Source organism: Bolinopsis microptera, chromosome 3 (assembly GCF_026151205.1).
Source record: "Bolinopsis microptera isolate Bmic1 chromosome 3, MBARI_Bmic_1.0, whole genome shotgun sequence".
Taxonomy (NCBI): domain Eukaryota; kingdom Metazoa; phylum Ctenophora; class Tentaculata; order Lobata; family Bolinopsidae; genus Bolinopsis; species Bolinopsis microptera.
This window is the reverse complement of record NC_087074.1, coordinates 6,107,931-6,228,541: the sequence shown is the minus strand read 5'-3', so window position 1 is coordinate 6,228,541 and position 120,611 is coordinate 6,107,931. Positions and strand designations below refer to the sequence as shown.

At 38.3% G+C, this 120,611-nt stretch overlaps 12 protein-coding genes and 1 long non-coding RNA gene across 13 annotated transcripts; 3 read left to right on the top strand and 10 right to left on the bottom strand.

The window, feature by feature from the left end:
• Positions 1-13,839: 13,839 nt before the first annotated feature.
• On the bottom strand, positions 13,840-20,423 carry LOC134813361 (protein DD3-3-like). Its single transcript, XM_063821063.1, has 13 exons — positions 19,937-20,423; positions 19,496-19,631; positions 17,533-17,766; positions 17,020-17,167; positions 16,612-16,765; positions 16,044-16,416; positions 15,830-15,914; positions 15,489-15,654; positions 15,214-15,331; positions 14,851-15,070; positions 14,542-14,703; positions 14,271-14,439; positions 13,840-14,074 (listed from the first exon to the last, which is right to left on the bottom strand). Exons 1-13 carry the CDS (start codon positions 20,026-20,028, stop codon positions 14,041-14,043), a joined length of 2,091 nt encoding a protein of 696 aa, XP_063677133.1. The 5' UTR covers positions 20,029-20,423; the 3' UTR covers positions 13,840-14,040.
• A 9,833-nt stretch (positions 20,424-30,256) lies between these two features.
• On the bottom strand, positions 30,257-52,484 carry LOC134812309 (uncharacterized). The gene is made up of 23 exons (XM_063819690.1): positions 52,381-52,484; positions 52,114-52,189; positions 49,604-49,743; positions 49,026-49,178; positions 48,702-48,860; positions 48,502-48,577; positions 47,133-47,272; positions 45,469-45,552; positions 45,059-45,151; positions 42,329-42,428; positions 41,863-42,041; positions 41,617-41,698; positions 41,313-41,446; positions 40,979-41,149; positions 40,551-40,667; positions 40,181-40,349; positions 39,793-39,897; positions 39,380-39,500; positions 39,118-39,223; positions 38,739-38,911; positions 31,000-31,132; positions 30,698-30,892; positions 30,257-30,478 (listed from the first exon to the last, which is right to left on the bottom strand). The coding sequence occupies exons 1-23, from the start codon at positions 52,459-52,461 to the stop codon at positions 30,362-30,364; spliced, it is 2,904 nt and encodes a 967-aa protein (XP_063675760.1). The 5' UTR covers positions 52,462-52,484; the 3' UTR covers positions 30,257-30,361.
• Positions 42,782-43,756, bottom strand: LOC134812349 (uncharacterized). The gene has a single exon (XM_063819740.1). It carries the CDS (start codon positions 43,754-43,756, stop codon positions 42,782-42,784), a length of 975 nt encoding a protein of 324 aa, XP_063675810.1.
• A 1,003-nt stretch (positions 52,485-53,487) lies between the features above and the next one.
• On the top strand, positions 53,488-55,042 carry LOC134812389 (probable chitinase 10). Its single transcript, XM_063819786.1, has one exon. The coding sequence runs from the start codon at positions 53,548-53,550 to the stop codon at positions 54,988-54,990; it is 1,443 nt and encodes a 480-aa protein (XP_063675856.1). The 5' UTR covers positions 53,488-53,547; the 3' UTR covers positions 54,991-55,042.
• Positions 55,043-55,194: 152 nt separating this feature from the next.
• LOC134813132 (uncharacterized) lies at positions 55,195-58,562 on the bottom strand. Its single transcript, XM_063820818.1, has 10 exons — positions 58,559-58,562; positions 58,110-58,235; positions 57,832-57,977; positions 57,400-57,507; positions 57,141-57,278; positions 56,852-56,977; positions 56,526-56,669; positions 55,969-56,076; positions 55,545-55,709; positions 55,195-55,338 (listed from the first exon to the last, which is right to left on the bottom strand). Exons 1-10 carry the CDS (start codon positions 58,560-58,562, stop codon positions 55,195-55,197), a joined length of 1,209 nt encoding a protein of 402 aa, XP_063676888.1.
• On the bottom strand, positions 57,400-67,484 carry LOC134812308 (uncharacterized). The gene is made up of 11 exons (XM_063819689.1): positions 67,249-67,484; positions 66,895-67,048; positions 63,310-63,660; positions 60,964-63,198; positions 60,711-60,827; positions 60,408-60,533; positions 59,854-59,957; positions 59,372-59,558; positions 58,110-58,223; positions 57,832-57,977; positions 57,400-57,507 (listed from the first exon to the last, which is right to left on the bottom strand). The coding sequence occupies exons 1-8, from the start codon at positions 67,446-67,448 to the stop codon at positions 59,402-59,404; spliced, it is 3,444 nt and encodes a 1,147-aa protein (XP_063675759.1). The 5' UTR covers positions 67,449-67,484; the 3' UTR covers positions 57,400-57,507; positions 57,832-57,977; positions 58,110-58,223; positions 59,372-59,401.
• An 8,149-nt stretch (positions 67,485-75,633) lies between these two features.
• Positions 75,634-76,608, bottom strand: LOC134813131 (bone morphogenetic protein 4-like). The gene has a single exon (XM_063820817.1). It carries the CDS (start codon positions 76,606-76,608, stop codon positions 75,634-75,636), a length of 975 nt encoding a protein of 324 aa, XP_063676887.1.
• A 1,960-nt stretch (positions 76,609-78,568) lies between these two features.
• LOC134813130 (bone morphogenetic protein 4-like) lies at positions 78,569-79,543 on the top strand. Its single transcript, XM_063820816.1, has one exon. The coding sequence runs from the start codon at positions 78,569-78,571 to the stop codon at positions 79,541-79,543; it is 975 nt and encodes a 324-aa protein (XP_063676886.1).
• Positions 79,544-83,672: 4,129 nt separating this feature from the next.
• LOC134812929 (chromatin assembly factor 1 subunit A-like) lies at positions 83,673-90,357 on the bottom strand. Its single transcript, XM_063820538.1, has 7 exons — positions 90,280-90,357; positions 89,627-89,925; positions 86,056-86,208; positions 85,369-85,445; positions 84,783-84,918; positions 84,340-84,450; positions 83,673-84,158 (listed from the first exon to the last, which is right to left on the bottom strand). Exons 1-7 carry the CDS (start codon positions 90,355-90,357, stop codon positions 84,053-84,055), a joined length of 960 nt encoding a protein of 319 aa, XP_063676608.1. The 3' UTR covers positions 83,673-84,052.
• Positions 90,358-90,900: 543 nt separating this feature from the next.
• On the bottom strand, positions 90,901-92,680 carry LOC134812928 (glycosyltransferase 8 domain-containing protein 1-like). Its single transcript, XM_063820537.1, has one exon. The coding sequence runs from the start codon at positions 92,654-92,656 to the stop codon at positions 91,367-91,369; it is 1,290 nt and encodes a 429-aa protein (XP_063676607.1). The 5' UTR covers positions 92,657-92,680; the 3' UTR covers positions 90,901-91,366.
• Positions 92,681-92,775: 95 nt separating this feature from the next.
• LOC134812771 (DNA repair endonuclease XPF-like) lies at positions 92,776-96,265 on the bottom strand. The gene has a single exon (XM_063820334.1). It carries the CDS (start codon positions 96,138-96,140, stop codon positions 93,732-93,734), a length of 2,409 nt encoding a protein of 802 aa, XP_063676404.1. The 5' UTR covers positions 96,141-96,265; the 3' UTR covers positions 92,776-93,731.
• A 57-nt stretch (positions 96,266-96,322) lies between these two features.
• On the bottom strand, positions 96,323-119,628 carry LOC134813489 (mRNA export factor GLE1-like). Its single transcript, XM_063821297.1, has 15 exons — positions 119,211-119,628; positions 118,790-119,074; positions 118,535-118,683; positions 118,325-118,408; positions 118,082-118,167; positions 117,788-117,960; positions 117,230-117,518; positions 117,023-117,096; positions 116,771-116,908; positions 100,089-100,211; positions 99,810-99,882; positions 98,069-98,192; positions 97,676-97,799; positions 97,163-97,350; positions 96,323-97,001 (listed from the first exon to the last, which is right to left on the bottom strand). The coding sequence occupies exons 1-15, from the start codon at positions 119,412-119,414 to the stop codon at positions 96,872-96,874; spliced, it is 2,244 nt and encodes a 747-aa protein (XP_063677367.1). The 5' UTR covers positions 119,415-119,628; the 3' UTR covers positions 96,323-96,871.
• Positions 101,828-103,344, top strand: LOC134813490 (uncharacterized). Its single transcript, XR_010160024.1, has 4 exons — positions 101,828-101,913; positions 102,324-102,385; positions 103,010-103,058; positions 103,186-103,344. It is a non-coding gene; the product is annotated as an uncharacterized LOC134813490 (long non-coding RNA).
• Positions 119,629-120,611: the final 983 nt, after the last annotated feature.

Below are 120,611 nucleotides of genomic sequence, written 5' to 3'. Positions count from 1 at the left end.
ATACTGTGTAACTCTAACTTTTTAAAAATAAAGAATTTGGGTCATTAACGACCCACTCGGCTCACTTGCTTATTACTACATATGTCCATGTAACTTCTTGAATTCAGCCTAAAGCATGACATCATAAGTTTAAAATCGCCTCTCAGCAAGTGATAATCATCATAAACTGCGAAAAATCGGTTAAATGGGTCATTAGCGATCCACTAGGACCACAAAATTGATTAATTAAATGTAATGTTGTCAAACTTTTACAAATATTAGTATAAAAACATGTTATATCTTGGTCATTACTCCTGTACGTTGATTTAACTTTTAAAATCGATCAACTGGGTCAATAACGACCCACTCGGAAGTTGAACCACCTCATCAATTATTATCAGTATCATGCTGTTCCACCATCAAGAAAGACACTCGTAGGTTTTAATTCCACGCAAACCACGGGTGGCTGACTACTAGAGTACTAGCCCTTCTGAGATCCAGGGCCAACTGAAGGGCCGTCATCACTCATCAAAGAGCTGCGAGAATAACACTACTGCATATGCCTGGAGTTGCGTCCTGACTATAATACTATGGTGCGTGGAAATCTGTACCGAAAGGACCGTGGCCGTGCCGCAAAAGAAAAGGAATCGGCCCTCGTTCCTAACTTGCTAGGTAATAGCCATGCTGTTGTTGTTGCTTATTAGATTCTGTTACCTTTTTCGTCAATTTCGAATCTTGGTAAACGACCTGCTACAACCCACCGCTTGAGACCCAGGGTCCCACGGTGATCAGATCATGTCACTCAAGAAAAATCCCCGGAACGAAGTATACGAGATATCATGTAACCTTGGGTAAATACTAAAAGACGAGTGGTCAAATTGCATATTCTAATCCAACATGCCAATATGTTTTTTTCATTCCTAGAAAGTACGAGAATAACTAAACAACTGCTGCATTCAGATGGCTACATCTACAGCTCTGTGAAGAAGGACAAGGAAAAAGCCCCCCCCCCTCCCCCCCCCCCCCCCCCCCCCCCCCCATTTGGCTGGCGGTGCTGCAACCTGCAATCTCTCAGACAACTACCTCGTTTTGGGTAACAAACCCCGCAACAACGAGGCAGCTTTCAAAACGAAAACAAGTATTACGTAATCGGCCGAGAGGGAGGGGAGTTTCCAAATGATTAAGCTTGTGTAATTTTGACATAATAGCTATGTGGTGGGGGGGGGGGGGGGGGGGGGAGCGTAAAAATTGTCCAATAAGTGATTACGTAATATATGAACGGCCCCTAAGAAGTAAAGAAAGGGAGCTGCGATGAGAGTAGATGCAGCCATCTGAAATCTGAATCCAGCAGTTGTATAGTTCTTCTTGGACGTTCTAGGAATCGGGAAAAGATAGGCATGTTGTTTGCTGTCTCACGACATTACGGTCGTGTACTAACAGGTGATAAACTCACCTACCTATCAATCCAATTCTGCCCATTATTCGTCAGTCATTGGGTGACGTGATCTGCAGATTACAGTGAGACTCCAGATCTCAGAAGGGCTAGTAGTCAGCCACCCGTGGTTTGCATGGAATTAAGACCTACGAGTGTCTTTCTTGATGGTAGAACAACATGATACTGATAATTGATGTCGTGGTTCAACTTCCGAGTGGGTCGTTATTGACCCAGTTGATCGATTTTTAAATTTAAATCAACGTACAGGAGTAATGACCAAGATATAACATGTTTTTATACTAATATTTGTAAAATTTTGACTACATTATATTTAATTAATCAATTTTGTGGTCTTAGTGGGTCGCTAATGACCCATTTAACCGATTTTTCGCAGTTTATGATGATTATCACTTGCTGAGAGGCGATTTTGAACTTATGATGTCATGCTTTAGGCTGAATTCAAGAAGTTACATGGACATATGTAGTAATAAGCAAGTGAGCCGAGTGGGTCGTTAATGACCCAAATTCTTTATTTAAAAAAAGTTAGAGTCACACAGTATTGACCATATGTTTTTAACTTATGCTTTTTATTTTATTTTATCCTAACGTCTTTGTTTCAGAAGTTAAAGCCGAAAAACCGTGATGGGTCGTTTGCGACCCGGACGAGTGGGTCGTATGCGACCATAGCTGTATCTTTTAAAGTAAACGAGATACAGATTAGCTTTTTTGGATATCTCATTTTTGCTGTAAAGTGACCTAGTGTGTTAAACGGCATCAAAATCGGCAAACTTTAAAACTCGTCGTCCCTAATGGGTTAAATACATTGGTACGGTTGTAAACATCTGTAGCATAATTTGCAAAGAAGTAATCGGCTTTATTTAGCACTCGTTGTATTTGCAAAAAAATGGTTTTTAGACACAATAATGTTACATGCCCCTTGTAGATCAAATGTCGGGATGAAACACACCGAAAGGAAACCTCTCCAAAAAAAGGAGGATTTTATCGGATACTGGCAACTATTTGTCAGCTCTGAAGAACTGAAACGGCACCGCGGTAGCCATGGTACTTTCAAAGAGTCCGGCCTTGAGATAAGTAACACCACATCCACACACAAATACCCAATAGTCACACATAAGGGAATAGTTCTACGTGATGTACCATCTGTATCAATCAAACAGTACATTACGATGGACCAACTAGAAGGTTCTGAAAATAAAGGATCTGATTCTACGGACTGGCGAAGTAAAAGTGTCAATGTCCGTCCACAGAAACAAAAGATTGTCATTGACATTGGAAAGACGCTTCTGAAACGAGTTGGTAGCTGTTTTTCATGTGTGTGTCCTGTAGTGGGATTCCAAAGATTTTCTTCTCCTATTGGTCAACTCAACTCATCAAAGCAGCCAATGTAGGTTTTTAAAAAAACTGATATAAACATAATGTTTAGTACCAATTACTGGGACGTGCTCAGCCTGAGATTTCACCGGCACCATATCTTTTGCAGCTTCATTAGTAATTTAATAGTATAGTATTATAATACACATTTTGTCCATTCATGTTATAATTATAAATATAATGGACTGACGTGACGCACAGTACATCGCGTCGCAGCATTTCGAAAAGAAAGCGGCGCAAGGCCAGAATATTTTGAAGAAATTTAGAGGAATATCATATATTACCGATGAAAACAAAGCTTTGGTCCCCTGGTGAATAATTAACTGCAGCCTGATAATGATATAGATATTTGTAAAATATTTGTTCCAAGATCGTCGGCGAGTCCAACTCGTCGCACTGCACGTTTTGGCATGGTGGGTTATAAATCTACAAATAAATAATGCCAACTTGCCGAGCCATTAACATAATGATAATTAATCCGTGTTTTTCAAAATTAAAATTAAATCAGAATGTCTTATAGATCGACTAAAACAAGCGTGATCATTTTCCATGTCCAAAATCATTTAATCGTTTGCTGAGCTGAGCTGAATCGATATATGATATTTGACCAAAACCCATAATCATGGGTAGAGTGGACCGCTGCCAGTGTCTCTCTTTCCCAAACAAAAGGAAATGATATTAATTTGATTGACCGTTCTCAAATGCAAAATGATACCGAGAATGAAATCGGTCGCTCGCTTTTCCCATTCATTCACGGCTTACAATCAATCACATGTTGTAAAAATTCCTTTGGGTTGCGTTCGGGTCGATATACCTAGTATTTCGGGATAAGGGTGGTACTGGTAGTTAGTGAATTAGCTGAAGTTTATTGATTCTTTATTGCTGAGTACAGCTGCCTTCGGGTAGTTCTTCTTAATCTATTACAATTGTAAATTAATGGGAAAAGCGAGCGACCGATTTCATTCTCGGTATCATTTTGCATTTGAGAACGGTCAATCAAATTAATATCATTTCCTTTTGTTTGGGAAAGAGAGACACTGGCAGCGGTCCACTCTACCCATGATTATGGGTTTTGGTCAAATATCATCTCTTTTTGATTATAATGTCAGGGTATTTTATAAAGTCGAAATATAAACTGATGTCTTCATTAATAAGGAGGAAGTTTCAACGATTTCGAAATTTTTCCTTTAAAAACATTTCCTTGTGTTTAGGTAAGCATATCGGTCTATCACTGACTGAACATAAAACATTATAATCATTCAAGTTGCCATTAAATTCATATATAATGACATTGAACTGTCGTGGTAAAGCAGAATTTGTTCGAAATCACGAATGAGCAAAATTCTCACCGTTCGCACGTGCAAACTTTGAGCGGTTGTTGCGTGCGCATCCAATACTGAATCGCCGTAAATTTTTGCATAGCGGTATTTTATATATAGTTTGATAAGAGTGCAAAGTTTCAAAAGATTTCAAATAGAACTTGGATCACAGCGGGACTCCAAAGTTGATAAAAATCGTGAAAACACCAATTTTCAGTGATTTTAGCAATTTTTAATCAATTTGGGCGTGTCCCCACGTGTGCAACTTTTCGATTTTCAACTTTAAAACTAGCCTAATGCACAATTTATACCTATAGAAAGCATAACTGAGCTCCACAACCCAAGGGATAGCCCAACACTAGAGAATACTAAATCGCAAAATTGACGTTTTTATAAAATAATTTTTCAAAAAAGCACTAACTTCAAAGGCAAATATCTTTATGAAGGAGTAAGATAAGAAAACTTTCCGGTAGATTTTCAGAATGCCTATACAATTATCTAAGGTAAAAATTTCCTCAGATGTTGAAAAAAATTACTTTTAAATGGTGTAAAATCAATTTTAAAAGTTATTACTTTGTCGAAAATCAAGTTTTAAAAACGGTTAACTTGATGACGTCATCAAGGGGTGTTTATGACGTCAAATAATTTTTGTATACAATATAAACTAAAGTGTAAACAATTATTTTCAAGATCTGTGGTCGGAAATGGCTGTATCTTTTATACTTTTGAATCTATGGACACTTAAATTTAGGATACAATTGACTACATTTGACTGTCAAAGCGTCTATCCCTGAATATGTATATATCACGACAATCTGTCGTAAAACAGGGGTTCTAGAAAACCCATTTCCCGATGCTCCTGAAACCTTAAACTTTTTTTGCAGTCGATTTGGGCAACGTCTAGACGCCCTGAAAAATTTCAGATCTTTAACTCAATTTTAACATGGTTTTTAAGGCACCTGAATATGGCGATTTTGGGTTTTTTACCGAATTTCGTATAACAGTGCTGGCGAGTATTTTATGCAAATTTCTTAAAAATCTCAACATAACTATTTTTTATTCCTGTCATCTTTGACATCAAATTAGAATGTTTTCAACTAAAAATAAATCTGCTGAACGACTTCCGATGAGTCTTAATGCCTGAAAAACTTCTGCCGGAGGCGGCGGCCTTCGGCCGCCGCCTCCGGCCGGAGTGCACGCTTCGCGTGCACGAAAGAGGCGTGTAACTGTAACGTGTACCAAAGGGGGTATAATAGTAAAGGGGGTATGATAGTAAAGGGGGTACATAGTATACCCACAATAAATGCAACGGTCGTGCTTGCCAGCACTGTGATAAACGCAGCTTATAGTTATATCTTTTGCGAAAGAACTAAAAACTAAACCAAGAACATTCCCCAAATTGCGCGCATTGTAGTAACTTCTTTCAAACTTCATGAATCGGATGATGATCAATCACTCTACACTCGATTGTCTCGTGACTTTATCAACCCGTTCTCTTGCTGGTCCTGAACAACTATTCAAAACCCTAACCCTTTAATCTGATCCCAACCCTATACTAATCCTAACCTTGTCATACGTTGTATGACCCGCCGCGCACGCGCGGCTCCCCCTGTATCGTCAGAACGATAAAGGGGGACATAGTGAAACGACCGTGGGGGTCGCAACGTGATGCAATCCTAACCCAATCCGGTTAACAAATGCATATGCTGAAACCCTAACCATAAAGAGAAATTAGACTAACTTCATGGCCGGCCTTATACGGTTATATCACGTGATCAAGACAGTTTTTCGCCAACATCTCGTCAGGGGAGCATTTTAACCCTATGTCATGTTGTCATACGTTGTATGACCCGCCGCGCACGAGTGCGCGGCTCCCCCTGTATCGTAAAAACGATAAGAACCATAGTGAAACGACCGTGGGGGTCACGACGCACAGGAGGACTATAGTGCTAAGAAACTGCTGCTCACTGCTGCTCACTGCTGCTCACTGCTGCTCACTGCTGCTCACTGCTGCTCACTGCTGCTCACTGCTAGTGCTGCTCACTGCTGCTCACTGCTGCTCACTGCTGCTCACTACTGCTCACTGCTGCTCACTGCTGCTCACTGCTGCTCACTGCTGCTCACTGCACTATAGTCCTCCTGTGGATGTGATACAAATGTCATGGGGCCGGTGATTCGGAATCAGCGCCCGAAAATACATCGATTGCAGTTGGTTTCAAATTCAACTGTCGAGGGCCCCTTTTAGAACAATTTCGAAGATTGACTGTAAAGTGATTTAGCACGCTTGTCATAAATATCGAAATAGTATCTTTTGCAATATCACAGTGCTGGCAAGCACGACCGTTGCATTTATTGTGGGTATACTATGTTCCCCATTTACTATTATACCCCCTTTACTATTATACCCCCTTTGGTAGTGTTTTTAGTTCAAAACATTCTAATTTGATGTCAAAGATGACAGGAATAAAAAATAGTTATGTTGAGATTTTTAAGAAATTTGCATAAAATACTCGCCAGCACTGTTATACGAAATTCGGTAAAAAACCCAAAATCGCCATATTCAGGTGCCTTAAAAACCATGTTAAAATTGAGTTAGAGATCTGAAATTTTTCAGGGCGTCTAGACGTTGACCAAATCGACTGCAAAAAAAATGTCAGGTTTCAGGAGCATCGGGAAATGGGTTTTCTAGAACCCCTGTTTTACGACAGATTGTCGGGACATATACATACATACATATATATTCAGGGATAGACGCTTTGCCAGTCAATTGTAGCCTGTATTTAAGTGTCCATAGATTCAAAAGTATAAAAGATACAGCCATTTCCGACCACAGGTCTTGCAAATAATCGTTTACACTTTAGTTTACATTGTATAAAAAATTATTTGACGTCATAAACACCCCTTGATGACGTCATCAAGTTGACCGTTTTTAAAACTTGATTTTTGACAAAGTAATAACTTTTAAAATTAATTTTAAACCATTAAGGAGTAATTTTATTCAAAATCTGAGGAAATTTTTACCTTAGATAATTGTTCAAGCATTCTGAAAATCTACCGGAAAGTTTTTCTAGCTTGCTCCTTCATAAAGATATTTGTCATTGAAGTTTGTGCTTTTTTGAAGAATTATTTTATAAAAACGTCAATTTTGCGATTTAGTATTCTCTGGTGTTGGACCATGCCTTGGGTTGTGGAGCTCAGTTCTGCTTCCTATAGGTATAAATTGTGCATTAGGCTAGTTTTAAAGTTGAAAATCGAAAAGTTGCACACGTGGGGACACGCCCAAATTGATAGATACTTTTGAAAAAGAATAACAAGCTGAAAAACCAAAAACGCTATTGTCTTAGTTCTCCGGGAAAATAATTTTAGGTTTATAAGTACGCACCGAAACGCGCTCCGAGTTGGACTCATCGACATGTCGACAAGTAGTGAACCCCCAAGTGCTGTCAAAAAACGCGAATTAAATAGTTATTTGAGTCTTTTGAGTCGCTCCTACTAAATCGCTCGCCCAAATTTTATGGGTATGAAATTTATCTAAATCGGTGTATTTTGGACGCTGATTCCGAATCACCCCCCATGACGTAGGGTAAAAATGCTTCCCTGGAGAGTTATGGGCAAAAAACCGTTTTGGTCACGTGACAGGCTAGTAAAACATAAATTCGATTGTTTTCATTGAAGTTTGTGCTTTTTTGAAGAATTATTTTATAAAAACGTCAATTTTGCGATTTAGTATTCTCTAGTGTTGGACCATGCCTTGGGTTGTGGAGCTCAGTTCTGCTTCCTATAGGTATAAATTGTGCATTAGGCTAGTTTTAAAGTTGAAAATCGAAAATTTGCACACGTGGGGACACGCCCAAATTGATAGAAAATTGCTAAAATCACTGAAAATTGCTGTTTTCGTCATTTTCTGTCAACTTTAGAGTGCCGTTGTGATTACAGTTCTTCTTGAAATACTTTGAAACTTTGCATGCTTATCAAACTATATATAAAACAATTACATGCAAAAATTTACGGCGATTCAATATTGGATGCGCACGCAACGTCCGCTCAAAGTTTGCACGTGCGAAAGGTGAGAATTTTGCTCATTCGTGATTTCCAACAAATTCTGCTTTGCCACGACAGTTTAATGTCATTATATATGAATTTAATGCCAACTTGAATGAGTATTAAGTGGCATATTCAGTCAGTGATCGACCGATATGCTTCCCTAAACACAAGGAAATGTTTTTAAAGGAAAAATTTCGAAATCGTTGAAACTTCCTCCTTATTAATGAAGACATCAGTTTATATTTCGACTTTATAAAGTACCATGACATTATAATCAAAAAGAGATGATATTTTACCAAAACCCATAATCATGGGTAGAGTGGACCGCTGCCAGTGTCTCTCTTTCCCAACGAAAAGGAAGTGATATTAATTTGATTGACCGTTCTCAAATGCAAAATGATACCGAGAATGAAATCGGTCGCTCGCTTTTCCCATTCATTTACAATTGTAATATATTAAGAAGAACTTCCCAAAGCAGCTGTACTCGGCAATGAAGAATCAATAAACTTAAGCTTGTTCAATAAGTAATAACTACCACCCTTGTCCCTTACCCCGAATACTAGGTATCTACCCGAACGCAATCCAAAGATATTTTTACAGCATCTGATTGATGTAATCAATCGAAACTTATTTATACAATTCGTAAGCCGTGAATGAATGGGAAAAGCGAGCGACCGATTTCATTCTCGGTATCATTTTGCATTTGAGAACGGTCAATCAAATTAATATCACTTCCTTTTCGTTGGGAAAGAGAGACACTGGCAGCGGTCCACTCTACCCATGATTATGGGTTTTGGTAAAATTGTCATATATTACATATTAAAAATCAATATATACATTTATATAAATCACTCGGGATACTTTTGAAAAAGAATAACAAGCTGAAAAACCAAAAACGCTATTGTCTTAGTTCTCCGGGAAAATAATTTTAGGTTTATAAGTACGCACCGAAACGCGCTCCGAGTTGGACTCATCGACATGTCGACAAGTAGTGAACCCCCAAGTGCTGTCAAAAAACGCGAATTAAATAGTTATTTGAGTCTTTTGAGTCGCTCCTACTAAATCGCTCGCCCAAATTTTATGGGTATGAAATTTATCTAAATCGGTGTATTTTGGACGCTGATTCCGAATCACCCCCCATGACGTAGGGTAAAAATGCTTCCCTGGAGAGTTATGGGCAAAAAACCGTTTTTGTCACGTGACAGGCTAGTAAAACATAAATTCGATTGTTTAGGGCTCAGTTTAGGGTTAGGGTTGTGGTAAGGGTTATGGATAGTTTCGGGGTTATGGTTAGGGTTAGGGTTGGGATTAGGGTTTATTTAAATAAATAATATATAAATAAAATAAAAACCGTTTTGTACGGCTGTAAAACCATAAAAACCAAAGTCACGTAAAATTTTTGGGCGAGCGAATTAGTAAAAGCCCTTTTGAGTCTTGACACTATTTTAAGGTTAAACGGGTTTTTTCCATTGTTCATGGACTAGCCCGGCACGGCGGCATGCGCCATTTCGTAGCACTTGCCTCGAGAAGAAAGCGGCGCACGCTACTTTGAAGAAATTTAGACGAGTAACACCCGTCAATTAGATATTAGATAATATTTTAAGTCAATTATTTATGCCAAGTTAGTTGAATTGTTTGTCAATAAAATTTGAAATGGTATAGGCATCAGCATATATTATTTAACAGGCTGAGTGCCGCCTAGTGATTGCTCTATCCAGATCACAGAGCCCTTGCGCTTACAAACAAGCGCGCCCGCAGTGGCACGAAAGCACATGGTTAGGTGAAGCCCAGTGGTATACATGTATATATGTAGGTCAAATTTGTTAGCGGTAAATAGCTCTGAACAAAAATCAAATATGACGACGTGGGACAAGGTCAAATAACAACACATGACATAACATACATAATACAGTGTACAGCCATTGCTCACCTTAAAATGTAAAAGTTGTTAGATCAGAGTATTAAAATTCTATTTGAGTTTATTCCAGGTTATATGGTTCTAACTCAAATAATTTCATATCTTAAAACCTCAAATATTAACATGATGTTTGTCTAAATATATTTATGCGAAGGTTGATAAACCACGAGGGTGAAAATTCAGCAAAGGAATTGTCAAGTACAATCATGTGCACCATTATCTGGAGTAGCCCACTATTTGCTCTTAATCGGAATGATTTACAGCCCTCTTCATCTCATGAATTTTCTGTGGTAAGATTGTATGCAGCTCTAAAATTTATCATTTTCGGAATTTTAAGTTGATATTCAGCCGAGATGATCTTCCATGCACTTGAATTAACTGCCTTGGTCATTGATCAATACAACTGAAAGTTATATCCTTCAAATTCACTGTTGACACTTTTGGTAAGCAGGATTAAATTTTATCGAGAGCAAATAAAAGCGGATGTATAACGACTCATGTATAACTGGAATATTTTCAGTTAACAGAACTATCTGAATGGAAATCTATACAGTTTTACCTTACCTTTAGAATTTCCGTCCTCTGCCACAAAAAGAACATTGACCGTAATTGGAAACTCATCAAAAGCTATTACTTGGAGGAAAAACTAATAAATATCATCCTTATTCAATGTTCTACTGTTGCAGCTCCAAGCTTTCAGATTGAGTTGTTTGGCAATAAGTCAAGCAATCAGACCATTGCTTTCATCAAAGAGGCATGTCCAATGGAAATTAAGACATTTGAGATTGATGAAAAGCTTCCGGAAATTTTGACTAAAGATATGTTTATTCTTCCTATTGATGTCAACAAATTTCAAAAGGCTTCTGTAAGTTTATTTATGAAAACCTTGTGTGCGTTGTTAAGTATGACTTTAGTTTACATTAATAGTTTACATTAACAATTTTGGTTGTATGAGTGATCAATGTTTTCATTACATATTTTCTGTGCAGGACTCTTGGTTTTTCAACCCATCTGACTTCATCATTAGAGGAATTGTAGAGTTTTCTACTCTGAGATCAGCTATCCAAAGCGAAAATAAAGTCGTCTCTCTCACACAGAAAAAATATCCATCTAGTGTGTAGCTTTTGAAAAAACATAATTTCATTTTTATTGACTTAATTTCGAGTGAAAAGTCAACATATTGAACTTTATATATCATATAATACTGTACATCATTTTATATCAAGCTTTGCTACCCATCTTTTTATACATGTAAAATAGATTTATTTTAGCTAATAGATATTGGTCATAATCAATATTGGGTATAAAACATCATAATATACTTAGTCAGCATTGTAAATGTTAAAGACAGCAACAATGGTATCCAGAAAACCACAAGACTTTTTCTGACCAACTGTTTTGCAATTGACAAAGTTTTGAATTTAGTTCATGATTTGGAGGAAATGTCAGCTTTTCACCATGCTCGTTATCACGAGAGTTCCAATGGCTGTGAAGAAGATACCATCATTTTTCGATCAGAACAAGGCTAGTGGGGAAATGATAATTGCAATCATCAGTGGTTTTACTTTGAATGGTACTTTCAATTGAGTCACTTGGTCATGTCAGGAATCAGGATGCCCTCTAGTATTTAGTTGCCACTTAGATATTTATTTTTAGCATCTAATCAATCTTTTTCTGAAGTAGTCGGTTTCCAACATACAAATGTTACATCTTTTAAAAGCAATCACAGTTATACTTACATGTAGTTTCCTCAGTCATAAGAGACCCTATGGAAGTTTTAACCATCCCTTACCAGAGAATTGTCTACAATATCAGAACTCCAGGCCTTCCTACAAATGATGTCCACATAAATGCTTGCTTTGATGGATTAAGCACGGTTTGGAACTACTTTGTGAAAAGTAAAGTATGCAAATTTGTACGGTTGAAGTGCTTAGACATAAAATGCCAAGCAAAGCTTGTAGACCTTGTCTTCAAGTCAAATCTTGGATGTGTTATAATTAAGGTAAAGACTAATTATTGGTCTTAATAAGATGTTATTATTGCTCTCTATTTAAAAATATCGTCTCAGGTTTTCATTTTACAGGTGCCTGTGCTATATTCAGATCAGCTTAAAAAGCTTGAGTAAAACACCTTTTGAATTTATCTTATCAATATATTGCAGATATATGAGAATGATGCTGATGATCTTTTTCCTGAAATTCTTGCAATGTGCCATACCCTTCCTCCAGTCATTGAGGTGGTTAAGATGAATTCTAAAAAAGCTAAGTTTTCATATGAAGTCAAATTCAAGGACTGGTATGCAGTAAGAAGTCAGATCTCCGCATTGAAACTGATCCAAGTTTATGCAAGAGGTGCAGGCAATATAGCAGTTTCGTGTGGATATGAGATAAGAGTTTTATATGATGTTTGCAAGGACAGAGATTGTCAGAAGATTGTTTATTTGTATCTCAATTGCAAAAAAGCATTACCTGATGTGCAAACTCTGCGTAGAATTCTAAGGTTTATTGGATTCACAGGTTGGTTTTTCATTTTCTACAGTTGCAAATTTACAAGAAACTGAATGAAGGCACTTGCAAAGTACAGTAGAATCCGTGCCTTTCTGTTAAATACTGGGAACGTTGATATATTGGACCTCTCAAACTTTTAGCTAATTAGCTCGTGTTGTGTAAGAAATTTTGTTTGAATACTGGTTTTTATACTGAGCAGTGTGCACTTTTTGGCCTGGTATTATATAGAGGTTTAACTGCATTGCCAGTGAGCTGTAACTTAAGCCACGGTGCAACCATTTCTGTTAGTTCTTAGTAATTCTTAATCCACCCCAACTGTGCCCTAACCATGCATTGACAGATTTGAGATTACCAAACTACAGAGTGCTGTGTATGTGATTATAATTCTAATTAGTAACCACACTTCCATCATTATCATAATATGACCAATGGCTATGGATAACACTGTCCACATTTTATTTTTCCATAGGTTTTCAAACACCAGAAGAGATCACTTGTGACAGCATCATTGTTGCTTATAGTGGAAATGTCATTCGAAAAACCAATAATATTCTCCACCCTCAAGTTCTTGAGATTGGTTATTGTAGTCAAAAGCATTTATATAGTAAGTTTAAATTACAATTTTATGAAAGCAAAACAGTTTTATGGATGACGAAGATTTATTTACATAAGGAATAGTGATAGTGATTGAAAAGGTCAGATTTTCTATTCTATTTAGCAAATTATCATACTATTTTCTTTAGGCGAGATAAGCCCAAAAGTGGTTATCCAAATTGGTAAGAGTCAAGTTTTTGCAGTGTGGATGAATCTAGCTCAAGCTTATGCTCTCTATGATCTTCCACAAGTAATGAAGATACGTCTAGGAAAAGTTAGATCTGCTCTGATGAATGATGAATCATGTATTGAGTAAGTATGCAGCCACAATAATATATTTTATTTCCACCAGCTGGCCCTGAATAACGTTCACACGGTCATCAGTACTTTTCCGAATTTCTGTATCTAAACTCTTAAAATTACAATGAAATAGAACTTTAAATCTTGCAGAATTGATGTTGGAGCAGATATAGGTTATGATCAGGCATGTAAACAGATAAAGACTGCAGCTTGTGGTGCGATACCCAGTGATAAATTATCAGATATTATGATTATATTCTAATTAAACAATGATAATATGTAAACAGATGTGATCCTTAATTTTTCGATTACCCACTTTTCTTGGTTGGTGATGCATTAAATCAAAACATTGAGTAAATCATGTAAAAAGATAAATTGTATGTAATAAATAATGCATTGAACTGAAACATATAAGGTTGTGCACATTAAAATACGATTTCTTGGTCGATATTTCATCCGTAATGTATATATGTCTATGAAGCTCAGGAGTAAGCTATCTTTGACTTTGTACTTGTGGAACGTGTGTCGTGGATCCTCAAGTTCTTATATCCATTAGTCCTCAACCCAAAGGGCTCCCTTCTGTGACCTGGAATTGTTTTAGTTAAGCTCACTGGAAATTACCTGCCCTTGTATCTTGTATCTAACTACAGTGGTATAATATAGTATACCTACTAGCTAAATGAGTCTAGAAACGCCTTTCTAATGATTTCAGGGCGAAAATGAATCCACAGCAATTTAACAGCTGCTTAACATCTTAAACCAAACCTTCAGAACTAACTAACCTGTTTGAGAAGTTATTGTTTCTGGAACACATATAGAACAAGGTGTCAGCCTTTGTAAACTTGAGAACGTGACCAAAGTAGCTTGCTGGTGCATTGTCCAGTTTGTCATCTAGTTTGCGTTTCTTAGCCAAAGACAATGAAGCAGGACATTGGTCTGTCTCCCTTTTTGCTGGTTAAATAGTTTGTTTAGAGCACCTATAAATAAACTTTAAAGAAACGTTTTTAAATTATCATTATATTAATCAAACAGACATTAGCACTGCAAGCATACCGCAGTAGAAGCCAGAAGTAGCAAGTCCAACAGCAATATCCTCGCCAGTTGCCCCAGTGTCTGTTAAGGACTGTACACCGCTCCAGAAGTCCGCATCCGTGATCTTTAAAGGGTAACTTTCATCTAGAGAGGTCATCTCCAACAGGTTGTGGCGATCTGTACCTGTTGTAAATATGTACCTTGTTATTGGTTTTCTACACAGTATATTAATTACAGAAAATCGAGGAACGGTTACTGTAACTATAATTAATTTCATTGTAAGAAAGCCGATTTCGAATTCAATTCGTCATCAACCAATTAAAATCTTACCATCTTTTCCTTCTCCTGCGTCTCCATCATTGTTGTTGTCATGGGTGTTTGAACCTGTCCACTGCACGTGCACCAAATCAGTATCTTTTTTAACGACCAGTCTGTCTGGTATAAAGTCGTATTCCGTAGCCGGGAACGTTTGTACAATATTACCCCGCTTACCACGCACATTCAGGTTGTGAATGGTCTTGCCATCCATCGAGTCCATCCTCGGCAACACCTGCGTAATGTGTATGTCATGTGCGTGCGAAAAGCTAGGTGTGTATAGCTGTTGAATTATTGTGGTACAGAGTCAAGATGGTTATCTTATAGATCTTAGCTCTTCATATTGTATTTCACTGAGTTGAAATCTTGTCTACTTACCTCGAAAACATGTGATCTGTCCTGGAAGGTACGACCAGTTTGAGCTGTGTTCAGTGCCAGTTCCATCTCCTCGCCGTTACCCAACACATCTATCTCAGGGTCGTTCTCAATAACATCACTGTGGAGTTCTCACTGTTAGAGGCTAGAGCTTTGTGTTTAGAAGTGGAACAAAGCCTCCATGTTATGTATCTAGGGCGTGGACTAGCTATACATGGTTAAAACGATTAAAGATAAAAGGAAGATGTAAAGAAAGAATGTTCTGGAGTGAAACTTACTCATCATTGTTGGAACTGGCATCAGTATTCCAACCGTCGTAGTCGGATGTTGAAATGTTGTAGCGCAGTCGCAGCACACAGCGTTTAGCATCTCCACTGGGGAAGTGAGGCATATCCACTTCAACTCTGGAGGCGTTGGGTGACGGACCGGGACCTCCAGCATTACCTGGAATTATGTTATGTAAGTAACGTAGAACTTACTAATTATCAGGTGTACAATAATCCAGTTATTAGTTACAGTTAGTGAGTTAGTATTTCCACTTAGGTAAAGGTAGTCAGCATGTACTGAAGAATATTTATTTTTATTTTGTTCTATGTGCATTGTGCTCTTATCTGCTGACCGAGATGGTTGACTCTACTCCAGGGAGCGGCTCCACACATCACTTCTGGAGCTTGGACTACACAAACCTCAGCTGCATCGTCACTCTGGTAATAAGGTTAGGTTTTGTTACTGTGAACTTGTAAAAGGAACTTGTAAAAGGAACTTGTAAAAGGAACTTGTCTCTTGTTCAGATCCCTCCTCCTCACTTCATTGAACATGTTTAATATTCTCACCCTGAGTTTACTCCAGGAGATCTGGTTTCTCTTATCTTTACTCCGGGCAGCTGCACAAGCGCTCTCGCTCGTTACGTCCTTCAGGACCTCCAGATAAGAGAGGAACTCAACCCAACTCCCTCCCTCGGCGGTACAGCTTTCCTCAGAGATAGGTCTACCATACTTTCTTTTCACTTCATCTTCGTCATCGTCGTCACTGGACTTTTTCTTGTGACTGCGACTTCTCCTCTTTTCGAGAGCGGCGGCGCCACCGAATACACATCTCCATTTCGAGTTACGATTGAATGAGTTTTTCTTGATATAATCGCACTTTTCAGTGTCTCCCAGCCAGGCAAGATCTATCCACGGCGTAGTTTGGAAGCGATTTAATCTTCTGAAAAACAAAAAGAAGTTTATTTGGCATTTTGGTTAGTAAGGTGAATTTATAAGAAGCATAGTTTCAGCTGAATAGAAAAACAAGTATATCGAAATCTTTGCAATACTTGTTTTTAAGACCTTGGTGCTGATATAATTTACCAACCAATGTGTGGTATATTGGACCCAATAATCTGATAACTTAGAAACTAACTCGGATTGCAGTGTAGGCTGCCAGTAAGGGAAGTAGTCCCTCTCCTCGGGGCATTCGTATCCACTTCTGTCCCCATCGTTGTTCTGTCTTGTTCTGGTAGAGGTTACATACCCTATATCGTCATCTTCAAGATCCTGATCCGCTGTGAACAGCCCTGTAGAACAATAAATGTTCACCAATGCCTCAGGTACTTTTCTATATATTACATGATAACAAAAATGTCAAAGCAATGAAGCAATCTCCAAAAGTAAAGCAGAAATATGACGAACTCCAAAAATAAAGCAGAAATGTGACGAACTCCAAAAATAAAGCAGAAATGTGACAATCTCCAAAGGGGGGCGGGGGAGGGCCGGAGTCCGGAAGGGGGTCTTAAGAACTTAAAACTGTTAAACTGAAAGTAAAAGCTACCTCCGTTAGCTTCTCTGTATTTGCATTGGTCGTACCAATAAACTGTTTCATGTAGGCCGTCTGTCTTATCAGAATTTGTTACGTAGTTTTTCAACATTCGGGCATCGTATTTATCATCCGACTCCTTCTTCCTTGGATCGTCGAATTTCTGCGGTTTTGATATTATGAAATAGTAAAACTGAGTAATACCAACAACGTCGAAATCCTTTGGTATGAAGACGAACCAAACCTCCAATAATCACGGACCCTGTCTCAACCTAAATACGATCCCGGGTAATCCTGATCGAGGTTGCAAATAGGACCAATATGGGCCTGTTGCCGTCCTGTTATCGTGCTGGTTTTAAAATAGGACCAATGTGGGCCTGTTACCGTCCTGTTATCGTGCTGGTTTTAAAATAGGGCCAATATGGGCCTGTTACCGTCCTGTTATCGTGCTGGTTTTAAAATAGGACTAATATGGGCCTGTTACCGTCCTGTTATCGTGCTGGTTTTAATAGTCAATACTGGACTAACCTGTGTATCAGTGCTGGTTCCGTCCCGCAGGTAGAAAATACGTTTTATAACTTTCTCCTCGTCACTACCATTACTAACAGGGTAATCTTCATCAGTACCATTACTCTGGCACATGTACTGTATCACAACGTTGCAGTTCATTTTGGAGTGGTCCTCCCCACAACCATGCTGATTTGTCCATTCTACCATAAGTTTGGTACCTTCCTTAGTGGTGGGTCCACTTGCGTAGTATTTCTGGGATATTGTGATATATGACCAGTATAATTGCTGGGATATTGTGATATATGACCAGTATTGCTGGGATATTGTGATATATGACCAGTATTGCTGGGATATTGCAGATATATGACCATATTGCAGAGAGTACGGGGTTAAAATATAAGTGTAACTCAGTCAAGGAAGTGAGCTAATGACTCCGTCTCTACACTATTAGAGTATTACACATCTATTTTAAATCTCCTTGGTTGACTCAGCCTAATGGTCGGGATATCATTTAGTTTTCAAATATTTCCATAAATCCGACCAAAGGAAATGCTTAACTCACCATGGTCTAGCTTACTCACCATGTTATAAATCCTCTGTAGTCTAGCTTACTCACCGTGTTATAAATCCTCTGTAGTCTAGCTTACTCACCATGTTATAAATCCTCTGTAGTCTAGCTTACTCACCATGTTATAAATCCTCTATAGTCTAGCTTACTCACCGTGTTATAAATCCTCTATAGTCTAGCTTACTCACCATGTTATAAATCCTCTATAGTCTAGCTTACTCACCATGTTATAAATCCTCTGTAGTCTAGCTTACTCACCATGTTATAAATCCTCTGTAGTCTAGCTTACTCACCGTGTTATAAATCCTCTGTAGTCTAGCTTACTCACCATGTTATAAATCCTCTGAAGTCTAGCTTACTCACCATGTTATAAATCCTCTATAGTCTAGCTTACTCACCATGTTATAAATCCTCTGTAGTCTAGCTTACTCACCATGTTATAAATCCTCTGTAGTCTAGCTTACTCACCATGTTATAAATCCTCTGTAGTCTAGCTTACTCACCATGTTATAAATCCTCTGTAGTCTAGCTTACTCACCATGTTATAAATCCTCTGTAGTCTAGCTTACTCACCATGTTATAAATCCTCTGTAGTCTAGCTTACTCACCATGTTATAAATCCTCTGTAGTCTAGCTTACTCACCATGTTATAAATCCTCTGTAGTCTAGCTTACTCACCATGTTATAAATCCTCTGTAGTCTAGCTTACTCACCATGTTATAAATCCTCTGTAGTCTAGCTTACTCACCATGTTATAAATCCTCTGTAGTCTAGCTTACTCACCATGTTATAAATCCTCTGTAGTCTAGCTTACTCACCATGTTATAAATCCTCTGTAGTCTAGCTTACTCACCATGTTATAAATCCTCTGTAGTCTAGCTTACTCACCATGTTATAAATCCTCTGTAGTCTAGCTTACTCACCATGTGATAAATCCTCTGTAGTCTAGCTTACTCACCATGTGATAAATCCTCTGTAGTCTAGCTTACTCACCATGTTATAAATCCTCTGTAGTCTAGCTTACTCACCATGTTATAAATCCTCTGTAGTCTAGCTTACTCACCATGTTATAAATCCTCTGTAGTCTAGCTTACTCACCATGTGATAAATCCTCTGTAGTCTAGCTTACTCACCATGTGATAAATCCTCTGTAGTCTAGCTTACTCACCATGTTATAAATCCTCTGTAGTCTAGCTTACTCACCATGTTATAAATCCTCTGTAGTCTAGCTTACTCACCATGTGATAAACCCTCTGTAGTCTAGCTTACTCACCGTGTTATAAATCCTCTGTAGTCTAGCTTACTCACCATGTTATAAATCCTCTGTAGTCTAGCTTACTCACCATGTGATAAATCCTCTGTAGTCTAGCTTACTCACCGTGTTATAAATCCTCTGTAGTCTAGCTTACTCACCATGTTATAAATCCTCTGTGGATTATCTCCAGCCTTACTGGCCAGTCTATCTCCAGTGTTGTAACCGCCCTTGTTGTTGTTCTGTGAGTCGAACAGCCTGTTGGCATTCTCCCTGTTTGATGTCTTCTCGTTCAACCTGGTGGGGACATGTTTTTAAATTTTAAAACTAGACGATACAAAAGTCTAAGGACACTGCAGTTTCCATTTTGATATACTATTATGATATTCCATCGGGAAAAGTGAAACTATCTTCAGTTTAGAAGTTCATTAAATGAGGATATATATCTATACTTTGTATCATCAGCCAAATGATTATTTGTGGTGTCACTGGCTGATAACTGTTGCGGATAACACATGCTGATGAATTAAAGAATTAACTATTATTAACTATAAACTATGAATTAAAGACATACTATGTTTCTGTAAAACAGTGTTACTCACCGGTTATTGGATCCTCGAGGGTTCTGCATGTAAACATCAGTAACGACGAGACTACTCAACGCGAGAATTATTGTCACGACAAATATCCGCATCTTAAATCTTAACTAAGGGGGTTCCCAACGCGAATATCCGTGACTATGACGAATTTAGAGGTAAGGATTACTTAAAAAAATATGGAATGGGGAATTGAAAATTACGTCCGGCCAATAAATCCCGAGATAAGACGGACTTTTCAAAATATTGTGGCTAGCTGGATAATGAGTTGAATTCTGTAGTTTGGTGACAGTACAAGATGGTAATATCTCAAATGTGAATTTATGATAATCTAAAGGGTAACTTGAGGATAAACATTGATGTTGTAATATAAGTTGTAAACTCCTAAACAGAACCCAAAAAATCTTATCACCGCGCGATGGAGCCGATATTTTACTGCATCAAAGGAACTGAAGTCCAAGTACAATAAAACCCATGTCTACAGAATGAATATGGCTCTTCGGGGCAAGCTTTAAACTTATAACAAGGGTCTCAACAATGTGTCTTTACAAATGATATCTTTACAAAAAACACAACAATGGAGGTGTGACACTTTGTTCTTATTTAAAGGAACTATTTTCAGGAGTGGTGTCTTGACGAAGATGCTTATTCCGACATTCCTCATTGTTAGTTTGTTCCATTGTGTAACAATATTATGCAGGCCCTTCGTTATTCGCCCATCATTGTCCCTCATTTTTAACTTGTGAGGCCGTTCTTGTTATCAAATAGTTGCCCTATTTAACAAGTATACCGTTTGTCGGTCTGTTCACAGAGACAATAATGGAGTCAGTATAAAGTTAGATCCGCCTCGCCTTCGTAGCTATGAAGTAGGTCAATGAGACCAATGACACATACACGTTATATTAGACACGTACGTTGTACACGTTATATTAGACACGTTCGTCGTACACGTTATATTAGACAATATATCAGCTCACACCCAGTGGTCGACCGGGGGCAGGATTCTGACCGGGGCCGGGGAGCCCCAATGTAGCCGGGGGCTGGCCACTGAGAATTGGCCGTGGCCGGGGCCGGGAAATATTCCATTTTGCCGGGGCCGGGGCCAGGGGTAGTTTACCAAACTGTAGTCAGAAATTGAAACATGAATTTTATAATAATTTAGGCTGGTGTGATGCAATCGGGAAGGATTAAACTCGGAAGCGGCTTATCCTAACCGACTTGAGGATTAAACGGTTACTTCGTGCTGTGTACCAGCTCAGGATAATCCTCAGGTCATACTTAATTTCTAATCCTCAACTCGGAACTGAGGATAACCCTCAGGATAACCCTCAGCTGATACTTTATCTAGACCTCGGGATTTAAAAGTAATCCCCACATCCAAATATGGCCCGATTCACAAAAATTTACCATAAAGTTCAAGACTTTCTTTCATGTTTGCACACTGCAACATTTACAATTTAGCTGCAGTGCAGTATTTTCACTTTTTAATTTCTACGTATGTTTTATCGCAAATTTCTCGGAGACGATTATACAAAAAATTATAATTGAAAAGTCTGATACTGAGGAAGAACCACGGTTTTTATGTTACTAACCGTAGTAACTTTTTTTTCAAAGTTGTTTCAGCTTTGAAATCTCGTAATTACCATTCATGAAATCCCCGGCTGTGCCCCCGGTAAATGCATGGTTTTTGGCCGGGGCCGGGGGTAAATTTATTGGCCGGGGTTTACCCCCGGCGAATTGCCAAATTTTGGCTGGGGCCGGGAAGGTCCGGTGGTTGTGATTTTGGCCGGGGCAGGGGCCGGGGCCCCGGTCGACCACTGCTCACACCCATCCCCAAAATGTGAAATGAGTTGACAGAAGAAGGTAAATTTGATAATTACCTGATTTGGTCATCAGCCAGTAGAAGGGAATGTATGAAGGCCAGCCATCAAGTAGCCCCCAGCCACTCACAGCACGCCCTCAGGTCACGTGACAGCACGTCACGTGACAGATCACATGTCATGTAACCACGTGACAAGCTCGTCAATCAAATGTCAAGGTCACGTGACAAGATAATTGACCAATGAGGAGCCAGAACTTCATGATGAATCAATCAATAATCCCGACTAAAGAATCTAAAGTCTGATTAAACGGTTGCCAAGCAGATTCCTGTTATTTGATCACTGGTTACGTGTTCAACTTTAGCATCACTTGACATGAATGTTATTTGAACCTCGAGATCACGTGACAAGAGTCACTTGATTACCCGTCAGAACGTCATGATGAATAAATCAATAATCCTGTCTAAAGGATCTAAAGTCTGATTAAACGGCTACCAAGCAGGCTCCTGTTACTTGATTACTGGTCAAATGATTCTTTACGATTTACCCCGGTCCAGTCACCACTCCAAATAAGCAGAGGGTGACATAACGAAATGTGGTGTAGGGTTACCATCACTCGACCTCCTGGAAATTACAAGTCTTATCATCAATTTTCTGACATTTAAGCAATAGCTACAGTATCTGAACCACATTTTCACCCTTTAAGATATAACAACTGTTAGGTAGCCTAGTGGTTAGAACATCCGTCTTCTGCACAAAAGGTTCAGGGTTCAAAGTCGAGTCTAGGGAGTAGCTAAGGCTCCATACCATTCACTATTATTAACTATTAAATTTTCTTGTTATAAATTTGATAAATTTCGAGAGACAAATAAAACTACCGTTTAATTGATAATTTGTTGTTGTCAACATTATAATCATAAATTGAAATCATCAAGAGTAAGATTGGGTACATAAATCATTGTATAACAGTTGCACGTTAATGGGGTTCTAGTACTGGTAGTTAGTTCCACCAACTATTTATTCAGATAAAGTTTGAGAATCTTATCGACAATATTTGTGTTTTCGTTCATTAGTTTGTTTACATCAGATAGACTTGTAGTGGTGATAACTGCATCCAATAGAGATCGTTCTTCCAAACTTAAAATATCTGTTAGGTCTTTTCCGCTGTCAATTAAACGCTGCTTCAAGACAACAAACAATTCGGTTTTCATCATGTATGAGAATAAAATGTCAAAACATTTATTTTGCTCTTTACACAATTTACTTTGTAACAGGACGTCTAGAGATTTAAGTAAACTCGATATCTTTTTACTGTTTGGTTGTTTGATTGGTACTCCTTTCCGCTTGCCTACGTGTTGCCAGTCAGTATCAGATTCTAACTCTTTAGCACTATATTCTTTGTTGGACTCATCATCGCTACTTGTTACACCACTAAATTCATCATCACCACTACCTGGTACATCAGAGTTAGAACCACATTGCTGAGATTCTTCAGAAACTATTGTATCAGCATCTGAATATACAGAATCCGGACCCTCCATTTTGACATCAGTCACATCTGAGTTAGCTTTTGACAGCGGCTGTAGAATTGCAGAACTTTCATCTGACTCTCGGTTCTCTCGATGATACCTACTAATGTGTGAGGACAGACTATATTTATTGGCAAAAGACTTGTCACAGAATGAGCAGGTTACAGAATTCATAACTGCAGTACAAACGTTTTATAATGCTATGCAACAACCATTATATAGCAATAATCGCATAAAATCGCAAATAATCGCAAAATAATCGCATATAATCGCATATATTAGCATGTAATTGCAAATAATAGCATAAAATTGCAAATAATCGCATATAATTGCAAAATAATTGCATAAAATAGCATATAATAGCATATAATCGCATATAATCGCATATAATAGCATATAATAATAGCATATAATCGCATCTAATCATATATAATCACGTATATTATCTCTTAAAATCACATTTTATTATTTATACTCGCAAATAATTGCATATAATTGCAAATAATCGCATATAGTAGCAGGGAGAATATAATCCAACTTATACATTCAACATATTAAAGATCTTTTCAAAGATTTATTTTCATGCTGATTGCCAAGCATCATCCTGGAGATGAAACTGTAACTCTTGAGTCTACCAAAGACTGCACCCAACATGTAGGAATACTTCCTAGTGGGGACATTAAAGAACCACACCAGACAGGACAAGGAGATCATGGTGAATTCTACGTCAACTAGCCAGACGGAGATCATCTTCGAGATCTATCACTTTCTGGATTATCATTCATAACCAGTAGTCAGCGCACCATTGATTTCTGCTTTCAAATGATAACTGCTAATACTCTTGTCGATTTTAATGCACAGAAACCAGCATTTGACCGGGACCGGGACCGGGAATAGCTCAAAATTGTCAATCCCGGTACCGGGATTCCCAGTACCGGGAATCCCGGTCGATTACTGGTGCATGCAACTGGCCAGGTTTAGGTATCAGGTGATTTTTCCTGCAATTTGGTAGTTGTGAAACATCACCTTGGATTTCTGTTGTCACAAAACGTACCTTTTTAGACCTTTTCTCAAAGCATATAATAGCATATAATAGCATATAATCGCATATAATAGCATATAATAGCATATTATAGCATATAATAGCATATAATAGCATATAATCGCATATAATCGCATGTAATATCATTCGATCACATATATAATCCATTGGGTAGGTGAAAATTGTCCCCCCCCCGACAATTGACCCCCCGATAATTGACCCCCCGACAATGTAACTCAATACAACATCACCTCATATCATACTCCTCACGGTTCTCTTGATCTAGGAAGAATGCACCTTTGTTGTGGTGTGCCACACTCCACATGAATAGATTCTTGGAAAATTCAGATGCTCTCCCCATAGCTAGTGGCACAGACGGGAATCGAACCCGGGACCCTGTGAATGCGAGACATTTCACAAGCAGGCAGACTAACGAACTGTGCCACATAGCCATTTATAACTATAATGTATTATTTTAAACTGACAAGCTCGTAAATGAAATGTCAAGGTTACGTGACAAGTTAATTGACCAATAAGAAGCAAGTACGTTATAATAGCATCCGTCACGTGATATTCGTAACGATCTTGTTAAACATGTTCATATTTTTATTTTAACAGCGGTCCATCTGGAGCCTCAGGTTAGTGAGTTAACGGCAACTTTCCTATGCAGGACAATGCGGGTTCAAATCCCGCCTAGCCTACTTCTCCAGATGGATCGCTCTTTTAAAACATTTAATTTTATCTATTTAAACGTAACGACCATTGGTATTCATTTAAATGCGATTATAAAATATTATATGCTATTATATGCGATTATATGAATATATGTTGGAGATGGAACTATAACTCTTGAGTCTACCGAATGCGATTATATATGCTATTATATGCTATTATAAGCTATCATATGCGATTATATGATATTATATAATGCTATTATATGCGATTATATGATATTATATGCTATTATATGCAATTATATGCTGGCGATTGAACTGTAATTCTTGAATCTTGAGTCTACCGAATGCGATTGTATGTTATTATTATATGCTATTATATCCCTTATATGCAATTATATGCTATTATATGCTATTATATGCTATTATATGCTATTATATGATATTATATGATATTATATGCTATTATTTGCGATTATTTTCAGTATTCATTCAGTATTCATTCAGTATTCATTCAGTATTCATTCAGTATTCATTCAGTATTCATTCAGTATTCATTCAGTATTCATTCAGTATTCATTCAGTATCCATTCAGTATTCATTTAGTATTATATGATATTATATGATATTATATGCTATTATTGAATGATATTACATGCGATTATATGCGATTATATGCTATTATATGCTATTATATGCTATTATATGCTATTATATGCTATTATATGCTATTATATGCTATTATATGCTATTATATGCTATTATATGCTATTATATGCTTTGAGAAAAGGTCTAAAAAGGTACGTTTTGTGACAACAGAAATCCAAGGTGATGTTTCACAACTACCAAATTGCAGGAAAAATCACCTGATACCTAAACCTGGCCAGTTGCATGCACCAGTAATCGACCGGGATTCCCGGTACTGGGAATCCCGGTACCGGGATTGACAATTTTGAGCTATTCCCGGTCCCGGTCCCGGTCAAATGCTGGTTTCTGTGCATTAAAATCGACAAGAGTATTAGCAGTTATCATTTGAAAGCAGAAATCAATGGTGCGCTGACTACTGGTTATGAATGATAATCCAGAAAGTGATAGATCTCGAAGATGATCTCCGTCTGGCTAGTTGACGTAGAATTCACCATGATCTCCTTGTCCTGTCTGGTGTGGTTCTTTAATGTCCCCACTAGGAAGTATTCCTACATGTTGGGTGCAGTCTTTGGTAGACTCAAGAGTTACAGTTTCATCTCCAGGATGATGCTTGGCAATCAGCATGAAAATAAATCTTTGAAAAGATCTTTAATATGTTGAATGTATAAGTTGGATTATATTCTCCCTGCTACTATATGCGATTATTTGCAATTATATGCAATTATTTGCGAGTATAAATAATAAAATGTGATTTTAAGAGATAATATACGTGATTATATATGATTAGATGCGATTATATGCTATTATTATATGCTATTATATGCGATTATATGCGATTATATGCTATTATATGCTATTTTATGCAATTATTTTGCAATTATATGCGATTATTTGCAATTTTATGCTATTATTTGCAATTACATGCTAATATATGCGATTATATGCGATTATTTTGCGATTATTTGCGATTTTATGCGATTATTGCTATATAATGGTTGTTGCATAGCATTATAAAACGTTTGTACTGCAGTTATGAATTCTGTAACCTGCTCATTCTGTGACAAGTCTTTTGCCAATAAATATAGTCTGTCCTCACACATTAGTAGGTATCATCGAGAGAACCGAGAGTCAGATGAAAGTTCTGCAATTCTACAGCCGCTGTCAAAAGCTAACTCAGATGTGACTGATGTCAAAATGGAGGGTCCGGATTCTGTATATTCAGATGCTGATACAATAGTTTCTGAAGAATCTCAGCAAGGTGGTTCTAACTCTGATGTACCAGGTAGTGGTGATGATGAATTTAGTGGTGTAACAAGTAGCGATGATGAGTCCAACAAAGAATATAGTGCTAAAGAGTTAGAATCTGATACTGACTGGCAACACGTAGGCAAGCGGAAAGGAGTACCAATCAAACAACCAAACAGTAAAAAGATATCGAGTTTACTTAAATCTCTAGACGTCCTGTTACAAAGTAAATTGTGTAAAGAGCAAAATAAATGTTTTGACATTTTATTCTCATACATGATGAAAACCGAATTGTTTGTTGTCTTGAAGCAGCGTTTAATTGACAGCGGAAAAGACCTAACAGATATTTTAAGCTTGGAAGAACGATCTCTATTGGATGCAGTTATCACCACTACAAGTCTATCTGATGTAAACAAACTAATGAACGAAAACACAAATATTGTCGATAAGATTCTCAAACTTTATCTGAATAAATAGTTGGTGGAACTAACTACCAGTACTAGAACCCCATTTACGTGCAACTGTTATACAATGATTTATGTACCCAATCTTACTCTTGATGATTTCAATTTATGATTATAATGTTGACAACAACAAATTATCAATTAAACGGTAGTTTTATTTGTCTCTCGAAATTTATCAAATTTATAACAAGAAAATTTAATAGTTAATAATAGTGAATGGTATGGAGCCTTAGCTACTCCCTAGACTCGACTTTGAACCCTGAACCTTTTGTGCAGAAGACGGATGTTCTAACCACTAGGCTACCTAACAGTTGTTATATCTTAAAGGGTGAAAATGTGGTTCAGATACTGTAGCTATTGCTTAAATGTCAGAAAATTGATGATAAGACTTGTAATTTCCAGGAGGTCGAGTGATGGTAACCCTACACCACATTTCGTTATGTCACCCTCTGCTTATTTGGAGTGGTGACTGGACCGGGGTAAATCGTAAAGAATCATTTGACCAGTAATCAAGTAACAGGAGCCTGCTTGGTAGCCGTTTAATCAGACTTTAGATCCTTTAGACAGGATTATTGATTTATTCATCATGACGTTCTGACGGGTAATCAAGTGACTCTTGTCACGTGATCTCGAGGTTCAAATAACATTCATGTCAAGTGATGCTAAAGTTGAACACGTAACCAGTGATCAAATAACAGGAATCTGCTTGGCAACCGTTTAATCAGACTTTAGATTCTTTAGTCGGGATTATTGATTGATTCATCATGAAGTTCTGGCTCCTCATTGGTCAATTATCTTGTCACGTGACCTTGACATTTGATTGACGAGCTTGTCACGTGGTTACATGACATGTGATCTGTCACGTGACGTGCTGTCACGTGACCTGAGGGCGTGCTGTGAGTGGCTGGGGGCTACTTGATGGCTGGCCTTCATACATTCCCTTCTACTTCAGCCTTCTTTTGATATAACAAAAATACAAATCGTGAATATAAATACAATAAAAGCATACAATCCCTTTCCATTTGCACTTCAAAAACCTATGATTTCATACGTGGCACATCTAAGAGGGGTTCTGCCTGATATATATTTGTGAAACTCACAGTTGGTTCGTGCGCACTAAACACACTTTTAAAACCGAACACACTTTACGTACGAATTTTTTTAACGCACTTTTAAATCTGTTTCTAACAAATCAGTGCGTGGGCAATATCAGTGCATCTGAAAAGGGTACCGCGACAGTTGATCCCCCGACAATTGAACCCCCGACAATTGACCCCCCGACAATTGACCCCCTATGTATTTACACTGGGGTCAATTGTCGCGATATCTAGGGCTTAGTACGACATAAATTGACCCCCCGACAATCGACCCCCCGACAATTAACCCCCGACAATTGACCACCCCACAATTGATGTAATTACACTAGGGTCAATTGATCGGGTTAGGGTTAGCGTTAGGGTTAGGGCTAGGTGTGAGGGTTAGGGTTAGCGTCAGGATCAGGGTCAGGGTTAATTGTACTAAATTGTATTGTCGAGGGGTCAATTTGGGGGGTCGATTGTGCGGTAACGCACTTTACCGTACTTAAACGCACGAAAAAATCTTCACGAACTAAACGCATTTTTCCTGAAAAAGTAACGCACGAACCAACTATGGTGAAACTTGATCAGGCATGTTTGGTTTTTTTGCTTTAATAGCCACAGACGAGCAAAATATGGGCATATCTACTCTGCGAGTACCGGTGGTCGCTTGGATTTTGCGACCCCTCAAAAGTTTGGTCACATACCCTAGTTGATTGTTAAACTACAATCCAAACTACTTCATTTCTGAATCAAGTTTCAATATGATATCCGGCTTAATCCCCTGATCAAACGATTGGTCGATAAAATGTAAGCTCTAGGCTGCAAGCAGATAGTTTCAAATTTATATGAATCTGTAATTGTCATAAATTGTCCAACGGACACGTAAATCCAAACCAAAATAAATGTGCAGTAATGTTGTTTAAATTTCACCTAACAAAGATTTGGTACTTAGTCAAACAAATTACAATTATAGAAAATTATCAAACACTGAACAATAATAATAATGAATAATATCGTTTTAACATTCAAGTAATGTACTCGGACTCCAAACACCGCAAAGGAAAACAAAAACTGTATCAAATGATACAAGGTGTCATCCTAGGGTATTCAATTTAACCTAAATTAGTTAAAACAACCCTGCCAAATTATATTTGCGAAATAATGCAAATATTACTCTACAGTCCATATTCCAGGCCACTCGTACGGTATAGAACAAGAATTGCGCCCGTTGTTTCGTCTTGGCGGACGCTAGATTTCCATTTCACTATAACTATTAATATAAGCTCTAATCAGCTATAATAATAATATTGAAACATCAATACACTACGCGTGCCACGTTCAAGTTGGGCTTATTACAAAATATTATACATTACTAGTATACATTAAAATACGCTCGTGCGCCGCGCATTCATTGACCACAGACTAGCTATACACCACATCTCCGCAAGCAATCCTCGCGCGCGTGCGCGCGGCAAGTTGACATGGTAACGAACGGAAGCAACACGACATATATTTGACCCACCTACTGCAATCCCCAAAATCCACGTTTTTCTGCAAAAACGTCCATTCGTAACCTTTCACTATTGCCTTTTTTCAAAAGGGTGAAAAGGAAAAAATCAAGTGTATAGAGGTAAACCCCAGTATCTGTAACATTCAGTCGTATTGTGATGCAATACAACTTGATTTGTTCTAAAATCACTAATTAAGTGCGATATAAGTGAGCTATGATAAGTCAAAATTCTTTCTTTGAACGAATTTTAACTCTAGTAAATATCTCTAATATTAATATTTTGTTGAACAATTGAAATATTTGATTTTTTTATTTCGTAAATAGATAAAAAGTTCTGAATATACAACTAATTACAATTTACATAATAAGCATCGTCAAAATCTGGATGTGTCTGGGGTTTCGATATGATCGACATGTAATTTAAAAGATCCTCTCTTTTTCCCGCATATCTTCACGTTCTTTAATGACACGCTTCCAGGATAAGGATGTTTTACGAGGGAGAAACGATATTTCGCCTCTCTCAAATTTTTCTAGCACCTGTAGTGCAGTTAGGTAAAGGAACCAATATTGTGTTTACAGTTATCTTGATGAACATTTCTATCAGAACAAATGTTCATTTATAAATTCAATCTGAAACTAGTGTTTAATGAAGGTGGTTTAAGCTGGTATTGTGGGAGTGGGGGGGGGGGGGTGGCAAACCTACGTTAAAAAGTGATATTTTGAACTTATTTATGTTCTAACATCCACGTGGCTCACCTCGTCTTCAATAGCTGACAGTTTTGAGGACCTCTTATTATTTTTAAGGTAATAAAACAGGTTGACGTAAGACCACAAGTTATGTTCCTGTTTGTGAGTGTCCCAGTCAATTCCTTTTCCAGAAACCTCGTCTTTTGTGAGCCCACAGATGGAACAAACACCGCTCATGTCCTCCAATGAGGTTTTTCTCAACTTCTGAAGTAATAATGATGTGAGAATTAAAATTCGGTAATATTTCCAATAAGACTCATTAGAAATCCTTAAACTGAAAATGATGAGTCGATGTTTAATTTATATGTTACCTTTTGTGATGTAAAGCCGTCTATGACCAGGGCAGTGACCACTTTTATACCAATGATGGAGTAGATGAGCCAGAATGAAACATCAATTGCTATTCTGATCCACATGTCAGTAAACGCTTTTTTATCAGTCCAACTGAAACGTTATATTATATTTTTTGGATGTACTGAATTTAAAAAACTGAAAATATTGAAAAATAATGGATTCACATATTACCTAATCAATTTTTAGGCAATTTTTACCCCCCCCCCCCCCTCCTCCGTAATCGGTTGTGTCAAAATTACACTAGCATAATCATTTGGAAACCCCCCTCGGCTGATTACGTAATATGTGAATGACCCCTATAATGAATTCACAATTTTGAAACATTTCAGCTAGACAAAGGCTGGGCTCATCTGCGAAACCGAAATATTTGAAATGCATTAATTAAATATAATGTAACACAACTATTACAATTCAAGAGTAATATGTATTCTCTAGTACCTAATAGGTGAAATAATTATACGACGCGATATACGGGGATTTTCGAAAATTTTGTACCACCATTTTTTTGTGCCCGGAATTATGAAAAATTTCTGCAAATGTATAAACTGTCCCCATTTTTAGCAGTTTTTTGTAAAGGATTTCAAAGGATTTCAAAGGATTTCAAAGGATTTCAAAATAAAATGATCATTACAATAAACATTGTGTCGGATCTAAATTTTAAAAAATAAAGATAAAATGAAAGTCAAAAACGAAAAAACCGAAACCTGTCCTGAAAAATGCACGGTTGACGGTTATAGTCTAAAGAGTTTAAAAACCGAGCTATTCTAAAAAGGAATGTTCATGACGCGAACAACCAGTCCTTTGTGTCCATGCCTAAGATCCACACATAAATTCCACACTAAGTCAAAAGTGTGAAACGCACACGAAAAAAAACACACTGTCTGATCCACGTTTCGCATGTTGAGTCCGTGAGTCATGTTGTAGGTCCTTCCTTTTCTTTTCTGTCACTCGGGGGGAACCTCCGCTTGTTCACTTTACTCAAGAATCTGGCAGTTTCTCTGATCAATAGGATATCCTTGAAGAGGTCGGCAAAGGTCTCCGCTCCAGAGGTGATCATGGTTCTCGCCTGCTGACCTATGTTTCGCCTCAGGTCGTCGTAAAGCGAACAATCCGTGAGAACGTGTTTCTCATCTTCAATGATCGGCTCAAACATTGGTAGTTCGGCCAGTATACCGACAGCTTCAAGGTCTGATGAAGAACAGTGCTTACAAATGCGACTGAGCGGATTTTCACGGTTGATGGCGTATCTACCGGTCTCGATGTTGAACTTATGAGCACTCATTCTGAACTGCACCAGCCGCTTCACCTCTTCTCCACTGAGCTGCAGGTTCAGGTACGCTTCAGCTGTAAATTCACTTTTGATAGTGTTGTAGAAACTGAGCTTCCGGTTGTTTTGCCGCTCATCGTTCCAACAGTTAATAAAAGTACTACGTAGTGCTGTTTTGAATTGGTTGGGGTAGGTCAACCTGCGAGATGATACTGACTGAAGGCTTTGTCGGAGATCTTCTATACCTTTGTACCATGGCAGATTGAGTGTGCGTTGTTCTATGAACGCCTGTCTGGCTAGACTTGTGCAACCAGCTCTGTCCATTTGCTCAAGTCGGTTGAAATACCCAAATACTTGCTTTGATGCCTTTATCACTAGGGGGCAGCGGCATGTATCACCCCATACACTCGCATTTGAGGTTTTTCTGCCCACTCCTAAGGTCCACTTGAGGAATGAGAGATGAAGCTTTTCGAGAGGATCTCTTGCAGTCTCCTTCAGGAGAGATTTGGTGTTGATATTATCTTGATAGTTTCTGACAAAGAGAGTCTCTGGGAGCCACACCTGACATCCGTATGTCACAATCGGTACCACAAGCGCGTCGAATAGCTTGAATTAGGCTATCCATTATCGGTATGAAATTTTTTATCTAGATAAACAGATAAAGATTTAGGTTTTATCTAGATAAAACCGATAAAACCGATAATTTTCTGCTAAAGGCCAAAGCCAAAATGTTTTCCAAATTTCACAAAAACTAATTGTCGAGCTTTATGACTGTTTTACCAGTAATCTTGGTAAAGTACCACTTCCTTTCTTTTGAAAATACTAGAGCATCAGTTTTCTTCTCCGGGGAACAGTTGTGCACCAATTCTCTTTAAAATACTAGAGCATCAGTTTTCTTATCCTAAGAACAGGGGTGAACATTCTCCAGAAAACAGTATAGCGCTAGTTTCCTTCTCCTAAGAACAGTAGTGCACCAGTTCTCTTCAAAACAGTAGACCAACGGTTTTCTTCTCATAAGAACAGTAGTGTACCAGTTCTCTTCAAAACAGTAGACCGCCGGTTTCCTTCTCCTGAGAACAGTAACGCACTATTTCTCTTCAAAACAGTAGACCAACGGTTTCCTTATCCTGAGAACAGTAGTGTACTACCAGTTCTCTTCAAAACAGTAAAGCATTTAAAGTGATTCAGTGAACCGTTTCCTTATCCTGTGGATAACTTGGAGCAACAGATTCCTTCTCTTGAAGACAATGTTTCACCCCCAGAACACGTCCGGAATTCAATTGAGTGCCCTACCGGTATTTTTGACTTCTGTTAACAGTACCATGCTTGTGCCCGTCTCCAGAATGGTTGTAAGGTAAAACGCCAGCACCCTCTAGAGAACAATGTCAATAACCTTCTCTGGATTTCTGCAGTTCATACAGTTCTACAGGTATACAAATGTAAATAAACATCTTAAGCTCACATCCAAGTAAACTACCCCTTCTATCATACTAGAAGACATTTGGGACTGTTTCTTGGATAACTTGGGAACAGAGAGAGGCAAAACTACTAATATTTCTTTAAAATTTCACTGTATTGTGGCAGTATTTTCGGTAATTTCTAGTGAATTTTTATACCGATAAAAATATATTTTATCTAGATAAACAGATAACTTTTTTTAACGAATTATCGGAGATAATTATCGGTTACGATTATCGGAGTGGATAGCCTAGCTTGAATACGATTGTTCGCCTGAAGTGTCTTAAGTCAATACTGCTTTTTAGCGCGAAGTAGCTTCTGAGACCTTTTTGCTTCAGTTTGTTCTGTGCTACTGCTGAAGAACCGTTGAGGGTAAAGGTTATCCCGAGGTAGCAATATTCTCGAACTGATGTGATGTTGGTTTCGCCGAGTTGGAATGTCAGACTCTCTTTAAGGAGCCTCCCGGAACGGTTGAACACCATCACTGCCGTTTTTCCGATGTTAACGGTTAGTCCCCATTCGATACAGTAACTGTGTAAAACGTTTAGAAGTTTCTGTAGTCCAGTATGGTCAAGGGCAAGAAGTATAAGATCATCAGCCCAGAGGAGATGAGTGATATTAACATTATTCAGTTCAGGGACGTTGACTTCCTCAGCGTTATCCAGATCTAGGGAGAGTTGGTGGATGAAACACTTGAACAGGTCAGGAGACATCGGGTGACCTTGCTCAGTCCCACAGTGAATGTCGATTGTCTCTGACAATCTGTTCAACAGTTTGATTTTTGCTGAGGAATGTGAATACATCTGCTCGATACATTGAAAGTATCGACCTCTTACTCCTAGCTCCCAGAATTTATAGAGCATGGCATCTCGGCACACAGAGTCGAACGCCTTCGCGTAGTCGACGAAGCATCCATATAGCCTCTTTTTCCGTTGCGTTACATACTTTTGGATGCAAGTTGAGAGTGTTAGTATGTGGTCACTCGTCTGTGCTTTTTTACAGAACCCTAGCTGGTTTATGGTGTCTGGACAGTTCAGTGACCGGAATGTGAGTAGGCGCTGTAATAAGATAGTTGAAAACAGCTTCCCAACATTGCTCGCCACGGCTATCGCCCGGTAGTTGTTCGGATCGTATACACTCCCCTTTTTGTGCAAGGGGGTAACTAGAGAGGTCGTCCATGGATACTCCCCGAGTTTCAAACAGTGGTTGAACAGGTGAGAACAGCTGACAGCATTGGTTCATCTGACGAAATGAGGAACTCATTCAGGATTTTATCTTCGGCGATGGCTTTCCCTTTCTTAAGGCCTTTGATGGCGGTCCGAAGTTCCTCTATTTCGATATCTTTGTCCAGAACTTCCACGAGTTCATGAACACGAAGTTCAGTCTTTCTGCGTTCCGTGAAGTCAGCAGTTTCTTCATTCGGGATGGAAGGTTTTGAGTACAGCTCTTTGAAGAATTTACAGAAGTTCATCATATCGAAAACGTCCAGCTTTGAGCCATTTGAGGAGAAGCTTTTAAGTTTCTTAAAGCGACTCCAGTTTATGTCGCGCCCCTCGTCAACATCACGACAAAGAGATTCCACGAACTTGGCCTTCTTCTGTCTCACGAGCTTTCGGTATTCGCGGCGTTTGTTGTAGTAGCTGTCTCTCAGTTCTTTATCAAGAGGACTTTTACCGTATGTTTTAGCTAATCGATTTAGTTCACGTTTTTCGATGATGCAGGCAATATCAAACCATGGAGACTTCGGTTTTGCCCTTTTGTATCCCCGAGTTTTCCTATTGAGGGGTTTTTGTTTATGTTTTCTAGGTCTTGGTAGGGCCTGATCAGCCATATCACGATAAATGCCGACGATGTTTTCATTGAGCTTAATGACATCCTCCTTTTTTACGCAAACAGCTTCAACCAGTTCCGCGATTCTGCTTGCAAACTGGGGTTCTTTTTGGACATCTAGGAACTGCTGTTTATTCTCTGAAGCATTCTCGTCCCATTTGTGTTTTATTGGGGCTGGCTGGAGTGAGGATAGAATTTCGTCCGGATCAATTATATAATTATGACTCAGTTTCAGTGTGCATAAGCATGGGCGGTGGTCTGAGAATTTCGTAAGATCTAAGACCTTAAGACTTTGCACCGATTCCTTTAGCATGGGGGATGCTGTTACGTAGTCTACAACGCTGTGTCCATTGTAATTAATTGAGGTGGGTTCCCCAAAGATGTCTCCTAGTGTATCACCATTAAGAATGCTAAGGTTCAGACTGGATATGAAGTCCAGAAAGAGTTTTCCCCTTGGGTTTATCACAGAGTCTTTGCTTGATCTTTGTGACTTTTCTGGAAAGCTTGCGATTGTTGAGAAAGCCTCGATGTCAGCTGGAGGTTCATCATCAAAGTTAAAGTTGAGGTCCCCTGTTCTTGCATTGAAGTCTCCTAGAACCAGTTTCTCGCCGAGATCTGTGTTTTTAGCAACAAAGTCAATAATGGATTCGAGTGTTGACTGGGATGGTCCACCATTGCTGTTTTTCAGTCCCTTTTTGTAGGATGACTGCTCTGGGGAGTCGTATACGTTGATTATTGTGAACTTAAGAGTATCATCAGTGGCGGGGCAAAAAGTCACCGCTTGAATATCTGGATGGGAGCTTTTTACGGGCTTGAAGTCTCCTGACAGGGATCGATGGACCCCCACACATAGCCCACCGGAGCGCGAGCCGGTTCTAAGGCTATTGTAGCATTTGAAGTTTGGAAGGTGGAACTCAGCCTTCGTTTCCTGCAGGCAGAATATGTTACACCCAATGAGAAGTTTGACGAAGTCCTCATCATCGGCCTTGGGGCCCTCTTTGAAGGACATTGCGTCATGAATGTTCCACGACAAGATCCTCATAAGGTCTTGTTGGTGGCTCGTAGTCCTATCAGGTATAGAATTAATCATTGCGCTTCCTTTTCGGTTTGTATCCAGTTTCGTCCTCGTAATTCCCGTGACTGGTCTCCATGTCTACAGTTCTATAAAGAGAATCACGAAACTTCAGCCAGGTTTTCCGTTGGCCTCTTTCTGAGAGGAACAGTTCTACGCCATTTTTTCCTGTCCCTTTGTTTATGAATCCACCGAGATTACGATTACACGATGTAAAGACACGGTTTCGGTATTTTTGTCCTGATCTGAGGTTGCTCACAAAAGTTGACAGCAAGCCATTAAAGGATTCAATCTCCTCGGTCAGACGAGGGTAGCCAGGGATTGGGATGATCGCTGATAGGCAGAGTTTAGCCGTTGTCGATTCGAGGATGTTGTAGACCATCTGTTTATATTTACCGTAATGTTGCACTAACTGTAGTTATCAATCCATCATCTTCTAACCAGAGATCTACTTAACTTAATATTTTGACCCTCCCTGTGTGAGTTGGAGGTGACCCCAGGATGAAAATTTGGATTGAGATGACGATATCGGATATACTGCTCATGGTTATAATATTTCTCTTACTTTTTAGCTTTGCGGTTATTCTGGTTATAGTTCAATTGCGGGTTTTGTATTTCCCCTCTTCAAGTCAGATGGAAGACAAGTCTTCTTTGACCCTTTTTGTGTCTCAGACGGAAAAAGAGGATTTCGAGAAGCTCTACCGAAGGGTCTTTATGTTTATAGTCCCGTTCAACATTCCGCTTTGTATCTTAGTTTTAGCTGTTTGTACCACAGTGCTACTATACTACTGGAGGAATCGCGGGACCCTCACAAACAAAATATTTCTCCTAATAACAGTTGCTGATTTGATCACGCGTGTGTGGCCGTGGGTCACCTGATCCTGATGATATTTGTTGTCCTCACTCCTCCTATCATATAACGTGATACCTCGTATCTCTGCTACCGTGTGTGTGGTGATGCACACCGTACTGTCACTGCTCGGCTACGCCTTATCTGTCCTCTTCAACGTGGTACTCGCTGTTTTGAGGACTGGTAAAATATCCTTCCCTTTCCATCAGGTTAATGTGGGAGCTCTGAAGATAGCGATAGCTTTTGTAATCTGGTTTCTAGTATTGCTGTCTACAGTGGATGTTTGGTATGTCATCTACGTTGAACTGAATCTTGGAGAGTTCCCTTGGATTACACTTTAGCTGAATGTCGCGGTTTCTTTTGTCGGTCATAACTTGTCGAAGTTTCATTCATGTTCACATACCCAGGAACGTGTTCTTGATGATCCCAAACTTACTAGCAAGGTTGTTCTGTTTAGTTCCGATAACCGTTGTCCAAGTTTGCCTGGTATCCCAGTTTTTAGTCACATGGCTCAGAGCTCGCGCACGTGACCCTGACCACCTTGTGGTCACTGATTGGTCACATGTGAACACCACAGTCTCAATCCTGTCAGCAGCTTTCTTGGTCTGTAACTCTGGAATAGCTGCTCTGCAGTTCCAACTCGCATCATTTCGGATGATCCCTTTGCCTTGTTGGTCTGTGAATTGATGGTAAGCACGACGCTGCCGCTTCTGAACGCACTTCTGACATCACTCATCATATTTACCAGAAGTAGGGAAATGAGGAGGAGGATCGTATTGATGGTGATCCGAAGGGTTTTGTCTCCAGCTCGATACTAAAACTTGATACATCTAATTGAACAGCTCGCCATTAACATGGGACGGATAACATTATAACTCTGATCGATATAAGTATAATATGGTAAATATATGTTTGAATTTCTCGCGCACAACTCCTGGTTGATTATATTTTTTTGATCCTGCTTTCGAGAATTAAGACTAACATTCAATATTATGGAATGATTTCTACATTTTTCTTAAAAGATTTTTGTTCGAAATACCGTTTTTGTTCGAATTTAGAGCTTCACTTTTTGTTTTTGTTAGAAATACCACCTTTAAAATTAAATTTAGGAAACAAAACTTGGATATTTTTGGAATAATTTCACCTAAATTTACGCCGCCATTTCCGCTTCGCAGATAAACATACCTCCTATAATTATTAACATGATATTAGGAAGTACCTGTAGTTATGGCCACCATTGCTGTTTCTCATTGAGTATCTGATGGCTGTACTAAAACATTGAGCCAACGTGTTGCAGTACTCCATCTTGTCGTTATCAAACATGGAGCGAGCGAATGTAAAGTAAATCATGGAGTAGATGTAGATAATAAACACTGCAAACGGTATTATCACCTGACGGAGGAATAATTAATTAATTAATTAATTGGGTTTAAATCATAATTAAAATGTAAACGTCCGTGTTCCTCTCCTCTTTAGATCAACCATTTGCATTTGTAATAGAAACGCAAATACTGCTGTGTACACATCACATTTCACAATCAGTAAATTGAAGATCACCCTGAATTTAGCTTATATCCTCCTCTTGATTAAATACCCACCAAAAGTTGGTCTCTGTTGGCAGTGGCTCCTCGTATTACTCTGGTGAGGAGATCAAACATAGCCACTATATGCATCAAGTGTACACAGTACAGCTGACCGTGAAAACTGAAAAACAGTGTGAACCGTGTTACTTTTAGTGTATTTAATTTGATCATCTCATGCAATACGCCCCACGATAGGTTGTGATGAAATACAACGACAAAAACTGCTTAAAATAGATCCTTTCGTGCGGTTGGAACTATTCGTATTAGTATTACTCACAGTATTCCAAGAGCACTGCAACTAATCATTATAAGAAGCCAGACATTGTAGAAGGAAGTGATGTCAATCTTCATCCTGTGTTTTGTGTTCTTGTGGGCGTTGGCTTGCTCTGAGCTCTGTCCTAAAGCGTGAAGTTGTGATTTTGGACTAACAGCAAATCTATTGTGTACTATTGCAATGAATTTTCTGATTGATTGAAACCCCCTCGTAAGGGATTGTCTCTGAGGACTAATTTATTGTTTACATTTTATTGAATTTCTATGTGTGGCAGTATTGCAATCATTGAACCATTCATGGTTAGCCTGATCTGAGTATCGAGACTCTGAGTTTTCTTAGACAAACAGGACCACTTCTTAATCATCATGGTATTTCGTCGAACCCAGTTTGGGAGGTTTGTCATGTGAATGACTCACCCCAGATAAAAGCTCTCCAATTGAATGTTGGATGGTCGAAGCGGTGCCAGTTAGTTGTCGCGTAGGTTGCAGCAAGAAGAATAGTGGATGCGAGGTGTACAGCCCCTGAGGTGATTAGGTTCATTAAAAGCTGCTTTATTGGTCACTGCACTGATTGCACCTTGAGTACTGGGTATTTCTGCACATCAGTCGAAGTTTACCACCCGAAATAATGTCGGTTGAATTGAGCGTTCAGCTTTTTATCACGTTGAACGCTCGAAATCTGACTGACATTTCTACCGGTTGATTTCTACCAATGTGTACAAGTAAGTTTACGTCACAATATTTTTCCATCCGATAATATGATATGTAGAGTTTGAACTTATAAAAATGGCTAGATTTATCTTACCTAAAATGTCATGAGCCTTAGAAAAGACCTTGCTCACACAAACATTAGTTGAGTTATTATCTGCAGGAAAGTTCTTTATCTCAATCATATTCGTCAGACTCCCTTCTCCGCACGTTTTGTCGCCGCTAGTTCTCATTCCGAAATCTTCCAAATCTACCAACAACCACAGCTGAAAATAAAGCTTATAGATACCCCCTTCGTGATGAAATCATCAAATATCGTTTCCCGTTAAGAATTTCACAAATTTTGTTGCTTGATTTCCATCATTACACTGATTACATTCCTTTTGTCCCAAATTAAATGACTAAACTTTAAAATGACTAAACATTAAAATGACTAAACATTAAAATGAAGTTGTAAGACATTAAACCTGTATGACGATAGCAAGTAGAAGAACAAGCCAATCCCAGAGAAACTCCAGTCCGACCAACTCTTTCACTATCGGTATTTGTTTGAGGTTGTACATGTTCTTCATGTCTTTTATTATCTGACCAACAGAAAGTTCTAGATCAATGGGTTTTGGTCAAAAACAAAGGCGAAAGCTACATTTATTTACGAACTGGACCGATCCGTTCGTCCCATTGCGTGAAATAGTAATATTACATATAAAAAGCATTTAGTTATTCAGAATTTGAGATACAGGCCACCCTAGGTTCCCGTTCAGAGGCAGCATCTACTGTTCACTTTTACCATTTTTAAACCCATGCTCACCTCTTAATTCTGAAGTACATGAGTCATGAAAGGGTGTTAAATGTTAATTAAAGGGTGTTAAATGTTAAATGATAAATCCAGACTGACCTCTTCCGACCAGCCAAGGAAGTCCACGTTCTTATCAGTGAGAGTTTTCCTGGACAATCCCCACAACATCTGATCCTTTACTTTTCTCCGTATCAGGTCTTCGTGACCATTCTGGATTGGGAAGTACAGTTTCTCCAGAGAATTTCTCCACATCACCTCCACTGATTTTATCTGGGGAGAGGGGCATTAAAAAATGTGGTGTGATCTTAAGTAAGCTTTTACAGCAGGTAGTTTCTGAGCTTAATTTCTTTGAACATTGAAAGTTGAGAATAAATAAATGGTAGATTGAAAATCTCGATGTCCCGTTTTTGTACGTTAAATTATAGACAAATACCGTGACGTCTTCCGCAATGGTTTTGTCTATATCGGGAACAGATTTGTCCTTTGCTGAGAATCCTTCCATACCTTCTATCTTCTTCAGGACATTGTAACCCTTAAAAGCCGCCATTGAAGACAGCTCTCTTAACTCTGGGAGAAGGAACTTCAGAACTTGATCGGAAAATGGGAAGAGGATAGGGGTGAATCACGAAGCGACATATTATATTTATCTTACTTCAAAAGTAATGTTATGTGAATCAATGATAATTCCAGTTTTAGGCAATGTTTATTGATCATAGTTATAAATATAAAAAGTGTACCTGGTGAGCTTTTTTGGTTTAAGATTTTCAATTGATTGACGACTGACAACTTTAAATCGTTGACACTCATTACATCTGATATCTGGAATGAAGAGACTTTACTATGGTGGGGTCATCAAAATATAAAAGCCAGAGGTTCGATAAATGGAAAGAAATTCTACCGATGGATTATTCAAGTGCCATTCTATTTATAAATAATAAAGGCTAAACTATTACAGGAAACTAATAATAAATAAGGTTGTTAACCTTTTCTCCAACATCTAACAGCTTCTGATCGTACTCCAGCAAGGTGACCAAAACATCGTAGCAGTTAATTCTAATCCTGAGAACATCTTCCACGGACACAGTGGACAGTCCGGGCTTGATGTTATTCTCCTCACCTGGGTTCTCATCACCTGGGTTCTCGTCACCTGGGTTCTCATCACCTGGGTTCTCGTCACCTGGAATATTGGTTAACTGATCTTTTCTTTTAGAATATGGTCACGTTATTAATTGTGGCAGAAGAGTGTGTCTTTTAATGAATGCAAAATATAATTATAGTGACACTAGAAATTTTAAACATATCTATGAATAATAAGAATATGACAGTCTTCTTAACATATTCGTCGACATGAATTTTCAGGAACGAGCAGTTTTCAGCAGCGATCACCAATCTAACTAGTTGCGGGATCAAAAACCTTGTAAGAACTATTTAAACTATTGTTTTGGTCACCTGAACTGTCTAGAGAACTGATATCCACCAGGAGCCTATCTGTGCTCTCAATAATCCCCATTTCTATTGCATACTCTTTCGCTGTAGTGTTTGTCGACAGCTGAAGGTTGTGTTGTCAAAATTGATGGATTTAGTTTACACACGGAGTCATATATAACACAGGCCCAGGCTGCTTCCGCGATCGCGATAAATTGTCAATCACCTTGATTCCTATTCAAATTATAATCCGAAAGGTTCCGTCCGCATCCTAGTTCGTGATGTTAAAATGTAGAATGCAGCGCGTGTTATGTGTGTATGCCTTGAAGAAATGACAAACAACTTCATTCGTAAGTACTCAAGTGTAAAAATGTGAAATACAATATTTGTACTAAATCTGAAAAAACTCCATAAAAAGCATCAACTTAAAACAGTTGGAAAATATAAAAACTATCCTATGTCTACAGTTACGACAACCTATCTGCAACTGCAGGACTCGACCACCATGTCTTCGTATACAGTAAGATGGAAGTCCCGCCCAACAGCTATGAGTACAGTAAGAGGTTTAGTTTGGTCTGATACACAGGAAGCTCCCTGTACCTCTCCTCCGACTCCGCTATAGTAGAGAATGTTCTGGATGAAGGCGTGGTTTGTCATTGGGGTCTCCTCGTGGTCAAGGTGGCACTCTCCTGAGCAGATGTGAGCATTGAACTCCATTGGAGCTACCACTGAGTTGAGGCCGATCTTATTGAAGTTAACCATCAGGTCCTGAACTTTACAGTGGGGAGATGCAGATCTTCGTTCCAAGTGGTGGGTCTTACCAAACATCTGTAGGAAGTGTCTTCTAGCGATCTTAGCTGAGGGTTGAAGGATCTCCTGGTTCTTGTAAAGGAGGGTGAGATGAGGTTTTTCTTTTAGGTTTATTACTTTGTTAATTGGTAGAGATGAAGTAACTTCTATACCATGGGAACTCAGGAGAGTCTGCTCAGCTCTGATCACAATATCGAGAGTTTGTAACGAGGAAACAAGCTTGTGTTTAATCTTCAGAGGCAGAGCTGTTGGTTTTAGTGATCGTGAGGAGACATTGAACTTCTGCTCTGTTCCCAAAACCGTAATTACAAGAGTAGACATTTCTGTTGTGGGTTTGAGGTACACTATCAGTTCTACGTCTTTAAGAGTCCCATGCTGGTGACTGTCTTCGGGAAGGGTGTAGGACAGACTAATCTTGTGTTTGAAAATCTTCGTGGAAGTAGCTTTGGTGCTGACTATTCGGTTGGATCCTGAGTTAGGGTTATTGAGTAGCTCTTGAAGGTGTTTAGGAACTTTGGGATTGGTTGGAGTTGCTTTGAGAGAATGGTGGTCGAACCCGAACCCTCTCTCAAATGTTTCGCTGATCTCATTGGAGATTGTCGAGGACAAGAGAATAGCGAATGTGAAAACTGATAATAACATCGTGGTTGATAGAAAGTGATTGCAAACTGAAGAGGTTTAAGAGAAACTGATATATTCTGAACTGAGATTCACACTTTTATATAAAATATGAATTCGTCGCTGAACTACAAAGCTGGTTAGCTTGTCTGGCGCTGCGAGCAATTATTTGTTACTCTCTGTCTAGCATTCATCTCAGATCTACTGACTAGAAAACGAGCGTCTCACCAAGTGATCACGTTACCGTGACCAGATTCAATTACCTCCCGTCACCTGATCTGGAGGTCACTGTCAGCTGAACAAGGGAGATGAACAGCTGGCGACACGGGATGGCAAGCAATCACGTGACTGGATCAGCTGACAGGATGGACAGGTACTTTCAGCATGTTGGGATGGTAGGAACTAATCATGTGATGTACAGACTATACGTACAGATTATAACAGATGGTTGATAGTCTGTAGCCATAAGCCACATAACCGTGACATTTAAACCGCAGGTAACCGCTATTAAGGAACACTGTTATGTAGCACTGTTATGTAGCACTGTTATATAGCACTGTTATGTAGCACTTTTATGTAGCACTGTTATGTAGCACTGTTATATAGCACTGTTATGTAGCACTGTTATGTAGCACTGTTATGTAGCACTGTTATGAACATTGAACACTGTTATGCAGCACTGTTATGTATCACTGTTATGTAGCACTGTTATATAGCACTGTTATGTAGCACTGTTATATAGCACTGTTATATAGCACTGTTATGTAGCACTGTTATGTAGCACTGTTATGTATCACTGTTATGAACATTGAACACTGTTATGTAGCACTGTTATGTAGCACTGTCATATAGCACTGTTATGTAGCACTGTTATGTAGCACTGTTATGTATCACTGTTATGTAGCACTGTTATGTAGCACTGTTATGAAGCACTGTTATGTATCACTGTTATGAACATTGAACACTGTTATGTAGCACTGTTATGTAGCACTGTTATGTAGCACTGTTATATAGCACTGTTATGTATCACTGTTATGTAGCACTGTTATGTATCACTGTTATGAACATTGAACACTGTTATGTAGCACTGTTATGTAGCACTGTTATGTATCACTGTTATATAGCACTGTTATGTAGCACTGTTATGCAGCACTGTTATGTAGCACTGTTATGTAGCACTGTTATGTATCACTGTTATGAACTTTGAACACTGTTATGTAGCAGCTAGGCTGACTATCTGTCGTATATTATTATAAATAGTAGTATTATTATCTGTCTATCATTATGAAACGTTATTAACACCAGATTGAACTTTTGGAAACTTACCATATCACCTAGAGCCACTAATGTGTCTACAATCATTTTGTTGTGTTGTTTCATTCGTATCTGACAGTTGCTACTCGCCTCGATAAGATCATGCTGAAAAAATTAAGTCGATAAAATACACCGGACTTCGTGAATTTAAGTATCTAATAACACTATAAGTATATCCACAAGTTGCTACTTCTGAAACACAAACTTTAGTTGCGTTTACTATCTAAAGTCGACCCCAAAATGTCGGCAGTCAGCTTGCACCGATGTCACGTGATAATCCAGTCTGATAATAATCACATATTGTCATGTGATCCTATCAAAGTATCAACCCGACGGTCGACAACCATTGTTTTAGCTGCAACTTATAGTCAGTTTATAACAACAGGGCAGTACAACAAGCCGTGTAAAGCCCGTTAACTTACTTTAGGAATTGTTCTGAGTAGGGTTAGGAGCACTGACAGAAAGTTGTGTGATACGATCTTGTTGTGCTGGTTTCTCAGATAGTCCTGAAATAATGAGAGTTTACTTTAAAACTGGACAAGATCGCCACTGATCCCCTATTTATTCAGCTGTGGTGATTTGGTGAGTTTCTGCTAAAGCACACTACGGTGGAGAGGAAACTAGGGCGGAGGACGGTGCAGCGGAGGACAGTTCGGTGGAGGACAATACGATGGGAAAGAGAGACACTTGCAGCAGTCCACTCTACCCAATTGTGGGTTCTGGTAAATTTTATATCAACAATATGATACACGACCGCCACCTTGGGCCATTTCTCAGTTCCTGGAAAAGTAGTTCTACTTTTCTCAGAAAATTTTATTTAATCTCCCACGCTTTCAGCAGAGCAAATGTGATTTAAGTTTTCAGCCCAACAATTAGACACGAGTTGGCAAGTTCAGGAGTAGCACCGTACAGCTCTGTTGTGCATTACGAGATAAGCACACAAATATTACCGGAGTATGTTATCGATCTACCTGTCGAAATATGTGCGATAATTGTCGGTAGAGTTGTGAGAGAAACATCTTTAGAACGTGTCAGGACCATGGTATTACTTATAATTGATAGATGTGGTGATTCTCATGTACTGTAAGTGTACATAGTATCAATTAAAAGATTACAATGATACTTGAGACAACTGGAAATTTTTTTCCCTACTCTTGCCGAAGGCAAAAAGATCGTAGGGAAAGAGTAATCCGCAGAACATGAAATAGTCAATACCTGATGTGTTTATGAAAACTCAAAACGTAGTAATCATTCATTCCAGAAGCTGATTGCTTGCTTGATTATGAGACGGTTTTTAGATCTTATATTTAATCGAAAGGTTTTATTTAAAATATTATACTTCTTCAATTCTAAGCCCTATGAGTGATTTTTCCGAAATATTATGTGTACTTTGAAAACCCTTATGCATACTCTTTATTTAAAATCTTATCTTACTTTTAATTAGAAATCTTATGCAGAATTACATTTAGTGGTCATTATTTTAGTAATTTTGAAAACCTTTCCAAAAAAACGGGTAAAAACTCATTATCACTGATCATGGTATCCATTTAGACAAGCAACTGAAAATAGTAGCTTCAAAAAAGCCACAACTAACCGAAAGTTTATAGTTAAGGAATTATAGTTTGGATAAGATTAGTCGATTAGGATAAATGAGAAAAAAGATGGCACCTGAAACTATTTACTTGAATGGAAACCCAAGCATGGGAAGAGATCAAGAGGCAGGCCTAGGAAGAGCTTAAATGATGTATTTATTGAGGATGCTGAGCAGAGATTGGATCGGAATGGACTCACGATTGATTGTATGAGAAGATTAGCTGCAGACCGAAAGGGATGGAGAAATGTTACCCGCCGAAGTTGTATAATACAAAGTAATGACGCAGTCGACGCAGACTAATCCTTTTGGATGGAGATCTCGCCATGTAACATGTATGTATGAATCTATAAGTATATAAACAAAACTTTTTAGGAAAATTAAGTTTGACCCATATCTACATTCTCAGAAATTGTTGTGCAATTCTGGCACGAATTACGTGAGTTATTAAAGGGTTGCGTGTGGGCATTGACTTTTGGGCCACCCTGTATATACCTGAATCTTAGAGGTCTTGTTGCTGAGCCTGCCGATGAACTGCACAGCCAGTCTCATGTGGGGAGTGGCCGTGTCTATGTCGATGATGGGTCTGGCAGCACTCAGCATCACGTTACGCGCCATGTTGAACTGAATATATCCTGCAATGTGGGGAATCATCACAACAAATGTATGGACCATTCCAGGTAACGTAATTATCAAAAGTGTCTACTTTTTCGACTTCAATGGAAAATAGCAGTCAGTATTGTATATCGTCTCTTTAGTACTTATTTTGGTAAATCTTTCATTAGATAGTTAGATGCAATTGGTTTCAATGTAACATCAATAATATATTTTGAGATATCACCATCGGAAATTGGTAACGTTATATACAGGGCTACGCTACATTTCGAGTTTACAATTAATTAAAATGTAAAGTTCAGTCCAAAGAGGGACCACGAACGTGTAACACATCATGCAGGAATGCCTGTAAATGAAGTACAAAAACATTTGTGTTTTAGTTCTGTATTTGGTGTGCCTGATTGTGTTGCAACGTAATTCACAAAACCCGGTAACGTAATTCACATGGACACTTTTTAATGCAAAACATTGTCCTTCTATCTTTTTCTTGAGTACTATGTGTTGTCTTATATTAGAGTTATCTGTATGTTGAACACTCGTATTTAATACTATAAGCCCTGGGGCCTTGAGTTTGTGTTATAAAGTGCAGTTGTTTTCATGGTTTATTATTGATCTTTTTTGAAGAAAAAAAAACGCCATCAAAAAAGGTGTAACGTAATTACTAACGTAAAGGCTTTCGAATGTCTTTTTGCTAAACATCAAAACTAGAAAAAAATGGATGATTCTCAACCAATTCTGTTAAAGAAATTTGTTGATTCAAAACTTATCATACATATCACGATAGGTTTAAGGTGTTTTTCAGAATGTAGAACGACTTATAACGATCTTTATGTCACGGTTTAAGGTATTTTTATGATAAAAGTAAAAAAATTTTAAACGCGTGTATCTTCTAAAATAATACATAGACATCCTCATGCGGTTATATATTAACGCTTTCCAGTTCCTAAAAGAGAAAATTCTCTTCTTTTAATTTACATGCTGTACTATAACCTGATTACCTAGTTTCAAATATGATACTTGGTGACCCTCTTCTATAGCTTCATATCCTGTGTATTTATATGTTGAATTTCAGTGAATTTATTTCAGTGATAATTTATAAAATAAATTAATTTATATTATGTTGTTCGGGGAATTTATAACGTAATCAAACAAACGTTATTATATTCTGTCATCCAGCGATTAATAGATATTAGTTCGTTATTTTGTAAGTTTGGATAGCCAAAAAAACAAAAAACAACAGAAGTCTGACCTGACACAGCTGTGTTAATTTGATCCCAAACCCATTCAAAAATGGGTTCCTCGTTCGACATGCACACTTGCAACATCTGAGTGATAATATAGGTAATGATAAAGTTTAGTACCCTGACTGGGGAGACAAACATGCTTGGAGTTGGGTAAGATACAGAGACAAATAATTAATTTTTAATCAAAATTGCAAATTAATCAAACCTGCTTTTGAGCTCCAGAAAACTGGAGAAGATAACAAAGGCAACTGATAGCAGGCTGAGCAGATATGTTCCTGCTGATGAGCGAACAGAGCATCTCCACAAACCCAATATTTAGCAGCTGGGATACTATAACATCCCCAATATCCTCCTCGTCCGCATCCTGGGCACAGTATAATATTAAAGCGCTATGTTTTGTAACCGTTGTGAAATATAAAACACTATTTAAGTTTTATTAAAAGTAAAACTGATCAACTATTAAAAACATAAAAACTAGTGAAAATCAATGAATAGTTTTAATGAGGTGTTCAGAGAATGAAGTTTTTACGTTTGTACTAGCGGACCCATTCTGTAGGGTCTTCAACTGTAGCGTTATGGAGTTGAGGAGTTGTTTGACGATGAACTCGTTCTTTTGCCTCTCTTTCCTCAACCAGGAGAAGACTCTTTTCAGCAGGGACCACAGCTCACCGTCTTTATACATCTGTTAAATCGTTATTATGTAATGGAGTTCTATAACATTAACAGCAGTTGTCTTTATACATCTGTTAAATCGTTATTATGTATTGAAGTTCAATAACATTAACAGCAGTTGTCTTTATACATCTGTTAAATCGTTATTATGTATTATAGTTCTATAACATCAACAGCAGAATTGTATAAAAGCAGTTAAAACCAACTTATGATTTTTGAAGACAAGCATTCAATCAAATCTATAATTTAATGTATAAGCTTGACAATTCTTGTGATCTAAAATAAACAGATTGTATAGTTAAAGGTTAGTGCGATTATTATTTATTAGACAGTACTTCCAGGTACTAGGATGGATTTGACTTTAATGAGACTTTAATGAATTTCAGAGCTAGTTACTTACTGTGCAGTTACTAGTTACAGTTACTAGTTACTTACCAGTAGAGCCGGCACGTTCCTCGTATGTAATTGATCCAGCACAATATCCTTTGCTCCGGATATGACGTTGGTTGGGCCCTTGAACACTATTTCCGACAACGTCTGCTGTCCTGTTTTGGATTCTTCCAAACCTAGTGTACCTAGGAGAGAATCCATATTAGGAACCTTGCACTCGTACTTTTGTTGGCTTAGCTTTTAAGTGTAGCCCACACCCCACCATATCTTAATTTAACGTTTTGAAATGGATGTTGGCCGCAATAACACAATTTCCGGGTATCAAATAATTATATCAAATGCTGGTTCCTAATTGGTACTATCAATTAGGAACCAGCATTTGATATAATTATTTGGTTCCACCTGAGTTGTGAATATTTTAAAAAATCTAATACCATCTTTAATTACATAAAAATCAAGATACATGTCACAAATTTCCTATTCATTTCCTTATTCCTCTCTTAACAGGGTTCAAATTCACGTGGCGTAAAAAAATCCCCAACCAACCCCACTGACCCCGAAGTTCGGGGTACCATCAAAGGGGGCGCCAAATCGTCGTTTGAATGTGAAACAATTTAAGCAGGAGGTTCTGTTCTATAAAATAGCGGTGGAAGTAATTTCATAGGTCCAAAATGACTTTTCCAGATCCAGTTTAAACCTTAAATTGCACGTAACTAAATTACAAGAACTTTTTATCAGCGAATCCTCTCAGATTACGTAATTCGTAGAAACGCTACTGCATTTCCACGCTCAATAAGAAGCCGTAAATTCTCAGGTCGGTAACTTGGTTTTGTGAAAGGTAGTAAAAACAAAAAGCACTCCTGATCTTATATTGGGTGATTAGTGCGCTGCTCGACATCGTTATATGCTCTAAATACTCCTAATAAACCCTTACAAAGCGAATTTGGACCCCTAATTGTACCCGCTAATGGAATTGGAGTAATCAGTGTCCCAGTCTCCCACGTACAGTAAATTTGCTCTTATACCATAGTTTTCTTTAAAGCTTTAGGATGTAGCTTTCCTAACCGATTTCATTATATTTCGTTTAGTTTAGTCGAGTGGTTTTGGTCGTTAAATGAAATGTTGTCTCTTTCGTACCCGGTGTTACTGCTCGTAGTCTGTGGTAAGTTAAACAACTTAATAACAATCTGTTTAATTAACGTAATAATTTTATTAAAATGCTCGATCAGACCAAAATTAATAAAGCGATCTTAACTTAAAATATCTTGTACCAAAACTATGAAACATCTCAGACGCTGTATTGATTAACCTTGAGCGGGAGATCACCCTCACATCAGACATGGTGTCGCAAAGTACGACCTACTCACGCCCTAACCGTAAGTACGGCCCAGAAATGGCGATCGACAAGGACAAAGCCACTAAATCTCACACTGTTTGCGAAGACGGTAATAACGTTTGGTACAAGGTTGAGTTTAACAGGGAACATGCTGTGGAGAAGGTGGTTCTGATTAACAGCTTTGATGATGAATACAAAGCTAGAATGGACGGAACTGTGGTTATGGTACTGCTAGGGAGCGTTGAACACACCTGTGGAACTATCAGCGTGACGTCACAAAGTACAGAACCAGAGTACTCAATAAAGTGCAATAGTTGGTGGGGAAATGGGGTTACCTTGGAGGGAGAGGCGGGGAAACAGGATGCCTGCATTCATATGAGAGAGATACAAGTTTTTGAAACAGTCAGCATTGGTAAGCTTTTAACTTACCGTGTTATATTTTGAATTTACAGTGAGTGCTATAGGCTTTGACGTAAGCATGGTTCAGATTGAATAATACAGGGATTCCATTATAGGTTTTTTTAATACTTGATAGACTTTAATCAAAGAACCCAGTTCAATAGAGGGATATCTTTATAGCAGAGCTACATGAAAACGTGAGGGCAAGGTAATATAGCATAGTTATTCAATAACTCAGATATCTAACGTTTCGTGTTTTTCGGCATATAAAAACTCACAGTACACTACTGAGTGTGTAGGCTGAAAAGTGACATAACGGCACGCCATCTGAAACTATTAATTTCGCCAGGCTGTCAAATTGGCGAATATGCTTGAAAATACGGAGTCTGTATAATCTTCCCAATCAATCAATCAATCAATGCCCGTTGACTTAATGTCTGATTGTCTGTATTGTGGTGCTGGACGAACATGAAGATTGAAGAAAACATAATTTTGGCATGCATTCTTACCCGGCTCTAGTTTGGCATTCAAGGAATCCGCAACATTGAGCGGTATTAAGGCTGAAGTTGGACACAAGAAATAAATAGGTTGTAAATCGGAAAAATGTACCGTAATCCTTGATATTATAAAGGAGTAAAGGGGACTAGTACAACATAGGAAAGTTTTGCAGAATTAAATCTTAACCTTTGATCATTATGTCGTCCAGTGTGTGAGTGTGTGTTATTGAACAATATTTCTCAGTAAACTATAGAATCTAAGCTGATGACCAATAATCAATGATCAGTTTTTAACAGTAAATTAATCTTTTATTGTCACCTACCAAGAACTGTTTTGCCCAGTATGTCTAGCTCTTCGCTCTTCGAAAAAAACTGGTCCGGTACGTCACTTTTTACAGTCTGCAAATTTTAATATTAGCAAACAAATAAGCATTAAGCTGGAATTCACAAAAATTTATTAATATATAACGTAACAAACATTTACTAAACAAATCTGATTACCTAAATATTTTATCTTCACTTGTAAAATTGGTTGATAAAACAAATTTGTTTACAAATCTCGAAATCAAATAATCACAATAACTTTTTACCGTTCGAATTATCTTGATAACTTTTTGAAACATCCTGTTAACTCGATTTTGCTCCTCCATGGTCACTTTTCCGGCCTGCATGGATCTTTTTCGTTTCAACTCCATAATCTCTGAAAATTAGTCGTTATAATTATATCAAGAGCATTTATATAAACTGCCCCATAAGAACTATTCCTCTCTGAGAGAGGCTCTCTCTAAGGAAGTTGGAAATAACATGACGCCTTCAAAAAGTTAATATCCATGCTGAGAAATAGTCAAAATCACACTTCAAAGTAGGTCACGTAGAAAAACAACGCGATGTAGCACAAGTGCAGGTCAAATGAATTGTTCATTCTCATTAAAACTGTCAAAGGTTGGAGTCGAACACGAAAAAACACAGTCAATGAAAACAGAAATGCAATTTAGTTTAAAGAAACATACATGAGCAGATTTGATCAGCAATTTCAAGCACACTTACTCAATTGCCAATCTAATTTCAAGGTACAGCTTATTGTTCGATTGATTTGCTTCGATTGGAGCGGTTCTAAGACTGAAGATGGAGACGAAAATTGAAGAGGCTTATGATAAATAAGCTGCCATTATGAGTGATACTTTATAATTATGAAGCGAACTATAATAGAAGGCCAGGATAAAGCTCTATAAGTAAATCTGATCGGGCTTTATTCTTTTATTGAGCAGCATCATGCATTTTTGCAAAAGAGTTTAAGGAGATTTCAGAGTTTAAGCTGATCACAGATCAGCTCCCTGATTCCCCAAAGCCTTGATAATGAGCACTAACTAGCAGTGAGTGACCCTTCATAATTAATCCTCATTCCTATTTTATAAGCCAGGTCAGGTACCAACTTCTCTTTCTTGATATCTCAAATTAGGCGTTGAAAATTGAAATGGCGCGAGTAATTAAATAATAGCAGGTGTTCGCAATAAAGTTTAAATTTTACTTCTTAACACATGTTTCGCTCTCAAGTTTATGAGCTTTAACCTTTGTGATTAAATCATCTTTACCTCAATCAGTTTGACAATTAAATTTTTCTAAATCTTCAACAAAAGAGTACAAAATCTAACTAAATTATGAGTCGCTTAACCCAATCAGCCCACTTAGCCACGTAACTCAGTGCACCACTACTAAAACGAGGCCTGCGTCTCCAAACTCCAGATCAATTCATCGAGATGAAGCTATTCGTAATTCTCGCAATCCTCAGCAGTGTTACTGCTTATAAATGCAAGAAAGACGGGCTCCAGGCCGACCCTCTGGACTGTGCCAAGTATTACTGGTGTCAAGGTGATGCTGCCACACAATTCTCCTGTCCTGCTGGACTCCACTTCAACCCTGAACATCTCTACTGTGACTGGCCCGCAAATGTTGACTGCAAAACTGGTCCCACTGATGCCCCCGAACCTACTAAAGAGCCTAAGCCAACAACAAAGCCAGCTCCAACCACCCTACCAGCCCCAACAACAGAACCTGCCCCAACTGAGCCCCTGCCTGACCATGAGAAAGAGGTAGTTTGCTACTTTATCAACTGGGCATGGTATCGTCCTGGAGATGGGAAATACCTCCCCGAGGATATCGACCCTAAACTCTGCACCATTGTCAACTACGCTTTTGCTGTTCTCGGCTGGAACAAGATCATCGCCATGCACGACAGTTGGGCTGACAAGGACAACAAGTTTTACGACAGAGTTGTGGCCCTGAAGAAGGCTCCAGGATCTAAGGTTAAGAAAGTTTACTTGGCCATTGGAGGTTGGAACGACAGTGCTGGATCCAAGTACTCAGAAATGGTTACTGACCCTGCCAAGAGAAAGAAGTTTGTCGACCACGCAGTACCCTTCCTCCAACAGTACGGATTTGATGGTCTGGATCTTGACTGGGAGTATCCCAAGTGCTGGCAAGGAAACTGCAAGAAAGGGAAGGACTCTGAAAAGAAGGACTTCGCTGATTGGTGCGATGAGCTCAAGGCTGCTTTCAAGCCCCACGGACTTGGTCTAAGTGCTGCCGTATCTGCCAGTAAAACCATCATTGATGCAGGATACGATGTCCCCCGTCTCGCCAAGTCGCTGGATGAGTTGAACTTGATGACCTACGATTTCCATGGATCATGGGACAAAAAGACCGGACACAACGCACCCATGTTCCCTTGTGAAGGTGATGATATCGACTTCTTCAACGTCGACTCAGCTGTAAAGTACTGGATCGCAGCGGGATTTCCTCCTCGTAAGATCATGCTTGGGCTCCCCATCTACGGAAGATCCTTCAAACTGGACGATCCTTCAAACACGGGATTCCACTCACCAGCCAGGGACGGTGGTAGCGCCGGAAAATGGACCAGAGCCAAGGGATTCCTAGGTTACTACGAGATCTGCCAGTTCCTAAAGGAGGGATGGACCAAAGTGCAAACCCCTGATTGCGTTGTTGGGCCTTATGCTTACAAAGACAATCAATGGGTAGGGTACGATGACGTGGAGGCTGTTAAATTCAAGATGAACTACGTTAAAGAGAATAAGCTGGGAGGAGGCATGGTGTGGGATGTTTCTATGGATGATTTCAAGGGACTCTGTGGTGAAGGAAAGAATCCATTCCTGACTGCCATGAACAGATATCTTGCTCCTTAGATATACAATTACATAGATTTTCGAATAAAGGAATTTTAAAATTGTATGATAACATTAGCGTCTTTTTTATCTTTTGGGTTGAGAAACTTACTTAAAGTCAAATCGTCACCAATAAATAAAAACGGACAATCCTGAATAAGTTATATTTATAATTCTCTACAAAGTTTCCTACCGAACCATTAAAAACGGTATATAGGAGATTCACTAAATCATCAATTTAAAGAACAGATAAGAAATCGTACTTTTGAGATGACTATCTTCATTTTGAGCTACTACAGCTTCTTCTGGTTTTATTGCTCCAGCAGTACCACAAGCATTTACTCTCCACGTTTCGCCTTCAAATTTTACCTAAAATTATGCGCATAGCATTCAAACAACAAGCTTTAGAGTACAAGGAGGATTAAAAACACATCAATTAATAAATATCAAACTGGAAATGTAATGATGCGATCAACAAATTATTCTATAGTTGATAAAGCATGTTATAGAATCAGAAATTGCACATGTAATACAGCTAAAATTTGAAAACAGAAAACTCTTAGATTAGCTTTCACCTCTAAATCGTTGCCCCGTTCAGGCTTATAACTGTTAACCGCTTTAATAGCAGATAACAGCATGTTAAAGTTCTCCTCGTTCAGGAAAGGAGAAGTGGCTTTTAGGAGTAATCGCATGTTCACTGATAGTTGTTTTGCTATTTCGGGTCCTCCATTCTCGTTTAGCTGTGAATATTTGAGACTAATAGTTAATGTTATGAAAGAGGTAGAAGTTATGGTATCTATTAGATCTGGATTCTGGCTGTGATCAAAACTTTGACACATTGAAATGTCAACGAGTCTTTATTCTTTAAAATAGCTCATAATTTGGCTTAACCTCATGATAGCAAATACCTAAAACAGTTAAACGGTGCTTTAATTATTCTCCTGAAACAGCAATTATAATTTTCAGTTGTAAACACCACAATCTTCTCGTCAAACGTACCAAAACCATCGGAGCAGTGAATACTTCTGCAACTAGAGGGAGCGCCGAGTTGAACACAAAGTCAAGAAGATCTATAAAGGTTGTGTCGTCTTCATTCAGAAGTTTCAGCTAAAAGAAAGATTATCGTTCAATAACGTTTTAAACTCGATTCAATTAATACTCTACCTTCTACTCTACTTCTACTCTACTTCTACTCTACTTCTACTCTACTTCTACTCTACTTCTACTCTACTTCTACTCTACTTCTACTCTACTTCTACTCTACTTCTACTCTACTTCTACTCTACTTCTACTCTACTTCTACTCTACTTCTACTCTACTTCTACTCTACTTCTACTCTACTTCTACTCTACTTCTACTCTACTTCTACTCTACTTCTACTCTACTTCTACTCTACTTCTACTCTACTTCTACTCTACTTCTACTCTACTTCTACTCTACTTCTACTCTACTTCTACTCTACTTCTACTCTACTTCTACTCTACTTCTACAATAGGAGAATAACTATAAGACCAATGATCACTTATGTGTAGGAAAGGGAAAAGACTTTTGCTTACGCTGATTTCGAAGTAGCGCATGGAGGATAGATTGTTGAGCTGGGTAGGGACATCTCCCTTTGGCTCCAGTAGCGTGTTATATAAAACCTCTATAAGCTTACTTCCAGTAGCAGTGTACTGCAGCACGTCTGACACAAGCGCCACCTAAAAGGGTGGGTAATTTCCAGACAGATGATAGGTCGAAATTAAATCGTGCACTATTATAATGGGCGAACCCCATTCAACTTTCTCATTACGAATTTAAGTTTAACTGAAATAACCAAACGTTTACAGACAAACTCTGAAGAATTTAAATAACAAAATATACCCAAAAATTATGCAATCACCTTCTTGAGCTGTCCGTTGGACTTAACATAAACGTTCAAAAAGAACTTTAGGAGACATTTCAAGTAAACAACATCGGTTGAACACTTCTCAATGAGAATCTTTAGATCTTGGTAAGGAATTAACTCCTGGAGAAGGATAATGTGTTTATTGAGGTATGTACTGCGATCATGATGACACGCAATGACACTGAACATAAAACAATTATAGCCATTTACTAAAGATTTAGCGCTAAAAAACAAGCATCTCCAAAAACTACTGGTAAGGGTAAGCAATTTATTTTTCCGGTACCTTGCAAATAGTGAGAGATGACTTGAGAGATCCGGAAGCGCAGGTCGCCATCAGAGAAAGCATCTTCACAAAGTAAAGCCCCTTCCAGTTGTTAACTTCAAGATCTATTCTACAATCTGAGCCTGACTGAAAATAGGTCTGATTTTACTGTGTTTGTGTATCAATGGTTAGTGTTGTAAATATGTAAATATGTTTTCACTCATTATTGAGAATCATAAATGAAAATGGTTTATACCAAAGTACCGTTTTATCAACTTACTGAGTAACGGCAGTTTAACAAGTCGAGAGAAATAGATGTTCCGTTATCGGTTATCATGGATCCGTTTAGTTCTACCCAGTGATTTCTAATGAACCTCAACACATTTGCCTGTCGACAGTACGATCAATTAATACATTTATATAATATAGAGAGAATTATATGTCACAAAGAAATATCTCAATTGGCGATTTAACAGCTGTGTTTTATCATACAATAAACATATTCCTCTTCCAGTAAATGGGCAATTCAATAGATTTAAAGAAGACTGCGTGAGGAATATATCATTAGGCTATATTCAATTAAATATCTTATATGTATGTATTCAATAAACTATTCAATTAAGCTCATACATCCAGGAACAAAGTAAATTGTTCAGGACGCAAAAATTTCCAGAAAATAAGTAAAGAAAAAAAAAAGAAAAAAAAAGGAAACCTGAAGCTTGTAGAGGACTTGATTACTCTCCTCAAGATCGAGAATATTTTCCAACATCTCGAGGTAACGGTAGGTGGCGCGAGAGTTCAGTGCCAGCTCTTCTAGGCTCTTTGCATTCACCAGGGTCAGCAACTTGTCGAATATGGCTGTTGAATAAAGATTGTAAGAAATACCAACGTTTAACGTTTCCGTAGGAAGTATCAAACGCATTAATTATAATCATATTACAGAAAGTTAGACAATAAGTACAATTAATTAAAAGGAGCAGAATGTTTTACCTTGGAGGATGTCATCGTTGACCTTGATAGAGAGGTTGGTGTTAGCTGTGAAGACCTCGTTTAGAGCCAGCACACGTGATACCTCCAGCTCGCTGTTTGGCAAATTTCCTGCAACTTTGTGATATGCTTTGAGATTTTAGACATTTGGTTTTAGAACGTGCGCTTAGCTTGCTTTATGCAAATGAAAACACCCGCTGCACAGGGAAAGTTATGCAGCAAAAATAAAACATTAATATAAAGTACAAATTACAGTGTACAATGTTTACTCAGAATACAACAGTATTATTAATATTATCTATCAGATAAGATAAATATGAGCACTATATAATATGAGTTTCGAGGTTATTTCAACGGAACGTGTAGCATGTCCGTAACTGTAACACAAGAACACGTGTCACAAGAACACGTGTCACAAGAACACGTGTCACAAGAACACGTGCCACAGGAACACATGTCACAAGAACACGTGTCACAAGAACACGTTTCACAAGAACACGTGTCACAAGAACACGTGTCACAAGAACACGTGTCACAAGAACACGTGTCACAAGAACACGTGTCACAAGAACACATGTCACGAGAACACGTGTCACAAGAACACGTGTCACAGAAACACGTGTCACAGGAACGCGTGTCACAGAAACACGTGTCACAGGAACACGTGTCACAGGAACACGTGTTACAAGAACACGTGTCACAAGAACACGTGTCACAAGAACACGTGTCACAAGAACACGTGTCACAAGAACACGTGTCACAAGAACACGTCTCACAAGAACACGTGTCACAAGAACACGTGTCACCAGAACACGTGTCACCAGAACACGTGTCACAAGAACACGTGTCACAAGAACACGTGTCACAAGAACACGTGTTACAAGATCACCACGTGATCTGAACGAGAATAACATTTATCTTACTTATGGAATAAGTGCTGGTCCGCTCTGTTGGAAATTAACAGTTCAAATAGAAATTAGGGGTTTTAATAGGTTCAATAACGTCATTCCAAATAAATTGTGCAGAAGTCAGAAAATCATAGCTTAAAGAGGTCGCTTTAAAACATTTGGCAGCGGCATGTAAAAACGAAGGTAGCACTTATCAGCATAAACATAAAATCTTAACATGCATCATGCAGGCATCATTTCAGAAAAAATAACAAAAAGTAGGATATTACATCCCGATCTAGAATATTTTTTGTTCAAACATGTGATTATATTCGCGGTATGCTGAACATCTAGAAAATGTATACAGCACAATTATACCTTGAATGCTAATAAGCTCGATGAAGTGTTTCATGACGTTCCTTTGAGCGGCCGGAAGATTGGAAATAAGCAATTGGAGAAGGAAAAAGCGCGGGCTTTCATCTTGTCAACTGACTCGGCTACACTCTTCAGCTCTGAGCTTTCTATTGGTCGTGTTATCAGACTCGACATAGGTTCAACCAACAACCTGTTGGTATGAAGAATGTGTGGTAAATGTAACCGAACTGAGGATATCGAAAATAAAAATTTTGCGAATTTGACATCAGGACTGTAACTAACATGGAATAATAAATCTATTTAAATATCTTGACGATCAACAGCTATGGTACATGGTACATGTAAACATTCGAGTCATGACTTGGACGTATTTAGTGATCATCAAAAGAGTGACCAGTAAAGAGTGAAGTTGGATTATTAATAAATAAGTTGGTAGAAGCTGTCCTATCTAACATGTCCTATAAACTTATAAACTCATCACTCACGATATGATTTCTATCACGACATCCAGATCGTACAGGAGTTTTTGGCGAGCTTTGTTCACAGCCTGATCGTCATCTCTCAGGGACTGCTCCAATGACTCCAGTACCTACAAACAGTGTAGTGTAAGTTGGGGGAAAGGAAACAATCGCGGTAAATCGGAGTTTGCAGTAAATCTGGGCGTGGTGAATTGGGGTTTTACTGTTTTAGGAACATTTTTCTCAACTACTTTAATAACTACCAATATCAAGGCGAATAACTTATTAACATACGATCTCGAAGACTAAGAAAAGTCCAAAAGTCTAAAAGTCTTAAAGTGTAAAAGTATAAAAGTCTAAAAGTCTAAAAGTCTAAAAGTCTAAAAGTCTTAAAGTCTAAAAGTCTAAAAGTCTAAAAGTCTAAAAGTCTAAAAGTCTAAAAGTCTAAAAGTCTAAAAGTCTAAAAGTCTAAAAGTCTAAAAGTCTAAAAGTCTAAAAGTCTAAAAGTCTAAAAGTCTAAAAGTCTAAAGTAACTCTACACACATGTTAAAACTGAAAGCACAATATATGAAAATATTCACCGTGCAAATCTTCTCTCTAGATTCCAGCGAGAGCTCATCTCTCGCAGTTTTAAAGAAGCTCATGACGTTTTCAATAATCTCCTGCCTCTTGTCGAACTCTGGTGTCAGCGATATCGTTATCGCTGACTGATAAGATGATGTTTTGAGATGACGGTTAAATTTTGGTAGTAGATAAACAATGCAAGTTTCAGATAAAGAACAACGTTATGATCGAGTATAGATTTTCAATGAAACTATTATATCATCAATATCAAGATTCGACATAACCCTTGATAATATATAATATAATATGATAATTTTAACCTTGGGAAGCAACTCTAAAAGGCGATTTGTAGGAGATCTTATCATCACCAATAGTTTCATGGCACGTTCACATAGGGAATTATCTTCATATCTCATGGTATCAACTAGAACTCGAATCTGCAGAAACAAAAATTAAGGGGCAGTTAATAGTTATTTATGATTTGAATCCGTCAGCTGTGTTTTCATGTAGCACGAACTTTGATCTTACTGAAGCGAAAAATTTAGCAGCAAGAAATTTAAATAAACCACTCACAACTTCATCCATTTGAGAAAAGAGCTCAATCTTTTTGTACTCATCCATGAGCATTTGTTTCAAGGTGTTACATGCATCCACTTCTTTTTTAGAGGTTACATCAAAGTCAGGATCCTCAAAAGCCTTTATAATGACCTCGTGAAAACTTAAACGCATATCAAACTTCCCCAAAAAGTTCCCGATCTGATTCAACCATGTTTCTTTATTCTTGTTATAATTCTTGACCGTGGAGTAGACTTCCTTCATGACATGGGTCCAATAGTCAAATAGGGCTGACTCGTAAGCGTAATAGAGGACCCGTAGAGCTCTTTTCTTAATATCGAACAATTGCTGGTTTATCTCCAGTGGTTTGAACCTGAAAATCTTTTGGAAGGTTCGCTCGTTCTTAGGATCTGAAGGTTTTACAGCGTACATATCGTTGGTGCCATCTAGAAATGCGACGAGAGGGATAATGAACCTATTGGCATTTTCGTAGTTGATCCGTCGTGCCCTGAACATGTACTCCAGTAGCCGCATCATGTGATACCTGTACATGTTCTTCCTCCGGGAGTCGTGATCGTTAATAGTGCATGTAGCGTTTCTCTTTAAGAATCTCTCGAGCTCCTTCAACACGCTCTGGTAGAGATCTTCAGTTTTATCGGGGGGTTTACCACTGGAACCACAGATAGTGGCCCTGTTCACGATATTCTCATCGTATTGGAAAGTCAGCATCTGGGGGATTATCTTGGTGTCGGTGAACCCCGTGTCTATGTAAGCTGCTATCATAATCTGGATGTACCAACCCTTAACATTGCTGTCCACTTGTTTGTTTTTAATCACTTTAACACACTCAGCGAGAGTAAACATATTGTGCTGATCCACTAATCTATCTTTGATCTCGCTGTTAACCACTCTGCCGTACAGCAAACACTCGTATAACTGTAGCTGGCTTAACAAGCACTCATACAAGTCAGAGTTTTGGGTGATTTCTGTGATGGAGGTCCCTTCGTAAAAGATATCATTGTCTTTGATGATGTGCTTCAACAATGCTCGAGATCTGGAATTGTTCTTGAAGAGAAGATCTGAGATGATTTTCTGGTTCACGGGCACAGTTTTACCTCGGATTCTGCATAAGGAGCACATAATTTTTGCTAATTCCCTCTTTTTTACTCGGTCGGATGTTTTTTCAAATGCCGCGACAAGTTTGACAACTCGCTCTTCGAAGATGCTAGAGAGTAGAAATGGACAGTTGGATAATAATGAGTTTAAAGGTGAAACAACAGTTGGTGTTAGGTCAGCCTGGATCACATCTCCTCGGTCACCGTCCTGGATCATATCTCCTTGGTCACCGTCATCTGAATCATGACATTCGATACCAATCTTCAAATCATCTACTATTAACAATGACAATAACTCTGAAGTCCGTTTGTCAAAGCTGACAAAAGGTTTCACGCGAGAGATTTTATTCAAGAGCTTGCATATAGCATCAAGACAAAGTATAACTTCATTGGTTTTCACTTTGGTGGTAGAGTAAAGTTTTGCTAATTCAAACAATGTATCTACTATGCCGAAGGAGATGAAATCTTCTGCTGTCTCTTTTCTTGTTTCAAGTAACTGTTCGGAATCTATCATGGCCATACTTATTATTTTGTAATTAGCCACGGTAACCTTGAAGTCGTTTTTGTCCTTAGTCGAGATTGTGCTCAACAAAAGTTTCAATCCCAGAATTCTCATCGCAGAAGTTCTTCCCACAGTTTCAACCTCTCTTAATGTTACAGTGTCATTAAAGTTAAACTCGAGCTTACTAATAACAGTTGCATTATCACTACTCCCTATGTACCCCTTATCAGTAGCAAGTTTGACGTGAGCTCCTGTTTTGTAAACTTGATCCGTTTTGCCTCCACTATCCAGAGCGGCCTGAAGCCTAATATGCGCGCCATTACCGGGCAACCTGGCATATTCACCGGTTACAAAGTGCCGAAGTCGCACAGGGGTGCCATCTGTTATGAGGTCGCCTCTAAAAGCTCCGTCCGTAGTATCGTGTTCGAGAACCCAGTACGTTTCCACCGCGGTGCAGTTGTGTTTGTCTTTTGGTATGGGTATATCCTTAAGGGTGAGGTTTGTGGTCGTGCCGGTTTTGTTGTCAAGCACGAATCGCAGGTCGGTCCCAGACCTTGTAAGTTGGATCAAGTTTGTTCCCATCAGTCGAAAAGGATTCAGCATTTCCTCAATGTCCACTTCGTTCCAAGATGAAATCTGAAAATGAAAGTCAAAGATTCAAGATGGCAAGCTAGATTTATCATCGGTCAGATTTATGGCATTATATTTAAGAAATAATATCACAGGACACTGAGCATGCAAACCAACCTTCAATTCATCGCAATCGATCATCTGATAGTGCAACGACACCTTAAAGCTCTCATTGACAGGGCCAATGTTGATTTCAGGAAGGGAGGGATAGAAGCTATTTTCAGTGGACAGTGGAAGAAAACTGTTTCTCACGAATCCATCAGGATCAGTGAAAATGTTCACAATATCACAACTGTGGACAACATCACCCGCGGCATATCCTGGTATAACGGGCCACATTTTGAAAATGGTTTTCTTGCTCGGAATTTCCTCCAAACAGCAAGGAAAGTTTCTATCTTCAGTAGATGAGGTCCTGCTAGGGGTGTGCCCCATAAATCTCCTTGTTGCTACGTGCTCTAGTTGCATTTCCTGAAAATATCTTGAAGTAATTTGATAGATAATCCTATCAATTTCAAATGTATCATATTCTATGGATTAAGTTGTTGTGTGGTAAAATTGCAAAAATGGATGATTAAATGTTAACTGTTTTACTAATTTGAAAACTTTTTGGTTCCCATCATATTTATGGTTGCAAGAGATTTTTATAGTGTCAGGAAATATAATATAATATTTATAATAGTGATCGTACAACTTTTAACCTCTCCTATTTCAATGACCATACTACACCCTTTACGAGGTGCCACTATTAAGTACGGTAATCTGTTCTGGGTGATTCCAGTATAAACAGATGAGGTGCAACAAAAAACTATGGATCTAGACCCGTAAAGGTCGATAAACAACCGGGTTCGAGGGGCTAGCAACCCTTCAGCCTCAAAACTTGTTATTGAAACACCAAAGAAATCCCAAAAGTGGAGTGGCTCTCGGAGTTCAAGGAGGGGTGTAGCCAGGATGAAGCGCTCTGGGCAAAGCCGCAAGGACTCCAGTGAACAGATGAGAACAAAGAAGTCGCCTTATATTAATAGTGTTATTTTTATTTATTTCACAGCATATCACTCATGTGGACCCGGAGAAGGGGAAAGCACTCCCCTGCAACTTTAGTAAACACAGCATTAATATGGGAACGTGGAATGTGTCATCATCGGAGAGCAGTTCCTCCAAGCTGTATGAATTGTCACAGAATATGTCAGCATATAAAATGGATGTCTCGGGGCTCACAGACCCGGCACTGGGGAGGTTACCCTGGATGGTGGGTCCCTCTAGGCCTCTTTATTAACTCTGGAAGAAGTGATGGATACAGACGGCAAGGGGTAGGTTTCTCTCGAAGAAGACTAAATATTCACTTATTTCACACACTCCGATATCAGAACGTATTCTAGCAGCGAGGCTGCACAGTCGACATATCAACATTTCAATTGTGATAGCTTATGCCTCAACAGTGGATGCAGCAGTCGGGGTAAAGGATGACTTTTATCAGCAGCTATCAGGGGCATTTGATGAAACACCAGCTCATGACGTTAAGTTTTTACTCGGAGATCTAAATGCTCGCATTGGCTAAGATAACTCAGCTTGGTCCGGTGTGATTGGCAAGCATTCCCTTCACGTTTCATCAAATGACAACGGCCTTCAACTATTAGATTTCTGCGCAATACATCAGCTGACAATTGGTTTCCAGCATCGTGATATTCATATAGGAAGTCGGAAGTCAGACACAACGGTGAATTGTCAGAATGGGTTGAAGTAAGAGTTAAGACACCAGGCTTCCTAAGTACCTGCTTAACTGGACCCCTCCGCAAGGGATAAGATCTAGGGGTCGTCCAAGAAAGAAGTGGATGAGATGTTTACCGGAAGATGCTGCAGCGTTTTCAGGAAACACTGATATAGATCTGAAGGATCTAGTGATATGGCTAGTGACCGCAAACACTGGAGGGAGATGATATGACACAAACGGGAGTTCATTGGTGCAGGCCACTTGAATGATTGAGGAGACCTAATCAAGTAGTAGTTCATATGTATTTATGAAGGAGCCAGAATACAAAATTAATCATTGTGCACCAAAATGTAAATGTGCGTTTTCTGTCGTTTGCAATCAGGGTCAAGTATTTTATAATAAAAGTCAAGTATTTTATAATTGTCGATCGGTTAATTGTACCCATCCACATTTATATACATTTAAGATGCAGCTGCTTGCAACTATATGCTTGTTTACTGTAACAGTCTTCTCAGAGGTCACCGAACCAAATCAAGAGATCTCCAATTCTTTGACAGAAAAGCTTGGATTGTTTCCTAATTTGAAAACTTATATTGACAATGAAGGATACCAATCAAAGTGTGTAGATCAATACGATGAGTGCCGATATAATCCTGGTCTCTGTAAGTATAATGAATATAAAATTAGCTACTGTCAGAAAACATGCGGGACATGCAGGATGAAGGAGAAAAAGAATTTAGCGATCAAGATGGCGAAGACGAATCAGTTTGTGAAGATAAATTCGAAAGCTGCCGAAAAGATTTATGTAACTACAATGAATATAAAAATAGCTACTGTCAGAAAACCTGTGAGAGATGCGGGATGGAAGAGAAAGAAGAATTTCGTGATCAAGACGGCGAAAACGGCGAAGACAACGATGACGAATCAGTGTGTGAAAATAAATTCGAAAGCTGCCGAGAAGATTTATGTTCGTTCGAAGAGTTTTCTTCCGTCTTGTGCAGAAAAAGCTGTAAATTATGTACGGAGAAGGAAGAAGAAGAATTTAGTGATAAAGAAGGCGGTGACGATCACGAATCAACATGCGAAGATAAACATAGCAGCTGCCTTAGCGATTTCTGCAAACATGAACATTTTTCTTCTGTCTGGTGTAGAAGAAGCTGCAATTACTGCAAACGCATAAATTTAAGGATAAAATAAAGTCCTGCAGCAAGTCGTACTGCAAACACACTAACTTAGCAAAAAACTATTGTAAACATTTTTGTCAATTATGTGAAATTGATTAGAGCGATGAGTGAATCGTTATTTATGTGTACACTGTACAGTCAATGATTTATGATAAATTCAACTTCGGGTTATTTCCTATCAGAACATTTTCACATACGGATTTAAGACCAATTAATGATTTACATACTATTTTGCGTTCTTTGCTGTATAACGTCGCATTTCTAAGCTTGTACTGTGGATTCTTTATATGTTAGCTCTCTACTTATTTCACATTCAGAAACATTTTGGCAGAAACAGGATATTTATAATCCGAAAATGACAATAGAGACATACAGAAATGTCCATAATAAGAGTCGTTTATAACTAATTTGGAGCTGATAAAATAGATATACAATATACAGGGACCAATAGGATCGCCCGCTGCTTGTTTGACTTCTGCAGTTAGATTCGTATCCGAGTTGTTTTTAAACTTAAAGAGTAAACATTTGCTTGTGTGGTGTGATCTATGATGGATGCTTTCATCCAGAATGTCCATAATAAGAGTTGTTCATAACTAATTTGAAGCTGATAAGATATTTGTGGACCAATAAGATTGCCCGCTGCTTGTTTGACTATTGGCATTGCTGTTAGATTCGTATTTCGTACCCGAGCTATTTTCTAATATTTAAGAGTAAATATTTGTTTCTATAGTGTCAACTATAAAAATAAGTTTCTTCATCTCAATTTCCCCCTTAATCTCCAAGTTTATTGCTTTTACATCACACACTGACCTGCTGGTAGCGCACAGTGCGGGAGAGGGAGCGAACAAAGCGTTTCTTGTTGTCCACATTTTCATTCTCAACATCCTTTTCCAGTTTACTGATCTTTGGCCAGTTTTTTTTGGGGCGTTTAAACTCATTCTGCAGTGCGGCTTGGTCTTTAAATCTGCCGAAAAAATATATATATTTAGATATCATAGAATTGTAAAAATAACTTAACCAATAAAAATTAACACGAACCAGCTGCAGTTGATAATTATATCAACTGATAATTGATAACTAATTAAAGCATAAAATATAATGTAAATCGAAGATCATGACGACTACAATTATATTATGAGCAATGAGGCGGAGAATGTGACTGACTGATAAGGGGGGAGAATCCTAAACGTGCACCACATTGCTTGAGCTGACTCCAAAGACGAGCCATGGTCCAGAAGAAGAAGATTGTTGAGTGAACTGAAAGGGTAGAAAGCACCGATACTACCGGCCCCAGTACTCAGGTAGATTATATCCCCGTAATGCAGGGGGCGCCGTGGTGACATCATATTTGATGATGACATCATAGATTGAATATCGCAGTGAAGGGGGTCATGTACTACTAAAATAAGAAATAAATAATGTTTAGCTTTTTAAATAGACATTAGTTTATCTTGTTGCATTGAATCGTGTTTTTTTTTGTTCTTCAGAATTGAGGTGTTTATGATTTTATGATATGAAAACACTCACCTCTCTTTCGATGTGAACAATTTAAATCCTCTTTAAAAAAATGTACCTAGAAAGTACGTTATTAATGCATAGCGACACTATAGTAATACTATACTTTGAATCTAAACACTAAAAGGACAATAACCGTTGAAAAATCGCGTCTATCACATAAAGCTAACTATAATTCACGTTTTATGTATTTTTTGAAGAAACATTTCGAGGCACGCCAGTTGAGTGAGAGAAATCAAATACTGAATATTACTGAATACTACTGAATACTGAATGCTGATACTGAATACTGAATACTGAACAATGAATACTGAATACTGAATACTGAACACTGAATACTAAATACTGAACACTGAACACTGAATACTGAATACTGAATACTGAATACTGAATACTGAATACTGAATACTGAATACTGAATACTGAATACTGAATACTGAATACTGAATACTGAATACTGAATACTGAATACCGAATACTGAATACTGAATACTGAATACTGAATACTGAATAATGAATAATGAATACTGAATACTGAATACTGAATACTGAATATTGAATACTGAATAATGAATGCTGAATACTGAATACTGAACACTGAATATATTAATTATAATTTACTAAATATCGTGCACAAACACTGAGGCTACGTATTCTTGTGTACATTTGTATTGATCCCGTTTGATGCGACAAGGAAAAATGCTCTTATCAGGAAAGGAATGTCTCAACGCTTCGATGTTACAACATCGTATTCATGATCTAAAAATATTGATATCAAAATTAAAAACGTAATAAACATAGATCTGAGGTAAAATTAGTGTACGATCAATCAACTTTATTCAAAAATGCGATACAAAACTACGACAACAAAAAATATATAACACATGATTACATAAGCATGGAATGCTATAGCGGTGAACAGGTAATAGATTTGTGACGTGTGTAGGTATGTGTTTACAGTAAACAAATACTCGATCTTGCTGGAGTATGCGGAGTAATGGAGTATCATGGAATCGGGTGTGGAAAGTCCTTCGCCTCTTAGCGGGTGTCTTACCAACACTCAACCTGTCGATATAATTATAAAAGTGACCTGCTGCTCTTTAATAGTTCGCACATACTCTTGAACAGAGGGCTTTGGGTGATGCACTCGGGATTTAAATCATCTGTGAAAGCCCTCAACCATCGGGCAACCATGCTCGAGGTTCGAGGGAACTTTTTCATTCTAACCAAACGGCACGTAATGCATTTCGTAATCAATTACTTGCCGTTTAGCTAGCGGCATAGACAGTACAATAGTGATCAGGTAAGTTTTGATTGGCTGAAAAATGTAGCCTTTGTTTCATGAGAAATTAAATTATAAGTTGCGTTATTAAGTTTTGTTATCAAACTATAGAAAAAGGTAAACTTAGATAGTATCTAGATTCAAGCATCTGTAATACATAAACATCAAACAAGGATGTACAATGTCTCATCTGGTTCTATAATTCATGTAAACTAAACAAGATACTTCGTACTTACAATTAGATAAAATAATGGGTTGAGTTGCAACAACAACAACAAATATTGAACCAATCTTAAGTTTAATATATGGCTCATGAAGATCACAGCTCTTAAAACAGCAACTTTCGGCTACAACTTATTGAGAAATGAACGCATTCGTTGTCTGCAACAGCACCGAAAAAAGTGCAGAGGGGACACACAGCAAAACAAAAGAAAATTAAGATCTGCTGCTTCAGTTTCCTCGCATGATGCACAATATGATGCACAATATCACCACGACTTGCAAACAGCCAAGAGTTAGTATTTATTAACAGTTGCTTGCTTTCTACGCAGTGATGATTGATCAGCTTTCTTATTAAGTTATTACTGTATTAACGTCACTATTGTGACGGTACATTAGAACTGGACAGAAACAAATGCGTATATATAATGCGAGACGATATAAACCGCAAAAACTGTAAAAGATATACAACTTAAACCTTTTTGACTGGTTCAAAAATGTAAAATTGGCCAAGGAATAATAATTTTAGTGCCCAAAATGTTGACCCCCAGTGGTGTCAAAAACGGGAATTGAATAGGAATTAAACTGGAATTAAACTGGAATTAAACTTGAAATTACCAAGGAGAACACTAACGAACTCGTTTTAATATTACTTTAGTCTCTTGAGGTTTGACACCATTTTAGAGTTAGACTGGTTTTTGACTCATGTGATTCAGCGATCCGCTCTTCATATGGTACCGTTAGTTCCACCCAATAACCGTCTTTGCCGGCCTTGAGAATATCACAAGGTCCGGTCTCAGCTGTGTTTCCACAATCTCACTATATCGTCTCACTTTATATATAGTAAGAGAGTAAGATACAAATAGATGAGCTGATAAGGTTGAATGATGGTTTAGTTGGTAGACTGAATGATAGGTTCGTAGTAACCGTCAAATAATGGTCACGAATTGCAGCAAGCAGTTGCTGGCAGACCACAGACAATCTCGACTGTTCTGAGATCTTAAACACAAAGAAGGCTTGCACAATACACATTCTATACGTCATACTAGATACGACAAAACTCTGCAAAATATGCAGGATATGCAGTATGTACTAGTACGTAATAAATATATTAGTGTTGTGTTATATTCTGATTACAATTTACATGACACTTTTAAGACAATTACTGTAAATTTGATATGCAATTCAAATAACGACGATAATTTGTTATTGTAACCGTGGTCAGTCAGTCGGTACTCAAGCTCAGTTTAGAAGTTTAGAGAAGTAGACGTGCGAATACAACACAAAAGCTAATAATACTTGTGCAAGCAATTAAATTCAATAAGATAACAATTTAATCTATATTAATAATGTCAAAATCAAAATGTCGCTCACAAATCTTTGCACGTGCACGTTTAACACCGTTACCATGGTTACTATGCAACCTTTTGCTTTTGTTTACCTAATTTGCACGTGGGCAGTCGGACATACAGACAGGCAAACATAATCTTTTGAATTATAAGTAAGATATCTATCGTCTCGCTTTATACATAAGACTAGAAATCCCGTGGTGACAGGGAGAAAGCTAATAATATTCTTTGGTAGTTAGTTTTTATCGCATCAAAAAATATCCGTCACAACCGAAGATACAGTCGATTTAAATGTAGCTCGCAATTAAAAAAAACGTAATTACCACAAAGTCGATCAAAATTTCGCTCGCAAATCTTTGCACGTGCACTTTTGAGCACCGTTACCATGGTTACTATGCAGCTTCCTATTTCTCGTCTAATTTGCACGTGGGCGGTCGTACATACATTCTACAGACTTACAGACAGACAGAAATAATTCTTTGAATTATAGTAGAGACTAGAAAGCCCGTGGTAACAGGGACGAAGCTAGTAGTATTCTTTGAAAGAAAGTTTTAATCGCATCAAAAAATATCCATCTCAACCGAAGATACAGCCGATTTAAATAGAAAACACTTAAAACTTTAAAACACAACGTAATTACCACAAAACCGATCAAAATGATGTTAAAACAATCTTTGCACGTGCATGTGTGTATTAAAACACTGTTGCTATGGAACCTTTTGGTTGTTACCTAAGTTCCTATTTTTCATCTAATTTGCACGTGGGCGGTCGTACATACATTCTACATACAAAAAGAATTCTCTGAATTATAGTAGAGACTAGGTATCGACCCGCACGCAACACAAAGAGATTTTTACAGCATCTGATTGATGTAATCAATCGAAACTTATTACAATTCGAAAGCCGTGAATGAATGCCTTGAATGGGAAAAGCGAGCGACCGATTTCTCGATTTCATTCTCTATTTTTCATCTAATTTGCACGTGGGCGGTCGTACATACATTCTACATACAAAAAGAATTCTCTGAATTATAGTAGAGACTAGGTATCGACCCGCACGCAACACAAAGAGATTTTTACAGCATCTGATTGATGTAATCAATCGAAACTTATTACAATTCGAAAGCCGTGAATGAATGCCTTGAATGGGAAAAGCGAGCGACCGATTTCTCGATTTCATTCTCGGTATCATTTTGCATTTGAGAACGGTCAATCAAATTAATATCATTTCCTTTTGTTTGGGAAAGAGAGACACTGGCAGCGGTCCACTCTACCCATGATTATGGGTTTTGGTCAAATGGCGACTAGAAAACCCGTGGTCACAGGGAGGAACCTAATAGCTAATAGTATTCTTTGGAAGTCAGTTTTAATCGTGTCAAAAAGTATTCATCCCCACCAAAGATACAGTCAAATAAAATGTTGCTCGTACTAAACACAGCGTAATATCAACAAAATCGATTAAAATGACGTTAAAACAATCATTGCACGTGCACGTGAGTGTAACAATCATCGTTACTATGGTTACTACGCAAGTTCATATTTTTCGTTTGATTTGCACGTGGGCGGTCGTACAGTGTACAAAAATAATTCTCTGAATTATAGTAGAGATGACTAAAAAACCCGTCGTCACAGGGAGGAAGGTAATAGCATTCTTTCGTAGTAAGTTTGTAATAAGTTTTTATCGCATCTAAAAATATCTGTCACAACCGAATAGACACAGCCGATTAAAATGTTGCTCGCACTAAACACATCTGGGGCAGCTCTAAACCAATCATCACCAGCTGAAGTTGAAATTTACGGAATGCTATTTTGTGTCAATGTCTATTAGCTACTAAACTGGGAGTTTCAATGGCGGACCTAAAATATCAGACTGTTAATTCTTTAATTGGTCCGGCGGAGCTCTAACCAATCATCTCGAGGAATGTAAACAAACTTTCTGTCTTTTCTCAAAAATTTTCTTTTCTCAATGGTATTTTTCATTGCAAATTCAATGAAGCTCTATGTCATTCGTGTGCTTGATTTCTTGATTCTATTATCTTATTATATCCAATCTATAGCTCTATTTCCTGTAATCTGTTCTGTCCTACCTTTAGCTCATACCTACTTTTTCTGATGAATACCTACCAGTCTCGGTCCGGAAATCCATGTACTACTGAACATTCGAATCGAATGTAAAACACGTTAAACACAACGTATTTACCAAGTTACCACAAAACCGATCAAAACGGCGCTCGCAAATCTTTGCACGCGCATGTTCGTGTAACAATCCTCGTTACCATCGTTACCATGCAACCTTTTGCTTTTTACCTAATTTGCACGTGGGCGGTCGTACAGACAGACATGCTACATACAGAAATAATTCTCTGAATTATAGTATTGATGCACCTGTGATTAGTGGTACCTTATCGGACCTTATTTGGACGGACATTAATTCTTTAATTGAACGCTGGAGGCCCTAACGTTCATCTTAATGCCCGTTCAAATAAATTCCGTTCATTTAAGGTCCGTCCAAGCTAAAGTCCGTCGAATTTATATCAAAACTTTTTCCACTTCGAACTTTTTGTCCAGAATATGACAACTATGAGAACTTTATTGTGCCGTAAGTTAACGACGGAAAGGTTCTCCAATTGGTCTGCCGGAGGCACAGAAAACATTCTTAGTATATGATGTTTTCAAGGGTCAGTGTCACTTGGCGGAAAAAGTCAACGAAATTATGACACTCAACAACATAGTTCATGAGCTAGTCCCCGCCAACATAACAAACTTGTTCCAGCCTCTAGATATTACGGTAAATCGTGTTGCAAAGGACATTGTCCGACGTTGTTATAGTTCATATTACTCAGTGGAGGTAATGAAACAGTGCTAGGAAAGCTCCACGTGATGTTAAGGTTAACCTAAAGTTTTCTAAGATAAAAACCACTTCACGCCGCATGGCTTGTAAAAGTTAACACTGAAATGCAGGACCGGGGTAGTTTGATAAAAAAGGTTTCCATAAAGCTAGAAATCACTGATGCTTTAAGCATGGACTATTTCATGCACGAAAACCCATTTGATGATCAATATGATAGGTGATATTAGACACTGATCTATGTACACATATTTTAACATTTTTACTGCTTAACAACTACTTTTCTTACTTACTGTAAGTGTATAAGTGTAAAAAAATGGATTTAAAAATCATTTGCTGAAATAAAAAACCGTCAAAAAAATTCGGATTTTTGATGGTTTTGAATGCCTTCTAGCGTTCATATTAATATCCGTTCATAATTATGTCCGTTCATTTAATGTCCGTCCAAATTAGGTCCGATAAGGTATGAGCCGCTACTAATTACTATGCCAAGCTCAAAGCTGCTGTCTTAAACTTAAAGAGTAAAAAGCTAGAGTCATTACCACTCATGTATGCATACGTATTTTAAGCGTATCGGAAACAATAACAGCACAATGCGTTTAACAGCTGTCTAATAAGTTAAACACAATGTGTTTAATAATAATAGGTTTAGTTTGAAGTTTTTGAGTTTTGACGAACGCTGTTAGTAAATAATACCTCTGTAGACAGCCGACAAGCAAGATTCAACCGGGGACATAACACTTCATAGACGAAACTCAGTGTCGTCTTATTAACTCTCAGGGATAAAATTAATAAGTTTATTTGTTTGAAATAGTACGTCACTTCATCATATACTTTCGTTAGCCAATAATGCATGATATCCCTGTTGACCATATAATAGCATATTCCATTGTTTCTTTTTCCTGGTTTTCACTTGATAGACAATAATTTTAATCTTATTCAACTGTTGTTTCAAATAACTTGGCTTTACACCTTAATTTGTATTGAATTGGAGGTGGGAAAGCCAGACTAAGTAACGCGTCTGTCAAACAAAGACTACACACATCTTTCAATGATGATGCGATCGTACAAATTTAGGATGCCTTTCCCCAAAATTGTAAAGTCGGCAACAAGTTAATTAGTAAATACGTAAGTTTAAAGTATGTAGTTGTATCGAATGGTTTTACTTCTAGAAAGTGCATAATTTCTTTACGCTTCGAGTCGTCTCTTGCAAATTAAGTTTTTGAGGGTGAAATTCTAAAACATTCATCAACCCTTTGTACATAGTTACTTACAGTAGGGGAGAGCCAATGGCGACTGTTCACTGCCTTCATGGTTAATTTTTTAAAGAGAGGCTGTCCAGACCTAGGTGGCCCACGAAAGGATAGAATTAAGATTCTCTGCCTGCTTCTGGTGAGTGGGGTATGGCATTCCCGATGATGGATTAGTCTATGTAATAAGCGCCATGAGTTGGCACAGAATTTTTTGTCTCTGATTTTGATAAATTTGGTACCTACCAAAAGTCGCCTCTAAGTGTGAATAATGCAAATTCACCGTGTAGCAAAATAACGTCGAGCTATATGTGGGCCTCCTGTGCATTACAAGAATGTACAAAGGACGAAAAATGGGTAGGTAATTTATTGCTTAAAATGCCTATAACTCCTAAAATATTGAATATTTTGAAATAATTATAACAGTATCGTAATGAGCTTAGTCAGACGCAACTTTTGGTACCAAAATTATAATATTTGAAGCACCGAATTTTTCAAAAATTTGTTCAAAATTTCACACAAGGGGGGACCCTTGTGTTCAGATTGAAAAATTTTGAAAATAATTTTCCTTTAGTACTAAAAGTTTTGCCTAGATGAGCTGATTACGATGCCGTAATAATTATGTGATAATAACTGAAAATGTGAAAGTTATAGGCCAAAACTAAAAATTTGCGCGAAAAAAGCACGCGCGGCGAACAAGCGCCGTGTAGCATTTTTAGCGAAAATTGCTACACGGTGGATTTATTTTATTCACATTTTTAGACAAATTTTGGTACCAAATTTATTGAAATCGGAGAAAAAAACTTCTGTGCTCGCGCTTGGCGCTTATTACACTGACTAGATGCCGGAGTTAATAGCTATGGTGAGATGATAGAGGTGAAGTGTCAAGCGAAATATGCATGGGGGTGGGAGGGATGAGTCGTGATCGATGGGCATTTGATTTCAGATAGACAATAGAACCACAAAAATTTGAGAAAAACTTGTAAATTATAATTGAAATATCACAAATTTCACAATATAATCAACAACTTAAAACAGTTGGAATATTTATAAAAGCAAGAATGAATTCAATCAAAACAGTAGGATTCTATCTGCAGCTGCAAGACTCAACCACCATGTCTTCGTATACAGTAAGATGGAAGTCCCGTCCAACAGCTATAAGTACAGTAAGAGGTTTAGTTTGGTCTGATACACAGGAAGCTCCCTGTACCTCTCCTCCGACTCCGCTGTAGTACAGAATGTTCTGGATGAAGGCGTGGTTCGTCATTGGGGTCTCCTCGTGGTCAAGGTGGCACTCTCCTGAGCAGATGTGAGCATTGAACTCCATCGGAGCTACCACTGAGTTGAGGCCGATCTTATTGAAGTTGACCATCAGGTCCTGAACTTTACAGTGGGGAGATGCAGATCTTCGTTCCAAGTGGTGGGTCTCACCAAACATCTGTAGGAAGTGTCTTCTAGCTATCTTAGCTGACGGTTGAAGGATCTCCTGGTTCTTGTAAAGGAGGGTGAGATGAGGTTTCTCTTTTAGGTTTATTACTTTGTTAATTGGTAGGGTTGAAGTTACTTCTATACCGTGGGAACTCAGGAGAGTCCGCTCAGCTCTGATCACAATATCGAGAGTTTGTAGCGAGGAAACAAGCTTGTTTTTAATCTTCAGAGGCAGAGCTGTTGGTTTTAGTGATCGTGAGGAGACGTTGAACTTCTGCTCTGTTCCCAAGACTGTAATTACAAGAGTAGACATTTCTGTTGTGGGTTTGAGGTAAACTATCAGTTCTACGTCTTTAAGAGTCCCATGCTGCTGACTGTCTTCGGGAAGGGTGTAGGACAGACTAATCTTGTGTTTGGAAATCTTCGTGGAAGTAGCTTTGGTGCTGACTATTCTGTTGGATTCTGAGTTAGGGTTGTTGAGTAGGTCTTGAAGGTGTTTAGGAACTTTGGGATTGGTTGGAGTTGTTTTGAGAGAGTGGTGGTCGAACCCGAACCCTCTCTCGAATGTTTCACTGATCTCATTGCAGATTGTCGAGGACAAGATAGTAGCAAAGGTGAAAACTGACAGTAACATCGTGGTTGATAGATAATTGGTGCAAACTGAAGAGGTGTAAGAGAAACTGATAACATTTCAACGGTGAATCGTTATTTAAGCATAATACAAATTCGTCATAAGATCAAAGCCGAACAACGAAACTAGTTAGTCTGTCTGGCGTTGCGAGCAATTATTCGCTACTCTCTATCAAGGATTTATCTCAGATCGACTGACTAGAAACCGATTGAGGCAACAAAATGTCACACGACCCTGAATGGATTCAAATACCTCCCGTCATCTGATCTGGAGGTCACTGTCAGCTGAGCACAAGATATGAAGACTGAAGAGCTGGTGACAAGGGATGGCAAGCAATCACGTGACTGGATCAGCTGATAGGATAAACACTAACAGGTAGTTTCATATTGTTGAGATGGTAGGAACTAATTATGTGACGTTCACTGTTCAGATGGTTGATACGTAGTATGTATGTACTTGAACTTTGAAGTTTAACAAACATTATGAATTATCGATGGAAGCGAAATTGCGAGACCCTATTCTCGGACATTTTTCAGGCTTAACTATAGTTAGAGTTGTCAGTAAAATCAAGTCGTAAGCTTACAATCCAATTGGCTTATAAGTTGTTACTGCAGGGTGTCCCAAAGAAATTCTAATGACTCAAGAAAAGTTTGGGAACGCAGTTTATCATTAACAAATGTTCAAACCTCTAATTCATGAGAGGAGGGCGTAGCAGCCTCAGTATTTTCTTTTGTTGATCAATAATTAGCTCATTCTAATGCTATCGGCTTGTGTTTGGTCTTACATTTGTTTGAAAACCTCAGTTGATTCGAGCAATGACCAATGTATTGCGAGTGTTACGTGCTGATTGGGCACGTGCTGATTGGGCACCCTGTCAGTGGTTCTCGTGTACCCTGTCAGTCTGTCACTTGATCAGAGGTGTGGACCTGATCAACAGATCCTGCACATACGAATTTAATAGCTCCTGCAGCTGTTCACAGGGTAGATCACATTCGATTGGGTTTTGAGCATTTTTCGACGATTTAGTATAATTAGGCCGTAAATGTACCAAATATGCACCGCGGTGGGGTCCTGGACCCCTTCAAAAGTTTGGTTGTGGGTCCTAGTTTTCTGGTCATCTCAAAAACAGGTCCCGCAAATAATTAGGATGACCTGATAACATTAAAATGAACAATAAATTGGTCAACAAAAGAAAATGATGAATCTGCTACGTCCTCCTCTAATGAATTAGCAATCTTAAAATTTGTTCACGACCTTCGCAGGTCATACCCTACAACCCCTGTATAAACGATAATAAATGGCATCCTCAAACCGTACGTTTCTTGAGTAATATTAACGTTTCTTTGGGACACGCTGTAGTAATAATTTATAAGCCAGTTGGATTGATAGCTTACGAAATGATCTTACTGATAACTTTAACTATAGTTAAGCCTGAAGAATGATCTAGAGTGGGGTCTGGTGATTATGTTTCCATCGTACTTCACAATGTTTGTTTAACTTCAAAGTTTAAGCACACTTATGTACATACTACGTATCAACCATCTGAACAGTGAACGTCACATGATTATTTACTGCCATCTCAACAATATGAAACTACCTGTTTATCCTATCAGCTGATCCAGTCACGTGATTGCTTGCCATCCCTTGTTACCAGCTCTTCAGTCTTCATATCTTGTGCTCAGCTGACAGTGACCTCCAGATCAGATGACGGGAGGTATTTGAATCCATTCAGGGTCGTGTGACATTTTGTTGCCTCAATCGGTTTCTAGTCAGTCGATCTGAGATAAATCCTTGATAGAGAGTAGCGAATAATTGCTCGCAACGCCAGACAGACTAACTAGTTTCGTTGTTAGGCTTTGATCTTATGACGAATTTGTATTATGCTTAAATAACGATTCACCGTTGAAATGTTATCAGTTTCTCTTACACCTCTTCAGTTTGCACCAATTATCTATCAACCACGATGTTACTGTCAGTTTTCACATTTGCTACTATCTTGTCCTCGACAATCTGCAATGAGATCAGTGAAACATTCGAGAGAGGTTTCGGGTTCGACCACCACTCTCTCAAAACAACTCCAACCAATCCCAAAGTTCCTAAACACCTTCAAGACCTACTCAACAACCCTAACTCAGAATCCAACAGAATAGTCAGCACCAAAGCTACTTCCACGAAGATTTCCAAACACAAGATTAGTCTGTCCTACACCCTTCCCGAAGACAGTCAGCAGCATGGGACTCTTAAAGACGTAGAACTGATAGTTTACCTCAAACCCACAACAGAAATGTCTACTCTTGTAATTACGGTTTTGGGAACAGAGCAGAAGTTCAATGTATCCTCACGATCATTAAAACCAACAGCTCTGCCTCTGAACATTAAAAACAAGCTAGTTTCCTCGCTACAAACTCTCAATATTGTGATCAGAGCTGAGCGGACTCTCCTGAGTTCCCACGGGATAGAAGTAACTTCAACCCTACCAATTAACAAAGTAATAAACCTAAAAGAGAAACCTCATCTCACCCTCCTTTACAAGAACCAGGAGATCCTTCAACCCTCAGCTAAGATCGCTAGAAGACACTTCCTACAGATGTTTGGTGAGACCCACCACTTGGAACGAAGATCTGCATCTCCCCACTGTAAAGTTCAGGACCTGATGGTTAACTTCAATAAGATCGGCCTCAACTCAGTGGTAGCTCCGATGGAGTTCAATGCTCACATCTGCTCAGGAGAGTGCCACCTTGACCACGAGGAGACCCCAATGACAAACCACGCCTTCATCCAGAACATTCTCTACTATAGCGGAGTCGGAGGAGAGGTACAGGGAGCTTCCTGTGTATCAGACCAAACTAAACCTCTTACTGTACTCATAGCTGTTGGACGGGACTTCCATCTTACTGTATACGAAGACATGGTGGTCGAGTCTTGCAGTTGCAGATAGAATCCTGCTGTTTTGGTTGAATTCATTCTTGCTTTAGTTTATAAATATTCCAACTGTTTTAGGTTGACGATTATTTAGTAATTTAGTGATATTCAAATTATAATTTACAAGTATTTTCTCAAATTTGTATGATTTTTTGTCACTAGAGCGGCGTTTGAGAAAGGAGATAGGGTCATTCGAGCGAATACCATGGCCTATCGGGCGCCTATTGGGCGCCTATTGGGCGCATATCGGGCGCCTATCAGACGCCTGTCGGGCGCCTATCGGTCGCCTTGCCATGGTCAATACTACGGCACATTTGTTTGACCGTTTTTAGTTATTTTATTGGTCAATTACAACTTGAAGGTACGTGACACGATCAATTTTTGGACTCATTTTACTTGTATATTATAAATAAGAATGTATCGATTGTCACACAACATAAATGTATCATAAATTGTAGTACTATAAAATCGATTGTCCCACAACATAAAATATATTATAAATTGTACTATAAAATCATGTATTCTAATTAAATAATATCTCCAGAAAGGATGGCGTCCCTTTTCTTGCGAACTAATGCAGGCTTCTTCAGTTCCGCTTTACATCGCTCGAATAGGGATTCCTGATTCAGTCGCACGGCTTGATCGTCTCCCATCAGCCCAGCCACCACCTCGTCAAATCTTGAACGGTCCAGTATCATCAGCTCTCCATATCTTCTGCTTTCGCCTCCATGTTCTGTTAGCAACTTTTAGAAAGGTGTAGACTTCCTTCACCGTTCTAGGATGTCTTCTGTCCAGTACAGCTTCCCTCATTTGTCCGTAGAGTGCGAGGCAGGAATCCGGAGGGGACGTCCGGCTGTAGGGGGCGTGACCCCGGCGAGGTGGGCTGGCTAGAAGTGGTCGGCGGAGAGGGCTTCTTGAGCGTCGAGGAGTGCTGGCAGGAGGTCGGTGGAGAGGACTTCTTGACCGTTGAGAAGTAGGAGGATTAGGCGTCCTTCGCGGCTGAGACAGGGCAGGACCTGCTCCTCTGGATAGAGTTCTGTCAGAATTCGGATTCAAAGATGGTAGGTGGAGTTGGGGAAAGTGGAGGATTCTGACGTGTTTGGGGACAACACTATAATACATGTAAAATCAGTCCAAAAATTGATCGTGTCACGTACCTTCAAGTTGTAATTGACCGATAAAATAACTAAAAACGGTCAAACAAAATGTGCCGTAGTATTGGCCATGGCAAGGCGCCCGACACTCGACAGGCGTCTGATAGGCGCCCGATATGCGCCCAATAGGCGCCCGATAGGCCATGGTATTCGCTCGAATGACCGAATTAGTACGTGCAAGTTCACTGCACTGTGGATATCACATGACACTAATTGAGGTACTGGAAGTAAGATTTCCGAAGAAAGCTTTGAAATCGGAAAATAACCAAAATGTTTTATGTGTATAGTAAATTTTTAAATGAAAGCTTCCTGGATCCTTAATTTTAACTGTTTTGACTGAATTTTTGTCCAGTGACTAGTTAGTGAGTTCACCATTTGTGACACAAGTACATAATGTAGGACACATCAATGTCTTGTGAAGTTGTAAGCACAATATACAAGTAATCGTCATTAATATAATGGCCAGAGAATATCAAAAGCGTCACCGGCACAAACAAAGCGACCAAGATTTCTTAGTTATTATAGAGGTAGATGACGCCAGGATAAAAACAGCTACTGAAGAAACTGTAACAATTAACGTCAGATTTTCTTGCCATTTAAACTTCCATGGACATAAAGCTGGCCACGCGAAACATATCTTAATGATAAAACATACTACTTACAACTGTATACTGTGAAACAGAAGAGAAACGTATTCGATGAAGTAAGACGGAAGCAACACACATGTTTGATGTTGGAACTGTAACAATGATATTCTACACTCTACAGTCTCTATAGCTTTGTACAGGTACAAACGTTTGTATAGGTACAAACGTTCTTTAATGTTTAACAATTAACTAACTGCGATCCAACAGAACAAAGAAAGAACACACAGTCCTATAACCAATTACCAAAGGCATACCTGTAAGGCGATATGAAGGGTAGTTGAAATGTAATCTTATGATCGTCCCACGTCACTCCTTTTCAAGGTACATCCGGGGGGGGGGGGGGGGGGGGGGGGGGAGGGAAGCCAATGCTCCAATGGCATAAAATGATCTTGTTCTGTGTTCACCTATTCTACGCGCACTGGTTTCAAATTTAAGTTTAATTTAATATGGGGTTTATTCACAATACATTCAATATAATGTTCTGTGATTAGTACTGCAAATAGTAAACTGTTGAATCGATTCACGTGGAGGGTGAGTTGTACCAACAGGTACCACCAATACTACGCGCTATACAGTACACGTAAGGACACCGTGTAATAAGAAATGTAACCTCATTTATTTACTGAGCAAATTCTATGGAACGTTTGCACAATAGCCTTAATTCTTAGGAATTACTCATAACCTGCGTGAGAAGTGGCACTTACACTGTATCCATCACATTGCCCATATAAATAGTATTATTTGCCATTTTCTCAAGCCTTATCCGGCTAAGTTCAAGGCTATTAGATCTCCACTATGCAGATCGGTTATGACATCGTTGAATGTGAACTGCATTCCAACGTATCCTGGCAGTCAGTTACAGTTAGATTTCACACTGGTTAATGCAAATTTAATTCTTGCTTCAGTCAATCCAAGATTATTTGCTTCTGTCTGATTCAATTATTCAAATTAATTACCCATAGAGCGCCTAAAACTCAACATTTTACTTTGCGCGGCCTCCGAATATATCTTTCTGTAGACCGTCCACCAGAAGATGTTTTCCACCGGAGAATGCTTTCCTTATAACAGTGGTGTTCCCACCTACGAGTGAAAACTGAGAGGTTGCGCGGTGTATTACACAGATACATGTCATATATTTGGTTTGGTAAATTATGGTTACTGCAAACTAGATAATAGCTGAAATTGAATGATTACACGTATTGATTTGAAGTTTAACTAAACAGGTAACGAACACCAATACAGCCTATGCAGTACCTAATCTGGTTTCATGGTACACCGTAGTAACTAACTGAAAGTGTACAATTTAGGAATGAGGTTCTGAGCCAATTTCTTTATTGAAAGTTTGAAAAAATAGCCTCTTAAATTACTGTAGAAATAACTCATTAATACTAAAGGCACATTAACACTGTATTCTCATCACATTGCTCCCATTATAAACTTCAGAAATTCTCGCCATATTTCAAGAGGAAACAGCTTATCACGGGTACAAGGTTTACAAGGTAATTAGATCTAAATATTGCAGAAAGGTTAATGCTTACGTGGTGGAATGGTTGAGCTCAATTCCCGAACGTAATCCTGGCGAGTTCAGATTACGTCGGAGGAGATTGATTTCACCTTTTCACTGTTTTGGCAATTATGTATAACTTTACTACAGTAATCAGCAGAGCACTTTAATAATATACTGTTCGTTACCTGTTCATTAAAGGTACATTTTCAATCAATATGTGTAATCATTTTATTTCAGCTGTTATCTGGTTTGCAGGAACAATTTATTAATTTAACGAAACAAACATTTCCCGATAACTCCGTTTACCATTCGACATGTCTCTGTTTGAACTATGCCTTCTCCGGACAAGGCCTTTTACGGGCAGTTTTTTCCGAACAGTATAATTTATCGGTGATAATTTCCGCATGCACCTAACTTTTTCGCTATTTTGGATCCGATCTTGGCGACAAAATTTACAATTCTGAGAATAAATCTTGAGCGACACTTGCGCAACATTCTTACAATTTCGCTAGAACACCTCCTCACCATCCAACAGATGTTCTCTAAAAAGTTTAGCAGAAGTGTATACAAATGCGGACAAATTGGACGTTTATTATTCTGAAAGGAGCCTAAAACTTTTGCCGCGTTTCGAGTCAGCTGCCGCACCTTAAATTAATTTAATTACCCCAATTATCAAATTAGCTAATTGCCAATTAACTAATTCTCCCCACCAAACTCTTCTTCATGTTAAGCAACACATAGCATAATAAATTCCATCTCTATATTATCATCAAACCAGTTATTTTGATATCATTCATGATAAGTTTAGTTTGAGCATACGAAATTACAAACAGGATATTATCATGAAATAAATTACAATAATATGTGATATTCTGTTATACTGTAATACTACAGCAATACTCTGAACTAATTAATTAATGTCATCTGGTAATCACAGCCGGCCATTATCGTTATCAAATCACACACGAATCATAATAATATGTACATTCTAATTACATTTAAAAAACAATTTATTCAAAATAATCTGCAGTCCTTCCAAGCTCACCAAGCATCAAATCTAACTTTCCTATCTTAATATATAAATTACAATCGCATTGATTTCGTCACAAATATATTATAACCTTAATAAACACATATTTCTACTTTGCAGTCATGGTAACTAGTAATATGTATCACATTCTGTATGTATCACACATTTTCGGAGAAGATAAGATGAGTTACCATGGCAACACTGGAGGTCCATTAGAGTAAACAGGGGTATCATCCCAACCCCGTATATTGTTGGGGTGCAAGTATCTGCTCTTGTTGTAGTCTATCCTCCACCTAAATAAATGATAATTAATTAACTTAAATTACAATCAAATAACTGTAATAGGGGCGATAGTGAAAATCTAAAATATCCGGAATAAATGATAAATAATCCCTAGTATATGAGCCTGTATCCCCTTCCTATTTCACACTAATTGTATGCGGCGTGAGGTATAGTGTTTAAACTTCTTCAAACCTTGTTTTAATATTGTTAAGGACGGTTTTCATCTCCTCCCTATCTTCCTGCCTCTTCTTTACTTTCTCCCGGCTCTCAGCTCGCTTACTTTGATTCTTCTGTTTTAACCACCTGAAATTGTGCTTAATAATGTAGCTGTACAATGTACAATGTACAGTGTACAACATGTACAATGTACAGTGTACAATGTATAATGTACAGTGTACAGTGTACAATGTACAATGTACAGTGTATAATATAGCTGTACAGGGTCACACAGAAAAATAATTCCGACCCTGACTTAAAATCAGAGCGCACAATATCTGCCAAATGATGAAGGGGAAAGGGGGGGGGGGGGGAGGGGGAAAGGGGGGGGGGGGAAGGGGGGGTGGGAAAGGGGGGGGGGGAGGGGGGGGAAGGGGGGGGGGGGAAGGGGGGGGGGGGAAAGGGGGGGGGGGACGAACCTCTCATAAGCGAGCTCACTCTCAGAGTAATCTACAGACAGAAGCTCTGAAGTTATTATCTGAGCTCGCAACTTGTCCACTTCTTTCTGCTGTGCGCGTTGTCGTGTCTTGTTCTCTAACCACGCATCAAACGGTCCTGGAAAGTGGGAATGAAGTTAGAAATGGTGATGTGAGCGTGAAATGTAAGCTTAAGTTCCTAAGGTAGCACCATAACAGAACAGCAATTTGTGAAAAATCAAGAAGTGATAGGAATTTGAAACTTGGTATGCACAAATTCCATACCAATTGACACTATGTGATGAAGAGATTTTAGCAACTGATTTTTCATAAAAATGGTTTATTATTTTTCGAAAGAACCTCATTTTATGTGGTACACTCTTGACTCTGTATAAAGGTATAATTTGTTTCAAGGATCTAACGAAAAGGCTAATACACCAGATTTCACATGAATATTGCAGCCGCTAGGATATGATTATACCATCGGTAACCTTCCAATCTCTTCGATCATACTTCTTCTATAGGATTATTATAATATGGTAGGAATTCGAGAGGTTAAACCCATCCTTCGATCAACAAAAAGGCGAACCTGGTTTTTCGACAATCTGCTTGTGATTGTTTGAACCATTCTTCTCGTATTCTTCTTTCTTGCGAGTTTCGCGTTTCCTGGAAAATAAAGGACTACTTAGTATAAGTACGTGCAAATTCTATCTACTTTACAATGATCCAGGATATACGGTATTACTTTTGTTTCAGAGCAATCTTTAAAAAGACGTACGATTCATTAGATGAATGGGTTGAAATTTTGGAAGAGACGGACGGTTCAGGCATATCGGAAACTCTTCCAGAAAAAACAAATTAGTCACTCTCAACAGAAATGTGGTCGCAACGATCACTCGTTAAATTGCAGCATAAACGAAAAGCAACTTGACAAAAACTTCGATTTAACAAGTTCGATTATAAAAGTGTCGCTAGGCGGAGGCCTGTAATTTGCAGTGCGCATCAAGCTGTTACGTAACAAAAGAGCATGCGATGTGGGGGCCAAGTGTTTAAAGTTACATGCGTAACACAACATCATTTGTAACTTCCACTGTGGCACACTTTTTAAGTGGACCGAGATGCGTGGGAAATCTGCTGATAAGCTAACATGGAACAAGTACTTCCGACTTCTGATAATGAATTTTTCATAGCCAAACATATCATATAATATGAGATTTCATTAAATTCATTTCATTAAATTCATTGTTTTTCATAATTTCGTTTTCAAAACACTAACTTTCTGACGAGCTCTTTGTCTTTTTGCTTCTTCCAATGTTCAAAAGCCACATCTGCCATTTCTCGTCGTTGAATGGCTTCTTGATCGATTTGATGAGGTTTCCTTATGACTTTACTTGAAGCTGGACGTGCAGACATGGGTCGTTTGGGTTGCCTGACAAACAGTGATGATCAGTTAAGTATAAATTTACATCTCTGTTTAATTCTGAAAACGATGACTATTTCAAGCAGGTGGGAGGGGGGTTCCACGTGAGAAAAGTGAGATTTATCAATTCAAACTATAATCATTTTAACTATACTATATTTTATAAACTAGTTTTATCTGGCCAGCATGGAGCAAACCTAGCTAATTTATTTTTTCCTTTTTGTGACGAAATATAAATATAACTATCCAGGACATTCGAAATTTAGTCTTGGTTTTCCGACTATATTGACAGGTAGGCCCGGTGACCGATTATTGCAAAACCTTCTATTCTGACTCACACATAAATCATATCACACCACCCGATTAGAGACGATTAATTGATGATGAAGTAATCCATGTTCTTCAGTTGAAAAAGAGACTACGAGACTATGAAGTACCTCCCTCAGGTAGGTCAGTGAAGCAGGGGATCTTTGCTGGCAAAGCTTAACAACTTAACAAGAAATGCGGCCGCTTTTTTTTGTGGATGGCCGCTCAATTTCCCGATCCTTGATGGCGTTTTTTATCATATTTTATACAACCTGGGGACCCCAGTTTTTACTGTTTATTATGCATGCAGATATGGCGGAGTGACAGGCCGAGCGCCGCCAAGTTAATATAATTCCATATTAAATCTGAAAATCGTGTATTTTTCTATGTAACCATATGTTTATTGTTTATGCAACCTGACACCCGACACGGATCTGTGCAAAATAGTAATAGTAACTCGAAACAATAATAGTATGCTATCAATTAGTGCCTAGTGGGATATGTACATGGTGAAATTAACAATGTACTTGGTCAGTTCAGCGCCGCGCGCCAACAATTATTTAATTCAGATTATTGCGCAAAATAACTTTGCACAGGTAGTCACGTGGGCGATAACAGTGTGGCGAGGGCACGTATGTACGCACGCTCGCACGCACGGTCGCAAAGCTACCATATCAAAAAAAACCTCGTTCGCTAACCCTTGTCCTTGACTCTTTTGTGCCTTCGGCACTTTGAGTCATGGATCGGGGAAAAATTCAATCAATTTTCTGTGGCCTGCTCGAGCTGCTAATGGGTACAATGAGGCAGAACATTGTTGAGGTACAGCATTCTGTTTCAATACATTGTGGATAAATTCCAAAAAGGAATGTTTTTTACTGGTAAAATAGAATGGAATGAGCTGTGTTAATGGGTACAATGAGGCAGAACATTGTTGAGGTACAGCATTCGGTTTCAACACACTGTGGATAAATTCCAAAAAGGAATGGTTTTTAATGATGAAATAGAATGGATTGAGCTGTGTCTCTCATTATTTCATTGCTCCAGTTCACTAACATTTAATTCTTTTGCCTTGAGCAACTAGGACGATATACCAGTAGATACTTGTTTTGTCACGAAGTCTTTCCAGACTGTACCCATAATTAGATACATCTGGCTATCCTCTTTTCTATAATCTAAGTATCTTCAACATCACACTAAAGCCCGACAGTTTTCATTTGATACTGATGTTGTAGACTCCCCTAGTATCATCGTTTTATCAAATACATACCATGTGTCAATTATTGACACTATTATAGAGCAATACTGATTCAGTTTGTCATAAATATTTCTACCCGGCGGATACTTGATCTGAATATTGGTATAGGTACCACCTTTCTTTCAAATCCATGGTATTAATATCATGAATACAGATTACAGGGAACTAAAATAATGGTGCAGGTGATGAAGATTGCGATACTTTTACTACTTGTAACTGTGTGTTCTGGTAGGTCATTGCAAATATTTCCTTTACAATATGTTTAATGTTTACACTTAGTAATTTCCAAAACAGCTATCTCCTTATTGTTGCATCATGTTGAACCCTTTTACTGAATTTTAAGATTTCGTATGTTAATTCTATGTTTAGCAAAGTTTAAAATTTCCTTAATATGAAATGGTTAATTTTCCAGGTTATGGTAAATACTCCCAACCCTGCACGAATGTACAGACAGTAGAATGGTGCCAGAACTATAAGACAGATTATGGGGCCGAGTGTAAGACTTCATACCCTTTGAAAACGAATTGCAAGCTGTTCTGTAACATGAAATGCTAACGCAATATCTCAATTTCCACTTGTTATTGAGAGAACCTCCTCGCACATCTGCACATTGTGTTGTTTGCTGATGGCATATTCATTTACTGGCTACATTATTTTCAAATCGAGGGGATAGAAACTTGTTACTATCTGTTTTAGTCGCGTCATGGTGAAAAATAGATTTCTTTATTCATAGATTGAATTTTTCAAAATTTTTCGAAATTAGTCTGTAAATTTAAACTACTTTAATGTAATCTGCAAGAAAGTGTGTTTCTTATTTGTTTAAATTAAATACAATGTAATCAAAGATAAAGTAATCCAATTTAATTTGATAGTACCTTAATGCCAATAAATTTGGTTACAAAAAATATGTTGGTTACCATAATTTTAGTTACAAATTTCGCAAATTTTTAGTCTACACCAATAATTTTAGTCACATTTTTCGACTTTTCGAGACCATTTTAAATTTCATTTATTTGATTTTTCCATTATTTAGCTAGATGTTTTTTCGATTTCGCACAAGAATATTCTCGATCTGGGAAAATTCTAACGACATCAGTTATATTACATATCATAACATCACATTTCTTATTTCATGCAGTAGGATCCTTTGTACAGTTTGCGATATTTAACAGTTTAACGGTTTATTATAACATATAGCAGTGGTTTAAAGGCTACATTTTTAGAAGGGTTGGTTTCACATAATTACTTCAACTATATGCAGATACTGCCTGATGGGAAAAGGAAGTAAGCTAATGTGAAAGCATTTAAAGAGCAGTGGATTACACGTGTAATAGTCAAAGTAGTTCAGCAGTAGGAACGGTAATGTCATTATATTAACTATAAACAATGTAAGCTCAATAATATTCATGTCATATATACATGCTCTACTGAAATTTTAGTCTGCTTTTAAATTAGTCGCCGAAAACTTTAGTCTCAATAAATTTGGTTAACGACAATTTTAGTCAAAATTTTGACTAAATTTATCGTAGACTAAATTGGGCGTTCTTAAGGTAATAATATGTCCTTTTTTATCGCGACTCAAGTTTTAGCTGTTTTAAAGCTGATGCCTATCAGTTCTCTTGCCCATTTGACCAAAATTTAGGAACAAATGGAGATGGCCGCATGTGGTTGCCCACCTTTTAAGTGAAACAATTGAGAGGTCAAAAAGATTCCTAACTTGGTTGCTTAGAATCTCACTTTCCTCAGGTGGACCCCCTTTGGAAAAGTGGAAACTCGTTATTATCAATAATTCGAGCTGCAATTCTGATGGGTGAAACCTGTTAAAATCATGCTCTATAGACTACAAGTACAAATTAAATCACTTACCTTTTGGGGGTCGATGTTCGCTCGTACTGTTTGTACTGTTTAGTGTGTAATAAAGGCTGGGAGGAGGATCTGAGAGACTGGACTGACGCAGGCCGAGGGGTCTGCTCCAACGAGGTTGCACGTGTTAAAGCTACATTTTCTTCAGGCTGCGATGTTGCACGTGTGACCTCCTGTTTAGGAGATGGTGACTGCTCACTTGAAGCTTCGCCGTCTGATGTGGATGTCAACTGTTCTGGTGAGGCCTCTCTTTCGATTTCTTCTTTTTCTTCTTCATTTTCTTCCTTCGAGTCGGATTCAACCTGAATAAGATGCACCGATTAAACAAAATAAAGGAAGCGAGATGACGTCAAAATAATAATAATAAATTGAATTATAAACACTGCTTTTAAGTTGAAAAACTTTTACTCAGCTGTGTGAGAAAAACTACAAAAGAACAAAAAGATAAGTGCCACAAAAACTCTATCCTAAATTAACAGCCTTCCCGGTAATACACGATATAATAATAAAACTCAGTAACCTAGAGTCTCGAGTTCATGAGTCATGTCCATTAGGAACGATTAGGAACGATAAAATCTTTAAACAGTAATTGAATGTACTGAATATTAAAACAACTCGATGAAACATAATATGAACTGTAGGAACAGGGAACTCACTGTCTCGGGAGTGATAAGATGATTCCTGTCTACCAACTCATATGTACCACCGATCTCAACTAGAACCTGTTCTTCCATTTTCTATAAGACAAATATTAGGAGATAATATACTTTATCAGTAATTTGAGAAGATTTCAAATTAGAAGCTTCAATTTGGGACGATTTTTGAGGAGATACCGAGAAAAGCATAGCTTTTCCCATGATTGACATCAACTTGAGAGGCGAGTCTAAGAGTAAAAAGGTATTAATGTCCGAAATTTCAATTGCAAACACGAAATTACAGTCTAGTTTAAATAGGGGGCCGGGGGGGGGGGGGGGGGGGGGGGGCGGGTCATGAGTATTTTTGAGAATTGTTGAATCTGAGAATTTTACCATTTTCGCAGGGAATACTCAAAAATGTCTCAAAAATTATTTTTGAATCTGAGAAATTCATTATGGATTTCTTATTTTCTCAAAAATTGCCCACCCAAAAATAGTGATATACAAAATCATTCTTCTGATCATATCAGTGCAATGTGGTCCAAAAATACTCAAAATCAATTTTTGAGAATGAGTTTTCGCCTCTCTCCCCCCCCCCCCCCCCCCCCCCCTCCATGTTATGTCATGTTATGTCATGTAAGTTTCAATTTAAACTAATAAATAAATAAACGTATCCATCAAACAAAGCAGCGATTGAAAAATGATGCTTAAAGATTTACGAAAAATGTCAAATAACCAAGATATTCCACGAAATATAATCATGTAAAGAAAATCAAGAAAACACTTTAATTGGCGAATACAAAAGATGTACAAGAATGAAGAAGTATTTTATGTATTGCACAATTAATTTTCTTGTTACTTTAAAGAATGTGCCTCGTAAAATAAGCACACAATATCAGCACAATAATTAATACATCACAAAATCCCAAATAAATAATAATACAGATAAATATTATTAACAACGTTCAAATTTTAAAAATAAATATGTTATTGTAAGGAAATTAAATTGTCTGTAAATTGTTATAAGCATCTTATTAACATTGCCTTACCTCATATACTTTATAACATGCAGCAAATAAATAAGACTTTATAATTCCCCTGCTCTTCGCTATAAATCATCACGAGAGTCGTGAGGATTACTTAATCTAAACATTCCAGTAGGGTCAGGTAGAAAATACTCTTCCCACAAATTGAACGAGTTTTTACATTTCCACGGTCTCTGAAACCCCCAATCTATCACTTTAGCTCCTTCTAACACAGCAGGAGCAGGGGGACCGTGACCATGGTTACACTCAGTATTACCAAGGTTACAAACATTCCACACATTCCCTAAATCACGTGACTGGTTCCAAAAATTGAGGAGAAGCGGAGCAAAACTAGCTGCCTCACTGGAAACCAAATGATCTACATTGCTCAGAACATGCCACAGGGTGACAGAGAGTTGAGATTCAGTCTCCCCAGAAAACCACTCATCAAGGTCAGCTACAATGACACCTGGAGAAAAGATGCACTGATCACCCGGGACCCCGTAATGTTCCAAGAGGGGTGGCTTAAAGAAGTCTTTAAAACGAGAAGAGGGTGATAGGTAAGACCCTGTACAAGTATTGATAACTGCAACAGAGCTACCCTTCATATCCACATTGAACAATTCAGCGATGTCTCCCTTGATTAGCACGTGATTACTGAGAACCACCACCCGGTGTTCCCTAGGAAGCAGGGTATTTAACAGCAACACTGCAGTTCTTCTCTTGGACTTAACACCACCTAATGGCACCATCTGATCAGGTCCCCTATTATCGGGCCCCAACTCTCTCATCTCCTTTTTCATTGTTTCCTCGTACGACTGTTTCTTTTTCTGGTAATCTTCCATGAAGTAAGAATCCGCTCCCTCCCCGGTTCTATCATTAAATGGTGTGATAACATAATCTGCTGATCTCAGATCACTGCCTTCTATCCAGTTTTTTAGATGGTTAACCTGAATTTGATCAACATCGTCGTTATGGTATAGGACTATCGTGAATTTAATCTTTTGTTTTGTATGCTTTAAAACTGAGTTCATCACAGCTACAGTCCCCGCAAAATCTTGAACAAGCGTGGGTATGAGAACTTGAACGGCCCTGGTTATGAGGTCCATCCCCAGAGTATTCCTAATCTCCTTACAATGCACCACAGCACACTCAACCCTCCCAAAGGAGCAGTAGCACTCCGCACAAGTCAGCACGAACACCTCCCCCTCTTTATACACTACTCCCTCGTGTAAACACTCCTCCCCGAACCTATCACTGATGTAAGGGAGAAGCTCAGTTTCTGGAGGGGTATCCAGGAGGGTGCAGTAGAAGTAGATCAAAACTGCAACTACCGTTCCAATTGATAGCAGGGTGCGGTATATGAACTTCATTGGCAGCTGGCTTTTTTACATTGCTGAAATGGGATCACTTGGTGATGATTTTATATTATGTAGATATTAGTTGCAAAAGATACACCAGTGCGAGTGGTTACAGTCTCAGAGATCAATCGGTATTGTGCTAATTACAACACTACAAATGTATTACATTTATTGAGGACGTTACAGAAGGAATCACCTAAATGTAGTCCGAGAAGTCCTTTCTCTACTCACGTCCTAAGATGGCGTTTCTCTTGTCTCACAAGGAAAATCCAGGGTATAGTTTGGGCACGCTACTGAATAAAACACAAACAAACCCCTGAAGAAATATTTACTGGCAACATAACACGGACAGCTTGAACTGACAAAACATCACTAAGATAACGCTTTAAATAAACAAAACAAGTACAAACATCACTAAGATAACGCTTTAAATAAACAAAACAAGTACAAACATCACTAAGATAACGCTTTAAATAAACAAAACAAGTACAAACATCACTAATATAACGCTTTAAATAAACAAAACAAGTACAAACATCACTAAGATAACGCTTTAAATAAACAAAACAAGTACAAACATCACTAAGATAACGCTTTAAATAAACAAAACAAGTACAATAATCACAAAACATCACTAAGATAACGCTTTAAATAAACAAAACAAGTACAATAATCAGATACATGATGCAGCGCCGGAAAAACTAACACATGATACGTGAGCCGTATCAAGCAGCGTACAACTTTATCTGTCAGCTCACAGATAATGCTCTCCTCACAAGCACAGACAATGAGTCACGTGACACAGACAATGAGTCACGTGACCTGGACAGTTTCCAGATCCTGACATGTAACATGCACAGTAAATTACTAGCTGACTTGAAGTAAAGATATTGTTAAAACATATTGTATCAAGTTAACAAATACACAATGGATTATAGACATACCACAATTATCTTCTGTTATTTATATTATCTGGGCGGGACACGGAAAAATAAATTATTAAGATACTTGAGTATTAAGTTGTATAAAATTATTCAAAATACAGTCTTTAAAAAAGTTTCTCTTAAAAGCTTAAAATCGAACACATCTATTTCTTCCTGAATTTCTTAAATTTAGCGTATTTACTTTTAGCACCTGTTACCTTCTCGTCAGGCTTATTTTTACTCTCAACTTGATTAAAAAATTCGAACAAGGCCCTGCCTTCTTCTTTATTTTCTAAAACTTCTGATAACGTCTCTTTAGAAGCAGCAGAAACCTCTAACAAACTCTGAAACTTTCTCGCCAACAAAAAATAATTCTTAGATGTGATCCCGGGAAGCTGCAACAAGGAGTTAACTGCAGAGTGGTTAAACTCACTGGTGGTGATGCTGGATTCTTTAGATATGCCCTCAATGGTAGCCACATCCGGATCATCCTTACCTTTCTTTAGCTCATGGAAAATGTTAGCAGTAGTGTACTCAGACTGACTCCAGATCATCCTGAGTTTGGGAAAGTGGAGGGTGATGAGTGTTAGCTGGGTCTGAAGGGAGGTTGTAACCACAGAGTCTGATACACTGGAGTAGTTTTGTAGAGAGAAACCGTTAGCTTCGTCAAACTCTATCAGCAACATGGGGTGTTTGTATGTGTTACACATGGACTGACATTGTTGGAACAATCTTCCACTTGATAGCGAGCCAATCAGATCCATTATACTCTTTCTTTCGATGCAAATATCAGGAGTCAGAATATAATCACCAATCTCGATAGTCTTAGGGACCAGATCAATACCTGATTTGTGGAGAATTGAAGGAAGAGAACTCCTAAAATCCCTCATATCAACAATAACTTTAGGGAAGGATTTCACCTTGTTCTGCCTTGAGTCCTGACTCTCCAAATCCTTGAACTTGAGGCCTTGTTTACCCCTCTCTAGCATAGCATTAGTTCCCTCTTTACCGTCCTGGTCAGTGTAGACTGTCATGTTTCCCTTCATCATGATCAGCTGTTCAAACGCTTTCTTCTCTTCTGATAATTGGGTTAGGTAACGTTGTTCCTCTATTGAGTTATCATAAACCAGGAAGTATATCCTGAGAGGTTTCCCTGGCCTTCTACAACGAAACATTTCAAGAGATCGGACCATGAACAGATCAGGATCGTAGAGGATCACATAGGTAGGATTTAAAGAGTTCAGATGTTCGTTTATCATGGTGTACCTGTTTTCAACCAAGAAGTAAATGTTATGACTGGCCTCAAGTCCCTGCTCTTGCTCATTAGTTTCTTCAGTCTCTACTCCCTGGTGTTTCTGTGTGCTGAGAAGTTCCTCTGCTAACGTTGAGACTTCGCCATACTTAATGAATCTGACAATTTGCCTCGCAGTAGCATTGCTGGAAACACAGAAAAGAGTGTTTTTAGAGGCTTGACCTTTATTTTCTGATTTGATCTCTGCCAGAATCTCTTGGATGGCCTCCCATTTGGGTGATAGCTCTATCTTTTCTGCATCCCTTTGCTCAACTCGTTGCTTGCTCAATGAGAGAAGTCTACCGAACGCTTCAGTGAACATCCACAAACACACCCTACTGCTTCTAGACGCTCCAGTGGGTTTAAGTTTGTGAACAACCTCGTAGAACCTGACTGCCGAACACTGTAATAACTGGTTGTTTAGCCTAGAGATGGTCTTTATGTCCTCAACAAGTTGCTTAGTGTTCGAACCAAGGTGAGACCACATCGGATTCAACACTTTTTTTAGTGATCGGAAATAATCCTTAGCAACAGCATTTTCTACAACAAAGAAATCAGAGTCTAACGAGGGAATGTGCTTCTTGACTTCCTTCATACAGAAATGTAACAAATCTATGATGCAAATCTGCAGGTTTTTCATGATATCCGTTAAAGGAATGTGAAGTTCAATCACCTCACACTTGTGCTTATCAATACACTCTGAGATATTGGCGTGAAATCTAGGCCAAAGATGAATTCTTGGAAGAAACAGATGCCTCATACATTTCTCAGCCTGGTTAAATTTATTGAGCTGAATAGGACTGGAGGAGAAAGCTTTTAAGAATCCAGTTTTATTATCTGTTCGGAAGAGTCTAGTTATAAAGGACTCTATTGAAGTGTCTCTGACATAGTGTGCGTTAAAGAAGATAATCCCCGTGATAAGATCAACGGGAATCCTCTTACACAACAGATCAATCACAAGAATTCGTTTAGATATGAACTGAACCCCACCCTGAAGATAATGATCCATCCTCTTCTCAACATGAAGTTCAGACGTCACCTTCTTCGGAGGAACCACAGTGCTTTCACTGATGGTGAGTTTCTCCAGTAACCATTCCTCAAGCACATCCTCACAGTCCACCACCAGGACCAGAGTGCCGGGGTTGGAGAAACTGTCCAGGTATGAGAGCAGGATGTTGTGGTAGAGTATACCTTCAGCTAGAACCACCAAACAGTCCTCTGTGAGTAGGTCCATTAGGGCCTGTTTCTCGTAGGAGAGCAGAGTTGGTTTGTTTTCTGACATCTTGTACCTACCTGCTGTTCTGTAGTGTTGTTAGGTGTTGTTAGGTGTTGTTAGGTGTGGTTAGGTGTGGTTAGGTGTTGTTAGGTGTGGTTAGGTGTTGTTAGGTGTGGTTGGGACATGGAAGCAAGTCTGCTGAGAACAGATCAGTTGAAATTATTTTCATCGAAATTCCGTAACTCAGTGATTATAACTGTAGAAAGTTGTTATTGAACAGAAATTGGAAAATGAGACGAAAATTTGATAATTTAATTTTGGGAGTAAAAACCCTTTTCAAGTGCATAAATCAATTTAAATTATACAGTAAATTTAAGATCTTTAATAAAGATAAGGTAACAACAATAGCTTATTTACCAAGAACTCTTAACTTAAAAGACACGATATATCTCCAGACGTGAGAACCCTACTCTGTCTATGAAAATATTATGAAAATTCTAAAAACCCAAATAAAAACCTTTGACAGTTAATAAAAATCCAGATAAAAACCTTTGAGAATCAAAAATTTATAAAAGATTGAGATTTTAGCATGGATGGATGCTCTGTATCCATATTTCTAGTCAAATTTAAAAAGTTCTAAACTTGGAATCACATGATAGTAAAAGCTTAATAAATTAAATCTTGGTGATTAACATAAATACCTTTCCATTAAAAATCATAGATTAAATTTAAGCGAAGCTTACAAATTCATCGAGTTCGTACAGTTTGTCAGTTTTGAGATAGTTCTTTTTAATGAATCAACTGCAGATGGATTGGGGGACCCTGCCCTCTGGTTCAGGGACAGATCCAGTCTTCTGAATCTTTTCCAAATAAAGTCTCAGTCTTGTTATGGGACCGAGGTTTGACTCTAGTGTTACCGCTTCAATTCTGTAAATATAGATCAGTTAAAAGGAATGTTTAGGTAGCATGTGGAATGTGGATGCCGAACAAGTTCAAAATTCACAACAACATTTATCTCACAATACCGAGAATGTATAATGTATATTGTATAATGTATATACATTTTAAATACCAATACTGAAACTCACTTAGGAAGATAGTGGGTGTACAGGAACTCTAAGAGTTTCAGGAACTGTGACTTGTACACTCTGAGCATAGCCGAACCTGCTACCTTGAGGAAGGCTTCAAGAGCGGTGGCTGTAATGTCTGGCATTGGCTCTAGGTTCAACATCCGGGACAACCACAGCCAACCGTTTGATACACCGTGAGGATGAGGCTGAGAGAGACAAGATGTGTCAGTTATGTTACAGCTCAGGGAACAATTTTCAATATAAAGCAATCAAATTGTTATATGACTAGTAATTTAAGTAAATTTTATTATACCAAATAAAGGGAAAAAATATGGTGATCATACGAATTGGGGCAACAATTATTTATATTTGGTGTGTTAACGCCGTATTATTTCCCCGTCTAGTGCATAGTTAATAAAAAGAGAATTTATTGTTTACAAAACAAAAATCTAAGCTTTCTTTATTCCAAGTTCATTTTTCAATGACCTGGTTGATTACTATATTGTTAATTTCAAAATCATTTTAACAAACCGTGTTTGAGAAAGTAGGAGGTCCTTGTATGATGGCAGCGTATAGTTTGACACATCCCTCCATCTTTAGCAGATATTTATCAGTTTCCTCTAACTTATCACCATCATTCGAGTATCCCACCCTCCTGAGAAATAGAATCTTTAAATATCTCTATATTTCACTATATTTCATTATATTTCACTATATTTCATTATATTTCACTATATTTCACTACATTTCAAAAAGTCACAAGGTAACTGTTACCTTTAACTGTTCATTACCGAAATAATAATTACATCTCATCTCAATCATTCGTAACCAAATAGTTGTGTGATAGAGTAAATGCTGAGCGAGCTAATTGGACAATACAACAATTAACTTGAACACAGTAAACCGAAGATAATAAAAAGTAACCTGAGGTAATCCTCATTGGTTTCCCCTGACTTCTTGTTCCAGTAGGCTGGCAGAATGTACGGACACCGTTTGTAGAGGTGTCCCAGGAAGAGGTCTCCGAATAATTTGTGTTTCTGCCATATTCCTGAGTAGGTGGTAACTGTTAAATACCAGTTATTCCTGAGTAGGTGGTAACTGTTAAATACCAGTTTTTCCTGAGTAGGTGGTAACTGTTAAATACCAGTTTTTCCTGAGTAGGTGGTAACTGTTAAATACCAGTTATTCCTGAGTAGGTGGTAACTGTTAAATACCAGTTTTTCCTGAGTAGGTGGTAACTGTTTTAAATACCGGTTATTCCTGAGTAGGTGGTAACTGTTTTAAATACCAGTTTTTCCTGAGTAGGTGGTAACTGTTAAATACCAGTTTTTCCTGAGTAGGTGGTAACTGTTATATACCAGTTATTCCTGAGAAGGTGGTAACTGTTAAATACCAGTTATTCCTGAGTAGGTGGTAACTGTTAAATACCAGTTTTTCCTGAGTAGGTGGTAACTGTTAAATACCAGTTTTTCCTGAGTAGGTGGTAACTGTTAAATACCAGTTATTCCTGAGAAGGTGGTAACTGTTATATACCAGTTATTCCTGAGAAGGTGGTAACTGACTAACTGTTAAATACCAGTTATTCCTGAGAAGGTGGTAACTGTTAAATACCAGTTATTCCTGAGTAGGTGGTAACTGTTTTAAATACCAGTTTTTCCTGAGTAGGTGGTAACTGTTAAATACCAGTTTTTCCTGAGTAGGTGGTAACTGTTATATACCAGTTATTCCTGAGAAGGTGGTAACTGTTAAATACCAGTTATTCCTGAGTAGGTGGTAACTGTTAAATACCAGTTTTTCCTGAGTAGGTGGTAACTGTTATATACCAGTTATTCCTGAGTAGGTGGTAACTGTTAAATACCAGTTATTCCTGAGTAGGTGGTAACTGTTAAATACCAGTTTTTCCTGAGTAGGTGGTAACTGTTAAATACCAGTTTTTCCTGAGTAGGTGGTAACTGTTATATACCAGTTATTCCTGAGAAGGTGGTAACTGTTAAATACCAGTTATTCCTGAGTAGGTGGTAACTGTTAAATACCAGTTATTCCTGAGAAGGTGGTAACTGTTAAATACCAGTTATTCCTGAGTAGGTGGTAACTGTTAAATACCAGTTTTTCCTGAGTAGGTGGTAACTGTTAAATACCAGTTTTTCCTGAGTAGGTGGTAACTGTTAAATACCAGTTTTTCCTGAGTAGGTGGTAACTGACTAACTGTTAAATACCAGTTATTCCTGAGAAGGTGGTAACTGTTAAATACCAGTTATTCCTGAGTAGGTGGTAACTGTTAAATACCAGTTTTTCCTGAGTAGGTGGTAACTGTTAAATACCAGTTTATTGTTCATTTTACATAAACATGTGACGCGCAACACGGTATTCTCTACTATATAATACACAGGTTTATTAAACTAAAGTGAAACAATTTCTTATCACTAACTAGTAACTACTCAGTTGAACTAGAATTTATTTAACTACTTATCTAGTCGTGTACTATTAAGATGGTTTATAAACTTCTTTGAAAAGGATTATAGGGGGGTGGGGGGGGGGGGGTGACATGTCCACCTATGTCCGCCTACATGTCCTGTCCTGTCCTGACAAGCGGACATACACGGACGTGACACCCCCTGACCCCCCCCCCCCCATCCCTATTATAAGAATATATCATGTTTATTACCTGTACTCACAGCAGCAATACTGAATGCAGGTACGAGGTTGTCACTGAACGCTACTTGTTCGCAGGCTTGATCCTGAGTCACATGTGTGTCACATGTGTGTCACATGTGAGTACAAACTGTCACATGTGTGTCACATGTGAGTAAAAACTGTCATAACAAGTCGAACTAAAACTCTAAAACATTGTCAGGAAAAGCACATTTTCATCTTGTTACACATGTTTTCACAAAACATATCAAGCAAACAGGACAGAATTGAAATGAGCTGATCAAGAACTTACGACAAATTTAGAAGCAGCAACGTTGAAGCAGTAGTTGAGAGTGAGATTGTTGATACCAGGGTTGATTCTCTTTTGTCCCCGGGTAGTTTCCTTCCCATCTAAAATGTGTACCAGCTCTTTCACCTGAAATGTACATTTTTACATAGGAAAACGATTAGATGCGCGCTTATATATTATGTTCAAGTGTAAACCAAGGATATATAGTTAAAGTGTTCTTAGATTAAAACTATGCTCATCGATCAGCAAAATGAAAACATCGAAGACGAGTGGCCTAATTTCATGTTATTTTGTATAACAGGACTAAGAAAATCAAAGCGTAACATAAACCAAAATGCCGATAATAACCTTGTCTCTACATCTTAGATTATATGCACACACTTATGCATCACTCAATAAACGTCGCATATCTCATAAATTACACTGCCAACATTGGACATTTTTTATTATCGCCGCGTATTTCAAATCAAGTTACAAATTCTACAAATTTTGAAGTGCTCAGTCTTGTTTTACTTTTTTAATCTTTACCTATTAACCATTGGAAAATAAAACTTTAAGTTATAAACCTGTTGGCGTTCTAAGTATTTACTTCTTTCCCTACTATTTTATATAACTAAGAATAAACTCGGGTTCTCAAGTAATATTATAGATGAAGATCAAGAACGTACAATATTAACTGACAAACGTAACTTAACCAAGTACTAAAGTCCCGGATACAGTTGTGTCCCGTTGTGCCTCATCAGTTAGGGTCCCTGTACCCTTATTATTTGTTCCCTTGATCCCTTGTTTACTGATAGTCCCCCTTTGATGAACTGAGCTTGTCGATGCTGTGAGCTGGGTTTTGAAGTGCGATGCTATTCTCGTGACTTGTGTCGTAAGTGTCACGTGCTTGGAGTCCCGTCAAACAACTAAATATCTGACACTACTTATCGGTGCTAAGTTAATTTATCGTTCGATCCGTAACGGCCTCCCCTCATTGAATTGCTATGTTCGTCCCCTTCTGTTGATCTCAGAACCTCGTAAATTGTTCGGTCGTATTTAAATTCTCCCTCCTATCGTCTAAGCATATACTTTGATTGGTCCCTTTGACTATCACGTGTCCTCTTGACGTCTTGACCGAATGCATTATGTGTCCTAAACTTATTACTCTCCTTAACTTATAGCACCTGTTCTGTCACTAGAGCGTAAAATGGAGCATCCATGAAGTTAAGTGCCTATGAAAGTGAAGTGAAGTACTATTACATCTCGGGTGACTTAAGATACTATGACGTCATATTGAAATACCCAACACCACTCCCTTCTTTTTTGTTGTAAACGTATCCCGTGGTGCTTTTTATGTCCCTCTATTGCACATCACCCCTTTTCTTTTTTGTTTATTGCACTTGTACTGGTATTCTTTTTGATTAAGAATTTAAAGAGTTTAAATCATAACATAATCACAAAATATCTGTCACAATTAAGATGACGGATAGAAAGATAAATCTTTATTGAAAAGCCCATCTTGTAAAATAATTGCACCATTAGGGTTTATGTATTCAAGTCTTTAATCAATTTTTACAGTTTTGTGAATAACACCATTAGGGCAAACGTCCATTGTTCCATATCGGTCCATTTTCGTTGAAGATGAGATAGTGAGCTGTTAGTTGTTTCTTTTGCTTGTTTGTAAATTGTGGCTTTTAACCCCAAATTTATGTTAATATTCTAATACCAAACTGTAGTTCGTCTATTTACTGACTGACCCCGACCTGTTTTATTAATCAGTGATGATAATGTTTATCAGTACAATTCCGATGTTATCAACCCTGATAGCTGCTGATTACATGACTTGGTGAGTAAATTCATTATTGTTTTACCCTTTACTCATTTGTTCAGCATTATACTTTCTCAGTCCCTAGTGATTCGAAAAGTTGAGTTTATCGATACCCCGTTTTTACCCCATATATCATTGCATTTCTGAAAGTACTGAATCCCTATACTTATTGATATCATTTTACAGGTCATGATGATTTTAATCATTTATATGATTATTTTGGGGAGTGCTAACTCCCTGTTCTGTTTTGATGAACAGGGAAATCCCGCCCCTTGTGCCGGGAATTATTGCTATAGGTAATAATCTTCGTATCAAATTTACTGCTATAGTTTAACCCTGTTTTTCGGATTCCCTTATTTTCACAATTGTTTTAAACTGATTCTTCCCTTTTGATGATTCTTGCATCAATTCCAATATCCCCTTTTCAGACCCCGCTTCCCTGACATGCGTTGGGTTCACTACGGGTGTGGGTCCTGTCCTCGGGAGAAAGGTATGTAAATTATTCTAATAAAATTTCAGTTGTTGATGAGGCGGCACTGTTTTTCCAAATTTGCCGTCTAATTTTTGCTTTTCTTTCTGATAACCTTTCTTTGCTTTCTAGACCCGCAATACATTCAATCACATTTTTTAACCTCCCTTCGTATTTGATACATCTTCTTTCTTGTTCCCCTACATCTGCCCATTGTTCGTTAATAAATTTTTCATACTCCTCTTTGTCAATCCCGTGTAAATTTTTTAAATCTGTAAAAGTAGGCACCCTTGTATTTCTAAAATACCAATACGGTTTGTATGGTCCTTGTGGCCCCTTGTAGGTCCATTTTAAGCATTTCCACATGAACATAAATTTCCCATCTTTTGTTAAAATCTGTCCCCATAAGAAAGTTTGTTTGACCAGCCGTAAAATTGATTTCGGCAATTCCCCTTTCAACTCTTCTGTTTCTTTATCGTATTTGCCCTCTTTATCCCTGATTATTTTCCCTACAATCGATTCAAAGTGTTTATTCACCCGTCTTAATTCTAGTAATGTGTTTTCTGTTACCCCAAATAAAATCATTTCCCACAATTCAAAAGGTAAAGTTTCCGCTTTCATAATGCTAAAATAATCGTTTATCAGGGGCAAATCTTCGTAATTGCCGCACTTGCGAGGAGGACCTCTGCAATAAGTAAGTTAACAAACGAAACATTTTGATTTCTAATTTATTTTCGAACCGATTTTTTTTTTTTTTTTTTTTTTTTTTTTTTTTTTTTTTTTTTTTACCCGATATCAATTTTAATCGAATAAAATTTCAGGAGGCTCGTTCCTGAACCAGTTGTGGTCCCTGCGGCTCCCCCTCCAGCCCCCTCTGGGGCCAGCGGAAAGTTTTTTAGTCCCGGACTGTTTTTTCTCGTATTTTTAATTGTTAATTTTTAATGTAAAATTTTAATGTATATTTTAATTTTCCGTAGTTATCCCTTGTTTTTAATCTCGTCTTTGTGTTCAAATTCCCTTTAAATTCCCCTTCAAAATCCCATCAAAACTAATCTGATTTTGATAACTCGTCCTGCACGTCTCCAATCTTGTAAAACTTAACCGGCCGTGTCTCGTCACTTTGCGTTTTGCTAGCGGCTCTCTTTCTCAACTCTGTCCCTCCTGAGGTTGTGGTTTCTCCTATTTTATCTGTTATCTCTTCCCTTTTCTCTTCTAATTTCGCTAGCTCTATGTCCCCCTTTTCTTCATCGTCACAATTTCTAGTTTCCCCTGGCATATAACCGGCTCTGCTCTTTGTTTTACAATAACAATATGACCCGAGGCACCCGATAAATGTGGCACCCAGTACCCACATGATTGCATTAATCACAGTTAATACTTTGTTAGTCCCTGGTTCTAAACTAGCATTCTGTAGTTCCCTTAACGCATTTTCTTGTTCATCCAAATTGTCCCTTAGCTTCCCGAAATCGGCCGTTTTGAATTGTTCGAATTTGCCGTCAAGATATGATTCCCACTCTCTAGGATTTTCCAATGTCAGCGTTTTAACATATATCGGATCTTGTATCGCTTTAATCAATATTCCGTCCGCCGAAATTTCGAAATAGTTTGTATAATTCAAAAATTTTACCCCTGCTCCCTTTAGAACAGTCACGTATTTATCTGGGCTCGCTTTGGTAGTAGCTTGCAAGTTGTTCATTACTCTCACCATGGCACCCCCTGTCGTTTGAATGTTTCGTGTTACACATCTTTCTTTATACAATTCACAAGTAGTGTGTTCCCCTGCCAGGCATTTTACCACCGCGTTCATGGACGCTGACTCAAGACCCTGTTTTCTTAAGCACAGACGTATATTTCCCCGTTCCTGGCAGTTGTCAGGATCATTTAACCCGTAGAAGTCGTCCCCCTTTTTATACACTATTTCCGGAATTTGAAAATTAGAACAAATTGTCCCATTGATCATACCCACCGATTGTGCCTTATACATAGTGTAAACTTTATGGATTTTTATATTCGGAATCGATATCACCATATGTATGTTATACATATCCCCATCCTTCGTGATTTTAGAAACCCAGGTCCTGCTTAGTCTGTAAAATAGTCCTATATCCCTAGTATATATGGTATCCCTCAATTCTGTGCGATCCAAGATCATTTTAATGTCTGTTTCATTAAAAAGTTTTGGACTTACAGTTCCCACTAATTGACCCGTAATCAGATCTTTCGAAATGATGTCCATAAACAATTTCCATTCCACAAGTCGTCTGCTGAATAACATTTGATAAGCCAAATTTCTAAGATTGCATTCAATTTTCTCGAAACCCTCGCTCATCTTAGTTTCTAAAGTCCTGTATATTTTCAAAATATTTTCATGAAAAAGTATAGAGGCCCGTTCAAAATCCTCAACATCCTGGCGAAATTCTTCAAATTGATGTTCTATTTGATCAATATGCTGTTGCAATTGATACGTTTCAAACAAGGCAAACCCACTGGTTATCATTCCCAAACTTCCCATAATAGGAGCGACATATCTCCTAACCCTCTTTTTTGTTCCCATCACTGAAATCATCGCCTTAAATCCCTCCATTGTGGAATTCACATATTTGGTGTTTTCCCGGTTTATAAATCTGTTCGTGTCTGATATACGATCCTTGCAAAATTGTTGCTTGTCTCCCACCATACACTTTAGATCATATTCTCTTGCCCCTTCCCATGTTTTTCTTGTTGTAGATGGTCCCGTTCGTAGCATACAATCCGTCTTACTCCCATCTGCTAATGGCCTTGTCCCAAAATTCTTGCATTCCCTATTTTTTAAACAAGCGCTAAAACACTGTACCGTGGTAGTATCGTTTTCTTCTGTCCCCTCCAAAATTATTTTTTGGATCAAAAGATCGTCGTGACCCGTTTTTCCCTCCATTTGATCACATTTCTCCAATGATAGTTTGTCCAAAATCTCTTGATTATCTAAATCACAGATCCCCATACACGCGTTATCGTCCATCGACGGGTTTTTTATCTTCAAAAAAGTGGATATAAACATAGGATTGGCATCCTCTGCCAATACCCCAATACCCGATAGAACAATTCCCTTTTCTTCTTGTATTACCGTTAGATCTTCGATTAACCCTTGTACCCTTGCTAATATACTTGTTATGAATAGAATCCCTTTTAATTTCTCCTTCATCTCGTCCCTAATTTATTGGATGCATTAGTTATACATAATATCGTATACGTGTCTTTGAGCATATTCAATCCATTATCTCATAAATCTATGTTCCATTATTATACATAGTTTCCATTTCACCATTTCTTTAGACTAAATCTATGTTTCATTATACATAGTTTCCATTTCATCATATTACGTTTCTTAAGTCTCGTAAGCAATTCATAAGTCCACTTCACTATATCACAAATTCCACATTTGTATTATTCTTTAATTAAACATATAATCTATTTTTGTCCACATGTCTTTACTTTAAAATCTCTAATCAAGTCCGAACCGTATAATTGAGGTTAAGAAGTTCACTCCCGTTCAACGTTGTTGTAAAGCCGGCTGTCGTTGAGTAAGTAGGGAGGTCTCCTTCATCCAGATTACACATTTGCTGCAGCATTTCTTCGAACTCGGGCCCGATAATTTATTAATTTCCCCTTTATTATTACTATCCAAACCATATATATCATGCATGTTCTCTCTATCCACATTATTATTGCATGTATCCCACTGAAAATGTTCGTTTCAAATATCCCAAATATATTCCACCATTTACTGGTACTTTTAACTGTTGCATCTCCGTTAATTTTCGATTTATGCTCATTTAAACTGTCAATTTCCCGATCAAGTGCTTCCAGCACTTTATCACTCATGTCTGTATGAGTTAATTCTGACACATTGTATACCCATCCCGTATCCAAATAATTCTCCGGTAACGGTATTCCTGCAATTGGCATGTGTTGCAGGCTTAAAACCGACGATACATTGATATATTCTACTTTCTTACCATGTGGTGAGTGGCCTCTAAGTTTATTCCCAATAAAACTAAATAAATTCCCTTTACGATGACAATCGATTTCGATCTCCCTTGGTACGATGTTGTTATACAATGGATTAACGTATCCCTTCTCCTTTTCTCTCCCGGGTAGTTTATAATCAACTGGTATTCCGTTATGACACGTGTCTTTTTCCGTGATGAAAGTTACGTTGGGTACTTTGTAACACGGATAAACAATAATATATTCCCCTGCGTGTGTAGCGTATAAGGAGGTATCATTCAGCTTCCCACGAATGTATAACGTAGGATCCACTGCCGCTAAAACCCGCTCGTTTTGATATAGTGCGTTGTACACATCACACAAATATTGAACTTTAGCTTTAGGTGATTGTATTAGATCTACTAAATATGCAAACTTATTTTGTAGTTCTTCCCGTAGCGCTTCCAGTTTCATGGAAGTATCTTCTGAATTGCTCGTCAAATTTACCGACTTTTCCAATTGTACTTGTTTTTCTACTAATTTTCTCCCCTCTAATTTGAAATTTCTATCCATCCAGGTATTATTTTCTGAATCCTTTTTGAAAGTCATCCCTAAGGCTGGTATTATGATATGGTTCCCCACTTTAGTACCATTAAAATCTCCTACTTTAAGATATTCCAGCTCGCTTTCCCTATTTTTATCCCATTTTAGATATTTCCTATTTTGTGCTTCGCAAAATCCCTCATCATATGAACAACCCTGTATTCCCGCGATTGTACAACTTAAGTAGCCCCCATGAGTTGCAATAATTAGTCCTTCTTCAAAATAGCAGGACCAGGTCTTTGTTTCCACTTTCTTCATCCATTTAAAGTTACATTCAAATCCCTGTACCATTTCATTCAGCCTTTTTTCCCCATTTGCGTTTATGCAAGAATTTTGACTTATTAACTCGTTAGCTAAATCCCCTGAAATGGTTATCGTTTTTTGTTCTTTAATTTGTGTCTTCACTCCCCAAAAAGAATTTCCCGTTATACACGACCTTTCGATTATTTTCAACCCTTTTACAGTAGTTTTGTATTCTTTTAAGTTCTTTTTATACAAGGTTATTTCCCAATTTTCATACACATTTTCTTCGCATTTTAATAATTCTGGTAATTTGTAAATGGTTGCTAATCTCTCGTTTTGACATATTTGTACTATCCCTTGGCATTTACGCATGTGTATTGCAATTCCCCATATTATTATTCCCCATTTTATTGTAGTCCCTTTACTTTCCATCTTCTACCTAGTACATTTGAATATTTAAATTCCGTTTTGAAAAATCAATGAATTAATTACAATCCATAAATGAGGATGATGAGCTGCTACTGGAGGAGGTGTCGTTAGTGTCGCTGCTCGTGTTGGAGGAGGTGTCGTTGCTAGATGTGGTTCTGGAGCTCGAGGCAGGCGAAGTTTGTGTATGACAATTTCTTTTAGAAAGGCGACTGGGATTGGGCACACCACAGTCGAGGCATCGCAAGTTGCGTCTAAAATTCACCAGGCCACAGCCTCCGCAGACAAAATCCCCGGGGTTAATCGGCTGGTGGTGGGTGCTGAGTATGTTGGGTATCTAGGTCTTGGTCTTCCGAGTTTTTGCCGTGGACGGTAATGGTGGAAGGAGGGGCGCGGGCAAGGGTCGACCGAGTCCTCGGCCTCGGCCTCGGTTTTACCGAGGAATGGCGATTTTTCCTCGGCCTCGGCCTCGGCCTCGGTCAGGAGGACAATTCCTCGGTTCGCCTCGGCCTCGGTCAAAAATAGATTCGAAATTCCTCGGCCTCGGCGAAATTTGACGATTTTACCGAGGATTTGACCGAGGATTTTTGTAAGGTTTGTGAGGTTAATGTAAACGAATTTGTAAAATTGAAAATAAAACGACCAATTGACCAGGACACAAAACTAAAAATATCATAGTCTAAGATTCATCGTCTGATGAAATGACAATATCTGAGCACTCTGAATCAGAATAATCTTCTGTGCACAGCTCAGAAGAAGGGGGACAGTCCTCTTTATTTGGGGCTTCAAATTCATTTGGACAGGGGCCGAAGTCGTCCCCAAATGTTCCGATGTTCTTTTTGAGAAACAAGCACCCCTCAAAGTTTGTTGGCTTAAGGCTGAGGCGATTTAACTTCAGGATGTGCCCTGCTGTAGAAAACAATCTCTCTGGTGCTGCTGAGCTCGCCGGCGCAGATAGATATTTCCTTGAACACTCAGCAAGGTTCGGATAGGGGTGGGCGACAATTGACCCCCCGACAATTGACCCCCCGACAATTGACCCCCGACAATTTACCCCCCGACAATTGACCCACGGCTGACCTTGACCCTGACCCAGGACCCAGGACCCAAGACCCAGGACCCAGGACCCAGGACCCAGGACCCAGGACCCTGACCCTGACCCTGACCCTGACCCTGACCCTGACCCTGACCCTGACCCTGACCCTGACCCTAACCCTGACCCTGACCCAGGACCCTAACCGTAACCCTAACCCTAACCCTAACCCTGACCCAGGACCCTAACCCTAACCCTAACCCTGACCCAGGACCCGATCAATTGACCCCAGTGTAATTACATGGGGGTCAATTGTCGGGGGGTCAATTGTCGTACTAAACCCTAGATTTCGCGACAATTGACCCCAGTGTAATTACATAGGGGTCAATTGTCGGGGGGTCAATTGTCGGGGGGTCAATTGTCGGGGGTCAATTGTCGGGGGGTCAATTGTCGCGGTACCTCGGATAGCTCTGCTTATTAGCATGCCCACTCCTGACTCTTGGCAAACTTGCCCCTTCATAATGATTGTAACGTGTGTACACAGTATAGTACACAGTACAATCTGATTAGGTACAGTGCGCTTTTCCTAATAAACAATGCCCTTATTCCCAACAATTTTTCTGCCAAAATTCCTCGGCCTCGGCCTCGGCCTCGGTCAAAATTTGCACTCCTCGGCCTCGGCCTCGGCCTCGGTCAAAAAAAGAAACCTCGGTTGTCCTCGGCCTCGGTCTTAACTAACTGTATTTTCCTCGGCCTCGGCCTCGGTCGAAAATCCTGCCCTCGGTCGACCCCTGGGCGCGGGCGGTAGGATCGCCACTGCTGGAACTTTTGGTACGCTGGGTGGTGAGTTTGTGGACCAGGTTGTTGGGTTTGTTGAGTTTGGTGCTGTTCCTCTTCCTCTAGTTGAGTCGGCCAGGCGTCTTGCTGCTTGTCCGTGTTCTTCTTTTCTTTCTCCTGTTTCTTCTTCTTTTTCTTCTTTTTCTTGTTCTTTTTACTCGTGGATGCAGTAGTTCTTGGCTCCTTGCCTGCCGTTTCCACCTTGTCCGTCTCTATTTCCTTTATCGTTCTTGATGAGCTGGCGACATGGACAGTTTCTGAGGTTATGGTACATTGCGGTGGTGGTGGTGGTGGTGGTGACGTTTCCCCTATATCTACATCAGTGTCGACGTTGGGTGTGGACGTTTCCTCTATATCTATATCAGTGACGACGTTTGTTGGAGGCGTTGTTACTGTGAACACCCCAAACAGGCAACTCCCAAACATAAAGCTCATCAAAATAAGAATCGACATGGTTCTACCTCAAATAGTGTTGCTCTTCTATATATATTCCCCATACTAATTACCCTGTCGTTTAACCCGCGTCCCTTTAATCATTACCTTACGCCTCGTAGCGTGACGGTGGTCTGGACACTCTGCCTGATCTAGTGACCATCTGTTCTGGCACGTGCCTCTCTTGGCTCATGTCACGTGAACTACTACTGCTCTCACTTATTCTTCCCATGTTTACTGGTGACATACTAGGCTCATCTGAATATCCGTGATTAGAATCACTGTCCCTATTAGATCCCCTAATTGATCCTGACGTGTTTGGTGATTCTTGACTAATTGCACCAGTGGTCCCTGAAGTTTCACTGATTGAACCTTGACTGTTAAATGATTCGTTCTCGTCATGTGAATCTTCATTCTGTGATGTATTTCTCACATCAGATTCTTGGCTGATATCTGATGTTTCATTGTCATTTGATCCCTCGATAGGTACTGATTCCCTACTAACTTGTGATCCATTGTTAGCAGGCGACTCCTCATTACCATTTGAATCTTCATTAGTACTACTTTCGTCCTCACTAGAATCTATATCGTTGTCAAATTGAGCTAAATTAACAGTACGTTCCGGTTCAAAACTTGTATCCCCTGTGTCAAACAATTCGGGTAAAAAATCGTCGTCCCAATATTCATCGTCAATATACAAGTCCCCTATTTGTTCTTCTTCCCCATTTTCCTGAATGCTGCGATAGTAGAAAGGATGATTTTCCTTATCCTTCGCAGTTTCATCTTTATTACCTGACTCTGCGTCTGTAGGCAAATGAGATGTTTCTTGTGGAACTACACTTTCATTAAACTCCCCTTGTAACTTTTTCGGTATTTTTCTTAAATGTGCTCTATGTTCAACGAGTTCGTTTTTTGTCACATCATCCCTTATCTTATAGTTGTGTTCATTAAATTTTTCCACTACCGTGTAAGGTCCAATGAAGGCTGACTTAAGTTTGTAGAAGTCATTTTCCCTATCTTTTGGTTTCAATAACAGGACTTTATCCCCCGCTTTTAATTCTTGAGCGTATTTTCCCTCGTCATATGCCTTCTTTATGTTTGTGTGATAGTCTTTTAGATTCTCACTTGCTATCTTATGTACCCGCTTCAACGTTTGATAAGTGTTGTAAATGTAAGTCCCTTTATTTTCGTAATACTCTGTTTTGTGGTTCCCCAGTATACTTGTTTCTATACTGTTGAAATGTCTCCCTGTTGACAAGTAAAATGGTGAAAACCCTGTTGATTTGCATATAGCCCCATTAATAGCCATTTCCACGGCCGGAATATGCTGTACCCAAGTTCTAGGCTGTTCCCCTGCTAATTTTCTAAGCATATCTAGAACTATTCGTTGTCCCCTTTCTATTTGACCATTACTAGCCGCACAGTACGGTGTTATGAACTTGTGCTCTATGTTAGCCATTTCGCACAATGATTCGAATATTTTGCTAACGAAAGCTGGTCCATTATCTGAGACGATTTGATACGGACACCCATGATATCTGATCCAACCATTCAAGAACGCCTTAGCGAGTGTTTCACTTTTTTCATTTTTAATTGGCGTGACTGATATCATTTTAGTAAATCTGTCCATGACACAAAATATCTTATTTTCCCTTGACGTTAACCCCGTTTTCGATATCATCATAACGTCCATGTTGATTGCTACATTTGGGTAATTGTAAATGTTCAATTTAAGAGGAGGTACCGGTTTTTTGTGGTACGTTAAGTTCACTTTGAAACATTCCTTACAATTGCCACAAAACAATTTCACTTCCTCCCTTAGTCTCGGCATCCAATACCTAACTAAAATTTTATCGGTTGTTTTTTCATATCCCAAGTGCTGGCATGCAACTTCATGGTGCAATCTAATGTATTCATCCACTTTGTTCTGTGGTATGCACAATAAATCCCGTGAAGTTTGAATCTTTTTAAAGAAATGTTTTTTGCTTAATATCCCTTGTTCATTGACAAACAAATTATCCAAATTTGAATGGTAAATTCGTAAGTCAATCGGCAGCTTAGCTGGCGTCTGTTCTTTAGTCCCCTCTTTTAACCATTTTAAGACTTGTTGTATGTCCTTGTCATCCTCTTGTCCCCTTAAGAATGAGTCGTCTTCTAACATAGTGACTTTTTCATGTATTTCCCCATTTTTTATACTGTTTATACTGTCTATACTTTCCTCTCCATAAAATTGTTTTCGGTAGAAATTGTACATTTCTTTCCCGTCCATAACTTCACATCTGGATAGTGCGTCACTTACTATATTGTCTTTCCCCTTTATATAGAATATTTCAAAGTTAAATTCTGACAACTCTAGACACCATGATAGAACCGTGTTTATAGTTGTTTTTTTTATGAACTTTGAAAAGCTTAGTCCCTTGTGGTCTGTGAAGATCTTGAAATAATTTGCTCCCTGTAGGTAGTATCTAAACCTCACACAGAAAAAATGAATAGCTAATAGTTCCCGTTGCCAAGTACTGTACCTCATTTGGCTTTCATTCAATCTTCTACTCCCGTACGCAATTACTACCTCTTCCTTATCGTCCCCTTGTGACAAAACCCCTGCTATCGTGTGTGCACTACTATCGCAATGTAATTTGAAAATGTTATCTTTTGAAGGCCAGCCTAAAACAGGAGGCGTGCTAAGAGCAGTTTTAAGTTTTTCGAAACTTTCTACTGCTTTCGTTGTCATTTTAAACGTCCCCTTTAAACAGTCCGTAAGTGGAGCTGCTATTTCTGCAAAGTTTTTGATAAAATGTCGAAAATAACCCGCTAAACCCAGAAAATGTTGCAATCCCTTTTTTGATTCCGGTACCTTTATTTTCAAAAGGTCTTGTATTTTGTCCATATTGGCCTGGATACCGTGTTTAGTAAGCCAACAACCCAGGAATAAAACTTTTGTTTGTAAGATTTGACTTTTCGTAGCTTGTATTTTGATGTTTGCATATCTTAACCTTTCAAACATTACCCTCAGGCGATCTATCATGTCGTCTACGTCCTCCGCTGGTATTAAGATATCATCGTGATATGAAACGAGTATTTTGTTCTTCAGGTATTTCATCGTTATATCGGTTAACAACTGTAGAGCCCCAGCACTCTGTTTATGACCCATTGGAACGACCCTATATCTATAACTCCCTTGCCCAGCTAGCCAAAAATTTGTGGCTTCTTTGCTTTCCTCATCGGCCAACTCGATTTGATGGTATGCAGCCTTGAGATCAAATGTCGAAAAATAATTTCCCCTGCTACATAATGCCCTAGTTTCCTCAATTGAAGGCATTGGATACAAGAAATTCTCTGAGAATCCATTTAAGATCCTAAAATCCGTCACAAATCTCAAACCCCCTGTTTTTGTCCCGTCAGAATTCTTTTTTCTCACAAGTAAAATTGGGTTTCGGTATTGTGACGTAGACTTCTCTATTATCCCCATTTCTTCCATTTCATTGACCATTTCCGTTACTGCCTCAACGTGGTGCAGTGGTAAAGGTCTATGTGCCGTTTGTATAACTTTGTCGGTAGTAAGACGGATCTTGTGTTTATAAACGTGAGTAAAAGATATTTCCTTCTTAGATAAGCTGAAAATGTCATGAAATTCACCCAGCAATTTCAAAACTTTCCGTTTTTCAGCTTCATTTATGTGAGGATTATCCATAATTTTGGTTTGCTGCAATATGATTTCTAACCTTTGCTCAGGAGTTAAGTTCCATGTTTCGATGTCCTTTTTTATTTCCCCCGGCGTTATCTCTTTGATTGTCCCAACTATTTCCCCTTTTGGAATCAATAATTGGGTCTCATCCCCGTTTTTATTATCGATTTTCAGCTCTAGAAACTCGTCCAGTACATTGACTAGAACAGGATTTGTTTCATTTCCCCATATCTCACAGTTTGGATAATATGCATACGTCCCCGGATAATTGAACTCTGAGTTATCTATTTGACACGTGATAATCCCCTTTCTGTCAAGCACTTTGGCACTGACATTTTTAATACCAGCAATCCTTCCCCCTGTACTTGTTTTATATAGTGTTGCATCAAGACCGTTCCCGTACATCATCAAGTTTCTATAATCTAGTACGATCTCCTGTTTTTCAAAGAAATTATTCCCCAGAATTAGATCTTCTGTGATATCACAAACAGTGACTTCAACTATACAATCTTTTCCCCCGATATTTATTTTCAGATTGTCTATTTTCCCGTAAATTTTAATCGGTTCCCCTGTGGCAGTTGACAAACTAGTGTCATGTTCCCTTAATGAGTAGTTTCCCAATTTTTTGTATAAATCATAATTTAAAATATTTCTATTTGCTCCTGTATCAATCATCGCGAGCTTTAATTTCCCTTCAATTACAATTTTGGAGTAAATGTTGCCTCCACATAACCCTATTTTAGCTTCCAACATTGGTTTTGGTATGTCACTTTTTAAAATATTTTTTGAATAAACCCCTTCCCTAGTCCCCGTAAAATTGTTGGAAGCGTCTAATAGTTTAAATTACCCTTGTTTTCATCCCGGAGAAATCTTTGTTCAGCCCATTTTACCTGTCTTGGGTTCCAGTTGGTCTTGTCCTGCATCACGTTTACTGATGGCTGGTAGTTGTTTCCATTTTGTATTCTTCCCGTGTTCGGTGGAGGTACGTAGTTGTTCTGCATTTCCCTGGTTAGTTGCGTAACATTTCCCATTCTTTGTCCGACCCTTGGTACTCTGGCAGCTTGTGTATTGAAATTCCTCGATCTACACTCCCTTGCAAAATGACCCTTTTTTCCACAGTTCCAACATTCAAGAACCCGCTGTCCTTGTCTGCTCGGGCCAGCCCTGTCAGCCTTATTTTGTCCCGTCTGGCACATTTCAGATACATGTCCCAGCTGTCCACATTTGTAGCAGTTCAGTCTATTACAGAACTTCCACATGTGACCCTTTTTACCGCAAATGTGACAACTCACATTCATCCCCTCTTTTATTTGAAAGAGACTGTCCCCTTCTTCGTCTCCCCTGTTTTTATCCCTCAAAGCATAAATTGATTCGAGATCTAATGCTCTCTGGTAGGCTGTTTGGAAAGTATCAAACTCCTCAGTCCTCCTTGATCAAGTCGTATGCCAGTCTATCCGATTTCAACCCTGCTACAAAGCAGTCTAGCATTATTTGTCCCTTAATTTGAGAGTTATCATTGTCATAGACCCTCTCTGCTAGATCCGTTAGTTTAGTAGCGAAATCCGTAACTGTTTCGTGTGTACCCTGTTTAAGTTTAAACAGTCTAGCTCTGCACTCGTTTTTGAGTGTTGTCCCTTCTATTGCCCTAGAAATTTGTTCATAGCACTCATCTGGTTCCCTTTTCTTTTCATCATTCAAATCCAGCGTCTCTACTTTCATTTGCGCTGTTGCATCTAGGAATGTAATTAATGTATTTATCCTGTACTCCCTAGGAATTTGTGCAGTTTCGGCAAATATTTTGAACGATTTTAGCCACCTTTTGAAATTTTCCCCCGTTTTGTATATTTCAGGTTTCCTGTATGGAATATTCCTCGCATTTATCCGGTCCCTGTTTAAGTTCACCGCTCGAGTAAATCCCTCTTCACGTGCCTGCAAAGTACTTTTCTCTCCCTCAACTTTACATCTCTCTGCGTATTCCAGTAAATTTCTATTTTCTCCCTTTACTTTTTCGTTTTCCATAGCAAACTCTTTGTTTCTCTGTTTGAACAGTTCTAAGGTCTGCTCTAACCTTCTTAAATCACCCTCATTCACTTGCACCCGATCCGGTCGTGCATCCCTATTTTGTTCCCCATTTTCTTCATCTTCCATCTTATCACTTGTCCCGTGGCCTCCAGTGTTGGCGTTCTAAGAATTTACTTCTTTCCCTACTATTTTATATAACTAAGAATAAACTCGGGTTCTCAAGTAATATTATAGATGAAGATCAAGAACGTACAATATTAACTGACAAACGTAACTTAACCAAGTACTAAAGTCCCGGATACAGTTGTGTCCCGTTGTGCCTCATCAGTTAGGGTCCCTGTACCCTTATTATTTGTTCCCTTGATCCCTTGTTTACTGATAGTCCCCCTTTGATGAACTGAGCTTGTCGATGCTGTGAGCTGGGTTTTGAAGTGCGATGCTATTCTCGTGACTTGTGTCGTAAGTGTCACGTGCTTGGAGTCCCGTCAAACAACTAAATATCTGACACTACTTATCGGTGCTAAGTTAATTTATCGTTCGATCCGTAACGGCCTCCCCTCATTGAATTGCTATGTTCGTCCCCTTCTGTTGATCTCAGAACCTCGTAAATTGTTCGGTCGTATTTAAATTCTCCCTCCTATCGTCTAAGCATATACTTTGATTGGTCCCTTTGACTATCACGTGTCCTCTTGACGTCTTGACCGAATGCATTATGTGTCCTAAACTTATTACTCTCCTTAACTTATAGCACCTGTTCTGTCACTAGAGCGTAAAATGGAGCATCCATGAAGTTAAGTGCCTATGAAAGTGAAGTGAAGTACTATTACATCTCGGGTGACTTAAGATACTATGACGTCATATTGAAATACCCAACAAACCTTCCTTGCATACTTTACCGGTAGAGTCTAAATTGAATAGTTTGAGATTTCCTTTACATTTTATATTAATGCATGTGCCCCACGGGGATGAATTTCTTATTATCATTGATATTATATATATATATTTTTTTTGAGTAAACATTGGCTGGTACCACGGGCCAGTCCCCAACAAAAATAGATTAAGCCTCATCAAATAACATACTGCTCAATTTAAAGACAGATTTCATTTAATCAAGGACCACTGATCCCCAATACCGATCTCCAATACCGATCCCCAATACCTTGTTAGCCATATGATCGTTGCTGCTGGCACTAATACTGTTGATAGGAGTGACGGTTATTAGCTTCAGAGCTGATCTCATCTTAGCACAGTCTGTGTTCTTGTCGACTACAAACTTTTGGATTCCTAGTTCCAACTCCTGCGGTAGATCTATATTTAACATTATAAAACACGGACATTCCAGAGTAAATAAAAGATATTTTCATCTGTTAGGATTCAATTTTTACTTAGATTGGGTAGCACTAAACCTTACCTTAAGTTGTTTGTCAATTTTCTGATACTCGCTGAAGGCAGTGCTGCTGATGATGTTTCCACTTATTATGGAATCTGAAATATGTAAGTGTAATGTTTACTGTAAAAATAAAATAAACTAACATAGAAATGGTGACTTGTGAACACGATTCAATAGTTAAATCAAGAAAAACAATAGTAAGTTTCAAACTTGAAATCTGGTCTGAACCTGTTGATACTTTAGACTGAACGGGGCCTGCAGAAGGTTGCTGTTGCGTAGCTACAGGGGGAGGTAGAGGTTGCTGGGATGCAAGTGGTTGCTGCGCTACAACGGCTTCTGGTGGTGGTTGCTGTGCTGCAGCTGCTTGTGCCTGCTTCCCTCGCTCTTCCTCCTCTTTCTTCTTCGCTTCCTCCTGAGCTAGCATCTTCGCTGCCTGCTCCTCGTTTACCCTCTTTATGGCAGTGTTCAGCTGCTTCACTGCGTTTATCACGTGACCATAGACTGCTCCGCACTCTTGCTGTATAGTTAGAACATGGTATAATTTGTTCTGGTTTAATTCTGTTCAAAACGAGGTATACTAAGCAAAAGAAGAAATAACAGTAAGAACAATATCACAGTTCATTCATTCACGTTATCATATTGCAATCATGTAATTTCCCTGTCACATTCCACAGATTTATTAATTATCTGCATACAGGAATCAGTAAGCCTGTCCTTTTTATACGTTTATTACCGCTTGAATCAATTCCACACAATTGTCTAATTTTCATAAAACTACGAACAAACCTCAAATTTAGTTGACGTCAGTGGGTTAAGTTTGCCTTCCTTGTAAAGTTGTCCAACAGCCAATTTAAGGGCTGACATGGCTTTACTTTGTTTGTCAATCATACTCAATAAAGCCTCAATCTCTGGATCCACTTTTGGATCAGGGACACACTTTTGAGCGACAGTTACTATTTCTGAAAATATTGGAAGTCTATCAACATCTAATTTTAAAGTTGTAAAATCATGTTATTACACTAAGATTAACGTAACTTAACAAATATTAGCACCAGATCCCAGTATGAAACCACCACTCACCTAATGTGCTGAGCTCGTAGTTAGAAATGTTGTTCCAACTGCTACTTAGCTGACGCTGATTCTCTGCCTCTTCTTCAACTTCAACTCTAGAAATTTTCAATAATTATCTGTTAGATTTGGGTTCTCTATCAAGGTTGAGTAAAGTCTGGTCCTTTTTTTAGTGGATGGGGGTACATTATTATTAATTAACCTATAGCATATAAATTATACAAACTGAAAAAATGTATTGATTATAATATGTACCTTTTGATATTTGCCTGATCCTCTTCAAATTTCTTTTGGAAGAATTCCTGCTGTTTTCGGTACTCAGACTCTATGGAATTGTCCCTGAAGTTTACCCTTTTATTCTATGACTACAACAGACATCAAACAGCTTTTTTAAACATCTTATTATGTATGCCAATTTAAGGGTAAGATTTATAAAATAGCTCTCATTTGATTATGAAGCCATACTTTTGAGATTTCCGATCTCTCAGCTCCTTTACTTGTTGTTGAATTTTTGCTCTCGATCTTTCAGACCATTGTTCATAACTCTCTTGGGAAAGCTGGGCAGATCTTTTGAAGAATTCATCTTGTTTTTTCTTCTCCCGTTCAATGTAATCCTAATTATAGAAGAACATGATGAAGAAAAAGAAATGATTATGTATTTGTTTATAATAATTTTATAACATATGAAGTTCGTAATCAGAAATTGTGAAATTGGCTTACCACACCAGCTTTCTTGTTTTTCTGCTCTATCTCCAGTAAGGACATAGAATCATTAAGTGATTCCAGTGATTCAATGACTGCCAGTGATTTGTTGAGATTAGTTTCAAATGATTGGTCAAGATACGAAGTCGTTTCTATGATTTCTTCTGTCTCTTTGGGACTTCTCAAAGGAACTCTTCCTCTAGTTTTTGATCTATAAGCATGTATGTCAGGAGACTGGTCACACACTCTATCAATAGCTTTTTTATTGACTGAAGAAAGCTGATTAACTGGAGGGAGCTCTTCCTGAAAATAAGATTGGTTACATGTTTTTTCTTGTTGGTCAACATTTACAGTTCAACAAAGATATCTTTTAAAGACTTCTGCAAAAAAAAATTTCAAATCTGTTGATCAGAACAGAATAAGGATTTCATTACTATACCTCAGACAGTACATGTTTTCTGTTGTAGGGTACTCTGCCATGAGAAGAATTCCTCAATGACTCCAAAACATTAGGAGCAGCTTTGATATCACTTTTCATGTTTCCAAACTCACAAATGGTTTCAACAGCTTGAATGGTTCGGTCTGACCTATGTTTGCTCTGGATCTTGTACCTTAAATCAGATTTCCTCAACTCATGATACATTGCATTGTCACTGGAATTATCTGCTTCCTTTGTTGTCTTTGTTATGCAGCGCTTTGAACTACGGACACCACCAGGTTCTTGTTGATCAGTTGTAATTTGTTTGGTTTTTTTCACTGGTTTGATAAATATTTTCTATCCTTGATGGGACAGTTACCTTAAAAAGGACTGATCTTTGTGATTTTGTTGGTGATGAGGGCATGATTTTGTAGTACCTATGGTGGTTTATCATATGTTAAAAGTGTTAAGTTGCCTTTATGACTAACAATCTTATATCCCAGGGCTTTGCTATATAAGCATATGATGTTATATCATGTATGTCTCAATACGATTTTGTTACTACTACTCATTACAAGTTCATAGTGTAGTTACTGGTTTCAATCCTTGAAGCTGACAAAAAGTGAGCAAATTAATAAGTAGATGTCGACCTTTAATAAAATTCGAATCTTGGAAGATTTGAAATGAATAAAGTTATGCTTACAATTATAGAGAATAAGTTTAAAATAAACTCAAAATCAGAATACAAAACATCTCACACCATACTGCCAACTGCACTGGAGACTAATAAAACGGATTTGTACAAAATTCAAGAGTCTATATGAGCTCTCTTAAATAACTTAAGCTTATCTGTTTCATTTGATGGCTGCTATAGCTAAGCTATGATATATGTAATTTTTTGCAGAAGGCTATTAAAAGTTGTATATAAAAAAGTCTTATATAGATGTGTGTAGTAGGAGCGGCGAAAGCTGCAACCTATATGTTAATAGATCAACATCAAATAACGGAGTAGTTCGCTGTTTATTAGTCTCATGATTGAAATACTGATATCTGGATATTATCCGGTTGGAAGAGACAAGGACAAGTGAAACAAGGAAGTTAGGAGTAAGGGCAAATTTTCGGCGTCAACGCCATCTTCAGGCTAAAATTGTTATAAATGTTAGTATATAATAAATGCTTCTATACTAGTTAAAATGCTAAATTAAAATTACACACACTGAATACAGGTTACATCAAATGGTATTGTACATTACATTGAAAATAGTGATGTACACACGTTTTACACTCTGTCCAAGTACATAATATCTACTGAACAGCAGGGTCGTGTGCTATTTGTTTAAATTTGTCTTTGAATATGTTGTAAAAGAAATCCCTTAAGCTTCTCGCACTCTTCTTTGTTATTGATACTAGGTTTAAATAAAT

What these genes read in the sequence shown, in the direction of transcription:
- LOC134813361 (XM_063821063.1), bottom strand. Translation starts at nt 20,028, where the DNA reads ATGCGGATATTTGTCGTGACAATAATTCTCGCGTTGAGTAGTCTCGTC. An exon ending in GAGTAGAGTCAACCATCTCG is followed by an intron (nt 15,655 to 15,829) that starts GTCAGCAGATAA and finishes ACATAATTCCAG; the next exon opens with GTAATGCTGGAGGTCCCGGT. An exon ending in TACTTCTGGCTTCTACTGCG is followed by an intron (nt 14,440 to 14,541) that starts GTATGCTTGCAG and finishes CTATTTAACCAG; the next exon opens with CAAAAAGGGAGACAGACCAA.
- LOC134812349 (XM_063819740.1), bottom strand. Translation starts at nt 43,756, where the DNA reads ATGTTATTATCAGTTTTCACATTCGCTATTCTCTTGTCCTCGACAATC.
- LOC134812309 (XM_063819690.1), bottom strand. Translation starts at nt 52,461, where the DNA reads ATGCAGGCCGGAAAAGTGACCATGGAGGAGCAAAATCGAGTTAACAGG. An exon ending in TACTTGCTATCGTCATACAG is followed by an intron (nt 40,350 to 40,550) that starts GTTTAATGTCTT and finishes CTTTATTTTCAG; the next exon opens with CTGTGGTTGTTGGTAGATTT. An exon ending in TGCAGTGCTCTTGGAATACT is followed by an intron (nt 39,224 to 39,379) that starts GTGAGTAATACT and finishes ACTGTTTTTCAG; the next exon opens with TTTTCACGGTCAGCTGTACT.
- LOC134812389 (XM_063819786.1), top strand. Translation starts at nt 53,548, where the DNA reads ATGAAGCTATTCGTAATTCTCGCAATCCTCAGCAGTGTTACTGCTTAT.
- LOC134813132 (XM_063820818.1), bottom strand. An exon ending in CATCTCTCACTATTTGCAAG is followed by an intron (nt 56,978 to 57,140) that starts GTACCGGAAAAA and finishes ATCCTTCTCCAG; the next exon opens with GAGTTAATTCCTTACCAAGA. An exon ending in TGCGCTACTTCGAAATCAGC is followed by an intron (nt 56,077 to 56,525) that starts GTAAGCAAAAGT and finishes TCTTTCTTTTAG; the next exon opens with CTGAAACTTCTGAATGAAGA.
- LOC134812308 (XM_063819689.1), bottom strand. Translation starts at nt 67,448, where the DNA reads ATGATGTCATCATCAAATATGATGTCACCACGGCGCCCCCTGCATTAC. An exon ending in AGGATTCTCCCCCCTTATCA is followed by an intron (nt 67,049 to 67,248) that starts GTCAGTCACATT and finishes TTTTTTCGGCAG; the next exon opens with ATTTAAAGACCAAGCCGCAC. An exon ending in TTTTAGAGTTGCTTCCCAAG is followed by an intron (nt 60,534 to 60,710) that starts GTTAAAATTATC and finishes TCATCTTATCAG; the next exon opens with TCAGCGATAACGATATCGCT.
- LOC134813131 (XM_063820817.1), bottom strand. Translation starts at nt 76,608, where the DNA reads ATGTTACTGTCAGTTTTCACCTTTGCTACTATCTTGTCCTCGACAATC.
- LOC134813130 (XM_063820816.1), top strand. Translation starts at nt 78,569, where the DNA reads ATGTTACTGTCAGTTTTCACATTTGCTACTATCTTGTCCTCGACAATC.
- LOC134812929 (XM_063820538.1), bottom strand. Translation starts at nt 90,357, where the DNA reads ATGGAAGAACAGGTTCTAGTTGAGATCGGTGGTACATATGAGTTGGTA. An exon ending in CGAACATCGACCCCCAAAAG is followed by an intron (nt 86,209 to 89,626) that starts GTAAGTGATTTA and finishes ACTGTTTGTCAG; the next exon opens with GCAACCCAAACGACCCATGT. An exon ending in CTTAACAATATTAAAACAAG is followed by an intron (nt 84,159 to 84,339) that starts GTTTGAAGAAGT and finishes TCATTTATTTAG; the next exon opens with GTGGAGGATAGACTACAACA.
- LOC134812928 (XM_063820537.1), bottom strand. Translation starts at nt 92,656, where the DNA reads ATGAAGTTCATATACCGCACCCTGCTATCAATTGGAACGGTAGTTGCA.
- LOC134812771 (XM_063820334.1), bottom strand. Translation starts at nt 96,140, where the DNA reads ATGTCAGAAAACAAACCAACTCTGCTCTCCTACGAGAAACAGGCCCTA.
- LOC134813489 (XM_063821297.1), bottom strand. Translation starts at nt 119,414, where the DNA reads ATGTATCATGAGTTGAGGAAATCTGATTTAAGGTACAAGATCCAGAGC. An exon ending in AAATTGACAAACAACTTAAG is followed by an intron (nt 116,909 to 117,022) that starts GTAAGGTTTAGT and finishes GATCTACCGCAG; the next exon opens with GAGTTGGAACTAGGAATCCA. An exon ending in ACGATCATATGGCTAACAAG is followed by an intron (nt 100,212 to 116,770) that starts GTATTGGGGATC and finishes TGTACATTTCAG; the next exon opens with GTGAAAGAGCTGGTACACAT.